The sequence below is a fragment of the Lithobates pipiens genome, unplaced genomic scaffold (assembly GCF_037356315.1).
Source record: "Lithobates pipiens isolate NorthernLeopardFrog02 unplaced genomic scaffold, aLitPip1_a1.2 Scaffold_8, whole genome shotgun sequence".
NCBI classification, from domain to species: domain Eukaryota; kingdom Metazoa; phylum Chordata; class Amphibia; order Anura; family Ranidae; genus Lithobates; species Lithobates pipiens.
Window position 1 is genome coordinate 552,804,308 of NW_027507903.1, and position 130,447 is coordinate 552,934,754.

At 44.0% G+C, this 130,447-nt stretch overlaps 1 protein-coding gene across 1 annotated transcript; it reads left to right on the forward strand.

Annotated features, from left to right (window-relative positions):
* The first annotated feature begins 41,775 nt into the window (after nucleotides 1-41,775).
* Nucleotides 41,776-115,933, forward strand: IKBKB (inhibitor of nuclear factor kappa B kinase subunit beta). Its single transcript, XM_077469925.1, has 22 exons — nucleotides 41,776-41,936; nucleotides 52,214-52,336; nucleotides 54,948-55,042; nucleotides 57,846-57,963; nucleotides 59,158-59,227; nucleotides 60,836-60,924; nucleotides 61,722-61,811; nucleotides 68,531-68,655; nucleotides 72,517-72,624; nucleotides 74,252-74,381; nucleotides 75,093-75,287; nucleotides 82,858-82,972; nucleotides 90,342-90,465; nucleotides 91,902-92,053; nucleotides 96,393-96,454; nucleotides 99,450-99,559; nucleotides 102,252-102,301; nucleotides 102,387-102,486; nucleotides 103,443-103,590; nucleotides 111,470-111,525; nucleotides 112,451-112,541; nucleotides 112,966-115,933. Exons 1-22 carry the CDS (start codon nucleotides 41,925-41,927, stop codon nucleotides 113,035-113,037), a joined length of 2,235 nt encoding a protein of 744 aa, XP_077326051.1. The 5' UTR covers nucleotides 41,776-41,924; the 3' UTR covers nucleotides 113,038-115,933.
* The last annotated feature ends 14,514 nt before the right edge of the window (nucleotides 115,934-130,447 follow it).

Here is a 130,447-nt window from a genome sequence, read left to right on the forward strand (position 1 = left end):
CAACAGACAGATATGTACAATAAATGGGAAATACCAGGATCATAAACAATAGCCAGGCCAGGGTTATGCAAAGAGGGTCAGCAGATAAACAAAGGGCAGTTCCAGAATCACAGCCGTAAGCCAGACCAGGGTCATCAATGGGAGATCAGCAGATGGGGTAGGAACACAGGACAAGGAGAGGATGGATGGATCAGACTGCAGGGCAGGGATGCAAGGTAACAGATGGGACAGGACAGGGAGACAGGATAAGGTCTTCAGGCAGTAGGTTCGGATCAGAGCACAAGGAAGATACCAAGGCGATGAGAGCAATCATCAGCCGGGTATTTATATGAATACCTGTGATTAGCTTCTATTGACACCTGTCAGGAAAGACTGGCTGGGGACAGTGGTCCGTCGCCTGTCTTTGCGCGCCTGCAGGCACCTAGGCGCATGTGTGTTCATGCGTGGCAACGCGTGTGCGGGCGCGGGTGTGTGCACGCACGGTTACCGGCGCCAGGCCGGCTATTTAAACCCAGTTCCCCCCTCAGATCTTGCTGCTTGATCTACAGCGTTCCTGAGCTTATTGCCTGAATCTGATCTGACCTTGTGTTGACCCGGCCTTACCTGTGACCTTCCTTGCCTTCTGCCTGCCTCTGACCTCCGGCTTGTCTACGACTGTGCACCTGCCTTATCCTCTGGTTCATCCGTGCTCACCTGTTACCGACCCGGCCTGTTCCATGATCCTGCCTCTGCCTGCTGCATCTGTTCCTGTACTGACCGTCTGGTTTGACCCGGCTTGCCCGACTCTTCTGCGTGCCTGCTCTTGAGGGATATACCTGTTCCTGTGGTTTCCCTGCTGTCTGCTGGTAACAGGTTGCTGCTGCTGAGGTATGCTTATCCAGCTACAGTTCCTGAAGACTGCCTGATCCATCCTTCGGCTGTTGATCCTGCCAGGCACTCGTGCTACCTTTGACTCCCATGCCTCCTGTCTCCACCATCAGGGGCCGTGAGTCAGGGATGCAAGAGAGTCTCCTTCTGCATTCCAGGCTCACCACTAGGTACATGACAACACCTGAATGCAGGAGGTGCTGTCTGCTCAACACTGCCAGGATCCATCCGCTGGTGGACATCAGTACTGCGGCCCAAAGATGACATAACACCAGCAGGGAAAAGCTCTCCTGACAGTTCCAAACTGCCAGGAGACACCTGCTGGTGGACCTCAGTACTGCACGCCAAATAATAGATATTACTAGGGGATGGAACCTTTCCTGACAAATGGTTCCAGTAATTGTTTTTGGTCTTCTGACATCCTGCGTATTTTCGTGGCAGAAAATGCACCCAGGTCATCACATTCATCCCTCTTCTAATTTAACACTGCAGATGCTTGTAGTAGAAAGTTGCCTGTAGACTCTTCCCTTGTCTTTCTCTTTTTGTTCCTGCTTACTGGTGTTGATGTGACAGTTTGTGTTTCATTGCCGAATAGATCCTGTATAATAAAGTAAAATAAAAAAATGTATAGAGAATTAAGCCTAAAATATTTTTTTAACATATATTTTTACCTTTGTACAGCTACTGGCATCTGTGGAGGAATGGAAAGCAACAGCTAAACAATTTAACGACTATTGGAATTTTGCCATAAATGGGAAGCTTGTTCACATAACGCCCCCGGCAAAATCTGGCTCCATCTATTATAATTACAAAGGCTACTTTAGCATCATCCTAATGACAATCGTGAATGCAAAGTATGAGTTTATCTTTGTGGACATTGGCAAAAATGGACGAAATTCACATGGGGGTATAATTGAGAAAATAGTTTTTTCTCATCGTTTAAAAAAACTGACTTCTAAATCTACCATCCCAAGAGGACACAGTGGAAGGACTAAACTTCATATTTGTTGCAGATGATGCATTTGCATTATCTGACCATGTGTTGGAACCATATGCCCTTAAAAACCTTACACCTGTTGTAGAAAATGCTTTTGGTATTATGGCCAACCGCTTTTGTATCTTTCATACAGCAATAAATGTAGCCCCCAAAAAACTGATACTATATTTCAATGTTGCTGTGTGTTGCATAATTTGTTAAGGCATACTAGCTCCACCTACATGCAGTCACGGTGCTAAAAAAAATTTGGGGGGGTTGTAAACAAACTGAATTTTTTTGGAAAAAAACACATCAAACGCAGCCACTTTGCCATTAAACGCTGCCAGCTGCCACTGTGCCATCAAAAGCTGACACTGTGCCAGCAAATGTGCCAATATGCCCATCAACTGCTGCCACTGTGCCAAATGCTGCCAGCGTGCCCTTCAAATGCTGCCAGTGTGGAAAATACTGCCAGCATACTCAATGCTGCCAGTGTGCCCAATGCTGCCAATGTGCCAAATGCTGCCAGTGTACCCAATGCTACCAGTGTGACAGTGTGCCCAATGCTGCCAGTATGCCAAATGCTGCCAGTATGCCAAATGCTGCCAGTGTGCCCAAAGCTGCCAGTATGCCAAATGCTGGCAGTGTGCCGAATTCTGCCAGTGTGCCCTAAGCTGCCAGTGTGCCAAATTCTGCCAGTGTGGTAGTGTGAACCCGCCTGCTCGCCTTCTGCCTGGCACTTTGTCTTGTGGGACAGTGGGTGACAGTGACGAGTGGGGTCCTTCATGCGTTTCCTGCACTTCTTCTCCCGTCAGGCGTCCAATAGCGGCGCCTCTTGTTTCAGCCAATCAGATGACCGGTAACCAGACCTGAGCAACCTGATTGGCTGAGAGGCGGGTCAGTGTTAGGGAAGCCATGTATTCAGTTCCCTAACACACCAATGAGTAATCAGTGAACACACAGCAGTGCGCCCGCTGTTTACCCTTTTGGAAGCCTATTAGAGCCCATGGCTCTAATCGGGAAGCCTATTAGAGCCTATGGCTCTAATCAGGTGCTTTCAAAGAAACCCCGTCCCTGTAATTCATATGCCCAGCACCGGACAAGGGGCCAGGCACATGAATAGGGGGACCATAGATAGATTCATGCAAGGGGGGCGGCACTTCTGCGCCCTTTATGGACACACCGCCGCTGCCTACATGGCACAATCCCTGGTGGAACGGGAAGATACTCTGTCTGGGGATGTCATGCCTGGTGAGTGGCGTAATGATACAGAAGGGCTATTAAACCTAGGCTGTGCCCCACCACATCTCTTTAGTCAACTAGCCCATCAGAATCGCCTGGATTATAGGCAATATTTTCTGGGTCATGGCGCAGTAGATTGGCAAAACAATCTCTAAATGATATATGTAAATTTCAGTGGCTGCATTTATCTATTATTTCAGTACTAAGCACAGGTGTCATGTTATTTTTGCCTTAAAAAAACAAATGTACAACGGTACATGTGCTTTAAATTTTGATGTGTGTTGGAATTTGGTATGTATTATCTTCAATTTTGATTTTCTTATCTGTAGATATAAAAGTGTATAATAAAAAATAATATGATTAAACTTACCTGACTGTCTGCCATTTCCTCAAATGTTCCATCTTCTTCATCTCCTGAAATATTTCCACTGATACTGTCTAAACTTGACACAGAGGGTCGTGTTTCCTCCTGGTCAGTCAGAAAACTTAGACTCTCAAAATACCACAGGTGTGGCACATGTACTTGATCTTTTGGATTCATTCATTTTATTCAATTCATTTTTGAAGATAGAACGCAGATTTGCAATGTTTTTGGTCACATAGGATATATCTGCTTTGGAATACACAACAATGCATACTTCCGCTAATTTGGTATACGCTTTATTATGTTTTTGATGGTCAGAATAGTCTTTGGAGCGTACTTTCCATAGACAAGAAAGGTCTTGATGTGGTGAAGTAAATTTGTCCACCATTGCTTCTGTAATAATAAACAATGCATCATTGTTCAGTTGCCAAACTACACCAAACAATTCATACCCTAGAACTATTGTACTGGTCTAATTACCTTCAGTTGTTATGAATCTTCTGTGGATTGGTGAGTGTAGTCGTTCGCCTGGTCAGTGTAATCGTACGTGACACCGTTCTGTGTTCATGCGTGACAACGTTCTGCGTGCCGGGTCGGAGTGTACCATGGTGCTCTATGGGAGTTTACAAGCTCTGCCCCTCTTCATCCAGCGCCATCTTTAGCAGCAGAACAATGGCTGAAGAAAAGGAGAATGCCGTTATCGAACGATTTAGCCTGCAAAGTTTTTAAAAAAAGGCAACACCTATGTCCCTAGATGAGATGAAAACTATGGTGAAGAGTCTGTAAAAAAACTATATGATGGGAGGCACAAAAACGACCCCAGGCCTAATACAAGAATAGACAGCATCATGGAGAAGGTTCTCCATGTGCTTAAGAAGAAGTATGGCGTGAAGCGAACAAAGGACCAGCTGCGCAAGAGATGGTCTGACTTGAAACATTGGGAGGAAGCCCAGTTGCATAAAATACATAGAATGATCAAAAAGGGTAGTTTAGCTTATTTTCTGCCATTTCTGCTCTCTCAGCTAGGCATACAATCCATGTAGTCTCTGTGCAATGTCTTCATCAATGAAAACTATATTCTTTAGCATGCATGCTTTTTTCATGAATGTTTATTTTCTTAAACCTAGAAAGACCCAAGAAAGTACTCTTTGATAACAGAACAGTGACAACAGGAATGGATATTGTTCTGGTTGATGACACAGCTCCAGCTACTGCTATAGGACCAGATGATGATGATGATGATGATGATGATGCAGAACCATGTCAAACTATACCAGATGTTGAAGCAGACCAGGCACAGCATTCCTCTGATACCATCACAAGCAGCACAGGTAAGCCACTACATATGCACTTTAACATCAACTCCATTTCAAACACATTTGCCTGATTTTTCTTTATCTTCTCTTATCTTCAACAGCACATCATCTGTCTGAGGAACAGGGATTAAATTCCCTCACTGCCCAAAGATTGGCATCTGATCTATTGAAGTGCTTATCAGAGTTAGAGAAAATCAAAGATTAAGGATAAGCTCCGGCGTGTTTGTACAGCCCACGTGCAGAGGCTGCCAGGAAGTCGGCACTGCGCTGCGCTAATCACAGGCAGTGAGACATTGTCCCCGATGCGAGGCTGCAGAGATGGGGAAATGTCTCATTGCCTATGATTAGCGCAGCGCAGTGCAGACTTCCTGGCAGGCTCTGCACGGGGGCTATGCGAACATGCCGGAGCTCATCCTTATCAAAGATCACTTGACCTCTGTCCAACAAAGTTTTATGGTTGTAGTTGACACACTATGTAAAATTGAACACGTGTCACTTTTGTCCATGTTTTTTTTTCCTTTCATGCTTGTATAGTTCAGTTCATGTGGTCATTGTTTGCACAAATTTGCACCAAAACTTCAGCTAGTTCTAATGTTGAGGACAAGCACCTTATTGTGGAAATACACATGGGATAACAGACAGGAAGGCAACTTACCTAAAATAATTTTTTGGGTAGGAGGGTTGGGAGCACCACGGCTATGCCTTCTGAGGCGAATGAGCTCCCCCTCATGGAACCCCATTTTATAAGCATGCTCAGGTGGTTTCTGGAAGGTTCAGAGGTAAAATTCACATGGCCTATCCTAGTCTGCCATGTGACACTACCTCAAATTAGCCAACCCTAGCCTAGTATTCTCCCTGCCTGTATACCTCTGACCTGACTCACATGGCCTAACCCCTATAGGCCATGTGACCTCACCTCAGTGCACTTGACCTAACAAGGCATCTGTGTGACATTCACACAGGAGGGGGGAGCCTTGAAACTGCCCCCTGCCGTAATCCCATGAGGAGAGGGGGGTTCCTAGAAACCTCATCCCCTTTCCTTCCACTCTATCTGTAACGTAGGTGCTTCATGCACATTTAACGACTTAAGGACCGAGCCTCTTTTTTAGATGTGTTGTTTACAAGTTAAAAACAGTTTGTTTTTTTTGCTGGAAAATTACTTGGAACCCCCAAACATTACACATTTTTTTTCTAACACCCTAGAGAATAAAATGGCGGTCGTTGCAATACTTTTGAAAAAATACACTTTTTTGAATTAAAAAAATAAGACAACAGTAAAGTTAGCCCAATTTTTTTTATATTGTGAAAGATATTACGCTGAGTAAATTGATACCCAACATGTCACGCTTCAAAATTGTGCCTGCTCCTGGAATGGTGACAAACTTTTACCCTTAAAAACCTCTAAAGGCGACATTTAAAAAATTCTACAGGTTGCATGTTTTGCATTACAGAGGAGGGCTAGAATTATTGCTCTTGCTCTATTGCGGCGATACCTCACATGTGTGGTTTAACCACTTCCTGCCCGCCGTATGCAGAATGATGTCCGCAAAGTGGTTATGTTATCCTGACTGGGCATCATATGATGTCCAGCAGGATAACATGCAGGCGCGCACCCGAGGGGGCGCGCAGCACGGTGATCGCAAGTGCGGCGTGTCAATCTGAAACCCCGCATTTCCGATCATGATAAGAAGCCTCTGTCATGCGTGCTGACAGGGAAAGCCGATCGGCGGCTCTCCCTGTCAGAGGGGGGGTCTGTGCTGATTATCAGCACATTGATTATTAGCACAGCCTCCTCAGATGTGCCACAACACCTCAGATGTGCCCCCTCAGCTGTCAGTCAGTGCCCCAATTAAAACACAGCTCACAGTGCCCATCAAAGTGCCAATCAGTGCCCATATCAGTGCTAATCAGTGCCCACCACAGTGCCAGTCAGTGCCGATCTCAGTGTCCAGCAGTAAAACCTGTCAGTACCTCAACATCAGTGCTTCCCATCAGTGCCACCTGTCAGTGCCAATCATTACCGCCTATCTGCCAATCAGTGGCGCCTGTCAGTGTCCATCACAGCTGCCTGTCAGTGCCCATCACAGCCACCAGTCAGTGCCCATCAGTGCCACCAGTCAGTGCCCATCAGTGCCCATCAGTACCGCTTATCAGTGCCCATCAGTGCTGCCTATCAGTGCCCATCAGTGCTGTATATCTGTACCCATCAGTACTGCATATCAGTGCTGCCTATTGGTGCCCATCAGTGCTGCATATCAGTGCCCATCAGTTCAACATATCAATGCATCCTCATCAGTGGCCATAAGTGCCACCTTATTAGTGCCAACTCATCAGTGCCACCTCATCAGCGCCACCTCATTATCGTGTAAACATCCCTTGTAATATAAAAAAAAGCATGACAGGACCTCTTAAATATGAGATCTGGGGTAAAAAAGACCTCAGATCTCATATTTACACTAAAATGCAATAATAAAAAAAAAAAGTTAATTTAAAAAAATGAAAAAACAAAATGTCCCTTTAAGAGCTATGGGCAGAAGTGACTTTTTGACGTTGCTTCCGCCCTGCAGTGTCATGGAGATGGGTGGGGGCAGGGCCATCTTTAATACTGATTGGAGCCTGGGCAAAAATTTTCTTAGGGCCCCCCCCATGCAATTTCCCTCTCCACATGCTCTGAGACATAAAATAAATAGCAGCTAGATTTAAAATCAGTTTACTGTATCAGATCAGGCAGCAATTGCGATTGGTTGCCAGAGGTTACAGCATATCATTACTGCTTACTGACTGGTTGCTAGAGGTTACAGCACTCCTTAAGGCTCACTGATTAGTTGCTAGAGGTTACAGCACATTTCTGCTTGTTGATTGGCTGCTAGAGATTATACTGTACAGTAATACTGCTCACTGGTTGCGATAGGTTACAGCACATCTTCTTCTCACTGCAGGTGGGCATGATATACCTATGAATGCTGCCTTTATTTACATATCAATGCCATTGGCCTCAGCTATTTACATATGCTTTTGACTGCTATTTACATATGAATGCCAGTATTTACATGTAAACACAGGTCTGCAGGTGAGTCATCTGTACACAACAATAGGGCAGAGCTGGGCAGCATTCGTAGCAGCACAGGACTAAAACTTCAAGGGACAAGGGAATGTAAACTGGGATAGTTGGCAAGTAGGAGGCAGCTTGTCAGGTCACCTTGAGGCGAGGTGACAGGTGCACACCGTAGGGAGCAGGAGTGCACCGCAAGGTTGTGGACCCTACGGCTGACTGCTGCAGACGGGGGACAGATCCCACTGGGGTTAGAGCGTAAGATTCCCTGGGGCGCGGAGTCTAAGAGCCAGCAGGTGTTCACCAGTGCCTCTGGTGGTGAGGATGGACTTGGCTGCAACTGGCTCCAGGTCGCGACCCCCAGGGTCCCCCAGCTCACACCCACAGTAGGCAACAGGAGGATAGGGATGGTGAGGGACAAAGCCAAGGTCGGGGGTCACAAGCAGACAAGAATAGTCGGGTACACGCCAAAAGGTCAGGATCACAGGCAAACAAGGATAGTCAAGACACGCCAAAGTCGGTAACGGAAAACAGTAGCAGAGCACACGGCAGGAAACAGGAAGCTAACACACAAAGGAATACACAATGGTTGATCAGCACTGATGGCCTGCAGTGCACAGGTTAATATAGGACTCCCTGATAGGGCTTGGGGTGGAGCCATGCTTATAGGAGAGGTTATAAAAACCACCAGGTGGAAGTGGCTGGCCTCTTAGTCTGAAGACATGAGGGGAGGTAAGCAAACACAGGAAGATCACTGCATAACCATGACAGTACCCTCCCTTTTACGAGGCCACCCCCTCCCCCGCCTGGGTCCAGGCTTAAAGGGAAACTCCAGATGGATCCTCCTTAACAGACAGGGAGTAAAGACCTCAGATACAGTGATCCAAGACCTCTCCTCAGGACCCAACCCTTTCCAAAGTATGAGGTATTGAAGAATGCCTTTACGGACTAACCTCGTATTTTAGATTATCCTCAGAGACCGAAACAGAGGTAGTGAGAGGACTTGAGGACTAAAGTCTTTTTAGGAATGGGTAAGGGCATGAGAAGATCAGGAGTCTGAGCAGGGACCGCCACACCCTTAAGAATGAGCTGGGCATCCATAACAGGACCACCAGACTGGGCAGAGGTCAGTGGATCCCTGAGGTCATGTTAGTTAGAAAGTGTCATGTCACAAGAGTCAAGCTGGGTAGCTGCAACACAAACAGAATGCAGAGAACCCTGAGAAAAAGATTGAAAACCCTTCCTGGCCGAATTAGGTATTCTATCCAAAGGATGGATTGAGCCTCTTAAACGGGTTTGAACGGACATAGTAGCAGTAGGGTGAGGCCAGGTCACCGAAGGTGCTGAACAAGAAGCAGGAGGCTCATTGGGCATGGGCTGGACTGGCATAACTGGTGCAGAGGTCGACTGAATAGTATTGTCAGGTGTAGCGACCATCTCAATCGCATCACAGGGCATAGCAACTGTGGAACTTGCAGACAAGTTAGCCTGGCTGTGCGTCCAAGGGAGATTAGGGGCAGACAAATGTAAATGGTTATGCGAACTGGAGTGAATGATTGACTCAGGTTCATAGGTGGGCCCCTCATCCAGAGTACCAAATGACCTAGAGAGTGCGTCAGTCCAACTATTGCAGGACGCATCGCAGGGATCGCTATATACAGCGGGAAGAGCAGAAGATACTGGGATGGTGGTAACAGGAAGTTTCTCCTTTGGGGTACCCTTGAGTAGGCAGGAAGAGGAACAGGAGGAACCCCAAGCCAGGATCTGTCCAGCAGACCAGTCAACGTCTGGAGAGTGGAGCCGTAACCAAGGAAGACCTAATATGATAGGAGATGAAGCCTTAGGTAAGACAAGGAAGGATATCCACTCCTGGTGGAGTGTCCCTACTGACATCTTAACAGGAAGGGTCTGAAAGCGGATAGGGCCCCCTGGGAGAACCATGCCATCAATCGCCAAGACCACCAATGGCGTTGTAAGGGGCAAAAGGGTAAGTCTCATGGAGGATGCAGTTTCCCAATCCATGAAATTGGCAGCGGCTCCGGAATCCAGATGTGCTGAGACCGAACGAGAGGAAGCACCGACATGAAGCAACACAGAAAGGAGAAGACGAGAAGGTGAAGGTGATATTTCAGGGTCTAATACTCCACCTTCCAGATGTATTAGCCCTGAGCGTTTTTCCGTACGAAGAGAACAAGTGTCACGGAAATGACCTTTGGCCCCACAATAGAGGCATAGGCCCAGAGTTCTGCGTCTAGCACGTTCTTCGGGAGATAATTTAGTCCAGCCCAACTGCATAGGTTCCTCAGTAGGCAGGGGGTGTTCCTCGGATCGAAGAGAAGGGACTGGGGGCTCAAGCTGCCTAAAGAAAGGGGAGTGCTGGCGTCTTATTTCCAGGGCCCTCTCCTGAAAGCGAATATCAATCTGGTTACACAAGGTGATGACACTGTCCAGATCAGCAGGAAGGGATCTTCCTGCTAATTCATCCTTCACTCTATCAGAGAGGCCATGTAAAAAGGTTGCAACTAGGGCCTCATTATTCCAGCTCAATTCAGCTGTGAGGATACGGAACTGAAGAGCATACTGTCCCACAGACGCGGACTCTTGACGGAGACGTAAAAGAGCGCTAGCCGCTGAGGAGACACGACCCGGTTCCTCGAAGATATTCCGAAAAAGTTTCAAGAAATCAGACAGGCTAGAAACCACTGGATCATTCAGTTCCCACAGAGGGGCGGCCCAAGCTAACGCCTCGCCGGACAGGAGGGATATGATATATGCGACTTTTGCCCGATCGGACAGGAAGTTTTGGGGCTGAAGTTCAAAATGAATAGTGCACTGGCTAAGGAACCCCCTGCAAGCCTTGGAGTCCCCAGAGAAACGGACCGGAGCTGGTAGTAGTAATGAATGTATGGCTGCGACTGATGCGATAGGTGCAGCAGCAGATAGCAGTTGCTGTTGTTGAACTGGGGGTCCTAATGAGGCCTGAACCTGTTCAAAACGGGATGCCAAATCCTGAAGGAATCGCATCACCTGGCTGCGACTGACCAGTTTGGTGATCTCCTCAAACGGGCGCAGAAGTCTGCATGCGTCGCGCATGAGCAGCCACTGGCGCTGTGAAAAAAAACCCAGCTCCCCAGAACCGGTTCTGCCGCAGAGTTCATACAGGTAGACGTTAACTGCACATTTCTGCTGGAGCAGCCTATCAAGCATATAGAAGGTTGAGTTCCATCGCGTCGGGCAATCGCAAATAAGACGTCTGACCGGCAGATTGTGTCGCCGCTGAATGTCAGCAAGGTGAGCCATGGCCATGTAAGATCTTCTGAAATGGGCCGAGATTTTCCTTGCCTGCCGCAAGATGTCCTGGACCCCAGGGTATTTGACAAGGAATCGCTGCACGACCAAGTTTAAGACGTGTGCCATGCATGGCACGTGCGTGATTTTGCCCTGTTTCAATGCGCTAAGCAGATTGGCACCGTTGTCCCACACCACTTTACCAACTGTCAAATTGAGCGGTGTTAGCCACTGATCTGCCTGTGAACGCAAAGCTGAAAGGAGTGCCGGGCCAGTGTGGCTCTTGGCTTCCAGGCACAACAGACGCAGCACGGCATGGCAACGTCTCACCTGGCATGTCGAATAGGTTCTGGGGAGCTTGGGCGGCGCAGCGGAAGAGACGCTAGCGGCGGAAAAGGAGGAGTCAGCTGAGGAGGAGAGGGAGGAGGATGGAGTAGGAGGAGGAGGAGAAGAAGAGTCAGGCCTGCATGCAATCCGTGGCGGTAAAACCAAATCTACACGGGTGCCACGGGTTACATGCTTGACGGCCATCAGAAGGTTCACCCAGTGGGCAGTAAAAGTGATATACCTTTCCTGCCCGTGTTTGCTAGACCACGTGTCTGTGGTCAGATGTATCTTGGCACCAACACTGTGTGTCAGAGATACATTCACTTGCCGCTGAACATGGCCATATAGCTCTGGGATGCCCTTCTGTGAGAAATACTTCCTTCCTGGGACCTTCCATTGTGGTGTTCCAATGGCCACAAATTTGCGAAAGGCCTCAGAGTCCACCAGTTTATATGGCAGTAGTTGGCGGGCTATGAGTTCTGACAAGCCAGCCGTCAACCGTTGGGCAAGAGGGTTATCCGGCATCATCATTTTTTTACGCTCGAACATTAGGCCCACGGAAGCCTGCCTTTTTGCAGAAAAACGTGAGCTTGGCGTGATGGAAGGTGGAGTGGAGGACAATTGTGAGGAGAGAGGAGAAGGAGAAGTAGAAGACGAGGCTGGACGGTGAGAGCCTGGAGTGTGGCTTTGTGTGTTCCGTTGCTCCCACTCGGCTCGGTGATGGCTGCTCGTGTGCCTTCTTAAGGCGGTCGTCCCTAGGTGAGTGTTGGGCTTATCGCGACTAATGCGTTGACTGCAAAGATTGCAGATGGCAACGCTATTGTCAGCAGCGGACACGTTAAAAAAAGCCCACACTGCGGAGCCATGTGCCAGTGTCCTGGGAGCGCCAGATGTGACCGTACATGGTCGATAACTCGCTCCTGATACATTTGCAGTCTGCTTTGTCCCTCCTGTGCAATGTAAGTTATTCCTGCTTCTCCTCCCTATCTGCTGGTCCATATCTCCCTCTGAACTCCCCTCCTCTTCCTCTCTTGTGGGCACCCACCTGACATCACTAGACACGTCATCATCGACGTCACCTTCCCCACCGCTATAAGTAGAGATCTCGGAGTAGGCAGCAACACCAGGGACCAACCTCCTCCTTGGGCTGATCTGAGTACTGTCGTCAGACTGCTGAGTGGCGCTTGTTGCTACATCCTCTTCCTGATCCAATACCAAAAGTGGCTGCGCATCAGAAATGTCTTGATATGGATCGGAAAATAATTCCTGTGACTCAAGCGGAAGGTATGTGGTGGTGCTGGTGTTGTTGGTGGTAGTGTCTTTGGGGGTGCACATAGCAGAGAGTAAAGAAGAGGGTGCAGATCGAGAGGATGAGGAGGGTGCAGAAGAGTAAGGCTGAGTGAGCCACTCAACCAAGTCTGGTGCATCCTTTAAAGTAATTGAACGCACCTTCTGCAACTTCCCACTTTGGCTCAAGCCTGTTGCTCCTGCCCTACCACCCCTGCAGAAGGGCCTGCCTCTTCCTCTGCCTGTCATTTTTTAAATGACCCTGTCCCTATACCGATGAAGGACTGCTGCAGTATAGGGCAGCGGTCAGCAGTAGTGCACCTCAACCCTATGTATTGTGGACCTATACCAGTCCTTATAGAATGGCAGACTGTACCTCACTCAACCCTATGTACTGTAGTACCCTATACCTTACCAGTCCTTATAAGGACCTTTGTGGAACAAGTAGGTTGTGACTGATTAGCAGACTGTACGTCAGTCCCTATACCAGTGAAAGGACTGCTGCAGTATAGGGCAGCGGTCAGCAGTAGTGCACCTCAACCCTATGTATTGTGGACCTATACCAGTCCTTATAGAATGGCAGACTGTACCTCACTCAACCCTATGTACTGTAGTACCCTATACCTTACCAGTCCTTATAAGGACCTTTGTGGAACAAGTAGGTTGTGTGTGACTGAATAGCAGACTGTACGTCAGTCCCTATACCGATGAAGGACTGCTGCAGTATAGGGCAGCGTTCAGCAGTAGTGCACCTCAACCCTATGTATTGTGGACCTATACCAGTCCTTATAGAATGGCAGACTGTACCTCACTCAACCCTATGTACTGTAGAACCCTAGACAGACCAAGTTACCAGTCCTTATAAGGACCTTTGTGGAACAAGTAGGTTGTGACTGATTAGCAGACTATACGTCAGTCCCTATACCGATGAAGGACTGCTGCAGTATAGGGCAGCAGTCAGCAGTAGTGCACCTCAACCCTATGTATTGTGGACCTATACCAGTCCTTATAGAATGGCACACTGTACCTCACTCAACCCTATGTACTGTAGCACCCTAGACAGACCAAGTTACCAGTCCTTATAAGGACCTTTGTGGAACAAGTAGGTTGTGTGTGACTGATTAGCAGACTGTACGTCAGTCCCTATACCGATGAAGGACTGCTGCAGTATAGGGCAGCGGTCAGCAGTAGTGCACCTCAACCCTATGTATTGTGGACCTATACCAGTCCTTATAGAATAGCAGACTGTACCTCACTCAACCCTATGTACTATAGCACCCTACACCAGGTTATTACCAGTCCTTATAAAGGATCTTTGTGGAACAAGTAGGTTGTGAATGATTAGCAGACTGCAGCAGAAGGGCAGCAGTCAAGTATAATATTCTTTCTATATTTGGAAGAAAGAATATTATACGTGTACAAGCCTATTACCATACCAGTCCTGAAAAGAACCTTTGTGGAACTAATAGTAACAGCTACTGATTAAACTGACCCTCACTGCCTCACACACTGCTTCCTGCCTGTCCCTATATAAACTGACAAAACAGAGGCTACTGGAACAATAACTGGAATAGCACTTTTGTGGACCTGATAGTAACAGCTAATGACTAAACTGACTGTCCCTACAGCAGCACACACCGTCCTGTCCCTTTCTCTAAACTGACAAAAGACGCTCAGGCTGCTGCAACAATCAGTAGCACAGCAAACCTATATACACCTAACACCTATACCAGTCCTGAAAATAACTTTTGTGTACCAAATAGCTAGCGATTTGGGTCACTGCAATCTCTCCCTGCTCCACACAGCAACCTTTCCTTATAGTGACAGAAGAAAGAATGTAAAATGGCCGCCGGATCGGGTGTATTTATAAGTTAGGGGGAATGTCCAAGTGTCCATGTGCTGTAATGTCTCAATTGGCTGTCCTGTACCCCATGATGGATGTGTCATCATAGGTCAAAGTTCTTTTACACAGTAAACACGGAAGTCCGCCGGGCGAACGGCGGCAATAGTCCGCCGATCGGGCGAATCGCGAACAGCCGAAATTCGCCGCAAAACGACCACCGGGCGAACCGTTCGGCCATCACTACTCATGGATTTGGCACCTCTTGTGAGGGAGTTGTTTTGGACCGAACCAGAACCGTTCGGTACTTTTGTTTCTGTCCACCTGGCCAAATTAACCTTCAATGTAAAAGTGTGCACACTCGAAGCAAATTACTAACACAGACACAGTTCAGTATATTGGTACTTCTGTATTTTACTTCCTGAACTCCGGCTAATATACCATGAGCCGAATATTTTGTTATCAAATCAAATATCAAATACACAAACCACAAATTATACATTTTGCAATGAAGTATAAGCTTTAGCTGGGTTATATCTATATAAGGGAATAGCAGACTATCATATCTAAAATAGGGTGTCTTGTTTTCAGTTCCTCTTTTCCTTGGGTGTAGTCTCATAGTTCTGAAAACAGGTGCGATCTTCTTTTTAACTTTGTTCTTAAACTCTGGCAGTTCCATTTCACATGAAGCTGGCAGACATCTAATTGAGTATGATCAAGGCTGGTAGCTGATAGTAAGAGATAAGCACTTATATCTATATGGCTATATAAGAAATAGGCATTTCACTATAACACTCATAATCACATCCAATGCATGCAGGGTCAGTAGAGAAAGCTGGTTCAGAATACATCTCCCAATCTAAGTGCCCATGCCCTCTACACATGACCGGTTTTCCCTTCGGAATAAACTCTGAAGGCTTTTTCAATGGAATTCCGCTCAAGCTGTCTTGCATACACACGGTCACACCAAATTCCGACCATCAAGAACGCGGTGACGTACAACATGTACGACGGGGCTATAAAACGGAAGTTCAGTACCCAGTGCGCCACCCTTTGGGCTCCTTCTGCTAATCTCGTGTTAGTAGAAGTTTGGTGAGAGAAGATTTGTGCTTTTCAGACTCGTGCTTTTCACAAGGGACACCAACCTCCTTGAGGTTAAAAAATACAAGATAATAATGTTATTGTGTTAACTTGACACACAAAAAAAAATTACATATGGAGATCACTAGAAAATAATTTTTCAATAATCAAAAAAAATCTTGATAAAAAAAAAAAAGATGACTATAAAAAATAATAAACATTATTATGGAGATCTGGCTTTTAAAAAATAAAAGATTATTCATGAGATCACGAGAAATAATAAAGAAATACATTTGTGAGAACTCTGTGTGAATATCAGCAGCAAAACAACTAAACAACTTCATTATAGCATTATAAAGAAGAGAAGAATGTGTTGCATTAGAATTTGCAGCGTGAGGAATGTGCTATCTCCATTATGAACGCTAGTTTTACCACACCGAGCGCTTCCGGCTCGTACTTGCTTCAGAGCATGCGTCATTTTTGCTCGTCGGAACAGCATGCAGACGAGTGGTTTTCCCGTCAGAAAAATATGTTCTCTATCGAAGTCCGTCTGAATTTTTGACGACACACGGTCGGAATATACGATGAAAAGCTCCCATCTGACTTTTTCTGTCGGAAATTCCGACCGTGTGTACGGGGCATGAGTGTTACCAAGGTTGGGTTCACACTAGAACACGCAGCAGCTCACAGCACATGTCCAGTGCATCTTCATTCACCATTTCAGGTGAATTTTCAGCCCCGAATTTTGGGCTGTATTCGGACCTGAAACGGACCAAAAGACACACAGGGCTCCCATGCAATTCGCACTGGAGGCGCTGCTGAGATGTGTGAACAGTTAGACCATTGGAACGCATTTATACATTTTGTCATTATCTACTGTATTTATAGTGTGGATGCTATAGCACTATGGCCCTTTGAGGAGAGAGTCTTCTTTTTGTGGTCATTTTATTTTCCCTGCTCTCTATCCCTGAGATACCACCTTGATACCCCCTCTGTTCACAGTAAGAACGTAAAAAAAAAGGGGGTGCTCCCGAGTTTGCCGGCCGGCTTGTATTTACACGATTGGATATACTGTTTTTATATAAGTGTATCTCTTTTTATGATTAAAGAATATTAATGGTTTTACGCTATGAGAAGTTTTTCTTTCTTTTCTGAGCATAATCATTGCTTGGTAATGGGAGTGTGGAGCACTGTAGTGACCTACAGTATATGAAGTGTCGCCCCTGGGAAAACAAGACATCTGGTACAAGTGAGAGGTTGCGATTGGCTTATACCATAACACTCCTTGTGCTTTTACCATCTGGTAAGCGCAATCTTTTGTCGGTGGCTGGGCACATTTTGATACTTGTCTGGAATCACCGTGGTGCATTTATTTGATGCTGAGAGATTCACTTTCAACATAAAAGAATTTTCTTTTTACTGTGGACTTTTATCAACCTAATAAGTGATAGACTTTATGGTGAATGTAGAACTGTTTACTGACAATTGTGACAGTTACTTTTATTTGTTGGCACAGCTCTATTTTCCTTTTCCACAGTATGTAAGTATCCATGGCACATGTAGAAGTGATGTCCTGAAGACTTCTGAACCTGGGATCTCGACAGTGTCCAGCTGTGGCTCTCCTCGCTGTGCCACCTGAAATACCAGATAGCCATTTGTCTGGACCCGTGGACATTCCTGCTTTATAGCTTGCCAGTGTTGAAGTCTTGCTCCTCCTATGAACTTCCTATTTAAGCAACATCCATGCACTTATCGTTTGCCAGATATTTGTGCACTCTCTAGTCAATATCTTACGCCATGCATACCAAAAGCTTTCCTTATCTTCGCTACCACTTGTTACTGACCCTTGGCTCATTCATCGACTATGCTTCTGCTTGTTCCCTATCTGCTTCATCTGCTACCCGATCTCCACTTGCTTTCTTTCTGCTGGGGTGATCCAATGGTCCGTGACCTGCCATTAGCATGCACCAAAATACATCTCCACCATCAGGAGCTCTGATGCAGACTGGCTAGTGTTTAGACCTCATGGGTGATCCACTTGTGTATTTATTCAACTGACTACTGTGTTTTCCTCTCTCTGCTACAGCCACTACTGGCCTCTAAGCTTGATTCCAAATTGTGACAGCTTCCTTATGCTTAATTCTTTTTTTTTTATGTTATCCCCAGATATCCTCTTCATATGACTGCTGAGGAAGCCAAGCACAATATACCTGTGAAACACATCAAGAACCTACCACCACCCAGCAATTTTCCATTGAATATGTATGGAGTCTAGCAGTGGCTGGTAAGTAGTTTGGCTTGATAGGATATCTGTAATGTTAAGGTATACTTCTATTTGTATCTGGTCAAGAAGCCTGCATTTTTTTTTTATAAATGATACCTTTATACATGTACAATAAAGATTGTTATTTTTTTTTTGTTGCATTATTTCTGTATTTCTGATGATACCAATTTTGACACCTAAAAAAATCCCATAAATATGTATTTGTTCTTGAGTAATTGTCAGAGTTGGGTTCAGCCCTTCCTTCTCTGAGCTGGCCGCTCAGCTGTCGGCTAATTGCCAGCTCCTATCTCTCCACAGTGACTCACATGTTGATGATAACCTGCTCATCAGTCCTGCTTACTTAAGCCATCCCGCCCAGATGATCTCTGCCTTTGCCTTGGTCAACATCAAAGTGACTTTCTCCTGTGCTCCTGTTAAAGATTTGCTTGGCTGACATTCCTTCTGGCTCCAGATCCTGCTTGCTGTTCCACTACGCCGATTCCTGGCTTCCGAATCCTGACTTTCTGGCTTGTCTTACTATGCGTTCCGGTTACTGAAAGTTTTGACAGGTTTGTTCTATTTACTTTTATTATTAAACAAGTGGGATTTAACTGTATTTCTGTCTCGGTCTGATTCATGGTTTCTGGCGGTAGGCGAAGGCCATGAATTCAGAGGATGCAGTCAATCCACTTGTTGGTAATATTTCTTCCCGATTGGATGAGCAGGATCACCACATGGATCAGTTTGCCATGGTGTTACAAACACTCCCGAGTTGCATGGCTCATCTGGAATCTCCCACTGTGGCTGCTCCGGTTTAACCTGTGTTGCAAGCCATCCTTGCTGCTGCTCCAGTCTATGTGCAGGCATCTGCCTTGAGTACTACCTCTGTAAGAGGTAAGTCTGGTTCTGCTCCGCTTCCCCAGAGATTTGGGGGCGATCCAGTTCGATGCAGAGGGTTTCTCAACCAGGTAGAGATATACTTTGAGATGCTGCCCCAGGTGTTTCCGAGAGAGCTTTGGCCCGGGCAAACCGTCTATGGGAGAAGCAAAAATTGTCCTAACTTAGTTACCCAAACTTTGTGGCTTCCTTTAAAAGGGCATGTGCCAGAAACCATGAAACAGACTGAGACAGAAGTACCATTAAGTCACACTTGTTTATTAATAAAAATAAAAAGGTAAATAGAAAAAAGTGTAGTCAAGCATAGCCAGAGTCCAGTAGCCAGATCGGGTAGTCAGCCAGTCCAAGGTTCATAAACCAGATCGGGTAATCAGCCGGGCCAGAAGTCAGGGATCCAAGGAGAGCAACTGCAAGCAGGATAAGAAGCCAGGAGGGATGTCAGCAAGCCAGTTTTGAAACAAACAGCAGGAGATGGTTTCTTGTGATGTGACCAGCGCGAAGGCAAAGGGAAAAGTGAGCTGGAAGGCTTTAAATAGGCAGGTCAGACAAGCATCATCAGGAACAGCTGGTAACTGTGGAAAGAGAAGAGAGCTGGCAATTAGCCGACAGCTGAGCAGTCAGCCCAGAGGAGGAAAGGCTAAGCCAGCCCTGACAGTATTTGACGTTCCCGCATACTCTGCTTCCTCTGCCAAGTGCTTCATGTCCATCAGAGTATGAGAACTGTTGCCGATTATGCCATTGAATTCCGTACTCTGGCAGCAGAGGTTGCTTGGAGCAATGAGTCCCTCGTGGCTGCTTTTTCTCATGGTCTCTCAGATACCATCAAGGATGAGATAGCAGCCCGAGATATACCCACTGAGCTGGAGAAGTTGATCACATTTTCCATCCTCATTGACTCCAGACTCAGAGAAAGACTCTCTTTTAAGGAACACTTGCGGAAGCCTCCTGTACATTTGTCTCCGAGCTTTGCAGTACCAACCTTGCCTCCCTCATCTCCCATGCCTCCTGGTACCGAGTCGGTCAGTGAAGGGGAACACACGCACTTGGGCTTCAAGTACCTCTCTGTGGATGAGAGAGCCCTTAGGAGGAGGGAGAGATTATGTCTTTATTGTGGCCAGGCAGGTCACTTTTTGAAGTCTTGTCCTACCCATCCAGGGAACGTCCGAACCTTAAGGTCCTGTCACGGACAGACCTTAGGTAGTGGTTTGTCCCCAGTTATCCAGGATTATAAACCCCTGGTTTTGGTTACGCTTTCTTGAGTCGTCCGTCGAGATACAGGCTCTAATTGACTGGGGCCGCAGGCCTGTTCATTGATTATTGACTATTTCCTCACCTTGTTCTATTTACTTTTATTATTAAACAAGTGTGATTTAACTGTACTTCTGTCTCAGTATGATTCATGGTTTCTGACATTAATTAGTTAACCTGGGATGCAGTGCAGGAACACAATAATCATTATTTGCTATCCTACCTGACCTGCTATTTCCTGCACCTGGGCACCAAGGCTTGATAAATTTTAGTCTCCACTGCTGAGTTGGTTTGGGGGGGCCTGATCACAAGACTGAGGATCCTTGCAGATCTTACCATGTATAAGAACAGCCAGCTGTATTTGTGTATTTCTTAATCTGTCTGTGCAAGGCTTTGAGGAGTTTAGCCATCTTTCTATCATCAGGTCATATTATTTAAAATTGAAGAATTGTCTACCAGTTTAAAAAAAACAGAAGAATTGCACAACATATAACAGCTTAATTGAGAAGTATCTAAAGTGGAAATGTTGAGGTCATGGGTGAGGTCAGGGCAGAACACTCTATTTGCTGCCAGTTACATGTGATAATCAGAGAGAGTTCCAGGCCCTGGAGAGCTTGCTCTGGAAATATTTCTGCCAGATAAATTCCCTTCTGCTGAAATTGACTTCACAAACAAACCCTCAGAATATTTTTTTCAATTCATATTATTCACTCCATCAAAAACTGGACACAAAGAGATTAAATTACCTAGCAGGTTATGATCCTTGGGTACTCAGGGCAGACCACCCGCTATGGAATATGGACCTTCCAAAGCAAGTTAACAATAGCATTTTCCATATGTATCCATATCAGGTTCTTTCTATAAGTAATTTCAGCACTCATCCTAAACTATGTGCAGCATCTATTTACCGTATTTTTCGGACTATAAGGCGCACGTAAAAGCCTAAATTTTCTCACAAAATCGACCGTGCGCCTTATAATCCGGTGCGCCTTATATATGACCTGTTGACATCGCTGGAGTTCTTTGGTTAATGCACCCGGAATGATGGCAAGCACCAAATTAGTTTTCTTCACTTGGGCTTTAACAGTATCTGTCAGATGGGCGCTCACAGATCAATAGGGATGGAGATTCGTGGAAAAAGCCACCCGGTCTCTTGACGTAAACCTTCGGACTATAAGGCGCACGTAAAAGCCTAAATTTTCTCACAAAATCGACCGTGCGCCTTATAGTCCGATGCGCCTTATATATGGAAATATCCATTTTATCAGCCGGTCGTTGCTAGTGCGCCTTATAATCCGGTGCGCCTTATAGTCCGAAAAATACGGTAACCCTTTTGCTGCCAAAGCCATTTTTGCATTTATTTTTTGCACACATTTAAATATAAGTAATTTTAGGCCTGAAGATTAGTTAAAACCCCCAAATATTATATATTTTCTAAAAGCAGAGACCCTGGAGAATAAAATATTGGTAGTTAAAAATGTTTTATGTCATACGATATTTGCGCAACGGTTTATCAACTACATTAATGTTAATTTTAGGACACAAGAACATAATATATTAGTCAATTTTTGGTAAAATATAAAACAAGATTATGCTGAGTAAATAGATACCCAACAGGCCAAGCTTTAAATCTGCACACGATATGTAACCTGTATTGCAAGCAATGTTTTCGTACATAGGCGTCCCTGGCAGGTACATTCACATTTGTGTGTGTGTGTGTGTACACATGGGACAAAATGTCCTCTATGTGACATAATATTTTTAACCTGTGTTCCATTGAAGCTAATTCAGAGTGAATCACCCTCCATTAGCTTCTCCCCTGGACGTAAGGGCCAAGGAAACACCAGAAACTGGAAGCATTGTTTTATGCCCCACTTCCACGTTCATTCTAGGTAGGGGAGATTAGTGAGTATATGTCTGCTGGTCTCCCTCACCTCCACCCAGCATTGCCCACCATGTGGAGCCCAGGAAGCATAGTGAGGGTAGGCACACTCCGGGGATCATGGAAAGTATTAGAAAGCTGACAATTGGCTTGGGGAGTGTACACACACTCTCGGCAGCTGTAGCAGTGTGTATAAAACCCCCATTGTGAATGTCGTAAGTCGTATATGGTGGTGGCAGTAAAAGTGTTAAAGCTATTCTGGCTCCGATTGTTGTGAAGCGATTTATCTCTTGTGAGACCTCTATGCCTGGCCTGTATAAGAAATAATCACTGAGGACAATCCTTATCAGATAGCTTGAACTCATCAAATACCGATTCAGTCCATAAAGTTGCTTTTATTCTGAACATCAGGTTACAGCAGATGACAGGATACAAACAGATGAATAGGTTGTAGTATTAATGCGGTCAAAAGATGATATTGTCTGTAGCTTACAATGCAGAATACATGTGCCCTGCTACATGAGGCTTGTAGCTGCATCCATGACACAGGAAGTACAATCACAGGAAAAAGGGTGGAACATTACATATAAAGGAAGTGAGTCATAACATCAGGGAAAAAGAATATAAGAAAACAATTGCATTACCACAAAGGTCACTAGATGGCAGCATTATTTTTAAATAATTTCTTCATTTCTGCATTGTTATTTTGACAGGATTTCAATTTTAAGGATTTTACTTATGTACTGAAACATGCCCAAACTGGCTGTAGGTTCCTGCAGTGGAGTCTACCAGTGCATCAGGGGATAGGGGGTTAAATTAACACTGTCTATTCACTTCTCCCAAATCTTAATTTTAGAGAATAAATACAGTTTTAAATATCACTTCAGGAGATGATAAATCTGGTATGTTCTGCACCGCCCACCTTAGATTAACATCTCTCCCTTCACATTGGGCAGCATTGCTACCTCCAGGAGGGCAAGGCACCTACACAGGGATAGTGGTGGAAGGTCTCTTGCCAGAATTGCTATTTTTTACCACAAGCTCTAACACTTCAAACCCTGCTGCCCCTCCTGTGATTGTCCTGCCTAGGTACTGTAGAACCCCCTAGCATTGCTAGATTTAGATTGTTTATTAGTGTAGGTAAATTCAGGCTGTGTTGTTTTTCTAGGTCGGGGTTGAGTGACTAAGGGAGGCTGGTATGACTCACAGGCAGCATCTCTGATAACCCCTACTTCTGGAAAATAGCGTAAGATTCCAGAAGGATGAAAGTGGAGGGGGAGGAGAAGCTGCCTGGAGTATTCATGAGGACCCTGACCAATCCCCAACAGATGGGTTGGCGGGAGACATGCCCCCTCAAATACTCAGGGTCAGTCTAGCTGGGGCAGTGGAGTTCAGGTGGAAGACGGAGATGGGGTGTTAGGCTGTCAGAGGCCTTTCAAAGTCTGGGGGGGTGAACTCCGGCCTGGGCACAGGTGCGGAAGGGACCCTTCTCATGACAGGATCCTAAGGCATGGGAGCAAGGAGAGAACAGCAGAAGGACACTGCCGGGCCAATCTCCAGGGAGGAAGGCAGCCAGGAGGGCTGGTGAGTGAAACACAGTTGGGAGGACTGAGTGGCAACCTGAGATGACTGGAGGAGAGCAGTCTGGGATGGATGCAGAGTCAGTCAGGAGGATTGTGGTGGAACTGGAAGGAGAAAGGGGCAGCTGCAGCCAGGTGGGCTGCCAGTGCCTGAAGAGGTGGTGCTGGGAACAGTAGCCACAGATAGGACAGTTGTGCACTAGGACTTTCTTTTCTACACCAAAGGGGCCCTTCAGGTCTGGTATGGATATTAAGGGGAACCCTGCGTCAAATTTAAAAAAACAATCGACGTGGGGTTCCCCCTAATTATCCATACCAGACCCTTTATCTGAGCATGCAACCTGGCAGGCCGCAGGAAAAGAGGGGGGGGGCGACAGAGCGCCCCCCCTCCCTCCTGAACCGTACCAGGCCACATGCCCTCAACATTGGGAGGATGCTTTGGGGGTCTGTGACCCCTCAAAGCATCTTGTCCCCATGTTGATGAGGACAAGGGCCTCATCCCCACAACCCTGGCCGGTGGTTGTGGGGGTCTGCGGGTGGGGGGCTTATCAGAATCTGGAAGCCCCCTTTAACATGGAGACCCCCAGATCCTGGCCCCCCCTGTTTGAAATGGTAAGGGGGTACAAAAGTACCCCTACCATTTCACAAAGAAAGTGTAAAAAATAGTTAAATAAGACAAACACACTTTTGAAAAATTCCTTTATTAAAAATAAAAAAAAATAAAAAAAAGATTCCAGTGGTGGTAATCCACTCTTGCTATCCAGTGATGGATGATCATCTCTCCAGCGATGGCTGATCTGATCCAGCGCAGCAAATCCATCCATCTTCTGTCTCCACGGAGGAGACACTGCGGGGATCCCGGCGGCCTGACGTTTGTTATATGCGGAGAGCGGGGCCACCCGTCACCTGACCCTGCCCCCTCTGACCCAAGGGGAAACCCAGGGTTCCCCATGACGTATGGGTGACCCCGCCCCCCTCTGACCCAAGGGGAAACCCAGGGTTCCCCATGACGTATGGGTGACCCTGCCCCCCTCTGATGTAACGGAAACCTGCCTATGTTACATCAGAGGGGGGCGGGGTCACCCATACCTCACGGGGAAGCCCGGGTTTCCCCTTGCGACAAAGTGCCACGCATGCTCAGATCAAATTACGAGACCAAAGCCATTGGCTAGTAGCCTCAACATAGACACGTCGTAACGAACGAACATCATCACGTTTCCGAACGATCAGATTTTCCGACAACTTTGTCCAACCGTGTGTATGCAACACCAGTTTAGCACAAAATCTGTTGTAAAAATCCAACGGATTTTGTGGTCGGAATGTCCGACCGTGTGTACAAGGCATTACAGATTTATCCTGTAACACGGACCTTTTTCAACACATACTACACAGCATACTCACCATCAAAAAAAAAACAACCATCGTTGGAGTGTATATAGACAGGAGGCAACTGCAAAGAGGCTGCAGGAGATTCAAAGCGCTAAAATGCAAAAAAATGAAAAACGGTGAACACAAAATTTTATTTAATAAAATTGCAATTCTTGATGATACATAGTACATAGATACCAGATGTCCCAGATTTGCTGGACAGTCCTGCATCTATGGACTGAGATCACAGCATCACCCTCATTTGAGTTACTGAGCATGCACAGTTACTCAAAAAAGGACATTGTGGCTATGAGTGTGTCTTCTTCATAATCAGTGTCAGTAACAAGCAGAAAGTTGGCGTAATCGGGGGCAGGACTGCCCGCAAGGAAGGCATTGATTTGTGTTGGCCTTGGGTGGAGGTGATTGTGACCTGGGGACTAGGATGAAGATGTAGACAAGTATGACAGTGTTTAGCAAACCAAGAATCATTGAGTTTACTACTTTGAAGAAACTTTTTTCTGTTTTTCAGTGAGAAGGTTATAAAACGCTATACTTACTCCCCCTGCTGGTGAATTATTTACTGCAGGGTACGAATTATTCTTTGCTCCCATGATGAAGGTTTCTGGTTTATTTTCCTTTTCTTTTTTTCTGTTCTTCTTTCTTGCACTCCTCCATTGTTTCTTTCCTGCTTTTCTCTTTCCTTGTGCTCTTTCTTTCTCTCCCCTTTCTTGCTTTAGTTTGTTCTTTCTTTCTTGCTCTCTTTTTTGCTTTTATTACGCTCTCTTGTGGTCTCTTTTATATGCACTTTCTTTCTTGAGTTCTTTGTCTCTTGCTTTTGTTTTTTTCTTTCTCTTTCTTGCACTCTTCCATTCTCTATTTTTTGTGTTCTTGAAACAGTAGGGCTCATGCACACTGCAGCTCAAAACAAAAAAGAGCTCCTTTTACAGGCATTTGAGCTTTTATTTCAGCTTGAAGAAGCTTGTACTTTTTTGGGCTCTTTTGCATGTTTTTATTGAGCTTTTTTGAGCATAAGCATTTTTTTTTCACAAACTCCCCTCAGCTTATTTTTCTTTTTTTTGTTTTGTGCGTTTTCAAGCTTCTTAATGCCCTTTCACGCTTTTTGTTTGTGCGTTTTCGCTCATTTTTGGGCACTTAGATGTCTTTTCTGCTTGAATGCTTCTTTCAAAAACGCGAGTTTGGTGGGTTTATTTTTCTGCCTGTAAGAGCATATTCCTGTAAACTCCTGAAATAGCCATAGTGTGTGGACACATTGGCTAACTTGGAGGGGAGATTCCATGCAGAAAAAAATGAGAGCTCAAAAGCCTGTAGGCGCAGCATTTCTGCTCCTACTTAGCATTCCAATGCATTTGAGCACAACCAAGCCATGAAGTCCAAGGAATTGTCTGTAGAACTCTGAGACAGGATTGTATTGAAGCACAGATCTGGGCAAGGGTACAGAAAAATTTCTGCAGCATTGAAGGTCCCAATGAGCACAGTGGCCTCCATCATCTGTAAATGGTAGAATTTTGGAACCACCATGGCTCTTACTAGAGTGGGTCACCTTGGCCAAACTGAGCGATTGGGGAGATAGGGCCAGGGAGGTGACTAAGAACCTGATGGTCACTCTGACAGAGCTCCAGTATTTCTCTATGGAGAGAGGAGAACCTTCCAGAAGAACAACCATCGCTGCAGGACAGAGATGCAGCACTCCACCAATGAGGCCTGTATGGTAGAGTGGCCAAATGGAAGCCACTCGTCAGTAAAAGACACATGACAGCCCACCAGGAGTTTGCCAAAAGGCACCTGAAGGACTCTCAGAACATGAGAAACAAAATGCTCTGGACTGATGAAACAAAGATTGAACTCTTTGGCCTGAATGGCAAGTGTCATGTCTGGAGGTATCACCTGGCCAATACCATCCCTACAATAAAGCATGGTGGTGGCAGCATCATGCTGTGGGGATGTTTTTTTAGCAGCAGGAACTGAGAGACTAGTCAGGATCGAGGAAAAGATGAGTGTAGCAATGTACAAAGACATTCTTGATGAAAACCTGCTCCAGAGAGCTCTGGACCTCAGAAGCTCAGAAGGGCCAAGGTTAATCTTCCAACAGGACAACGATCCTAAGCACACAGCAAAGACAACAAAGGAGTGGCTACTATGGGACAACTCCTGAATGTCCTTGAGTAGCCCAGCCAGAGCCCTGACTTGACCCTGACTGAACATCTCTGGAGAGATCTGAAAATTACTGTGCACTGATGCTCCTCATCCAACCGGATGGAGTTTGAGAGGTCCTACAAAGAAGAATAGGAGAAACTGTCCAAAAATAGGAATGCCAAGCTTATAGCATCATTCTCAAAAAGACTTGAGGCTGAAATTGGTGCCAAAGGTGCCTCAACAAAGTATTGAGCAAAGGTTGTGAATACTTATGTACATGGGATTTTTGACATTTTTAATTTCAAATAAATTTGCAAAGATTTCAAACAAACTTTTTTCACGTTGTCATTATGGGATATTGTTTGTAGAATTGTGAGGAAATTTATGAATTTAATCAATGTTGGAATAAGGCTGTAACATAACTAAATGTGGAAAAGGTGAAGCGCTGTGAGTACTTTCTGAATTACATCTAACACATCACCTCTGACCTTGGCTGTCACTTCCAAAAGGCTTCTTATTTGTAAAATGAATTATAAAGAAAGCCACAGATGCTCAGTGGCAAGAAGAAAAGATCAGTGACTCACACTGACACCTCATACTGACTCAGACAGTTCAGGCTCAGCTGTGCCCGCCCAGCACCTACTGCTTCGGGGGGGAAAAGATGAGAGAAAAGACAAAGGAGCACTACACATCAACTACAGCTGATCAACACCTGGACTTATTCAATAGAGTTAATTTAACAACCAATCATAATGATTTATTGTTATTAAACAGGATTTATATAGCGCTAACAGTTTACAAAGCTCTTAAGTCTTCACTCAGCTAAAGTCATATTAGTAAATGAGGTTTCTGATTGGCCGCTGAAGTGCACTGCATCTACGGTACCATTTTTTGCCCATGCACCGCAACATATTAATGTCCATCAGAATGTGTGCTAGGGTTCTATTTCAAATATAAGTATATATTTTTAAAGTGCTATTAAACCCAAAAATAAAAGGAAATATATTGCAGCTTACCAATCCTCAGATGCGATGGCTGCATTAGTTTTCTTTTTTAGTATTTTTTTCCCCTTTTCACCTGGTGATCCTGCCAGTAACACACTTCCTGTATTAGAGTGTCTCCACTCTACATAGAGAAGCAATAGAGTCACCTTTGGACAACAGCATTGTCAGTCTGGTATTGTGAGAGCCCATTCACAGGGGCTGTCCAGTCAGGTCCACCTGTCAGTTTTTCAGACAGACCTGATCGGACCCTCCGTTTACTCCTATGGAGCGGCAGATGTCAGCAGTGACATGTCCGCTGACACCCGCTGCTATCCGTTCCGATCCGGTCTGCAAAATCCAGATGGATGGTGGTCCTATTTTCCATCCCTCTGGTGGATTGGATGAAAATAGGCAGGCTGTCCGTTTTCACCTGATTTCCCCATAGAGGAGAACATAACTTTGCCCATCTTCTCTGCACAGTGAGCGAAGACGGACCTGTCATCCACCTGCTCAATGGGGATCAACGGAGTGATCCCCCACTGAGCAAGCGGAGTCCATCCAACTGAGGCCTTAAACTAACAGATTTAGATGCAGCCACCATCATCTAAGAACTGGTAAGCTGCAATTGAATACATTTTTGTTTTTGGATTTAATACCGCTTTAACTCGAAAAAAGTACCCTTTAATGTTCTCAGCCTCCTTTTTTTTTTCTTTTTTTTGCTGCTGCGATCTGATTTCCTGTTAGAGGGTGGCTACATTTGTTCTCCATGGTCCCACTAGGGGTACGTATGTAGCCACCCTCTCTTAGGGTCCATTCACACAGGCAGTCCGCCTGGCATACTCTGCTTTGCTCAGCGGGGGGATCAATCCGCTGATCCAAGCTGAGCAGTCAGATGACAGATCCTGGTCCACTCACTGTGCTGAGACAGAACTGTCAGACTGCCTCTCCGTTTTCATACGATCCGCCAGACAGATGGAAAATAGGATCACCATCACCTGGATTTGGCATAAAGGATCGGATAGCAGCGGAAGTCAGCGGATATGTCACCGCTGCACCATAGGGGGGAATGGATGGTCCGATCAGGTCCGCCTGAAAAACTGACAGGTGGACCTGATCGGACCGCCCGTGTGAAAGGATCCTTACTCGCTCCTGAATGGACTAGGGATGTGTGGTGTGCATAGCGCATGACCACAACTAATGTCCATTGCTCGTTCCAGACAGAAATGGGAGGGGGGAAGGAGAGGTTCAGGAGCTCATGGAGGAAATTACAAGGAGGCAGGAAAACACAGGAAGAAACAATTTCATGACAAATAGATTACAGGGCCATGAAGTAGTGGATGTTGTTGTAAAGAATGGTAGTTTGTATGGAGTAATATCATTTATATCATACAGGATTTATATAGCGACAACAGTTTGCACAAGGATTTATAATATAAAGGGAGACATTACAATACAATACAAGAGGGTTGAGAAGATCCTGCTCATAAGAGCTTACAATCTAATAGGGTGGGACAAGTTATACAAAAGTTACAACTGTGGGGGATGAGCTGATGGAAGCGGTAAAAGATTAGTTGGAGGTGTGATAGGCTTTACCAGAAGATATGAGTTTTCATGGATCGCCTAAAGCAGGGGTAAGCAATCTTACAGAGGTGGAGATCTATCTGAACAATAGGGGTGCAACGGATCGTCACAGATCTGTGATCTGAACGGCTCACCCCGTTTGGATCGGCACAAGCCGCAATCCGCAGAGCGCTCCAGGGTCTCGGCCTTAGGAAAGGCTGCGGCTTCGGCCTAGTTCCGAAGCGGCGGCCATCTTGGTGCACCCGTCGGGGTTTACAATGTGATCGCTCCGTCCAATGACACCGTTTCCTCTCTCTCCTCTGTGTACAGATCTGTACAGTGGAGGGGAGAGATCGGATGGAAGCAGCGCTGTGGGCTGCTCTGTGACAAGTGCAGTCACAGCCATCCCTCAATACCCTGCCAATACTCTGCAATACAATACCCTGTCAATACTCTGCAAATACTCTGCCAATACTCTGCAAATACTCTGCCAATACTCTGCAATGCAACACTCTGCCAATACTCTGCAATGCAATACTCTTCAATACATTACCAATACTCTGCCAATACCCTGCCATACCCAGCCATACCCTGCAATACTCAGTAATACTCGGTAATACCCAGCCATACTAGGCGATAGCCAGCCGTACCCAGCCATCATGCTCAGCCAATATTACAGTGGGGGAGATGACATGGATATTACAGTGGGGACTATATGGTGGTGGAATTTTCATAGGTTTTTGCAAATTCAATTATTTGCTGATGCGAAAAATGATCCAATCCGTGACTCTGATCCGAGGAACGATCCGATCCGTGAGTTTTTTGATCCGTTGCACCCCTACTGAACAACACAGGAAAAGTCAAAGATAATTGGTCACAGTGTTGCTTCATCACACCTGATTACCTCCTATGGCAGGTGAACTGCTCCTCATGCTGTCCTGTCCTCCCCCCCCCCCCCCCACCATGAGAAACAGTTTACCTGCTATAGGAGGAGACGCATATCACCAACATACCTTTCCAGTATCTGATGTTATTGGTTATTGCTGGCAATAGAGTGGTGCACTAGACGCACTTCATAAATGTGAGTACCCTGTGTTAGGGTTTGTTTTATTTGTGTTCATTAAATTGTTTAAACCTTGTTTAAACCTCCACTGAGGAGTCCTGGATGCAGTTTTCCCTTCTGAGCCCAGAGGAGGTTCTAATGCATGTTTAGACTTAGATTAATCGCTAAGTAGCATGCTCTAAGGTGAGTGTTCACTACCTAGGGCAGTGTTGGCGAACCTTGGCACCCCAGATGTTTTGGAACTACATTTCCCATGATGCTCCACTACACTGCCGAGTGCATGAGCATCATGGGAAATGTAGTTCCAAAACATCTGGGGTGCCAAGGTTTGCCATCAGTGACCTAGGGGATCACTGAAGGGAGGACACCTTCGCACATCTGATCACCTACCAAGTTGTTTTTGTGATTGCATGGACTACTCGGCGTATTGATTAGAAGAACAGCAGGGCACTTTGTCTGCACATGAGCACTTTAATACTTGTCATTAGTGATGGACGAACTTCCGACGGGACGTTTCGAGAATGCGGCCGATAGTTTGCGAACCGTAACGTTCGCGGCGGGCCCCATTGACTTCAATGGGAGGCGAACTTTGCAAACCTACAGGTCAAATTTGCAGCCACAAAATAATTACTAGCTGTGCAAACATAGTCCCACCACATGGCCAATGACATAACACATGTATGAGGTGAATCTGGGATCGACAACTACAAGCATTCTTTTTTTATATGTGAAATTGTTGTGACAATTCAGGACTGTGGAGCGCATGAAGGCAATGGAGGAGAGGGAAGGTCAGGGTAGGCAAAGAAGAGGGTGCAGGAGATGATCACCAGCAGCGTGACATACAGCAATGACACCTGCACCGTGATAGGGTCATCTGACACCAGCACCGTGATAGAGAGCACTGACATCAGCAGCGTGACATACAGCAATGACACCTGCACCGTGATAGAGTGATCTGACACCAGCACCGTGATAGAGAGCACTGACATCAGCAGCGTGACATAAAGCACTAACACCAGCACCGTGATATACAGCACTGACAGCAGCACCGTGATAGAGAGCACTGACATCAGCAGCGTGACATACAGCAATGACACCTGCATCGTGATAGAGTGATCTGACACCAGCACCGTGATAGAGAGCACTGACATCAGCAGCGTGACATAAAGCACTGACACCAGCACCGTGATATACAGCACTGACAGCAGCACCGTGATAGAGAGCACTGACATCAGCAGCGTGACATACAGCACTGACACCAGCACCATGATATACAGCACTGACACCAGCACCGTGATATACAGCACTGACACCTGCACCGTAAGCAGCCCCAGGAGGAAGTCAGCATAGCACAGGGATGGTGGGAGCCCCTCATAATGAGCATAGCACAGGAATGGTGGGAGCCCCTCATAATATGCACAGCAGAGGTACAGCCCCAGGAGGAAGTCAGCACAGCACAGGGATGGTGGGAGCCCCTCATAATAAGCAGCCCCAGGAGGATGTCAGCATAGCACAGGGATGGTGGGAGCCCCTCATAATAAGCAGCCCCAGGAGGAAGTCAGCACAGAACAGGTATGGTGGGAGCCCCTCATAATAAGCAGCCCCAGGAGGATGTCAGCATAGCACAGGGATGGTGGGAGCCCCTCATAATAAGCAGCCCCAGGAGGAAGTCAGCACAGCACAGGGATGGTGGGAGACCCTCATAATAAGCAGCCCCATGAGGATGTCAGCATAGCACAGGGATGGTGGGAGCCCCTCATAATAAGCAGCCCCAGGAGGAAGTCAGCACAGCACAGGGATGGTGGAAGCCCCTCATAATGAGCATAGCACAGGGATGGTGGGAGACCCTCATAATATGCACAGCAGACATACAGCCCCAGGAGGAAGTCAGCACAGCACAGGGATGGTGGGAGCCCCTCATAATGAGCATAGCACAGGGATGGTGGGAGCCCCTTATAATATGCACAGCAGAGGTACAGCCCCAGGAGGAAGTCAGCACAGCACAGGGATGGTGGGAGCCCCTCATAATAAGCAGCCCCAGGAGGAAGTCAGCACAGCACAGGGATGGTGGGAGCCCCTCATAATAAGCAGCCCCAGCAGAAATATGACACCGCTCAACCTCTTCAAACAGGGGGGTATGGGCATATAGTACGGTGTGCTTTTTTTGGACAAGGAAGTGAGCCAAATGAAGAAAGAAGGTCTGTGTGCTCGATTAAAAAAATTGTTTATAGACATATACATGGTCTACTGGTCACATGTGTTGAATTCCTCCAAGATCCATGCCTCATTCATTTTTAGAAATGTGAGGTAGTTAACACTGTCGTGAGCTAGGCGAGTGCGCTTATCAGTCACGACCCCCCCTGCTGCGCTGAACGTCCTTTCGGACAGGACACTGGATGAGGGGCAAGCCAACAGTTTGATTGCAAATTGGGCAAGCTCTGGCCAGAGGTCAAGCCTGCCCACCCAGTAGTCCAGGGGTTCATCACTCCTCAGAGCGTCCACATCGGCCGTTAACCCGATGTAGTCGGACACCTGACGGTCTAGGCGTTCCCTGATGCTGGATCCGGATGACACCTGTCGATGGGTCGGCTGAAAGAATGACCTCATATCCGAAGTCACCAACACATCTTCAAACCGGCCTCTTCTTGCAGGCGCTGTTGGATTGGTACCCGCAACTCCTTCTCTGGGAGTGGGAATTGCTCCTCTGCCAGCGCACGCAAAAGCAGAATGCAGCATTTCTTGAAGCAAGGCCTGGAAGTGCTCCATTCTGACAGCCCTCTGTGACAGCGGTAACATTTCCGCCATTTTGTGTTTGTAACGGGGGTCTAAGTACGTTGCCACCCAGTACTGGTCCTTGACCCTTATGCTTTTTATATGGGGGTCCCTATTAAAACACTGGAGCATGAAGGCCCCCATTTGCACTAAACTGGAAGCGGTGTGGTAGCCTGGCTCCTGCTCATCATCCAGGATAATGTCGTCCTCTTCATTCTCCTCTCCCCATCCACGCACAACAACAGGGATCCCAGAAAGGTTTAAAGCATGCTCTTCTTGCTCCTCCTCATCCGCCCCGGGACCATCCTCCTCTGACTCCTCTTCAGACTCCTGTTGTTGACTTGTCTCAGATAGAGTAGACCCCCCTGGGAATTCATTCAGCATTGCGACTTCCTCATCTTCCCGCTCCTGCTCCTCCACAGCTTGATCAATGACACGACACAATGCACGCTCCATAAAGAAGGCACAAGGTACCATGTCACTGATGGCGCCATGGCTGCGACTGACCAGTTTGGTGATCTCCTCAAATGGCCGCAGAAGTCTGCATGCGTCGCGCATGAGCAGCCACTGGCGCGGTGAAAAAAAACCCAGCTCCCCAGAACCTGTTCTGCCGCAGAGTTCATACAGGTAGACGTTAACTGCACGTTTCTGCTGGAGCAGCCTATCAAGCATATAGAAGGTTGAGTTCCATCGCGTCGGGCAGTCGCAAATAAGACGTCTGACCGGCAGATTGTGTCGCCGCTGAATGTCAGCAAGGCGAACCATGGCCATGTAAGATCTTCTGAAATGGGCCGAGATTTTCCTTGCCTGCCGCAAGATGTCCTGGACCCCAGGGTATTTGACAACGAATCGCTGCACAACCAAGTTTAAGACGTGTGCCATGCATGGTACGTGCGCAATTTTGCCCTGTTTCAATGCGCTAAGCAGATTGGCACCGTTGTCACACAGCACTTTACCAACTGTCAAATTGAGCGGTGTTAGCCACTGATCTGCCTGTGAACGCAAAGCTGAAAGGAGTGCCGGTCCAGGCACAACAGACGCATCACGGCATGGCAACGTCTCACCTGGCATGTCGAATAGGTTCTGGGGAGCTTGGGCGGCGCAGCGGAAGAGACGCTAGCAGCGGAAAAGGAGGAGTCAGCCGAGGAGGAGAGGGAGGAGGATGGAGTAGAAGGAGGAGGAGAAGAAGAGCCAGGCCTGCATGCAATCCGTGGCGGTAAAACCAAATCTACACGGGTGCCACGGGTTACATGCTTAACGGCCGTCAGAAGGTTCACCCAGTGGGCAGTAAAAGTGATATACCTTCCCTGCCCGTGTTTGCTAGACCACGTGTCTGTGGTCAGATGTATCTTGGCACTGACACTGTGTGCCAGAGATACATTCACTTGCTGCTGAACATGGCCATATAGCTCTGGGATGCCCTTCTCTGAGAAATACTTACTTCCTTCCTGGAACCTTTCATTGTGGTGTTCCAATGGCCACAAATTTTCAAAGGCCTCCGAGTCCACCAGTTTATATGGCAGTAGTTGGCGGGCTATCAGTCCTGACAAGCCAGCCGTCAACCGGTGGGCAAGAGGGTTATCCGGCGTCATCATTTTTTTACGCTCGAACATTAGGCCCACGGAAGCCTGCCTTTTTGCAGAAAAACGTGAGCTTGGTGTGATGGAAGGTGGAGTGGAGGACAATTGTGAGGAGAGAGGAGAAGGAGAAGTAGAAGACGAGGCTGGACGGTGAGAGCCTGGAGTGTGGCTTTGTGTGTTCCGTTGCTCCCACTGGGCTCGGTGATGGCTGCTCAGGTGCCTTCTTAAGGCGGTCATCCCTAGGTGAGTGTTGGGCTTACCGCGACTAATGCGTTGACTGCAAAGATTGCAGATGGCAACGCTATTGTTAGCAGCGGACACGTTAAAAAAAGCCCACACTGCGGAGCCATGTGCCGGTGTCCTGGGAGCGCCAGATGTGACCATACATGGTCGATGACTCGCTCCTGATACATTTGCAGTCTGCTTTGTCCCTCCTGTGCAATGTAAGTTATTCCTGCTTCTCCTCCCTATCTGCTGGTCCATATCTCCCTCTGAACTCCCCTCCTCTTCCTCTCTTGTGGGCACCCACGTGACATCACTAGACACGTCATCATCTACGTCACCTTCCCCAACGCTATAAGTAGAGATCTCGGAGTAGGCAGCAACAGCGGGGACCAACCTCCTCCTTGGGCTGATCTGGGTACTGTGGTCAGACTGCTGCCCTATGTACTGTAGTACCCTATACCCTATACCTTACCAGTCCTTATAAGGACCTTTGTGGAACAAGTAGGTTGTGAATGATTAGCAGACTGTACCTCAGTCCCTATACCGATAAAGGACTACAGCAGCAGAAGGGCAGCAGTCAAGTATAATATTCTTTCTATATTTGGAAGAAAGAATATTAAACGTGTACAAGTCTATTACCATACCAGTCCTGAAAAGAACCTTTGTGGACCTAATAGTAACAGCTACTGATTAAACTGACTGTCCCTCACTGCCTCACACACAGCTTCCTGCCTGTCCCTATTTAAACTGACAAAACAGAGGCTGCTGGAACAATAACTTGAATAGCACTTTTGTGGACCTAATAGTAACAGCTAATGATTAAACTGACTGTCCCTGCAGCACACAGCGTCCTGTCCCTCTCTCTACACTGACAAAAGACAGGCTGCTGCAAAAATCAGTAGCACAGCAGTGCCTCAAACCTATATCCTGAACTACACCTAACACCTATACCAGTCCTGAAAAGAACTTTTGTGGACCAAATAGCTAGCGATTTGGGTCACTGCAGTCTCTCCCTGCTCCACACAGCAACCTCTCCCTATAGTGACAGAAGAAAGAATGTAAAATGGCCGCCGGATCGGGTCTATTTATAAGTTAGGGGGAATGTCCAAGTGTCCATGTGCTGTAATGTCTCAATTGGCTCTCCTGTACCCCATGATGGATGTGTCATCATAGGTCAAAGTTCCTTTACACAGTAAACATGGAAGTCTGCTGGGCGAACGGCGGCAATAGTCCGCCGATCGGGCTGACGGCGAACAGCCGAAATTCGCCGCAAAAAACCGCCGGGCGAACCGTTCGGCCATCCCTACTTGTCATATTTTTTCACATACATAATATGGACTTTTATGAACTTTTGGAATCTTATGAATTTATATGTTTTTTCACATGAGCACTATATATTTACTGTGCATTTGAATTTCCACTCCCTTGTTTTATTTTTTATTTACTGGCACTTCATCATTGGTCAATAGTTGTTTGTTTTTATGTTATGTATGCATTTGGTATCCAATATTGGGTGTAAAGTGCATAATACCTAGCACAGCACTTTTCAATTTAATTATTGAATAATCTATTTTGATTTTAGCTGCTGTATTTTATATTGATCCAATACCTTCTATATACTATTACAGTGGTGTGAAAAAGTGTTTGCCCCCTTCCTCATTTCCTGTTCCTTTGCATGTTTGTCACACTTAAGTGTTTCGGAACATCAAACCAATTTAAACAATAGTCAAGGACAACACAAGTAAACACAAAATGCAATTTGTAAATGAAGGTGTTTATTATTAAAGGTGAAAAAAAATCCAAACCATCATGGCCATGCGTGAAAAAGTGATTGCCCCCCTTGTTAAAACATACTATAACTGTGGTTGTCCACACCTGAGTTCATTTTCTCTAGCCACACCCAGGCCTGATTATTGCCACACCTGTTCACAATCAAGGCATCACTTAAATAGGAGCTGCTTGACACAGTAAGGTCCACCAGAATATCCTTAAAAGCTACACATCATGCCGAGACCCAAAGAAATTCAGGAACAATTGAGAAAGAAAGTAATTGAGATCTATCAGTCTGGAAAGGGTTATAAAGCCATTTCCAAAGCTTTGGGAATCCAGCGAACCACAGTGAGAGCCATTATCCACAAATGGCGAAGACATGGAACAGTGGTGAACCTTCCCAGGAGTGGCCGGCCGCCCAAAATTACCCCAAGAGCGCAGCGACGACTCATCCAAGAGGTCACAAAAGACCCTACAACAACGTCCAAGGAACTGCAGGCCTCACTTGCCTCAGTTAAGGTCAGCGTTCATGCCTCCACCATCAGGAAAAGACTGGGCAAAAATGGCCTGCATGGCAGAGTTCCAAGGAGAAAACCACTGCTGAGCAAAAAGAACATCAAAGCTCGTCTCAATTTCTCCACAACACATCTTGATGATCCCCAAGACTTTTGGGACAACATTCTGTGGACCGATGAGACAAAAGTGGAACTCTTTGGAAGGTGTGTGTCCAAGTATATCTGGCGTAGAAGGAACACTGCATTTCATAAAAAGAACATTATACCAACAGTAAAATATGGTGGTGGTAGTGTGATGGTCTGGGGCTGTTTTGCTGCTTCAGGACCTGGAAGACTTGCCGTGATAAAAGGAACTATGAATTCTGCTGTCTACCAAGAGATCCTGAAGGAGAATGTCCGACCATCTGTTCATGTATTCAAGCTGAAACCAACTTGGGTTCTGCAGCAGGACAATGATCCTAAACACACCAGCAAGTCCACCACCGAATGGCTGAAGAAAAACAAAATGAAGACTTTGGAGTGGCCTAGCCAAAGTCCTGACCTGAATCCTATTGAGATGTTGTGGTATGACCTTAAAAAGGCCGTTCATGCTCGAAAACCCTCTAATGTAACTGAATTAGGACAATTCTGCAAAGATGAGTGGGCCAAAATTCCTCCAGGATGCTGTAAAAGCCTCATTGCACGTTATCACAAACGCTTGGTTGCAGTTGTTGCTGCTAAGGGTGGCCCAACCAGTTATTAGGTTTAGGGGGCAATCACTTTTTCACACAGGGCCATGATGGTTTGGATTTTTTTTCACCTTTAATAATAAACACCTTCATTTACAAATTGCATTTTGTGTTTACTTGTGTTGTCCTTGACTATTGTTTAAATTGGTTTGATGTTCCGAAACACTTAAGTGTGACAAACATGCAAAGGAACAGGAAATGAGGAAGGGGGCAAACACTTTTTCACACCACTGTATATGTTGTATTTATAAATTTTTTGTTTACACTATCTGTCTAGTGAGTGTTAGCTGCTTACTATAACCTCAGAGAGCAGTTTTTCTATTTCCTGTACTATTATGTCCAGTGTATTGCTTCACACTGATCTGAAGATCTCTTCTTTCCTGCTGTTGGCAACACTCTGGAGACCACTAGCCAGGATAAGAGGTGGGGTGCAGTTGATATCACTCCACACGGGACAGGAGCCAGCACTACAGAGGAGACATCAGCTTATACAGCTCTTGCACCCTACTACAGACCCAAATTTACAAGTAGTGCCTCTGCATTGCACTCTGATGGTCTGGAATGAGGGGTCAGCAAACCCAGACTGAGATATACCAGCCACCTGTCTAAGATTTACTGGTTGCTGACCCCTGGCCTATAGGCAACCGGTGTAAAATATACCTGGACAGATTGAGGTAGAGAGTTCCAGAGGATGGGAGAGGTTCTGGAGAGGATCATGGGAGGAGGTGATGAGGGAGCTAGAGAGCAGGAGGTCTTAAGAGGAGCGGAGAGGACGGTTTGGGTGGTATTTGGAGACAATTTGAAGTAGTATGTGTGGATAAGGCTCCATTCAAATGGCTGAATATCTGCCACTAGTTTTCTGCTTTCAGAGACAGCCTAATGCCACCTGTGGATGCAGCAACACTGTGCTATAGCCACATACAAACTGGCTGATTACCTGTGGCCAGAACTCTGCAGAAATACCAACCCTGGGCACACACTGGCTGTTTTCTCCCTCCTTGGCCAACCTCTACATGGTTGGTGGGAGCGGTCCCGCACATTTGGAGTGGAGAATCTATTTAGATCACACATTGCACTTTATTTAAGGTACATTGATGACCTGTTCTGGTGGTCACTAACGGTGGCGACATGTTCGACCCGTTTTCACGATATCTCAATGACAATGACAAAAACTTGGCGTTCACAGAAATTGTAGCTCCAAATAGGATCTGTTATTTAGATGTGTGTCTTGTGGGAAAAGGGAGTAAGTACTAAATTATACAGGAAACACTTATCTGGAAATACATTACTCTCAGCCCAGTCTGGACATCCCAAACATTCTATTATGGGTATCCTCGTAGGACAGTTTTTGCGTATAAGTCGCATTTGCAGTGATGATTTACAATTTAACATAGAGACTAGCATGCTCTATAAATGCTTTCTGGACAGGGGCTACCCTAGGTAGATGCAAAATCCACCCCACTAAAAGGTTCCAAATGTGGCACCAGAGGGGGAAGGGAAAGGAGACGGATAAGGAAAAAGTTCCACTTTTGAGTGGAACTCTGCTTTAAAGCATTTTTTTTTCTGCCCGAAAATGCCTCTCAAAAACACGTGTGTGATGTTTTTGTTTTCTGCTTCTAAACCAGGAGTCTCCAAACTTTTCAAACAAAGGGCCACTTTATTGTCCTTCAGACTTTAGGAGGACCGGATTGTAGCCAGCAGGGGCAGAAAATGTCATGGGCCAAGCATCAGTGAGAACAAATATGGCCTCAGGATTGGTGGTTAATAGGAGGAGGCGTATTCCCCCTATTAGTAGGAGGAATAGTATCCCATCATTGGTATCGGTGGAAGATATAGTACCCCATTGTTGGTGTCAGTGGGAGGAATAGTACTTCATATTAGTGGGAGGAATTGTGCTAAAGGCTAGCAAAGGGCCACAGTTTGGAGACCCCTGCTCTAAACTATTTTCTTGGAATATGCCTCTAAGCATCCTAATGTGTATGGACTCATAGGATAACATGAGCTGCTTCTACAGGCAGGACACAAAACTCCTATAGGAGCATTTTTTAAGCCCAGTGTGCATAGAGCCTAAAACACGATGTAGGAATGCGCACAAAGCCGCACATGCTCAGGTGCACCCATACCTCCCAACAGGGCCCGCTTTAATATTGATTGGACCTTGGGCAAAAATTTTCTCCCCCCCCCCCCCCATGCAGTTTCGCTCTCCACCTGCTTTGAGGCATACAATAAATAGCAGGTAGACTCAAAATCTGTTTACTGAATCAGATCAGGCAGCAATTGTGATTGGTTGTCATAGGTGACAGTGTATCATTATCGCTCACTGATTAGTTGCTAGAGGTTACAGCACATGATTTATGCTTGTTGATTGGTTGCTAGAGATTACTGCACATCATTACTGCTTACTGATTGGTTGCTAGAGGTTACAGCAAATCATCTTCTCACTACCTGCACACCATGGATTGAGGAGGTGAGGGAACTCATTAATAGACAGAAAACTCCTAGGGCTCCTTACGACTCCTGGGATCAGTGGCAGTGGGAGGGGTGGGTGTGATTAATTTCCAGCATGCCCCTTTATCTCCCCAGTGCAGCATTCCGTATAGGTGATAGTGGATATGACCTCAGGGGGGTATGATATACATAAGAATATACATATGAATGCTGCCGGTCCGATGTATTTACATATGAATGCTGGTATTTACATGTAAACACAGGGTCTGCAGGTGAGTCTTCTGTACACAACAATAGGACAGAGCTGGGCAGCATTACTGTAGTAACGGAACTTCACACTGAGATATCAGGACACAGCACAAGACTAAAACCTCAAGGGACGAGGGAATTTAAACTGGGATAGTTGGCAAGTATTGGGCAGCTGCTTTGGGCCCCACAATAATGACAGGGCCCAGGGCAAGTGCCCTTTTTGCCCTGCCTTATAGATGGCCCTGCCTCCCAATATTCCGAGATGGGAATGAGGTATACCTACTAGCAAACGTATGTAGGCATAGGACATGCCTCCTGCCACACCCCCTTAAAGGAGAATTAACCAAAAAAAAAAAGTTAATTAAAACCACAAAGACTTTTTTTTACCACTACTATTCCTTTATATTGGCTTTTAAAATGTACAAATGTAGCAATTTAGAAACTGGATGAAAGGTTTAACGCTGGAAAATACTTTTTTGAAAGAAAAAATAAAGTGCATTTTATATACAACTATATAGATCAGACCAAAATGAGGGACAAATGATGGACATTGCTCCAAATCAGGGACAGTCCCTTGAAATTGGGGACAGTTGGGAGCTATGGCCCTCCTGATACCCAGAACACCGGTCTTTGTTTTCATGTTTGTTTTGGTGCATTGGCAACCTATTGAAAACAATTGTCTTCCATAACACAACATGAATGAAGGGTGTGGAGATGGGCCCCTCACTGTAGTGAAGGGAGGATGACAGCTGCACAGCACTATCTATAGACCCCACAGCTTCCCCTCCCACTGCACGGCTATGGCTCTGCACACCTCTGGGCTCCTTTAACGCTAGACCCCGCCCCCATGACGTCAGACCAGGAAGTGAACGAGGAAGTGCAGGGAGGGAAGCACACGGGGTACACATCGCTGTACGGTCCGGTGTCTGGGAGAGAAGAGTGGGGGAGGGGGCTGTACGGTACACCGGAGGCTGCGAAGAGTCTAGGCTGAACCCCGCACATGACACACCAGGTACGAAGTGTCATCTCTCCTCCTCTCTGTGTCACAGCTGATCAGGCCTGGGTCTGTGTCCTGGGAAATGTTCCCGGCCAGGTACACTGATCCCTCGCACAATGGGCCCCCTTCCCCCTGTGTACAGCTTCATTGGGCTGCACATTCCGATCCACAACACGATGGCTGTGTCATGGGAGCTGCTGGGAGTCTTGAGATTGCTCTGTGCCTGTTTTGAGATTTTCTGTCTTGAGATTCCCCTGTGTCCCAGATCTTGAGATTCAGTGTCATTGCTCTGTGCCCCGGGCGTTGGGATTCCTCTGTGTCCCGGGAGTTGGGATTCCTTGTCATTAGATTCCTCTGTGCCCCGGGATTCCTCTGTGCCCCGGGAGTTGGGATTCCTCTGTCCCCCGGGAGTTGGGATTCCTTGTCATTAGATTCTTCTGTGCCCGGTTTGTTGGGATTCCTCTGTCCCCCGGGAGTTGGGATTCCTTGTCATTAGATTCTTCTGTGCCCGGTTTGTTGGGATTCCTCTGTCCCCCGGGAGTTGGGATTCCTTGTCATTAGATTCCTCTGTGCCCCGGGAGTTGGGATTCCTTGTCATTAGATTCCTTTGTGCCCCGGGATTCCTCTGTGCCCCGGGATTCCTCTGTGCCCCGGGAGTTGGGATTCCTTGTCATTAGATTCCTCTGTGCCCCGGGATTCCTCTGTGCCCCGGGAGTTGGGATTCCTTGTCATTGGATTCCTCTGTGCCCCGGGAGTTGGGATTCCTTGTCATTAGATTCCTCTGTGCCCCGTGATTCCTCTGTGCCCTGGGAGTTAGGATTCCTTGTCATTAGATTCCTCTGTGCCCCGGGATTCCTCTGTCCCCCGGGAGTTGGGATTCCTTGTCATTAGATTCCTCTGTCCCCCGGGATTCCTCTGTGCCCCGGGAGTTGGGATTCCTTGTCATTAGATTCTTCTGTGCGCCGGGATTCCTCTGTGCCCGGGGTGTTGGGATTCCTCTGTCCCCCGGGAGTTGGGATTCCTTGTCATTAGATTCCTTGTCATTAGATTCCTCTGTGCCCCGGGAGTTGGGATTCCTTGTCATTAGATTCCTTTGTGCCCCGGGATTCCTCTGTGCCCCGGGAGTTGGGATTCCTTGTCATTAGATTCCTCTGTGCCCCGGGATTCCTCTGTGCCCTGGGAGTTGGGATTCCTTGTCATTAGATTCCTCGGTGCCCCGGGAGTTGGGATTCCTTGTCATTAGATTCCTCTGTGCCCCGGGATTCCTCTGTGCCCCGGGAGTTGGGATTCCTTGTCATTAGATTCCTCTGTCCCCCGGGATTCCTCTGTCCCCCGGGAGTTGGGATTCTTTGTCATTAGATTCCTCTGTCCCCCGGGATTCCTCTGTGCCCCGGGAGTTGGGATTCCTTGTCATTAGATTCCTCTGTCCCCCGGGAGTTGGGATTCCTTGTCATTAGATTCCTCTGTGCCCCGGGATTCCTCTGTGCCCCGGGAGTTGGGATTCCTTGTCATTAGATTCCTCTGTGCCCCGGGAGTTGGGATTCCTTGTCATTAGATTCCTCTGTGCCCCGGGAGTTGGGATTCCTTGTCATTAGATTCCTCTGTGCCCTGGGATTCCTCTGTGCCCCGGGAGTTGGGATTCCTTGTCATTAGATTCCTCTGTGCCCCGGGATTCCTCTGTGCCCCGGGAGTTGGGATTCCTTGTCATTAGATTCCTCTGTCCCCCGGGAGTTGGGATTCTTTGTCATTAGATTCCTCTGTCCCCCGGGATTCCTCTGTGCCCCGGGAGTTGGGATTCCTTGTCATTAGATTCCTCTGTCCCCCGGGAGTTGGGATTCCTTGTCATTAGATTCCTCTGTGCCCTGGGATTCCTCTGTGCCCCGGGAGTTGGGATTCCTTGTCATTAGATTCCTCTGTACCCGGGGTGTTGGGATTCCTCTGATATAACGCATGTGCACAGGAGTTACAGGAGCCAATCTGAGAGCGCACACTGTATGGACCATCTTCTTTAAAATGTACACAGAAAATAAAACCATTGCTATGTGTGAGAAGAAGTAGTGATTAAAATTATAAAAAAAATCTAGATGCAGGTCCTAATTCCCCCCCCCCCCCCCCCCCATGAGTTACTGCACTTTGCAAATACTTTTTACATATTGGCCTGTCCTATTACACAAGGCCTTCGAAGGTCTCTATTTAGGAGTATTCTCTTATGCAGTGTGGAGGTGAATAGTGAATGACGCGGTAGTAATTATTCAGTTATCAGCGAACTGTAGATACAGTAAAGTGTCACTAAACCCCCATCATGAAAACTATCAATGAATGGTGTATTATATGCTGTTCATACTCAGTCACTGAGATAGATTTTCTACAAAAATAACCCAATTGATCCTGCTGTTTTCTATCTCCACCTTCTGTTCTTGTCCCCAATTCAGCTAGCTAACTCTGCACATGCTCAGATTTCAGTAAGTTTCTATGCTGAGCATTTCCTCCTTTATAATTTCTGATCAGCCCATGTGACTATAGAGTCACACATGTGATTGTATACACAGTGGTAAATGACAGCCCACTCCCTCCCTCCTCCATATTCACTAACCAGATAAACACAATGGGGGCAGGATATTACATGTCGATTAAAGTGGTTTTAAACCCTTACAACACACTTTGACCTACAGGTAAGCCTAGATTAAGGCTTACCTGTAGGTCCAAGAAATATCTCCTAAACCGTGTATTTGGCGAAAGACAGGCACCGCTGTCTACGGCGCATGCACCATAGACAGCGGCGCGCAGGCGCACTGAGCGCGGCACCCATCAACGGCGATATGCCGCGGGTGGCTTATCCCATGCGCATGCGCGGGAGTGACGTCATCACGGCTTCGCCGAGACCCACCGATGGATGCGCCGGACTACAGGGGACAGCGGTGACTTCGCTGGCTCCTGTGTCAGGTAAGTGACACATAATGGGCTACTATGCGATGCATAGTAGCCCATTATGCTTTACCTTTGCAGGGAATGAAATAGGAAGTAAACCCATTAGGGTTTACTTCCTCTTTAACCACTTGCGGAACGCGCTATAGCTGAATGACGGCTACAGCGTGGTCGTCCAGTTATGGGAGGGTGTCTTGATGTCCTCCCAGAACCATGCGCTCTGTTATCACCGATCAGGGTAAAGAGCCAATCACAGCTGCTCTTTACGTGATCAGATGTGTCAATCACAGCTGATCAGGATGTAAACACACTTGATAGTTATCGGTGCTGTCACAGAGGAGAAAGTTGGTAACCCTCTAGCGTGAAAAGAGACATCTACACTGATAATCCGGGCAGATCCAACAGTATAGTAACATTTTTACCCCAAATTTATTTAATTTTTTTCCATTTGTTTAGCAAAACATAAAAAAAACTCCAGTGGTGATTAACCAGTTAAGGACCAGCTGACGCAGTTATACTGCAGCAGGTTGGCTCCCCTGGGCAAATCGCCGTAGCTGTACGTTGACTGCTTTAAGACCCCTTTCACACCACACCGCTGATAGCGTCGGCGGTAAAACGCCACTATTTTTAGTGGCGTTTTACCGCCGGATTTGCGGCGCATGTTGGCCACTAGCGGGACGCTTTTACCCCCGCTAGCGGCCGCGAAAGGGTTAAAACCGCCGGCAATACGCCGCAATAGCGGCATTACAGCGCTGCCCCATTGATTTCAATGGGGAGCAGCGGTGGCGGAGCGGTAAACACACCGCTCCTTCACCACTCCAAAGAAGCTGCTGGCAGGACTTTTTTCTGACGTCCTGCCAGCGCACCGCTGTAGTGTGAAAGCCCTCGGGGCTTTCACACTACACACAATGGTGCAGCTTCTTTAGGGCGGATTGCAGGTGCTATTTCTAACGCTATAGCGCCTGCAAAATGCCCTGGTGTGAAAGGGGTGTTAGAGCACCAGGGGGCATGCGTGATGCTCGCTGGCCACCCGCGATTGCTCCCGAGAGAGACAGAACGGAGATCTGTCAGGGTAAACAGACAGATCTCCATTCTGTCAGAGAGGAGACAGATCTGCTGTTCATACTGCTTATGAACAGCGATTGGTCTTCTCCTCCAGGCAGTCCCATCCCCCCACAGTTAGAAACATTCCCTAGGACACACATTTAACCCCTTGATCGCCCACTAGTGTTAACACCTTCCCTCCAATGCCATTTATGCAGTAATCGGTAGCTATTTTTAGCTGATTGCTGTATAAATGTCAATAGCCCCACAAAAGTGTCTGATCTGTCCACCGCAATGTCGCAATCCCGCTAAAAATCGCTGATCACGCCATTACTAGTAAAAAATAATAAAATGCCATACATAAATCTATTTCCTATTTTGTAGACGCTACAAGTCAATATACGCTTATTGCAATTTTTATTTTATTTTTTATATCAAAAATATGTAGAAGAATACATCTTTGCTAAAACTAATGAAGACTTTTTTTTTTTTTTTTTTACATTTGGGAGTATTTGTGATAGCAAAAAGTAAAAAAATCGTTTTTTTTCCCCCAAAATTGTCAGTCTTTTTTTGTTTATAGTACAAAAAAAAAAAAAACGCAGAGGTTATCAAATACCACCAAAAGAAAGCTCTCGGTGTCCCCGACTCGCTTAGCCAGGAAAGGATGTTTTGAAATGCGATCCGCATTGCAAAACATTAAGTGGAGCATAGGGGAGACATACGTGGGGGTGCCTACGTGTGAAAATGTCGGTTGCGATACACGGTACATATCGCCTCGCACGCCAGAGGGAGAGCAATAATTGTAACACCAGACCTCCTCTGTAACACTACTCTGATACCTATAGGGGGCCTTTGAAGCATCGCCTATAGAAAATATAGGGTACTGACTTTTTTTTGACATTTGTCGGGCGCATGCAAATTTAAGGTTGGACATGTTGGATATCTATTTACTCGACGTAACCTCGTATTTTAGATTTTACCAAAAATTTGTGTCGTTTATTGCATTTGTTTACACTAAAATTCACTTTGGTGTGTTTTTTATTGAAATTTTGCATTTCTTAGATGATGTAAAAAATTTGAACCACCACTTTTATTCTGTAGGGTGTCTGCTTTCAGAAAATATATAATATTTGTGGGTTTTGTGAAACCTTTAGGCCGAAAAATGATTTGTTAAACATGTATGCAAAACGTGTCTGGCAGTAAAAGAGTTAAAACAGTTTGATATAGGCAGTTTTTTTTGATCATGTGACCAGCAGCAGAGGACTAGAAGCTCCTGCTTATGTTTCCCTGCAGACAGGCTTGGAAAGATCTGGGTCATGTGACAGCTGTATATCGATTAGGAAAGAGGAGCTTAGATTTGTTTTAATTTAAATAATTACAGTGCCATCATATACATACAGGGGGATGCCAAACCTTTTGAGGCGCGAGCCTTTGTTAACCTAAAATGGATCCTGCCCCTTTAAAGCATGTTATACAGCACAGTGCTTGTGCTGTGTTATTTGGCCCCCTGTAACACCCCTAAAAAAACCTGGTTGATCCTGACAGTTTTTACCCTCCTCTCTGTAAACTGACCACGGTGCATGGGTGCTGAGCCCTGACATTGTGGTCAGTTTACGTGCCTCCGTCATCCACAGCCCTTCTCCCCCCTCTCCTCCCCTGCCTTTCAGCTCTCGCCAATCCCCTGCCCGCTGCTGGAATACCTTTTTATAAAGTACACGTAATCCCCTAAAAATAAATAAATAAAGCCTCCTATCCTGCAGTTTATGTTCTTTGTAAAAAAAAAAAAGATGCCTATTTCTACCTGAATTTACAGCGCCGATCATGTACTCCTCAAGGCTCCCCTCCCCCCTAGCTGATGTCTTGGCTCTCTTCTCCTCTCCTCACCTCTTCCCGACTGATGTCAGTTTGGGGGGGGATTATTCGCTCCTCCCACTCTGTCAGATCGGGAGAAGGAGCCAATAAGTAGACATGTGAACTGCCGAAAAATGTGTTTGTTTTCGTTTTTTTTTTTTTTTGTTTGTTTTTCTTTTCGAGAATTAGGAATTCGTAAACTCGAAAATTTAGAAACCAGAAAGGAAAATCCAAAAATTCTAAATAACTATTTAAATTATAGTTATTGGAATTTCCTTTCAAATTTGGCTGTTAGTGAACATAATGAATACGAATTTATCTGAAGTTAATAATTATCCGAAATAAAGAATGCCACATCTAAACAAATGGAATGGAACTAAATAATAATACATTTTTATTATTAATTTGCTAACGTTCAATTCGTTTAGCTACGGCATTCGTTGTTATGGATAATTTGTAACTTTCGATAAATTAATATTCATTACGTTCACTAACAGCCAAATTTGAAAGGAAATTGCAATACCTATAATGTAATAGTTAAGTTATTAGTAGTTCTTTCAGATTTTTTGAATTTTCAGGTTTTTGAATATTTGGATTTTCATTCTTATTTTTGGATTTTTGAATATTCTGAAAAATTTGAAAATTCAGACATTTGAAAATTTAACAAATTTGTGTAAATTAGTTAAAGTGGGGTACCCCCTAAAAAAAAAAAATTAAAAGTCAGCAGCTACAAATACTGCAGCTGCTGGCTTTTAATAATCGGACACTTACCTGCCCCAGGGTCCAGCGATGCGGGGGAACGAAGCCCCCCCCTCGCTCCCCGGCGCCGTGATACGCCGTACAGTCACCTGGGACACATGACAGGTCCCAGGTGAATGTGCGGCGCGAGGGGAAGTGATGTCACCAGCCCGGGCAATGAAGAAGGCAGACTACGAGGGACCCCCTAGCAACCGGTATTTAGAGGTGAGTAAAAAAAATTTTTTTTGCCAATTATTTTTTTTTGATTTTTTTTTTTTAAGAATTTTAAGTAGTTTTATTTTTTTGGTGGCAACACCACTTTAAACACATTTGGAAGTAAACGAATTGCACATGTCTAGAAATAGGCATTTATTTTTATTTTTATGAAGAACATACACTGCACCATATGAGGCTTTATAACAGAGGGGATTGTGTGTACTTTTATAAAGTGGCTTAACCGGCACTTTAAGCAACTTGGTAACCGGTTGCTGGCCACAATGAGCGGACAGATGACAGGTCCATGTTCGCTCTGCATATGCAGAGCAGATACAGGGCACAGCCCAGCCCACTCTATGGGCCCTTCGATTCTATCCACCCAGACAGTTTTTTTAACCACTTTACAACCGGCGCGCGATGATGTACGTCCATTTTTTGAAGAGGGTTATCTCGGTAACGGCAGCATCTCTTCAGGCGCCGGTCGTGTGTACGATAATGGTGGTTTCTGCAGCAAGTTCACCGTGTGGGCGGCGGAAGAGGTGCTGCCGCTATCCCGCGCCCTCTGCCGCTTACCCGAGCCGTCGGTAGCAGCGGAGGCGATCGGGTCCTTTTCTATGCTGGGTATGGAGACGAGTGAGGCTAAGATGACCCCCACTCGTCTCTATACCATAGGAGGGCGTCACTTCCGCCCATACCTCTTAAAGGAACATTTTTTTCAATGTCATTTTTTCAAATGACATATTATTATTATTATTATTTTTTATTATTATTGCGTTTATGTCCAAATATGAGATCTGAGGACTTTTTGACCCCAGATCTCATATTTAAAAAAAACTGTCATGCTTTTTTGTATTACAAAGGATGTTTACATTCCTTGTACTAGGAATAAAAGTGATCCATTTTTTTTTAAAACAGTGTAAAAATAAATAAAATCAAGTAAAATAAGAAAAACACCCGTCCCGACGAGCTCGCGCGCAGAAGCGAACGCGTAAGTGAGTAGTGCCCGCATATGAAAACGGTAGTCAAACCACACATGTGAGGTATCGCCGCGATCGGTAGAGCGAGAGCAATAATTCTAGCTATAGACCTCCTCTAACGCAAAACATGCAACCTGTAGAATTTTTTAAATGTCGCTTATGGAAATTTTTTTAGGGTAAAAGTTTGACCCCATTCCACGTGCGGGCGCAATGTTGAAGCATTGCATGTTGGGTATCAATTTACTCGGCATAAAATTATCTTTCACAATATAAAAAAAGGGCTAATTTTACTGTTGTCTTATCTTTTTATTAAAAAAAGTGAATCTTTTCCAAAAAAAAAAGTGCGCTTGTAAGCTCGCTGCGCAAATATGGTGTGAAAAAAATGTATTGCAATGACCGTCATTTTATTCTCTAGGTTATTAGAAAAAAAACCAATATATAATGTTTGGGGGTTCTAAGTAATTTTCTAGCAAAAAAAAACATTTTAAACATGTAAACACCGAGTCTGAAAAAGAGGCTCGATCCTTAAGTGGTCAAGCGGATCAGATTGGAGTGTTGAGAAAAAGAAAAGAAAAAAAAAAGGGCAGTTTACATCTTTTGCTCAATAGAGGTGAATGGATGGTCTGATTTTCAGGTGGACACGATCGTGTGGATGGGGCCTAGGGCTGGTTTCACACCAATTTACCTGCAGTTTACCTGCACCGTGGGTGCAGCACAGTGCCCCTGTGGCTTTCCAGTTGGTTAGCTGCACTTTGCCCTGGAATACTATTATATCCTGCAGATGTGGTGCACTTTCTAACAGCACAATAAAAACTCCTGCAATGAGGACTTTTGGCGCGATTTTAGAAAGCACACCAAACCTGCAGATAATAACAGAAGTCTGTGCCTCCAATGTAGGTAACCCGCAGGTGCAGATCAGTTTGAAAGCCGCCCAGTGTACCAGTGTAGAGAACCGATATGCCCATTGCTGTTTGATTTTAATTAAAAATAGACCTCAAGCTTCACTTCTTCCTGCTGTCCCCCAGGTGGATATGGCTGGCGGCTGCTGCTGGCCGTCCCCCAGGTGGATATGGCTGGCGGCTGCTGCTGGCCGTCCCCCAGGTGGATATGGCTGGCGGCTGCTGCTGGCCGTCCCCCAGGTGGATATGGCTGGCGGCTGCTGCTGGCTGTCCCCCAGGGCTGGTATTTTTGGTGGCTGCTGGCTCTCCTCTTGGATGAGTATGGCTGGTGGGTACTGCGAGTATCGCTGGTGGCTGGTGTATCAGGCAGAGTGAGCTGGCGCTATACTGGACATATTGGCTCTGCTCTCTACTGCAGCCACATGCTTCCTCTACCGCCGTCTCCATTCACACTGATGCTCTGGGATGGCGAGTTGGAAACCAATGATCTGGGCTTGCTGACCCACCATCCCAGAGCAGGAGGTGGCGGACCACATCAAAGGGCATCTCGGGCCACCCCTGACATACAGTAATGGAAGGGACAATATAAGTGAAACATTGTATGTTTAATTTATGTATGAGGTGCTTCTCTTCTACCATCAGGGGCATACCTACAGGGATCGCAACCCAGCAGGTTTAGATAGGAGGAGAGGCTGGGGTGGTTGCATATAAAGGAGCTGATCCCCCTCCATTTTCCTCCTGCAAAATGCCTTCAGGAGGGAAAGGAGGAGAAGCCAGCATTTAGTGGCTGCAGGAGGAAAATGGAGAGATCGGTTCCTCTATATGCCGCCACCCGCTTCTCCTATCCTGCTTCTTTCTGCATCCCCCCTGTGCTCTTTCCTTGCCTCCCCTCTTCCGCTGGCTGCTTTCAGGATGGAAAATGGGTAAGGGGCCAGTAAATGTGTAATTTTCAGGCCCCTTTGTTTTCTGAATGAATGGAGAGTCAGTGATTCGTACCGATAAATAAATAAACTGTGTTTGTGATTGAACGGGAAGCTCTGTACAGAGCCATTTCTGTCCATTCGTTCTGTGCTGCTGAAGTTGCAGAGAAGGAGATTGAGTGTCCTCTCCTTTCTCTTTCACAAAGGTGAAACATCAGAGGTCTGTTAAGACCCCTGATATCTCACCAAAGCCCCCCAACTGGGCTCCTAAAGAAAATAAAGAAAACTAATATTGTAAAAAAAAAAACGACACTGACATCTGTGGCGGAACTACCAGGGTCACAAAGGTTGCACTTGTGACTGGGCTTTGGCCTTCCACTACCCAGCTCGGAGGGAAGAGCCCTGGCTGGGGGTCAAGGGGTCCCTTAATGGTTTCTTGCATCGAGGCCCTGAAGGTTTTAGTTGCGCCATTGTCTACCAAACTGCCTTTTTTTTATTTAGTTTTTTATTCCCTTTGTGGTTCGCTAGCATAACCACCATTATAAGTTGAATTTAGATGAAAACTTCAACATTTGCTTCCCATAAATTGGAAAAAGCTGTATGTGGTGTCTCTCACAAATGTCAACTTTTATTTCCAGGTGAATCCTACCAGTATTCCCCTTGTTTGCTGATATTGTTTCCCGGCGGTACTAACACTATTATTGGTATCATTTTATTTTTAGGATGTGCCCCAGTGTAGGACCAGCTGGCCTCCGCCTTCACAAACACAGACCTGTGGACCCTGGGAGATGAAGGAGCGCCTGGGGACCGGGGGGTTTGGTTATGTCCTTCGCTGGCATAATAAGGTAGGGACAAATGTGCCAACACTTTCCAGATTTTTTTTTTTTTTTTTTTTTTTTGTCCCATACTATATTTCATGCGTCTTTTGGATAAAATCACACCCTTCGCCACAAAAACCAGCCTTAAGCCGGCCATAGATTCCCCCAATAACACAGTCAGTCGATTCTGACTGCTTTGATGGAAATTCCCTCCCGTGGAGCTATTGTGTTCTCCCAGCAGGGATGGCTACCCCCACCGGTAGAACACAGTATTTATTGCTAGCGGCTACAATAGCTGCTGGCAATAACCACATGTAAAACCCAACACGCTGGTTGTACCCAAGTTGATCGATCCATCAACTTGGGTAAGTTCAGCCTGTCCATACATGGTTAGAATCCTGGCCGGTTCAGCAGGGATTCGAACAGTCTGGCTTCCTTCACACTGAGACGCTTTACAGGCGCCATAGCGCCTGTAAAGAGCCTCTCCTCTCACTCCAGTGTGACAGCCCGAGTGCTTTCACACTGGAACAGTGTGCTTGCAGGACAGTTAAAAAAAGTCCTGCAAGCAGCATCTTGGCAGCGCTGTAGGAGCGGTGTATACACCGCTCCTAAAGCACCCCTGCCCATTGAATTCACTACATGCCTGATTACATTGGAACAGCTGCAGGCACTGGCAGCCAGTCATTGCTTTAGGCCGCATTCAGACCTATGCAGGTTACAGTTTGCATATTTAAGGTGCATTTTGCGTTTTTCAATACGTGCTTTTCATCCATTGCAGTCTATGGAACCAAAAAGCAGAAAAAAGTCCCTGGCCCTTTACATTAAATGCACAGATGTGAACTACATCCGTAGGAAACCATGTTAAATGGACTGTAGTGCGTTTCTGCAAAACTCATAACTCGCTAAATGAATAGGTGTGATCCAGCCCTTGGATAGAGCTTGCATCATGCAACTACTCACATACAGCATGGCGAGTCTTCTTCAGGAATTCAGTCTGCTTCTAATCACAATTGTGAATGGTGCCTTATTCTTAGGCCTTACTCACACAAGGCGTTTTATACGGTACATCCATGAAGGGCCGTGTTTACATACAAAGGAATGCACATGTTCCGTGCATCCTTGTGCAGGCAGTTCCATTGATGTCAATTGGCTACACGGCCATTGTGTCCCAATATGACATCTGTGTGGCTACATGTGCATGTGATGTGAAAGAGAGTTCTAATTACCCACCCTCTCTTTATTCAGCTGATCGAACGCACATGATCGAATGTACTTTCTCTTGCATGTGAGTACCTCCGAATGCAAAAGTGTGAATTTGGGAGCACTTACCCGCACCCATGCTGGTGTCATGTTTGGACACAGTGCCAATTGACATCAGTGGGACTGCCTGCACAGGGATGCATTGAACATGTGCATTCCCTTGTAGGTAAACATGACCCTGCATGGACGTACAGTATAGTATGCTCTGTGTGAATAAGGCCCTATCCTCTACTGATTTCCTACTCTGCGCATGCCCTATGGTTATCTTTATCACCTATCTTTATCACCTAGCATAGTTCAATGCTTCTCTCACATTCTGTTTATTCTTCCTCTTCTGCTTTCGTACTCTTCTCATCTCCTTCCTCCATTCCTCCTCTCTCTTCTGCATACTCATCCTCATTTGGTTTTCTTTAGCTGTGCTGTCTCACATTCCTTACTTCTCCCTTCTTTGCTCTCATTTTTCTCTTCTCTCCTCCTTATGCTTGCCGTTTGCTCCTCTGCTCCTTCTTTTTTTTTTTCTCTCTTCCTTTATCTCTGTCTTCATATCTCTCCCTTCTACACTTGAGCCCTCTGCTCATCTCCTCCTCCTCCTTCTCTACTTTTACTATTTTTCCACCTACCTGTCTCAGTTCCTTTCTCTTGCTCTGTGTTCAGCTTTTCTTGTTTTTAAACTTTTGCCCTGTCTTCTTTCTTTTCCTCCTCATACGATTCGATTCTGGTGTGGCAAAAGTTCCTGCCTGATTTTGCTGTGGATGTGGTGCGATTTGAGCCATACAAAACAAATGGCTCAAATCACACTGCTGCAGAATCACATGTTCTTTAACAGAAATGCGGTGTGATTCCTGTCCGAAACACTTGTGGTTCCTGCACCGCACCAGTAAGAACTGGGCCTAAGACCTCAAGACATGTTCTCATGGAACAAAAATATTCACCACCGAGTGTGTCTTGACTACAAAATACAAATTAAATTAGTTAACACGTGGAAAACCATGATTTTGCAGACTAGGAGGAGAATAAAAAAGAACTCCCAACAATGGATTATTGTGTGTCGCAGTACAGACAAAACCACATGTAGGGCACGATGATCCATACAGTATGAAGGATTAGAATTAGAGATCGGGCAGAAGGAAGAAGAGAAAGGAGAGGATAAAAAATGGGGGAGGGAAAATGGGGTAGGAGAGGTGGGGAACCTACCACCACAATGGACAAAGTGGAATATGGTGATCTTCTCCTCATTCTTTGCTGTCCCTTTTATTCTTACCTTCTGGTCCTCTGCTAATTATATCCAGTTATTGTGGTCATTTCTTCAAATGTCGCTTTTTTTTTTGCCCTACTCTCGCCCTTTGTTTATTTCTGATCTCCTCTACTTTTTTCACAGGAAACCAGTGAAGAAGTGGCCATCAAACAATGCAGACAGGAGCTGAGTCCTAAGAATAAGGAGAGATGGTGCCTAGAAATTCAGATTATGAAAAAGTGAGATTGGCTTCAGTTTCTCATCTCTTGCCATACTTGTCAGTTTGGCAATCATGAAGTTTTGAGTTGTGTGAATACATTTTTTGAAAAGAATTAAATCATCCCAACTCTGTTTTGCTTCAGTAGGCAAGAAGCAATCAGTGATAAGGGCCCGAAAACATAAAAAAAGTGGAATATAAAATACATTTGAGTTCTGGATGGGCTCTTGGGGGCTAAAGCAGCAGCTTAGCTTTTCCCGTTGATGAGATTTCCTTGCAGTTATGTCTGTACCTATGCTAGAACAAGTGAAAAAATATATATAATCAGCACAATATTCAATATAATATAAAAATATAACTTAACTAAAGTAACTAAATCAATGTACTTAGCCTACTGATAGGCTTAACGTGATTGCTGCCCACAACACTTAGTGTATCCACATATAACTCTCAAGATATCAAATAAAACTAATTATAGTGTAGCACAACCAAACACAAATAAATCAAGTCCAAATAAAACAAAATTTTACCGTTGTGCAACTTTCAGTGACAGTTAATACATTTCCAGTGACTTCAGTGACCACCACCTCTAGATGGAATGCCTGCTCACCTCCAAAAGTTGACTCCACTACAGAGTCGCACACGACTGTGATTAAGTCCCTCGGGAAAAACAACAACAACTCCTGGTGTTCCTGAACAAGACAGACCCCCTCCTGGGTTCTCACTATGTAGACCTCACTGTAGACCTCACTGCTTAGTGTAATATCTCACAGGATTTTTCGGGAACACGAATCCTCATCACAGTGCACCTAGACAGCTCAGACCTCCTCTCGGGATCTCATTCAGTCATGTATGGCAATATAAAACAACGGCAAACCATAGTATTCTCTGCTAATAACATTTATTAAAACTATACCAAATACTTTACAAATATGAAAAACATGCATGTCATCAATAATGATGTAAACAGAAAAAACGTCCTGAATAACGGCACCTCACACCTGTATGTGTTATTCTCTCTGATGAGCTTCTTCAGCAGGTGAGGAACCATCAGAAATGAGAGGAATAAATAAACTTCTAGCAGAGAACACTATAGTTTGCCTTTGTTTATATGGCCACACACGACTTCCTGAGATCCCCCGGGAGGAGGTCTGAGCTGTCTGGGTGTACTGTCATGAGGCTTTGTGTTCCCGAAAAATCCTGAGGTATATTACACCAAGCGTGTGCGACTCTACGGTGGAGTCTACATAGTGAGAACCCAGGAGGAGGTCTGTCTTGTCCAGGAACACCAGGAGGAGGAGTGGTGTGTTTTTTTTGTTTTTTTTTTCCCCGAAGGACTCAATCACAGGCGTGTGTGACTCTCTAGTGGGGTCAACTTTTGGATTTGAGTAGGCATTCCAGCTAGAGGTGGTAGTCGCTGGAAATTTATGAACTGTCACTGAACGTTGCACAACGGTGAAATTTTGTGTTACTTGATTCATTTGTATTTGTTTTTTGACTGCGCTACACTAAATTGAATTTTATTTTATGCTATAACAAGGGCTGTGCAGCAGATGTTCCAAAATATTGTCATTGTATACATGTATAAACACATACAGTATGTACAGATGTAAAAAAAATTGCACAACAATCACTGGGGGTCCTAAAAGCTGCCTGAAATCTGGTGGGCATATGTTGTCATTGTAGTCCCCATTAGACTTGAAATATATGCATGAATGGGGATCCTGCAAAGCTGAAATATCAATTTTGAGTGGATAATATTAACATTTCTGACTGAAGTCAGTTAATTTTTTTCCTTTTTTTAAATAGGTTTCAATAGGTTAAACTATATATTAAACATTTTAATACAGGGGGCATCTATGAAGCTCGTTTCACAGTGAATAATACATTTTCCTTAAGGTTGGGTTTACGGATGCGGCTCACAGAAGGGGTCCGATGCATCCCTGTTCTCCATTTTATTTACAAATTGGGGCCAAATTTTTGGCTGAATTCGGCTCTTAAATTGAGCCAAAGATGCACAGTGTTCCTGTGCAAGCCGCTCCGCAGCCAAGATATGTGAAATGGCTCCATAGAGAGCCAATCACAATCTCCTGTTATGCGAACAAATTCGCATGGGTGTGAACCCAGCCTAAAGCCCCATACACACTATCAGATTTTCTGCTGATTTTTGTCTTCAGATTTACCAAAAATCATGTAGTGCAAGAGCCTGCCTGATTGCATACAAATTGAATCTCCTAAGGTTTGACCTCATATTATATGGTTTTGGTAAATCTGAAGGAAAATATCAGGAGAAAATCTGATAGTGTGTATGGGGCTTAAGAGAGAGCACAGCCAGGGCTGGCGTGAGCATAAAGCAGTTTAGGGTGCCAGAATGGGGGCACTACTTGCTTGGAATTAAGAATTTAATCATGCTGCAGATACAGTGCATCCGGAAAGTATTCCTCATTTTTGTTATAATAGCCTTATTAAAAAATTGATTAAGTTCTGTGTTTTCCTTAAAAATCGTCAAACTATACCGCTAGCACATGATTTTGTATTCAAAATGAACACTTCTTCAATTACTGAAATTCACATTGCTAGGTGATCAAGGTTTACACCTTCTTAAAATCGCCCCTTCTTTTCCTTGATGCTCCACCCTTAGCTGACATGTTTTGGTTGATGGGCACAAAGCAATGGAGTTCCAACTGATAGTACTACTAGTAGGGCTAGTATAGTCATATGAGTGGTGAATGTTTTCCTTCTCATTCTTGATCATCTCTCTCCTGTGTGTATATATAATCCATATATCTAGTTTGCTATATTTTATTACTGTATATATGTTCCAGACTGAGTCACAAGAATGTGGTTTCTGCCCGTGAGGTGCCTGAAGGTTTACAGAAACTGGCACCCAATGATCTTCCTCTTCTGGCTATGGAGTTCTGCTTGGGAGGAGACTTGCGCAAGGTAGGCAGTACAACATGTAACTTGCATATACCTATTTATTAGAAAATGTATGCCATCAAATACTTGCTAAGACATTTGTGCATCTACATTTATTTCATAACACACTATCCCTTGTATCGACACTGAAGTTGAGAATATTTAGTGCAATTGCTCATAGCAACCATACAATGCAAAATTTCCCAGCACTTATACTAGCTAACCAGCATTAAAAAAAAAAAAAATACATTGTTTTAACAATTTTCATCAGAGGGTTTTGTTGTATATGTTTGCAATCATCTGTGGAAACCATACTGCCTCATCAAGGTCCCTCTGTTCCATGTGTATGGTAATGCACACGTGTAGGTATACTTGTACTGTCCTGGTGTTTTGGGGTCTCAAGAAATTAGATAGGCCGTCAGTACATCAGGATTGATCAATTTACAAATATATTTCATAATTTGTGGACTGTGTAACTTCCCCACAGACTTATAAGTCACTGATTTGGGTTATTTTCACCAAATAAATGTAGCAAATTGCATTTTGACCTAAATTTTATAAAGAGATTTTTTTTTTTTTATTGCAAAATTTAAAACACAAGTAATAAACTTTTTTTTTTTTTTCCAAAATTTTAATTTAGCAAAAAATAAAAACCCCAGTGGTGATTAAATACCATTAAAAAAAAAGCTCTATTTGTGTGAAAAAAATGTTAGCAATTTCTATGGGTACAGTGTTGCATTACCGTGCAATTGTCATTTAAAATATGACCGCGCTGAAAATTGGCCTGGGCAGGAAGGGGGTTGCCGTTTATTGAAGTGATTAAAAAGAAACGGGAGTATGCATACCTGGCCTTTTCATGTTCACTTAATTTTAAAAAGCTAATTAAAAATTGATTGGAGCAGTTGCTACTTTTGTGTTGCTTGGTCATTGCAGCCAGTCTGGAGCTTCCATTTTTTTCCTGTGCTAGAAAAATGACATCTTATCAGTTGTTTAAGTGTACTGTGCTCAGATCTTACTAGATCAGTCTGTCAGTCTTTAGGCTGCAGATGATAATAGTAAATGTCTTCATAATTTAAATCATGCTTGCTGAACATACTGCAGGATGTAGTCTGCCACATAAAACATGTGATGTGTATAATAACTCAGTATGTAGGCAGTTGAAAAAACTTGACTTTTCCTGTATTTTTTTGCATTGATTTGATTTTTACTTCTATATAGCACTTGAATCAATATGAAAATTGTTGTGGACTGAAAGAAGGAGCGATCCTTACTCTCCTGACTGATATCTGTGAGTATTGTTCTAAATGTATACAGCTACTGGCTTATTTAATAAGTAAAAAGCCACATACAAACTACAGAAAGCCAATCGGCATTTATTGCTCATTGAGCTGACTTAAAAAAAAAAGGGCCCTGTGCCCAAGTCATAATGTTCTAGTATGCACTGCATGTTAGCACATTATTACGGACTTACCAGACATTGAGACCCTCTAGCGGTGCAATGTCACCGATGTAGGAGCTTCAGTTTGCATGCTCCGGTGACGTCACCGCCTGCTGCTAAAGTAAATATCTCCTAACCAGTGCACGTTTAGGAGATATTTACTGTACCTACAGGTGATCCTTATTCTAGGGTTACCTGTAGGTAAAAATCATCCAACTGACTTTACCACCACTTTAACCCCTGGGCTTCGACCTCTTGGCACCTGGGCCTTGGCGCCATGGGGCCGCATGTTTGCATGCATTAGGGCTGATAGAGCGCGCACCCTCCCAACACAGTGATCGGGAATCACAAAAAGCTCCTGATCGCTTTTTGTGATCGGGAGTTTCTGATCACGTGACAGCTAATCATAGTGGTCACGGGTCCTGCCCCGCCCCCCCTCCTGCAGTGCCAAACACCTTAAAGGGTTAGTGATAGCTGGCTCCAATGGGTTAAGTAAACTGGGATCTGCAGGTCTTACATAAAATAAGTCGTCATTTTTTTTTAGGCGCATAGACTTGTGCGGAGGTTCTTGTGAAATGACAGGTGTTTGTTACTGCAACCAGCCTGCCAAAATTCATTACAGCCTGGAGGGACACAGTGACTGTATGGGTTTTCTTGCACATACCAGTGTTTAGATCTGTACATGGACAGATGCACAGCTCTGGACACAGCAGTGTGGGACTTTGCACCTTTGAAGCCTAAAACAAATTTTCCTCTTGCTACTACAAAGCATCCCATCTGTAAGTTGCTTTGTATATCATTCTAGCATTCTATATATCTATTTTATACTTTGATGGACTCTGTGATGACCTTAAATATAGTGAAAGGGCAAATACATGTATGCAAGGTTCATGTGGGTCATATGCCAGCCCTTATGGGGGTAGACAGAACTCTTTTTTATTTATTTTTTGTAAATTTGGGTAAAATACCTGTGTCCTTCTGGAGAGATTTCCGTTATCCTGTCTTGAAGGCATTCCAAGAAGATCTCTAAAATGCATAAATCCCACTTTGGACAACTGTCATCAGAACGAGTGTCTACACTGAAAAACTTTCTCTCATATTCTCTAATCTCGCTTTGGTGACAACTTAAATTTTGAGTTTTATAATAATATAAGTATATTTCTTGGTGTGCTTTCCATGAGGCGCTTGTGCTGTTTTGTGTGCACATGGTAAAGCACAGGCCACAACTACATATGGGGGACAGTTCCCATTTGCAAACAGAATAATATAAATTACTAAATAGAAAAGCATTAGCATTCTCATGACATCACTGAATAGGATATGGTTTAATCCTTGTCCATTCTTGAAGTAGGACAGAATGGTAAACCTGTGCACACTGGCGTGATTCTTCCTTTTTTTTTTTATTACTATCTATTGCAGTATTACACATATTTTCTGCTTATTTATTTATTTTTACAGCTTCAGCTCTCCGGTATCTCCATGAGAACAGAATAATCCACAGAGATCTGAAGCCAGAAAACATTGTGTTGCAGCAAGGGGAGAGCAGGGTAGGTTGACATGGCACAGTGCTTAGCTGATCATTAAAGGGAATTTCGCCTATAGGGGTACTTTTAATGTGTGTTCACCGGTGTTTGGTAAGCGATTGACAGAAATGAAAACGAAATTAAAATGCTGCGTTTAATGTTTAACTTGTAAATGAATGTTAGTGGTAATCCACATGTGCATTTCCATTGCTTTGGATTGCTGTGATTTGAATGCTGCACGTGGCTCTATGAAAGTCTGTGGATACTTTGCATTGCATAGGTGTCTGTTGTTGTCTTTGTATGATTCTGGACGAATGGCTGACGTAGTGGGGTTTATTTACCAATGCTGGAAAGTGCAAAATTAGGCTCACTTCTACATAGAAACCAATCGGCTTCTAACCTCAGCTTGTTCAATTACGCTTTGGCTATAAAACCTGGAAGCTGATTGGTTTCCATGCAGAAGTGAGCCTGATTGTGCACTCTCCAACTTTGGTAAATAAACCCCAGCTTGTTGCTGACAAGAATCAAAAAAGCTTGTCAAGTTCTTGCTGAAGGTGTCACAAACAGGAGCTATTGCCTGGTAAACACATGGGGCATTTTATTAATCTCCAACAGCAACACAGATTCCAAGTAACCATGCACACTAACCCTTATGGAGAATCCTAACATGCCAGAACTGGTATTATACTATTATAATATGTTAATTTTACTGTTCACTTCAGAAGCATTAAAGTTCTCCAAGGGCAGGATACATTTTTCAAAGAATCAAAATAATTCTATTTTTTGTCAGCTGTTATATGTATATATCTTTTTATTTCTAGCTGATTCATAAGATAATAGACTTGGGATATGCCAAGGAACTGGACCAGGGCAGTTTGTGCACCTCCTTTGTGGGCACCTTACAGTATCTGGTAAGTAACCAAATTTACAAATGCATGCCAGGATGTATCTGAGCAATGGGAAGCAGAGGTGCCTTTAATAAATTTAATCAATTGTTTCATATTCTGAACAGAATCCATAAACACCTATAAGTTTTTAAAACTGAACTCTAGTATAAGCAAATACAAGAGTCGTGTGGTATTACTTGAATCTTGGTTTGATTTTTGTATTTCTACTAGATCAGTGTAGTAATCCAGTGTAAAACATTACCTCTGTGCAGGGGCTTCCTGTAATACAGACTGGTCACTGCTGCTCTTTCTCTGCTTGTGCACGGTGACTGGTCTGGTCTTCACCCCCTCCTGTAGTTTTCTGTAAGTAGCCTGTAGTGGGTGGGCCTGCTGGGTCCCTCCCTCAACTGTCTGTGCAGGCTATGTGCATCACAGTGATGTCACTATTATTTTTACATGGCTACAGAGCTACATTTCTATCTTTTTCTCAAGGTTGCAAAACTGAGTTCAGGCGTGATTTGTTTTACCCTCTGTCATTAAGGGGTTAAAGGATATATTTAATGTGGTTCTAAAGCCTAAGCATTTTTTTTTTACCATTTCCGGGCATTGGGTAAAAAAATGTTTAGGTAAAATGTCCTCTTATACTTGCCTCGCTCCCAGATTGATGTGGTCGCTGTCTTGATGTTTGTGGACTTGTTCTTGCTGGATTCTTCTCTTGGTGGGGCCCATTAAGCTGTTGACTTTGGAGGCTTTTTAACATTAGAGCCAGCCCCCCGATAATTACCATCTCCCACCAACAATCTGACCCCAAGTTTAGAGGGTGACATCCTTGTTTTCATGTTCAGGATACTTGGCATGCCCCTGTGGCTATTATTTCAGCAGTGGTGCTTTGTGCTATATGCTCTGATTCACATGTGTTGTGGTCTCTGTATCTTATGTTGTCCTTGTCCTTGTTGTTTTATTTTATTGTATGAAAATGTATGCTTTTAGCATACCGTATTTGCCGGTGTATAAGGCGACCCGGCATATAAGACGACCCCCTAATCTTACAGGACAAACTCTTTTAAAACTGTACTTACCGTATAAGACGACCTGGCTTTCGAGGCTTCCGAGGCTTCATATTTCTTCCTTCTTCCTGCATTTGCTGGAGCCAATCACAGCGAGCGATGTATTCTATTAATGAATACAAAGCCTGCTTGGATTGGCAGAGGCTGTAACATCATCAGCCCGCGCCGCTCTGACTCTCCAAGCCAATCAGAGCAGGCTACAGAGTAGCCTGCTCGGATTGGCAGAGGTCGTTACTCCAATCCGAGCAGGCTTTGTATTCATTTGAATACATCGCTCACCAGGATTGGCTCAGCGGTATATACTGTATGTAGCCGAAGCTACATACAGTATTACCGAACACCCAGCTGGCATCCGAGGGGCTGACCCGGCGTATAAGACGACCCCTGCTTTTTGGCCAATTTTTTTACATGCAAAAGGTCGTCTTATACGCCGGAAAATACGGTAATAATAAAATAAAGATAAAAAAAGAGAGATATGGGGGGAGGCAAGAGTGCCAGCAGGGGACCTGAGAAAAGGAGGATCAGGGCTGCTCTGTGCAATTCCATTGTAATTTTTAAAACATTTGACTTTACAATCACTTTAAATGAAAGTTCTTATGCCTCAAGTTCAGCTTTAAGTGAAGTTAAATCATGGACAGTGATATTGTTTATATAAAACAAAGGCACTTATGTAATGAAGGAAGAAATAGCCATCATCCAAAACATACACTGAAAGCAACTACGTTCTTCACAGACTAATGCGAATAGGGCTCTATTACTAAAAATGATTGACTCAGAGAAACTCGTGCTTGTCTGATCGAATAATATCGGATGAACTGCTGTGATCGGCTCTCGAAAGTGGTGTACACACGATCCGAAAATCGTACGATTCTTCCTCGGACGGCAGTTTTTGTACGATATTTGGATTGTGTGTACGGGCCATTAGAGGGGGGAAAAAACCCATTCCTTTAAGGCTGAGCGGCAGGAGTGGGACACGTGAGGGGCACCTCTCCCGCTGCCCTATAAAAATGACCTTAGACCACTTTATCTGATAGCTGGCCGTCTGCTGTAAATAACTAGCTGCTGCCATAACCCTGGTATTTAACGTCAATATAATGACATAGATTTACAGTTAGGCCCCTTTCACACGGGACGGATCCATAATGATCCGCCCCGTGATGATCCGTTTGCTCAGCAGGGATCGCTCCGTTTATCCCCGCTGAGCCGGTGGATGACAGGGCAGTCCCGGCATAATGTGCAGGGACCGCCCTGTCAGATCTCCATTCTCCTCTATGGGGGATCAGATGAACACAGACCACCTGTCCGTGTTCATCTGATCCGCTCTGCAGACGGATAGAAAAATAGGATTTTCCTCCGTCTGCAGAATCGGACTATAGTGGAGACGGACGATATTGGATGTCTGCGGATGTTCATCTGCAGACACCAGCTATCCCATAGGAATGCATGTATGTCCGTATTTCATCCGCAAACGGATGGATGAAATATGGACATACTGTCCACATGTGTGAAAGGGGCCTTAGGCGGTGAGCCATACAAACCAAAATCCTATTGAATTAATTTTAATATTCAACGCAAACTCGCCCTTCCATCCATGCTTTATTTTGTTGAGAAATCGCTTTGAAAAACACCACCTGGCATTTCTGGCCATGGACATCTTGATGAAGGGCAGATGACTAGTGTAGCATTTACTTCCTGGAATCTATCTGCCCTTAGGTTTAGGCATGCAGCCAAGAGGGTGTGCTTAGCTGAGAAAACCCCTCCTCCCCTCCTGAAGACTCCTGGGATATGACATCATTTGCCTAGGCATGAAAACCAGGAAGTTATTGAAGAAATTTTTTTTTTTTTTTTTTTTTTTTTTTTTTAACAAGCAAACATTGCTATTCTTTCCTATATATTTACTAATGCTAGCAGCATAAGGATTAAAAATAGTCAATGCTGATCGAGAGTGAGTTCTGCTTTAAGCAAATGTCTAATGTTTGTCACCGCTTCTGTGGGAAAGGAAGCGCACATTGGATTGGTTATTTATATAATGTACTCCAGCCAGATAAAAACGCAGCAAGGTCCTTTTGAAGAGAGAAATTTCTCATAGCCTAGTCACCCTTATCAAACAGTAAATCAAACTGGGAAACGTTTAACTCCTTAGACTTCCTGTCTTTAGTTAAAATAAGGCTTATTTGGGTTTTTTTGTTTAATAAATGTGAAGTGATGCTAGGTTGGTGGTGTTCTCAGGAACGTTGCAGGAAAACACAGTGCAGATGAGGAGTAATGTCCCTCTGTGTGCATGCACTGTTTTTAGAGTCTGGTAGGTCACGATGGAAATCTGTCGGCAGATGAGTTGGGTGCTATTCAGAATACGTAGAAACTCAAGGCACCAATGTCTTGAATGTGTGTTGCTGCGTATTGTGGTAGCGCACACACTGTGGGGTTCGTTTACTAAAACTGACAAATGCAAAATCTGGTGCATGGTAGCCAATCAGCTTTTAACTTCAGCTTGTTCAATTAAGCTTTGAGAATAAAACCTGGAAGCTGATTGGTTTCTATGCAGAACTGCGCCCAGAGTTTGCACTCTCCAGTTTTAGTAAATCAACCCCACCCCAATGTTACTGCAAAGAGATGGTGAGAACTGGACTCAGAACAAGTTTATTAATATGTATTATTTTATTCCTGTAAAAATTGCTGGCAGGTCTTTTGCAGACATCTTAAATTGTATGTAAACCCTCACTTTGTAAAACAACCCATTCAGTTTAAAATGTATATTAATGCAAAACCTTTGTGTATAGATTAAAAAAAAAAGTCATTCTGTAATCTCTGTTCTCAGCTGCAAGAGCTGGGGGAGGAGAAGATGCATCACACTGATCTTCTCTGTGAAAGGCTGTGCAAAAGGAGGGAGGAGGGTATTAGGATAAGTCTGATCATCAGAGGAGAGCAGGCGGAGTTCCTAGCATAGCTGAACTGACTGTTCATCTGTTTAGTGTGGTCAGTTTTTAATAGAAAAGCAGTGGTACTGGCAGGAACACAAAGAGAACAGGATACTTTTTCATACAAGTACATGGTACAGCAGGCACATATCCAGAATATAAAATGTTGGCTTTACAAATGCTTTAATGAGTACCTGGTCAAGATGTCTTGCAAATCTCTTGATAAAGGAGGTACAACTTTCACTTGCATGGACTAGATGCCTGCTTGCCTCTGCCCCTACCTCTCACTGGCTGTTTGTGTTACAATATTTAAATGTGAATTATGGAAATAAAATGCAAAGTTAACCATGGTTTATCCATGCAAGTACATAAAAAATGTATTTGCAGGAATTCTCTTGGCTCTTGAAGAATATGTTACCCCAATATTTCAAATGCCTGATATGGACCTGCTGTGCCATGTACTTGTGTTAAAAAGTATCTTGTCCTGCTTTTATTACTTTCTTTGAAGAACCTGGTGATCTTGCCAGTCCCTCTGCTTTCCTATAAAAACTGACTACATTAGGCATAGATGCACATTCTTCCCAGTGTGGTCAGTTTTCTATCTGTTCTGGGAGAAAAGCTGCCTGTTCTCTTATGGTCGGACTTGTGCTGACATGCACTCCATTCACTGGGAAGATCGTTATAAAGCCCCATACACACGAGAGGACTTATGTCCGACAGACTTCCGAAGGAGTTCTGCCGGAGTTCTGACAGAGTTCTGACGGACTTTTCGACTGAGCGGACTTGGCCACACACAATCACACTAAACTCCGACGGATTCGAACGTGATGACGTATGACTGGACTCGAATAAGGAAGTTCATAGCCAGTAGCCAATAGCTGCCCTAGCGTCGGTTTTAGTCCGTCGGAATAGCATACACACGAGCGAATTTTTCGAAGGGACCGGGTCCGGCGGAGTTCCGTCGGAAAAATTTGAAGCATGTTCCATATTCTAAAGTCCGTCAGACTTTGGCGAATCAAAAGTCCGTTGCAGCCCACACACGATCGAATAGTCTGACGGAATCAGTCCGTCGGACTTTGGATGTTGAAAAGTCCGCTCGTGTGTACGCGGCATAAGGCTTTTTCTCCACCACTATATCTTTAAGCCCCTGAAAACTAAGCTAATGTCATCACCTATAAAAAAGGAAATATATATTTATAGTGTGTGTGTTTGTGTGTATGCATGCATATGCGTGTGTGTGGAGATATAGCTAGATATATATCTATATCTCCGTAATATGTGTGTGTGTATGTGTCTTGCTTTTCATTTCTTTATTATGAGCTGGCAACACAGTGCCTTTTCTGTACTGAAATCTCATTAAATGGTGTCAGCCATGCCCAGTAGTTTTGTTTGATAACCTATAGTTCCCCTTTCCCCTCTCCTTATGTGCAAACATGGGGGGGGGATTGTTTTGTTGCCCAAGGTAAGAACTGTGAGGACTTGAATAGACTCGTTGATATAATGTAGCAGAGTGCATAGGACACGGATCGGCCGTTATTTTTTTTTATTTTTTTATTACACTTATTGGTCTCCATTGAAAAAAAAAAAAGTGTTAATTAAAAAATAAATAAATCCAGTATGTATATGTGTACGTGCGCACACACCTCTCCTAAAATGGGGATTGATTGATTCATTATTTATTTTTTTAAGTAATTTATTAAGAATTTCAAAAACAAATGACATTATGTAGAAAAGTAATCGCCTTCCTTTTCGATGAATTTTCCCAGTATTGTACCAACTTTTTTTGCACCGTTGCTTTCACATCATTATCGCATGAAAATCTTCTTTCCCTTAAAGCGTCTTTGAGCGGTCCAGAAAAGTGGAAATCGGGTGGAGCTAAATCCGGACTATCAGCTGGGTGTTCCATAACCTCCCACTCAAAAACTACTCCACAGGAGAGAACTTTATCCCCATACTGAGCACACATATGGAAATAAACCACTTCAGCCCTGGAAGATTTACCCTCCCTGCCCCCCTTCCTGACCAGAGCGTTCATGCGCTGGGAAGAAACGGACCTCTGTGCCGTTTCTTCCCCAGCGTGTGCCGTGACTGACGGCTCTTGCATGCATGTGTGGGAGTGACATCACGCAGCTCCAACCAGCCACAGAGCCCAGCGTCCGTGGCCCCGGAAGGAAGAAGGTTGAAGAGGAACGCGGCCTGCGCAGAGGACAACGCGGACTTCAATTGCAGGAAAGTGTCACATAATGGGATAGTATGCAATGCATACAAGCCCATTATGCTTTTAATATGCAGGGTTTGCACAGAGCAAACGAGCTCCGTGCAAACCCCCCACTGTTTATATATCATCAGTATTTTTATTTTTATTTATTTTTATATCTGTGTCCCATTGGGGAGGTTTCCTATCATTTTCTGTCTCATACCCAAAGCAAGAAGTGAGGGGAAATCTCTTCAAATTAAGGGAATTCCTTTAGCATAGCCCACCACCACGCACCAGAATTGGTGTCCCAATTGAAAAATTTCCCCTCTGTCACTTTTCTGGGGACAATCCAAAAGTTGGTATTATATATATATATTTTTTTTAAATCTCACTTTCACTGATAGTAAACGGGACAAATCTGGTGATACAGTGGCACAGATGGCAATGACAACCAAATAGGTGTTATAATCCCATCTTATTCCTCCATTTAACCTCATTGTCTGCTTTTTTTTTTTTGCCCACAGTTGCTCAATATTTTGTGATTTACTCCTCATTTTTCAGGCCCCGGAATTACTGGAACAGCAGAAATACACTGTCACTGTGGATTACTGGAGTTTTGGCACCCTGGCATTTGAATGTATAACAGGATTTCGTCCATTTCTTCCTAACTGGCAGCCAGTGCAGTGGTAAGGAAAATTGTTCTATTTGATGCTGCTTGTATAGTGTGCTTGCAGAGTCTAAAGTGGAAGAAAAGTCTATTCTTAAAAAAACGTTCCCTCTTTCCTACTCCTTCCTATCCTGCATAAAAAAGATCTGTGTGTACTTACCTATTTTTAATCTGGTCCAGTCACTCGATCCTGCAGTTCTGGCTCCCCAGTGCCTGTGAGTGGCTGCTGCAGGGGATGGAAGGGGGATGACACTGACAATGGATGGGCCGTGTTATAATTTATTTTCTACTAAATTCCTTGGTGGGGGGGGGGGGGTAAATAGCTGGAGTTCTACTTTAAATACAATTATCAAACTACCCTTTGTCTCATATGTTTAATTTTGAATAGTGTAGGTGTTTTTAATATTTACATGTGCTCCTTCCCCAAATCACTGCGTTATGTTATTTGGCCTGTTAACACCTAAGGACCAGAAGAATTTCACCCTTAATGACCAGTCCATTTTTTTGCGATACGGCATTGCATCGTTTTAACTGACAATTGGGCGGTTGTGCAACGCTGTACCCAAAGACAAAATTTTCCTCACAAATAGTTTTCTTTTGGTGGTATTTGATCACCCCCTGCAGTTTTTTATTTTTTGTGCTATAAACAAAAGCGACAATTTTGAAAAAAAAGAAATGATTTTATACAGTTTGCTATAATATCCGAAAAAAGTAAAAAAAAAAAAAGTCTTCATCAGTTTAGGCCAGTATATACCGGTATTCCTCTACATATTTTTGGTAAAAAAAATCGCAATAAGCGTATATTGATTGTTTCGCACAAATGTTATAGTGTCTACAAATTAAGGAATAGATTTTTTTTTTTTTTTTTACTAGTAATGGTGGCGATCTGCGATTTATTTATCTTAGTGGGACTGCGACATTGCGGCGGACAGATCGGACACGTTTGACAAATTTTTGGCACCATTTACATTTATGCAGCGATCAGTGCTCTAAAAATGCACTGATTACTGTGTAAATGTCACTGGCAGGGAAGGGGTTAACACTAGGGGAGCGATCAAGGGTTTAAATGTGTTCCCTAGGTGTTTCTAACTGTATGGGCATGTGACTTACTAGAGGAGGAGCCAGATCACTGTTCCTAGCTAGTAAGGACAGATGACCTTTCTCTCCTCTCCTGACAAAATCGGGATATGTGTGCCACACGCATCCCCATTCTGGCTATCATGCCCACGTGGCCGGCAGACACGTGCACCATGTCCCCTGCCTGTTAGAGCTGTTTAAAGGGCCGACGTACAGCTACGGCAATTCTTGGGAACGTGTCGACCTGTGGCAGTATGACGCCAGCTGCTCGGCATGGGGTTAAAGAGACCTTGGGGTCAATTCACTAAGCTTCACTGCATGCGGTAAGGGTATCATGTTACTAATTTTACATAAGATAAACCACATGTAGTAAATAAAGTCCAATTGATAAAAAAATAAAAATAATTTGCGGTAAACAAAGAAAAAAAAAAAATTGCGGTAAATATCGGAGAAAAAAAAAGGCACAATATTTAACACCACCCTCTTGGTGTCTGTAAGCAGTACGGTACCAGAAATGGGGACCTATTCAAACCCTCAGAAAGGGCCATTCCACCCACAGAGAGGCTAATTCCACTCACAGGAAGGGGTACTTTTCCACCCGTAGAAAGGGGTCTAATTCCAGCTGCAGAGGACCCACAGAAAGTTGAAACTATTCTACCAGCAGTAGACACACAAAAAATGTGGCATTATACATTGTGAGTACACACACACACACACACACACACAAACACAAACACAAACACACACACACACACACACACACACAAAAAACACACACACACTTAAATGTAAACATCAGCTGAAATTGAATATCAAAAATTTTTTTTTTTCTTTCTTTAAATACTTTATTTTACAGTAAGACCCCTTTCACACTGGGACACTTTGCAGGCGCCCTGAAACAGCCTCTGCTGTCTCTCCAGTGTGAAAGCCCTAGGGCAGTGATGGTGAACCTTGGCACCCCAGATGTTTTGGAGCTACATTTACCATGATGCTCATGCACTCTGCAGTGTAGTCGAGCATCATGGGAAATGTAGTTCCAAAACATCTGGGGTGCCAAGGTTCGCCATCACTGCCCTAGGGGTATTGATAAAGCACGAATTATCGTGTGAAACACGCCTACCTATCTTATCTCTCCCCTGCCTTATCAGCATTGTTTTTTTTTTTTTTTTTTTTTATGGATTTTGTACAGGTCATTTTTGCAAGGCTTGTGTGTACATTTTTATGAATGTATGGCATGATGGATTTATTAAAGGAGCACACATGGAAAAGACATCTTGGCTTACCAAGCAGGAGACATACATTTGAGATGCTAATTCAAATTTCAATACCTCCAAATACAGATTACTGTAAAAAAAAAAAAAAGTTGGATAACGTTTTTTGCTAAGGAAAAATAACAAATGTTATAAGGAAATGACCTTAAATAACCCCTAATCACTGACATGCGATAAATTACCACATAAAAGATGCGGTAGTTACCAAACTGTCAAAAAAAATATTCATTCATTATTTCCCAACTGATTTACCACATGCGTTATTTTACTGTATTTGCTCTTATTTAACTCTTAGTGAATTGACCCAGTTTGTCATTGATGGGGGAAAGGGGCAAACTGCTTTTGGCATGATGCATTGGCACCTAAAGGTGTGCATTTTTGCAGCAGTATCCCAAATCGCTTCCTGTTTTGGGTAAATACTGGACTAGTGAATACTGGTCCATTCTTGTAGTTAAAGCTCCAACATATCTGTTTGGAGTCAGAGCTTGACACAAAGTCCCACCTATACATTCCTATTGGCCCCTAACTATGATGGGCAGCCTCACTGGCCAGAAAGGTTCTGAAAGAGGTGGGAATGAGTGAGAAAGCCAACGCTGTGCATGTCAGGACACACAGGGGTTGGTTTACTATAACTGGAGAGTGTAAAATCTGAAGCAGCTGTTTTTTTGTTTTTGTTTTTTGTCAAAGTTTAATTGAACAAGGTCAACTTGGATACTGATCGGCTATATGCACAGCTGCACCAGATTTTGCACTCCAACTTTAGTAAATCAACCCCACTGAGACTGCTGCAGGTATTTGCAACTTTGTTCACCTGCACTTTTTACCTGAATCGCTTTTCCCCCTGTCCTCCCAGTGACAAAGTCTCTTTAAAGCAGTGTTCTGCCCAAAATAAATAAATAAATAAAAGCCAGCAGCTACACATACTGCAGCTGCTGGCTTTTAACAATAGGACACTTACCTGTTTTGGAGTCCAGCGATGTCAGCACCACCGCCGTTGCGGGTAAGGGTACCCAGCAGTGTAGCCTTACGGCTTCATGCTAGGAACCCTACTGGGTATACACTAGGCCACGCTCCTCTCTCCTACTGGCTCGGCTCCAGGGAGAAGAGGAGGGAGCCCCGCGGTGATGTCACAGGCCACGGCCCGGACTCCTGGAAGTGGGAACAAGGTTCCTGTCCCCCAGAGGGGGAGAGGAGACAAATGAGCGGAAGTTCCACTTTTGGGTGGAACTCCGCTTTAAATTATGCAAAGTGTTGCAGAACATCGTCTTGCTATATACATGTAGATCAATCAATTAAGAAAGGATCTTTTTCTCTGAAACTGGGACACCTTGTAATTGGCATGGGAGGTGGGTAACTACTTGGGTGCAAATTTATCACTGTAATGCCCAAAATACTGGGGGATTCATTTTGACAGCATATTCCCTATGCAATCTATACATTTTGGGTAAACATAGATGAGAGCTGTCTTTAGTATTCTATGGTTTTATGATCTCAGCCATCTAAGTTACATATGTATGTTTATTGTTATTCAGGCACGCAAAAGTACGAGAGAAAAGCAATGAACATGTTGTGGTGTACGAAGACTTGTTGGGAGCAGTGAAGTTCTCCAGTGTTCTGCCAACACCAAATAACCTTAACACGTAAGACTGAACCTGCTTGACTGTTTCCTGTACTGTTATATGCCTCCCTTCTTGGGCCCCTTTCACCTTCATTTTTGCGGGATCTGCTTGCTCAAAAGGGGATCACTCAGCTTATCCTTGCTGAGCGGGTCCATCTCCGCTCACTGTGCAGAGTGGAAACGGACACTGTCCCGCTCTCCTCTATGGGGAGATCAGGTGAAAACTGACTGCCTGTCCATTTTGATCCAATTATATCTAATCCGCCAGACAGATGGGAAAATGGGAACACTATATCCTTCTGGATTTTGCGGACAGGATCAGATAACGGCAGATGTCAGTAGACATGCCACCGCTGACATCTGCCGCTCCATAGGGATGAATGGAGGGTCTGATCGGGTGCACCTGAAAAACTGACAGGTGGATCTGATCGTACAGCCCGTGTGAAAGGGGCCTAATGATCATCATATGTTGCAAATGTTTTGGTTTTATTTTGTGTCCTTTAAAGCAGAATCTGAGCTTCATGCATCCGCTGAATGTCATGTTATTTTTCTCTTTGACTGGACCTGTCATCTTGTTTCACCCATCGAGCAGGCATTAGTGTTGGGACTCTTATGCTTGCATGCTGGAGTTATATTATCTCGGCCTCCGGCTTCATTCCTTCCATCTGTAAGATACAGACACTGTACATTGTACTGCACATCCAATACAGTCAGGGGGCAGGAAAAAAATTACTAGCTGGCCAGGAAAAGGTTTTTTTCAGCAGACTCTGATAAATTAATTTCTATAAAAAGACCCTGCCTTATGGCATATCTTTGTGTTGAAGGTTTATTTTAGCTTTAAGAGTTTTAAAGTTATCATACCAACTTTGCATCATAAACTCAAAAATTAAATGTTAATTATTGCAGCTCACCAGTTCTTCTACTGTATATGGTGGCTGTATTAGTTTCCCCCTTTTTTTTTTTTTTTTCTTTCATGCTAAGAACATTTTTAGCAAGTACAGGAAATACCTGTTGATCTTGCAGAAATGCAGTATCCTTACCACTTTTTGTTAGCTAAACTGAAACATGAAACAATCGTAACTTTCTCTTTTAAACTTCTAATCTCCAAATCTACCGTACTGTAGACCAGGGGTCTCAAACTGGCAGCCCTCCAACTGTTGGGAAACCACAAGTCCAATGAGGCATTGCAAGGCTGACAGTACCAGAATGACTCAAAAAGGCAGAAGCATGATGGGACTTGTAGTTCCGCATCAGCTGGAGGGCCACCAGTTTGAGACCCATGCTGTAGAAGAACAAAGACAGACATGTTTGAAGTTTAAACTGTTTGGCAGTTGTGGCTCCCTCTATAGATACAGTGGAGTGAGTGAACGTAGCCACTCGGAGACAGGAATCATGTTTTTTTGCGAGTTTTGGATGCCCGTGTCCTTCTGCTACTTTCTGACTCTTTGTGCCTACACCGCACATCATTGCTGAATTCTGTAGTGACATAGGGGGTCGGAGGAGAAACCGGGGTGCAGATGGGGACACAGTCATTGAACACTCAAGGAATGTCAAAGGCTGAAAAGGCTTTTAATGCTGCAGCACTGGAGTTATCAGAGCTACTTATGAATTAGTGAGTAGAAAAAAACTCTAGTTTTTTCCTATCTTAGGATCCTGGCTGGTAAACTAGAGCGTTGGCTTAAGTGCATGTTAATGGGACACCCCAGACAAAGGGGCACAGATCCTCAAAATCCAGATGTTGGCTGTTTCCAAGCCTTGGATGCCATTCTTAACCTCAAGGTAAGCAATGACTGCATCTTTCAAGCTGTGAGTGATATGATGGGAGAAATTGTATAAGTGTGACCACCATATAAAAATTTCCCAACACAAGATAAGTAACATCACTGTAGCTAAGAAAAAAAAGTTTGGGTTCATGAAATATAAGTACAATACACACACTGCACCCTTTTTTCTTTTTATTTCTTAACCACTTCAGCCCCAGAAGGATTTGCCCCCTGACCAGGCAATTTTTTGAGATACGGCACTGCGACGCTGACAATTGCGTGGTCGTGCGATGTTGTACTCAAACAATATTGACGTCCCCCCTCCCCCCCCCACACACAAATAGAGCTTTCTTTTGGTGGTATTTGATCACCTCTGCGGTTTTTATTTTTTGCACTATAAAAAAAAAACTGACCATTTTGAAAAAATGTATATATTTAAAAAAAAAATTTTACAATAATAAATATCCCAAAAAAAAGTTGTTTTTTTTTTTTTTTTTTTTTTTTTTATTCATCAGTTTAGGCCAATATATATTCTTCTACATATCATCATTATGTACTAAACTGTGCCAAACATTTACACATCCCTTTCCACAAGGGGCTTTGTATAATGTCTCCACCTCATACAAAACACTTGCGAGTTAGTGGCCATTTCTACGGTCACGTGGATGTTCTTGGCCTGATCAATTAAACTTCATATCCCATTCTTTTGGCTTTTTTTTCTTTCTAGCTGCTCTCCGTACTGAACATGGTGACTGGCCGTGTACACATGTATCCTGTGGCTGAAGGGGAGACACTACAGTCTCTGAAGACCCGCTTACAACAGGACACTGGAGTTCCAGAGGATGAGCAGGAACTATTACAGGCTTCAGGGCTGGCCCTGAATCCCCATCAGCCTCTAGTACAATATGTGGCAGACAGCATGGTAAGGACATGGGGACATTTCATCCATCTTACTTGCTCTAGTAGACCTTCTCCAGGCAGTATAAACATTACACGTGTTAAATCAGGTTAGGGAGTCTCCAAATCAAGACCTTTTTCTGATGTTTTCTGACAGTGAGCCCAAATCGATAAAAAGGAAACAGTGCTTTTATTCCATACACTGCGGTGGAGAAACGCAATACACAGTTCTCAATAAAGTGAAAGTGTCTGACTTGCAAACATCAAGTTTAAATAAACAAATAAATAAATATATATATATATATATATATATAATGTATGTGTGTGTGTGTGTGTGTGTGTGTGTATGTATGTGTATATATATATATATATATATATATATATATATATATATATATATATATATATATATATAATATGTATGTATGTATATGTGTGTGTACGTGTGATCGCATAGTTTAGTCCAATCAGCATTCATATCTTAGTAGCAAGGGGACCGTTAAATTGATAGTTTACATCATCACATCATGTGACAGGCAAAAAAAAGAGATTTCAGCGGTATCTGAGCAGCTTTCTGGGTTCTTATCAGTAGATTGTGTCACATATCCAACAGTTTCGATTTCCCAGGAATTGAAACAAGCCATCTAAGAAGGAAAAAACAAATCAAGTATATTATTAATTCTTAAAGTGACAGTTATATATATATATATATATATATATATATATCATGCAACATTATCAGACCCCTATAATTCTACTTGCATGCGTAGTCATTTATGCTTTATGTTTAAAATAAACCTTTTTGTAATGTTAAACTTTTAAAATAAAGGACCAATACCTGCTATTACTGATATTGATACCTGATATTGGCTAAAAAATTACTTCTGTGCCCTTCTCTGATTTTTTATTTCACTTTATTACTGGGGCTTGACTGTGATTTCATGGTGGAGGTCTAACCTATATCATCCATTTGGCCACTGAGGTAGTCTCATTAGTGCGATGGGAGTTGCCTTAGTGCAGTCAAGTGAAACTAAACTAGAAAATTACACAAGAGGCTTTTTTGGTTAAACAAACCATAGCAGACTCATTATAGTGTCTTCTCTTAGGCTGAACCACTCCTTTTTAAAGCTTTAAAAATGGAATATCGGTTCACTTAATTTTTCACTAGGGATGTAGTCAGTAGTGGTGACAGCACTATTTGAAGGGATCTACAGATGTACAAAAATATAAATTAAATGTTGGAATTGTAAAATTAAACCATAAATATAACAGGTTTTTTCCCATATCGTCTTTCAGGGCAGCCACCTATGAGAGACCTTGGCTCCTCCCTGCTTAGGAAACACCACCCAGTCTAGATTTAAAAGGCATGCTTCCCCGGTGACTCCTCATTTTTGGTGTTTCCTCTGGCAGGAGACACTGTGAGGTGTATTTTGAGCGTTTTTCCCCATTATAACCAGTAAGGACTGGGTGAAGGATAAACTTTTTCCCCTTCCTGCACAAGGTGTATGGAGGATGTGTGGCTGAAATTACACTGTGTGGTAAGATGGTGAGGCAGTCATAGCTCACAACCAGCGTAGCCATAGGAGTCTTACTGGAGACATAGGATCTTATCCTCATGTCAGCTCCTTCTGTCCTTTTGACAAGTCTCTTTATGCAGTGGCAGCGGTTAACGCTTCAGCTCTGGGGGATTTGTTGTGGCTGAGAGTCGCTTCCCTGAGCGGTCTCCTGGTCACTCTGGCGAGGCTATCTAGGGGAGAAGGCCTGGGTGGCTGACAATTCTGCCTGACAGCACTGGGGTGGTTGGTTCAGATCCCCAACCTTCCAATACCTGTGTCAAGTTTGGGGTTCTCCCTGTGTTTGTGTGAAGTATTTTACATGCCCCAAAACACATGCTGGCATTTGATATACCTGGCACATTGGCTGGGTGGCGTGCACTCATGACCAGAAGGATCAGCTCTGAGTCAGCACTAAGGCTGGGTTCACACTGAAGCGGCTACGAGAACCGGATGTGATTCGCACCGCACTGCAGTGCAAATCACATCTGATCTCTGTGCGATGCAAGTTCAGCCATACAGATAGTATGGCTGAATTAGCATCGCACCCGCCGCAAACTCGCACAGGACCCTTTTTTTGGTCTGCAGCAGAATCGGATCGCATGGGTGTTCACACCATGCGATCCGATTCCTGTGCGAGTTTGCAGATCGCACTGCGATATGCAAACTGATCTGGGGGTGTCATTAAGGTTTCACTGACACTCCCAGCAGTCCGCATAGGGCAGTGTGAACTGCCGGCGGGAGGCATGCGATGCGGGAACCCGCCGCGGATTCGCGGCGTTCCCGCATCGCTTCAGTGTGAACCCAGCCTAAAGGCACTAAAGTGAAAACTTTTCCCGTGTAGGACCAGCAAACCAGCTCACCTAAAATCTTCAGGCAAGGGTTTTCAGGTTCTCCTGGTCGACCCACAAACAGTGAAGAAAAATTTAAGGTGTTGCACCTAAACTGTGCCAATGAGGTCATGAGTTTGAATCCCATACAAGCTAGCACCCTGCATGTTTCACTAGTGTTTTGAGGTTACAGGGTTGCCAGCCGGATGGTGCCTGATGGCCACATCACCTTTATGCACCCGATATAGGAAACTAAACAAGGGGTCTCTGGTGACCAGGGCCGATATCAGGGGGTGACCCCCTGGATGGCATCACCGAAGGTTAAAGGCCTTGGGATGACCAGACTCTAGTAAGATACACAGATTTCTAGAACACTTGTTAAGAAGTGGGAGAATGCCTGGATGGTGAATCCAGTAGGCCGCCTCATTACAAAAATATTCTGGAAGAGGTGGTTGCAGGAAGACAAAAAAAACATTCTTTCTTCACGACCAAGGACAGAGCAGTGGGAAATGGCTTTCCTGTCCATTAGGTGTGATGGAAGCTGGAGAAGACTAGGGTCCAGCTTCTCTGAAGGCTCCCACCAGACGCAGTTTATTTATTTTTTTCCACAGATCCACACTTGCCAGCCTAGTCTTGGAAGAAGGAGGGGTATTGGATTTCATGCTCAAGAGCATGAACTCTCTCCTGAAAGGGACCTGTAGGAAAATTCACTGCTCTGGCATTTATACAGGTGCTGAGCATCTCAGAATATTTACTGACACTATTGCAGACACACATTGATGCACGGTCAGTAAGAGGACCGGCAGCCCCCCAAGGTGGGTGACAAACTGCATGTCCAAGACTGTGCTCTATCCCTCCCACAGGGGACCTATTCTTTGTCCTGGGCCAGAGGCAGTTCTTGAATCGCATAGTAGACAGGAAAGCCCTTTCTGTGAAATACAAGGGTGACACAGGTAGGAATGCTGGCCTATGGCCGCAACACCCTAAATACACCTGATCTTGTCTGATCAAGTTAAGACTAAACTCAGTGGAGACATCCTTTTGCAGTTGTGGGCACTTCCATCTGGATCTCGTGTTTTCTCCGGGAACTCCTCCTGTAAAACGTCCTCTTTGGGCCTGAACCAGTATAGGGTTGGCACTCTTGGGTAGATGGTGACGATCAGCGCTGGCGTTTCCCTAGGTGCTATGCCATCTCGGCCACCCGCAGTCTTACCACTGGGCAGAGAATACTATGATCATTCTCATTGTATCACACAGGCTTAAAGGACCATGCTTCTTGGTCCTGAGGGCTCAGGGAACCTGGTGGTCTGGCTACGAAGAGGGAGCCCTCAAGATTATATTTAATGCTCCATTTATCTGAGATTTGGAGGCGTTACAGCAGCTGGACCGGTTTTAGGTCTGCAGTCTCCCAAGTAGGACCAAACTTTACTTATTGCAGGCCCTCGTGGGACTTTCCTTTTGAACTTTGGTTCATGTGTCAATAAGGGGTTTCCTTCCTTGTTCTTTGGCAGAGACTAAAGTAAGGGTTAAAATCTCTAGCAGTACCTGGGCAAGATGGCATTAGCTAACAAATCAGACAAGCCTATATGTAGGGACATTTCAGAGAAGCTGATGTTTCTCCATGCCAGATCGGTGCAGCAGTAACGTGATTCAGCTATCCCACCTTTTACCTGACACTAGAGGCTGATCTTGTAAGCAAAGGGATCAGGCTCTTTGGACACTGAGTCCTGTAAGCGATAGTCCGACCCTAAGGGTAAGTGCTCAATTATCCTCTCATAGGTGGCTGTCCTGAAAGACGATATGGGAAAATTAGAGTTACTTACTGGTAACGTTTTTTCCAGGAGTCTTTCAGGACAGAACCATGTACCCACCCTGGTTGGTTTCCTTTTGGGTTCCTGACTTGGGAACCATCAAAAAGTAATTTATGGTGTATGATGTGTTCTTGTGTCTCCCCAGCTGACAGAAGTTGCTCTTGAAGAACTGAGGAGCCAGCAGGGAAACATGCCTTTTAAATCTAGGCTGGGCGGTATTTCCTAAGAAGGGAGGATCCCAGGTCTCTCATAGGTGGCTGTCCTGAGACTCCTGTAAAAGATGTTACCAGTAAGTAACTTCAAATTTTTATTTTTTCTCGCACTTCGGGCTTTCATGCTATTATTCACCTTAAATGAGCAGGGACTTGTTTAGGGTGCCACACCAACAAATGAAACCACATACTCCTGCACATCAGTGCACTGTCTCCATAGTGCTGTATTACTAGGTCAGAAAATGAATAATCTCTTAGATGCCTTTGCTGCCCTCTAGGACTGGGGTCATCCTGGCCGTGTTTTGGGAATATGAGTAAAAAGAAAGAGGGCACACTGGCCTAGTGCATTATCCCAAAAATTTATTAAAAATCTTTGATAAAACCAAAAAGATGTCTACTCACAAACATAGTCTTGTAAACTCGCTCATGGGTGGCTAGTCTGTCTCAAATTGCTTGGACTACCAGACAAAGGTAGGGGGTCCTAAATGGGGCCCTGCTGTCCGAGGTGTTTCTAAGGACAAACCTCCTTCAGAGCATTAAAAAAAAAATAACACTTTTTTTGTTTGATTGTGTTACTCTGACTAAACTTGGTTGTATATAGACTTGGTTCACACACTGCCACGACTTGTGAGATCCCCAAGTCGCATGACAAGTGAAATGTTATATTAGTCAATGAAAACTGTCTTAATTAGCACTACTGAAGGCCACTCTGACTTTACAAAAGGTTCCTGTACTAATTCAAGGCAACTTCTATCTGACTTGTGCCAATAGACTTTAATGGAAGTTGCCTCCAAGTCGGATCCTCACCTTAATTGATGCCATTTGGATCTGACATTTCAGGAAGATTACCCAGGCATTCTCTGAAGTTTATTCAAAGTTGATTCAGGCTGGGTTCACACTGCATGCCGATGCAGCTCCCATCAGGGGTCCTGTGTGTCCTGGTACTCCATTTCAGGTGCGATTTCAGCCCGAATTTTGGGCTAAATTCTGACCTGAAACGAACCAAAAGACGCGCAGGGCTCCTGTGCAAATTTGCATTGGTGCCGCTTCGGACATATGTGAACTGGCTCCTAAGAGAGTTGGTCACAATCTCCTGCTATTGCAAATTGGATACGGGGATCACGCATCCAATTTGCAATGATGTGAACCTGACCTTAAAGTTGCTTCAAAGTCACTTTAAGTTGCACTTAAGTCACCTGGCAAAGTTGCACTGTCACGTGACTTTCAGGTCATGGCAGTATGAACCGAGCCTTAGGTTAAAAAAAAAAAAAAAAAAAAGACACCAGTCTATAGTTGAACCAGTAGAAAAATGAATTATTAAATACATTAAACCCTGCATATTCACAGTTGACCCAGCGGGGGGGGGGGAAATTTATAAAGCATGGTACAGTTTGCTCTGACAGGTTAAAAAATTCTTTGCTGTTTCCGGGGATATCCAGTTAATTTCTTTGCATTGATGATTGCCTTCAGCTTGTTTTTAATGCTACAGAGCTGGCTAGAGCTACTGTAGATACTGAGGAAGTCACATTTTTACAGCTCATACAGTGAAGAAGCCTTTATGTATGTGGAGATTAAACATCTTTCCTGCAGATGCAGTGTGCCTGTTTGTCTTTTTCAATGACCTTAAAGTGAACAGCTCTACACCAAGTTTACCATATGGATCATTTGGTCACAAGAATCTCAAATTCCCCTTAAATGCATCTTACCAGAGGGAAATGGAATGAGTCAGACATGCCATGAGACTGCATCATTCAGATGTCTTCCTATGCCTCCTCCTTAAGATGCCCTTACAGCTGCTAGAGCTTAGAAAAATTATCGTTCAGATTCCAGCTGATCTTTCAGGGACCAGTATATCTGTGTAGAAAAATGAAGTCTATAAAGGTCCCTTTCAGTGCTACCAATAACAGTAAAGATCATACATCCCTGTATAACTTAATTTACTTGGAAAGGTATACATTAAAGCAGCCCTCAAATTTTGTACTTGCATTTTGCAAGTGAAAAATGATTGCTGGCGAGTGTGGGCTTCCTCAGAGGGTGGGCGAGCACCGCCGGCAGGCTGGTTTGAATGGGAGCCCTTCTCCCAGTGATCGCCCAGGAGAAGAGAGAGTAGAGCAGGCAGCCGGATCTTCAGAGAGCGGGAGTAGGGGCTGGGCATGGCAACTGGGGGCAAGTAACTCTTAAGGCCTGGTTAGTACCTAAGGACTTGAACCTTTGATCCCTGCGTTAAAATATGCTTATTATAAAAGGCCCCCTCCCTTTTTTATTTATTTATTTTTTAACCTCCTGCACGTTCAAGGTCCTTGCCCGCCCAGCAGATCCAGCATTGTCCTGCTGAGATGCACTTCTTCTCTGCACCCCCTTGCTCCCGTGCTGCCATCTCCTCCTACTTTCCCAATGAAGGACTGTTGTGTCTCCTGGGATAGGAGATGTACATATTCCAGGAGGCGATGTGGGCAAAGTGCACATCATTTGCGGGGGGGGGGGGGGGGGGTGGGGGGCCTTGGCTCCTTCAAGTGCAGAGTCGATACAGCTACTATGCCCACCCCTCCCTTCCTCTTGCCCAATTTCAGAAACAAAGGTTTCTGTGAATGGGAGTAGAGGTGCGTGCATAGCTGCTGTGTGTGCTTTCTTCCTCTTGGAGCCTTTGTGTATCTTCTGGGAGTGCCATAAACCTGTCATATGTAAATAACAGAATTAAGTTCAGGAAGTGGTATGTACCTCATTGGACTCATAGTATGCATGCAAAAGTCCTTCTCCTCCTCTTCCTCCTCTTCCTCTTCCTTTTCTTCCTCTTCCTCCTCTTCCTTTTTTTCCTCTTCCTCCTTTTTCCTCTTCCTCTTCCTTTTTTTTTCCTCTTCCTCTTCCTTTTTTTTCCTCTTCCTCTTCCTCTTTCTCTTCCTCCTCTTCCTTTTTTTTCCTCTTCCTCTTCCTCCTCTTCCTTTTCCCTTAAGTGTTTTTGTGTTTGTGGTAATGGGAATTTGTACAGGGAGCTGTCATTGGCTCACTCCCATTAAAGATCTGTCAACAGGCTATTATTTGTATCAGAACTGCTTCTCTCCCTATATAAGGCAACAGGAATACAAAAGCAGCTTGAAGCAGATTGATACAACTTCAAAGTTCGTCAAATGCTGGTTAGAACAAGATCAACTGCTAAACATTAACTTATGTAACATTATTTTTTTGCTACAGGTCAGTGATGGACGGCAGGGGGAATGTGACTTGATATTTCTCTTTGATAATCGGAAGACCGTGTATGAACCCCAAATTTCACACCGACCTCATCCTGACAGTGTTGCCTATGTTTGTGAGTATCTCATTGGCTTTAAAGGAGAAGTTCAGCTTATGGTGGAACATGTTGCAGCCTCTCCCCCCTGTTCTGTGGCAGCGGACGTGAATGTGCGAGCCACAACTACCGCCAGCCATTGTGGCTTGTAGTTCTCAGTGGATTGCGAGGTCACCGATGAACGGCCTCATAGTTCATTCATAAGCCCTGCAACTTGTAAACAGTCAGCCTGTATGGAGGTATGGGCTGAAAGCTGCAGAGCTTGCCTGCAGGAGTCCACTGATCACAGGTGCCATGCTCTCCAGGCTTCTTGGGGAAAAAGCAATAAATGCACATTTTATTTTTCTTCCTGCAAAAATATGTGCATTTATTATTATTTTTTTCCCCCAAAAGGTGAACTTATCCTTTAAATAAAATCCAGTCCAGGGAACATTTTAGCTCTTTTTATGAAAAAATGAAAGCATTTATAACACTAATGATTAAGGCTGAACTCCAGGCAGATGTAAAATAGAAATTTTAACACAGTTATGCATTTATAAAAAATAATAATGTACTTTATTAAATTCTGCTAGTATGAGTTCCTATCTTTCTATATGCTTTCTGTAAATCCTGTACAGCAGAAGCCAGAAAATGAAAAGAAGGGTTAACATTCAGAGTCCAATGAGAGTCCCCTCTGCACGTACTGGGCTGAAGAGGAACATGCTGACAGTGATGACCCAGTCAGTCTGCTTCTGCTTCTTCATTTATCATCAGACTGAGAGGCAGGAGGTGACCTGGCTGTATTGTTTAACTAGAGTAGAGAAAAATGAAGTCCCTAGCCCAGCTCTTCTGTGTGGCAGAACTGTGTAAATCTTGCCTGGATGGATACAAATGCTTTGACAGGTTCAATAATCAGACCCCCTTGTCCAATTAACCACTTCAGCCCCAGAAAAATTTTACCCCCTTCCTGACCAGAGCACTTTTTTGCGAATTCAGCACTGCGTCGCTTTAACTGACAATTGCGCTGTCGTGCAATGTGGTCCCAAACAAAATTGATGTCCTTTTTTTTCCCACAAATAGAGCTTTCTTTTGGTGGTATTTGATCACCTCTGCGGTTTTTATTTTTTGCGCAATAAACAAAAAATAGCGACAATTTTGAAAAAAAAACGCATTATTTTTTACTTTTTGCTATAATGAATATCCCCAAAAATATATAAAATATTTTTTCCTCAGTTTAGGCCAATACGTATTCTTCTACGTATTTTTGATAAAAAAAATCGCAATAAGCATTTATTGATTGGTTGGCGCTAAAGTTATAGCGTCTACAAAATAGGGAATAGTTTTATGGCATTTTTTATTTATGATTTTTTTTTTTTTTTACTAGTAATGGCGGTGATCAGAGATATATTTTTATTTTATTTTTTGTTTCCTCACTACGACATTATGGCGGACATATCAGACACTTTTGGGACCATTCACATTTACAGTGATCAGTGAGATAAAAAATGCATTGGTTACTATGTAAATGTGACTGGCAGTGAAGGGGTTAACCACTAGGGGGCGTTGTAGGGGTTAAGTGTGTCCTAGGGAGTGATTCTAACTGTGGAGGGGGAGGGGCTGTGTGTATGACATGTCACTAATCACCGCTCCTGATTACAGGGCAACTTACAGGTATGTTAATGTGCCAGTACGTGCCCTTCTGCCACAGTTTATCTGCGTGAGGAGGTCGGAAAGCGGTTAAGGTCAGCGTGACTATTTAAGTCACCCAGCCCGCCTACTGATACTCATATATGCAGTGATCCCCTGCTGTTCAGTTTTTTTTTTATTTTATTTTCATAGCCAGGCCAAAATACCCATTGTCATCTGGTACTGGAGTCTAGAGTGGGCAGGAGACATCATCCCCTTCATTATGTGACAGCAGTAGGCCCATGAACTGCATCATAGAAGGTAACATGCTACCCCATATCCATAAGCACTGGGTATTTTGCCCAGACTGTGGTGGGGGGAGAAACAGCAGGGGATCACTGGACAGGTGAGCATCAGTGGATCAGCAGCTTTGCACAAACTGTCACATTACCTGCCTGGGCAATGTGAAAGTGTTTCTTTAATCAGCTCTTGTATTTGTATTTTTCCGGTGCACTAACCACTTGCCATTGGCAGGCCGTCATATGATGGTCTCAACTTTGCGGTGGTATATCTGAATGATACCTGAGGCTACAGGCATCATTCAGATATCTGCATTTTCAGCCGGAAATTCCCTACACCAGGGATATGCAATTAGTGGACCTCCAGCTGTTGCAAAACTACAAGTCCCATCACGCCTCTGCTTCTGGGTGTCATGATTGTGGCTATCAGAGTCTTGATATGTCTCATCGGACTGGCAAAAGGGGACTCCCACCCCCCTGCCACCATCCGGTGCTTCTACCGACTCACCGCAGCAATCAGTGAGTCGGAGACAGGATCCGCTGGCCCCAGATGTTGACCATAGAGATTTCCGGCGGACCAGATGGTCACCAGAGTCTCTATGATCGTCGAAGGCTGGGTGCCATGTTCTGACGTCACGCCCGGCCTCTGAATTAAAAAAAAAAAAAAAAAAAAAAAGGCGCCGCCTTGGCTGGGAAGCCAAGATCATTTTTATTTAAAGCGCCACTGTCCCCGTGTGGTCACATGCAGAAGCGAATGCATACGTAAGTCCCGCCCACATATGAAAACTGTGTTCAAACCACACGTGAGGTGTCACCGCGGATGTTAGAGCAATAATTCTAATCCTAGCCCTCCTCTGTAACTCAAAACATGTAACCAGTAAAAATGTTTAAAGCGTCGCCTATGGGGATTTTTAAGTCCCGAAATTTGGCGCCATTCCACGAGCCTGTGCAATTTTGAAGCGTGACATGTTGGGTATCTATTTACTCGGCGTAACTTCATCTTTCACATTATGTAAAAAAAAATTGGGCTAATTTTACTGTTTTTGAAAAATTTGAAAAATTTGAAAAATTTGAAAAATTGCTGCGCAAATACCGTGCAAGATAAAAAGTTGCAATGACCGCTATTGTATTCTCTAGGGTGTCTGCTAAAAAAAACAAAAAAAAAAAACCTATATAATGTTTGGGGTTCTATGTAATATGATATAGCAAAAAAATTATGATTTTTACATGTAGGAGCGAAGTGTCAGAATTGGCCTGGATGCGAAGTAGTTAAAGGTTAATTTCGCCCCTCTGACTATGTTTCATGTTACACCCATATTTAAAGTGGAATTTCACTTTCTAAGTCAGCATATTTAATCCTTATGCCGCTAGCATTAATAAATAGAAACATCATATTTACATGTGTTAAACTTTTATTTTTTATTTTTTTTTTAACATTTCTCAAGTTACTTCCTGGTTTCCAGTCCTAGGCAAATAATGTCATACATCAGAGGAGACTTCAGGAGGGGCTTTCTCAGCTAAGCACACCCTCCTGCGTGCATGTCTAAGCTAAGGGAAGATGAATTCCAGGAAATAAATGTTACATTAATTATCTGCCCTTATGCCGATTTGGAAAAATCTTGGATGTTTTTTTCCGACGGAATTCCGCTCAAGCTTGGCTTGCATACACACAGTCACACAAAAGTTCGCTGAACTTTTGACCGTCAAGAACGCGGTGACGTACAACACTACGAACCAAGAAATTTAAGTTCAATGCTTCCGAGCATGCGTAGGAATTTTGCGCATCAGAAATGGTACAGACGATCAGAACTTTTTCTGACCGAAAAATTGAGAACATGCTCTCAATCTTTTGCTGGCGGAAATTAGGCCAGGAAAAGTCTGATGGAGCATACATACGGTCGCATTTTCCGACGAAAAGCTCTCATCAGTCTTTTGCTGGCCGAATTTCCGATCGTGTGTCCGCAGCATTACTCAAGGCCACAGGCAGGAATGCTAGGGGATAGTTTTCAAAGTGATTTCTCAGCAAAATAAAGCATCAGGATATGGATGGATGGATACATTAGTTTGCTTTGAGTAATAAAAATTAATAAACCAGTTTTGGTTTGTGGTGCTCAGATGCAATGTAATTAAGCTTTAACCACTTAGCATCCAGGCGAATTCTGACATTTCTCTCCTGCATGTAAAATTCATCTTTTTTTTTTTTGCTAGAAAATTATGTAGAACCCCCAAACATTATATATATATATATATATATATATATATATATATATATATATATATATATATATATATATATATATATATATATATATATATATATATAGCAAAGACCCTAGAGAATACAATGGCGGTTGTTGCAACTTTTTATCTCGCACGGCATTTGCGCAGCAATTTTTCTAGCGCGTTTAAAAAAAAAAAAAAATAAAGTTAGCCCAATTTTTTTGCATAATATGATAGATGAAGATACGCCGAGTAAATAGATACCAACATGTCACGCTTCAAAATTGCACGCGCTCGTGCCAAAAAAAAAAAATATTGATTACTTTTATTCCTATTACAAGAAATGTAAACATCCCTTGTAATAGCAATATGGCACGATCGGACCTATTTACAGTGAGATATGGGGTCAATAAGACCCCATATCTCACCTCCTAGGCTGGGAAGCCTAAAATAAATTTAAAAAAAAACGATCATGGCTTCCCAGCCAAATCGGCGCCGTTATTTTGAATGCAGAGGCCGGGCGTGATGTCATAACATCGCGCCCGGCCTCCGAACAATCATAGATACTCCAATGACCATCTGGTCCACCCGAAATCTCTATGGTATCATCCGGGGGCCGGCGGGTCCTGTGACCGCTTCCATCGGTGAGTCGGTACAAGCCCCGGAGGGCAGTGGGAGGGGGGGACATCTACCTTCTTAGTCCCATAGCGGCACATCCACCAGGGGAGTAGGCTTGTGGCTGCTGTCCCTGCTTCTCAGTACATGGGGAATGCCAGCACTGCGGCGTATCTCGGAGCTCCGGTCCATGAGCAGCATGGCAGCAGTCGGCTGTCTCTCCCTGTTAAACAGTGTGGCTAGAGTGTGCAGGGATAAGAGGAAGCCGCGTGCGTGAAGGGTGGGAACTTACGTGTTCTAAGCTGGCCCACAGGAAGTACCCGGTGGGGTCACTTCCGAGGCATGTGACACCTTCGGCGGATGCTGGAGACTCTAGTTCCTGTCTCTAACACGGTGCGAACAGGGACGCTGGGAGGATGGTGTTTAAAAAAGTGAAACCCGCAAGAGGCTGCGGACCACTACAGGGGTGGGATAGACTCCCCTGCGACACCTGCACAGGCAGCGGAAGCAGGCCCTAACACCAGCAGCTCACAGGTGAAGTGTATTTTACTTGCACATCCTGTGAGTGTTCTTCACCCTTGAAGGGGGCACATTTTTCCTTTCCTCCTGCACGGGGTGTTATGAAGTGCATGTGGCATAAAATTTATTAGGGTAATTTGTTCTCTTGCAGGCCAAGGCCCAAGTGCAGCCACCAAAAAGGAAATGTGCAGTTTGCAGAAGCAAATTGAGCTCCTCGTGGAACAAACCAGTTTGCCACACCTGTATAGAAAGCCTAGTTAAGGATAACCCGGTAGACTCCTATCAGAAAAATGCTGACTTCTGTTAGAGATGAGCTTACATCTACATTTAGCTCATTTAAAACTCTAATTGACAAGATTCATGTCCCCTCAGAGGGTCCATCTCAAGTTGGGACTTCAGTCAGTCCTAGCGCTCCACAGCAGAGTGCAGAGAGTGAAGACTCTGAGGCTGAAGCTAGATCTACCCATTCTTCTCCGGAGGAATTGGGGTCAGATACAGGGCCCAGGGATAGAGAATCTGCAAGGGGCTCAGGGTATAAGTTATCATTTGAAGATGTAGATTACTTATTAAAGGCTATCTATACGACACTTGATATAGAATAAGAGGAGGTACGATTGTCTAAACATGACCTTGTGTACAAAAGTTTGCATGAGAAAAATTTTTCCTGTGAATAGTTCCCTTCTTGATGCTATCAAGCTGGAGTGGGAAAATCCAGAGAGAAAACCTTTCTTTTCCGGTAACCTTAAAAGAAGGTTTCTATTTGAAGAGGACACAGCGCAGTCATGGAACAAAAATCCTAAGTTAGACTCGCCTCTTTCAAAAAACTCGGACCTAGCGTTTGACAATATGGGCACGCTTAGGAATCCGATGGATAAAAGGGGAGATATCCTTCACAGAGCCTGGGACTCAGCCATTGGAAATCTTAAACCAGCTCAGGCCTCTACTTGTGTAGCCAGAAATTTAGAAGTATGGTTGACATCCCCTCTTTCGTGCAGTATTATTTTTTTTTTGGCTGATTCTTCCGCAGTCTCTAAGAATGACAACTAGGTCATCGGCCTTTGTGAATTCAGCCAGAAGAAGCCTATGGCTTAAAACCTGGTCAGGCGACTCTGCCTCAAAGTTGCGCCTATGCGGTCTTCCCTTAACAGGCGATCATCTTTTTGGACCAGGTCTGCAAGAGGCGCTGGAACACAAGTCCGATAGAAAAAGGGCCTTTCCAGAGAATAAGGAAAAGCCATCAGCCAGAACATTTTTTCTTGGCCAAAGTAGGCAGTAAGGTTCTAGAGAAAGGGATAATAAGGGCAGAGCTAGAGGGGACGTCTTGTTTAACCCTCCTCAACAACCCACCAAGCCACAGTGACTCGTGTCTCCCAGTGGGAGGAAGATTGAGGAACTTTCTCCCACAGTGGGCAGCAGTCACCTCAAGTCCATTCATCCTAGACCTAGTGACTGATGCGTCTTGGCTGAGAGGGCTGGTGCATCACCGGAACAAATTGGCAGAGCTGCTACATGGTCCAGTTTTTCTACCTTCATTAACTCAGCTTTTTTTGCTTAGAATAAAGATCCCGATTCTCACACCGTAACAGCTTTCAAATTATACAAAAAAATTGGGCTAACTTTACTGTTTAGCTTGTTATTTATTAGTGTATTTTTCCAAAATAATTGTGTTTGAAAGACCGCTGCGCAAATACAGTGTGACATAAAATATTGCAACAACCATCAATTTATTATCTAGGGTCACTGCTAAAAATAAATATATATAATTGGGGTTTTTAAGTAATTTTCTAGCAAAAAATGCTCTTTTTAACTTTTAAGCAACAAGTGTCAGAAAAAGGTTTAGTCTTTAGATTGTTAAACTGACCTCATTTACAGACAGAAGTTCATTCCTTTGATCTAAAAGAACAGCAGATAAAATGTTTCTTTTTATCTCTGCCTACGTGTTGTGATAAACTTGGCAGGCTGCCTGTTTTTTTTTTGTTTGTTTTTTGACAGCTGTGAGCTGAGAATCTGGAAAATGCTTTGTCAAGATTGCAAGGGTGTGCAGTTCCTATTCTATAGTGAGGGAATATGTAATCTTCAATCCCGTACAATGATGTTTAAATAACTCCATCCTTTTTATGATCTGTTTCCAGTGCAGGAACCCAAACACACCCTGTCCTATGTGCAACTTCGCAGAGTGTGGGGGCAGATCTGGCAGACAATACGAATGTTGAAAGAGGACTGTGCCAAGCTGCAGATGGGACAACGTGCCACTATGTAAGGCATACGCATATCTCCTCCTTGCCTTAGGCCCCTGTTGCCGTACTACATGCTGAATCACGTTCACACACATGTATTTTTCAATGTTTCCACATTTTTTCTATAGAACTGGTATTGGGGTCAGATCACTGAGACATAGGAATAACTTTTTGATATTTTAGCCCATTTTTTTCCCCCAAGCTGATCTATTCACATGCATAAATTTTGCTAAGGTGTAGAATCTTAATTTTTTTTCTTTTGCATACAGACAGCATATGCAAAGTTTAGAAGCTCTGCCATCTATTTATGAAGACCCTGTCTCCATAATGATAATTTTTGTTTCATACTTCCCTTTCCAATAAGTGACTCGCGGAGTCTTCACTTTATGGAAGTGCTCTGGGCTCTGTTGCTCTCTGACACTTCAGGGTGTGTCAGATAATCCCTCACTGGGCTCTGAAACTATTTTGGTTGATGCCCACCCCAGAGCATAAGACAGATTCATTATTCCCCACTGTACTGTGAGAGAGAGAAAGTGATTGCCCTGGGCAACAAGCTAATGCTTTAACATGTACCTAAATGCATGAACAAAAATGTAATACAATTGCAGTGTACCTGTTCTTAAATATGGTGGTTGCTTTAGTTTATTTTTTAATTTTTTTACAAACTCTTTTGCATTATTTTAAAGCGGAGCTCCACCCTAAAGTGGAGCTTCCGCTCATTGGAACCCTTCCCCCCCTCCGGCGCCACAATTGGCACCTTTCAGGGGGAGGGGGGTGCAGGTACACTTCCGGCATAGATATCTGCAGAAGCTACGCCCCTTTCCGCAGAATCTACGCCCCTTTCCGAAGGTCCCAGAGACAGCGGGGACCATCCTTATTGTGCAGCGCGACTCACGCATGCGCAGTAGGGAACCAGGAAATGAAGCCGCAAGGCTCCACTTCCTGATTCGCATACCCAAGATGGCGGCGGCAGCACCCGAGAAATGGTCGAGAGATCGGCTTCGGGTGCCGACATCGCGGGCGCGCTGGGCGGTTAAGTGTCATTCTTTTAAAAGTCAGCAGCTGCAGTATTTGTAGCTGCTGGCTTTAAAAAAAAAAAAAACATGGCGGACTCCCGCTTTAACCTGGTAATCCTGCATTAACACACTTCCTGTACTGAGTAAAAACCTGTACTGAGCAGTGTTGTCGCCCTAGGCAGGAAGTGTGTTAAAGATACATGACACTGATTTAGGACTACATAACACCTCCCTCTCTTCATAACAGGGAGAGGTGTTTTGTTGTCCACAGCGATGCATACAATAATTAAAATGCTTACAGTGGTATGTTTAACAGACACAAGAGAGCAAATAAACGAGACCTATTGTTTATATTACACATTAACAAATGGGAGCCTGCGGAGTTTGCTACATATATGTTTCTGTTTCTGCGTTGTCACTAACAAGCTGTGTATTTCAGGGTTAACCTACTACGATACAATACTGAGCTTTCCAAAAAGAAGAATCTGATGACCTCAGAGTGCGAGCAGCTAAAAGCCAAATTGGATTTCTTCCGCAGCAGTATTCAGATTGATCTAGAAAAGTATAGCGAGCAGATGGAGTTTGGCATTAGTAAGTATCAGTATAAGAGGGTAATGCCACCAGCAAATGTTTGGTTTCACTCCTGCAGCTTTCATGATGGGCTCTTTCCCTGTCACAGCTGTAACATTCCTCTGCTTTGCTTCCGAATGATAACTTGCATCACTTATGCTACCTTCCTCTTGCTTAGTGTCCTTTAAGCTTAGCATTCATATTACAGTCTGAATGTGTAATCTATTTTAGGTCAGTCAAAAATGATATAGGATAAGGCCTCCCTGATTGTATTGTTCAGTTCAGTCTTTTATAATGCACAATTTTGGTAAATCTAAGGATATTGTTCATAGATTGTGCTGATATATTGCAATGTATATAATATATGTAAAAAAAAGTTACGTTACTAGTCAATAAAGTGAAATTAGCAGCTAGCATCAACAATATAGTGAATTGTATACTAAAATGGAAAGGATAAGATGCAGCGCTTAGAAAAAAATAATGCACTCAAGGAGCAACCCTCATAAGAACATATGGGGCCAGTGACTATTAATTTGATAGCATATGCAAGTGCCAACCAAAAAAAAAAAAAAAAAATTTCAAATGTGCAAAATATTCTATAGATGTTCACTGGGGTAACCCCTGGTGAAAGATGCCGTGTAAGTTAAGAAAAACTCAAAAGTACATAAGTGCAACAATGTACCATTTTTTTTTATATCCAGGACAACTAACAAAATTCAGGAATCTGACACAATATAAATCCCTGAGACAACCTCCAGAGAAAAGTGTCATGCAGATTAATTGAAAAAAGTGTATAAGTACAACAAAGTATCACTATGTAGTTTACACTTCCATAATATGATACAAATAAAATCAAGCCAAGATGGTTCATAAAAATAGAAAATCCTCTCTTAAATGCTCTATAACAGGCATGTCCAAAGTCCGGCCCGCGGGCCAATTGCGGCCCGCGGTCCGGTTTTGAACGGCCCACCTGGTCTTTCTCAATTTATTGTGCTGCGGGATTAGGGCTGTCAGATCAGCCGATCCCCGGCACTGTGAGAAGCTCCGTGAGCTTCAAAAGTGAAAGTAAAGTGCAGAGGAGTGTGCTGTGCTCTCTGCTTCCCCCTACAGTGCAGTACCCGGCTGAATGAGGAAGCTGCAAAGGTACTGTACTACAAGCTAGATTAGTGTTAAAAAGGCCTTTATTCATGTGTGTGTATGTATGTGTATGCATGTGTCTGTATTTGTGTGCATGTATGTCTGTATGTGTGTGTGTGTGTATGTGCACATGTGTCTGTATGTGTGTGTGTACATGTGTCTGTATGTGTGTGTGTACATGTGTCTGTATGTGTGTGTGTACATGTGTCTGTATGTGTGTGTGCACATGGGTCTGTATGTATGTGTGTGTGCACATGTGTCTGTATGTGTGTGTGCACATGTGTCTGTATGTGTGTGTGCACATGTGTCTGTATGTGTGTGTGCACATGTGTCTGTATGTATGTGTGTGTGCACATGTGTCTGTATGTATGTCTGTATGTGTGTGCATTTATGTATGTATGTCTTTGTGTGTATGTGTGTGTCTGTATATATGTCTGTATGTACGTGTGTATGCACATGTGTCTGTATGTGTGTGCATGTGTGTCTGTATGTATTTCTGTATGTGTCTGCAAGTATGTGTATGTATGTCTGTATGTGTGTGTGTATGTGTGTGCATATATGTCTGTATGTGTGTGCGGCGTGCATTTGTCTGTATGTGTGCCTGCATTTGTGTGCTTGTGTCTGTGTGTATGTTACTTTTAATCCGGACCCCCCTCCCCCCCTTCTTATACCGTCAAAACTGCTTTTGTAGGGCTTGTGTGTGATATTAGCCAGGACTGCTGCTCCTCTGAAAAGCAACCCATGCACAGATCTCTTTTCAGAAGCATTTGAATGGCGGTAAAGAGGCATTATGTTGCCTCCTCACCACCTGTTTTAAGCCCATAAATGCAACATCTGTGTGGCTGCGTACTGTGTGTAGGGCAGCCCATTAATTTCAATGGACTTCCCTACTCACAAAAATGCTGGGAAAGAAGTTCCCGAGATTTTTTTTTTATTGCACTGCACCAAAAGCACCCTACATTTTCCAATGTGTGGGGTACCATTAAGAATTAACGGTGCCCCCTAAAGTGCAGAGCATTCGTCTGTGTGTTGGGAATGAGTGCGACAAAGGCAAGAGAATTCTTGTTGGGCAGTGTATTAGTGCTGGGATGGACACACTTAGACCGAATTTTCAATGGTTCAAAGAATGTCAGGCAAAATGGTCGGCCCTCAGGCATGTTCACTTCATCAAATCCGGCCCACTTTGAAAAAAGTTTGGACACCCCTGCTCTATAATGTCCTTTAAATAGACAACCAGAGTAGTATTTCCTCGCAGATAGTGTTAAATCAGAGTAGGCAGATTACTCCATGTGCAATATGTGACCATATATAATTGACATTGAAGAGATTAGGTATGCTTACCACAGGTGGTGGACATACATACCATATAGTGGTGTGTCAAACGAGCGTTTTAGACAGGTCTGGGAACAGCGATGTTGTAAAGATATCTTCGCCACATCACAGGCAGTAACGGTAAGTAGATGGCTCCCAAGACTCTAACAGATGAACGTGTCATCAACTGCAAGGATCCGCAATACTCTTGATGGTGTCCGAACAAGGAATTAAATCATAAAAATAGATGCCCCAGTTGATGGACTTTTGTTCCGAAACATGTCGGGTTGCTAGCTCATTGTGTTTCTGATACCACGCTACAGATATATTTTATATCTTTACAACATCGCTGTTCCCAGACCTGTTGGATCGGATGGTCTAAAACGCTCATTTGACACACCGCTATATGGTATGTGTGCCCACCATCTGTGGTAAGCATACCTAATCTCTTCGATGTCAATTTTATATGGTCACATATTGCACATGGAGTAATCTGCCTACTCTAATTTACCACTATCTGCGAGGAAATACTACTCCGGGTGTCTATTTAAAGGACATTATAGAGCATTTAAGAGAGGATTATTTTTATTTTTATGAACTATTTTGGCTTTATTTTATTTGTATCATATTATAGAAGTGTAAACTACATGGTGATACTTTGTTGCACTTACACACTTTTTTCAATTAATCTGTATGACACTTTTCTCTGGAGGTTGTCTCGGGGATTTATATTGTCGGATTCCTGAACTTTGTTAGTTGTCTTGGATTTGTTTTGGATAAATCTTTTCCTAATGTATTTAGTAAGCTTTAAAAAGTATTCATGGGCTGTGTGATACCAAAAAACTAAACACATAGTTTTGGGTTTTATACATAATTTTTATTGTCCCATGTATAATTAAAATTTCTTGGGTATGTATATAAAATTGTGATATTTGGCCATTTTGCTTCCTTTGCCCTCTGGAAGGGTGAAAACAGTAAAACATTTAACCGCTTGCCGACCATATAACTTGCACATACAGTGGCAAAGGTGGCTCTGCTGGGCAGGATCTAGGTACGTGATCCTGCACTTTCGTGTCTGGGGTGCACGTGCGGCCCGCTCTAATTGTACACAGCAGGAACTGTGGACACAATGTCCACCGGCACCTGCCGATCCTTCGGTACAGAGGGAGAATGGCGATTTGCCTATGTAAACAAGGCAGATTGCTGCTCTGTCAGTACAGAAGGCATTGATCCTGTGTTTCTACAAAGCAGGATCACTGACCCATGCCTTCCCCTAGTACAACCACCTCCCCCACAGTAAGCAAACACCAGCTTAGGTACACAGTTAGCCCTTTTATCACCACAATGCTAACCCCTTCCCAGCCAGTGTTATTAGTACAGTTACCGTGCATTTTCTTTAGCGCTGGTCACTGTATTGGTGTCACTGTTCCTCAAAAACTCAGTGCCTGATTTGTCTTCTTTTTTTTGATTTGTGTTGTGTCGCAAAAAATAAAAACTCCAGAGGTAATCAAAAACCACTGAAAGAAAGCTCTATTTGTTAGAAAAAAAGGACATAAATCTTATTTGGGTAGAGCATTGCAACGACCACACAATTGTCAGTTAAAGTAACGCAGTGCTGTATCGCAAAAAATGGCTTGGTCATGAAGGGGGGTAAATCTTCTGGAGGTAAGTGGTTAATAAAGGTATAGTAAAAAAAAAAAAAACACAGCAGACTTGTGAGGACTACAGCAGAAACAAGCTTTCATTATGGACCCTTAAAAAGGCAACGTATTTTAAAATAATTTCATTTTCTAATACCTTACTTCTAATCAGGCCTTATGCATTCCATGCAAATAGTCCCTTGGTGGCCCATTTTTTTTTTTTTTTTTTTTTTTTTTATTCATCAGTTAATCTTCAAATTATCTCTTTTCAGCCTCTGAAAAACTGTTGTCTACATGGAAAGAGATGGAGCAGGCAGTGGAGCTGTGTGGGAGGGTAAGTTACCTCATTCTGGATTTGAATTCATATCACAAATTAGAAGTGCTTTGTCAGTTTTTAGTACACTTGCTAGAGTGTAAGGAATAAAACTCAGTGGTATAGCCGAATACACAAAATCCCATGCAGTGCATAGATGGGGGGAAAACGCTATCTATGAGGGATGAACCACTAAGGCCAATCTTAAAGCGGGAGTCCGCCGTTTTTTTTTTGTTTGTTTTTTTAAAAGCCAGCAGCTACAAATACTGCAGCTGCTGACTTTAAAATAATGACACTTACCCACCCAGCGCGCCCGCGATGTCAGCACCCGAAGCCGATCTCTCGATCGTCTCTCGGGTGCTGCCGCCGCCATCTTGGGTATGGGAATCAGGAAGTGGAGCCTTGCGGCTTCATTTCCCGGTTCCCTGCTGCGCATGTGCGAGTCATGCTGCGCAATAAGGATGGTCCCCGCTGTCTCTGGGATCCGTGTGTTTCCCAGCAGGCAGCGGGGGACCTTCGGAAAGGGGCGTAGATTCTGCGGAAAGGGGCGTAGCTTCTGCAGAATCTACTCCGAAAGTGGGTGCAGATACCTGTACTGTACAGGTACCTGCACCCCCCTCCCCCCTGAAAGGTGCCAATTGTGGCGCCGGAGGGGGGGAGGGTTCCAATGAGCGGAAGCTCCACTTTAGGGTGGGCCTCCGCTTTAAGTGGAATTAATTCACTTCTCAGTAGTCTTCATAACCATCTGCTGGAGGCAATCTGCGAGTATTTATTGTGGTATGTATAAATTTACATTCAAAATGTATCTGAATGTATTTATTCCTACTTGTTCCTGCAGCCTGCTTAAAAAGTAATCTATTTCACTTCTAATCGAGTGGTTCAGACACAAGCGCCCCTAGCCAGAGGTTTTGTTTACGTCGCCTCTCCCTGTTGCAGCTGCCCCTGGCCACCACTAGAGGTAGCTGAAACAAAAACAAGAATCGGACTACCCATTTATTCCACTAAGTGTGCTCTTTAGGGCCCATTTACACCCAAGTGTTTTCGGCTCGTAAAACGCTCATCTCAAGTTACAAGCAAAATCCCATACAGTTAAATAGCCCCCTGTTCACATCTGAGCATTCTGCCTCCTGAAGCAAAATGCCTGAAGCTCAAAAAAGTACATGAGCTTCTTTTTGGGCAGATTACAGGCGTTTTTCTGCTTTTACATTGGTGACCTTTTGTCCTGTACAAAAACGCAGCAAAAAATTGCGGTAAAAATCACAGCAAAAAAAGGTAAAACCTTGTGATTTTACGCCTGAAAACAATACGCTTGTGTGTGAATGCAGAAACTGATGCAGGATTTAAACACGCTGCTTCTAGGCTGCGTCTGAAACTCCCGTTATCAGCAATGTATACCTCCTTACCTTTGTATCAATAAGATACCCTTGCTGATTTTTCCTCTTTTTTTTGATCAAGATTGCAGGGTTCAATAACTTAGGCAGACTATAGATGATGCGCTGTTTTTTCCTGCAACCATGTGTCTGTGTTGATGGGGGAGACCCTCCTGCTGTGCTATTGGGTTCTCTCAGGCGGGGAAGGGCACAGGGAACTATCCCTGCCAGGAGATCACAGTGATTATTGCTAGCAGCTATAGCCGTTTGCAATAATCGCATGTAGAATATAAGACATGCTGATTGTACCCAAGTTGTTCCATCAATTAACTTGAATACAATCGACCTGCCCATAGATGGTTTGATTCCTGGCAGGTCCCTGCTGAACCAGCTGAGATTCAAACCATCTATGGTTGGCTTAAGAATATAGAATATGCACTGAAAGCACACTCATTTAAAGGGGTTATAAAGGTTCAATTTTTTTTTTAAATAAAAATAACGAACATGTTATACTAATCTGCTCTGTGCAAAGAGCACCCCGATCCTCCTCCTCTGGGGTGCCCTGCCGGCACTCCTGTCTCCTCCCCTTCATTGGCTGCCCTCACGCAGAGCCGTTTCCATGGGGGCACCTGTACGGGCGCTTCTGAATCCTGCTGCATCCATTGACACAGACAACAGGACTCTGCCTGCTGGAACGGATGGGCTCAGGTAAAAAAAAGGGGGCTCTGGGGGCAGCTACAGCAAAGAAGGTTTTTCACCTTAATGCGTAGAATGCATTAAGGTGAAAAACCATCAGACTTTACAATCCCTTTAATGCTGATGTGGTTATGATAGGGAGCAAATTTTGTGTCTGTTCCAGAAAGTAGAGTTGCTGACTAGTTTGCATTGCTAAAGGAGAAGGTTATTGAATCCAGACTTGGATATATAGGCATGCACTTACCTGGCATTTTTTAATCAATTGCGTTGAGTACGATATTAGATATTCCATGTGTCATTAGCTTTCAGTCTTATTTAAGTCCTCATAAGCCTCTGTTTTGTGAGTGAAATTTAAAATGTAAAACTTTTCATCTTGGATAGATAGAGTAAGGGGGAATTCTAAATTTATGTCAGGTTTTTTTTTTTGCCATATGTGTCCCGTTGAGGAGATTTCTCCTTATTTCCTGTCCCATAGCCACAACAGGAAGTGAGCGGAAATTCCAGGTAGTCATCAGTACTAGTGTTCCCATTTGGGATTTTCTATCACTTGTGGTGATAATGGTAAACTGCACAAACAGAGAGGTTGACTCTCTCTACAGGGGCGCAGACCGCAATAAAAGCACGACAGGTGTTTTAATTGCTCTCCACTCTAAAACATCTAAAATGAAAAATAATAAAAACAAACTTTTTCCCTATACTTTAAATGAAGTTGACAATGGAAGTACCTGCTGTGGTTGCCTAAATGAGAGAGGAGAGCAAAGATGATGGACACAAAATCCCCTCTGCAGTCTCTCCTACGTGTAGCTCACATGCTGCCCTATTTCGTGCACTTTGGGTGTGTAGATGCTTAGGCATATCAAATTTCTCATATAGATCATGTAGCCAGAACCACTACTTGAAATATACATTTATTTTTACTTTAATTTCCATCTATTGTCTGTAATTCACAGGAGCAGGAGGTCCAGCAGTTAGTGGAGAAAATGATGGCCTTGCAAACAGACAGTGTGGATCTGCAAAGAAATCCTCTGGGCAGGAGACATCGTGGGACTCTGGAGGACATGTAGGTGATCAGCATTTAGATGGGTCCACAGTTCTCCAGTTGCTGAATAATATAACTCATGGGGTCAATTTAAAAAGCCAAGTGCAGTGAGGTCCAGAAATGAATAGCAAGACTGATTAGTTAATTAGAAAATTAAATAAACTCCCCATAAAGCTGTAGTTATACACTGATCCAGAAAAAAGAATGTAGATAAAGACTATTTTCTTCACAGAAAGTGCTGTTATCCTTTCTAGCCCACCAGAACAAAATCAGTCCCCCTCCTCCACCATGTAAAATAGGTTAAACTCCACTCCAAGTAAATCTCCACCAATATCATCACCACCACCACACACTGAAGGGTGCTGGCCCTGTATGTCTCCGGAGTTCCAATAATGAAGAAAGTCTAGATGGCCGCACTTCCTAAAAATCACCTTTTATTCATCCAAGAATCAAACTACAATCCACAACATACAAATAATTGGTATAACAGCAACTAATGTGTTTCACGTTAACGTTGCTTAATCATAGCCCTCCTCCACCACGGTTTCCCAGTTCCAACAGCCATGGACTGCTGCAGTCTTCACATTTTGCCAAAATCATCCCTGTGCTGACCGCATCTGCATAATCCATCCCCATAAACTTCTATGAATTCTGTGCAGTCTTCTCTTGTGGATCAGAAGATTTTACCAACAGGATGTAAAGATTGTGGCAGATCACTGTCATCAGGTGTAAGTAATTACACATCTGAAGACAGGGAAGAGGTTACCTTTGTACAGGGGGATAGGCAGGCAGGATAACTGTTCTATATATAGTCACATAGTTGGAGACATACACAAGTCCATCTAGTTCAACCAATAAAAAAAATAAAAACATACAATCCCATATACCCAATTCTATACCCACAGTTGATCCAGAGGAAGGTGAAAAACCCCAGCAAAGCATGGCAGGCAGCGAGGCGATCGGTGGTGCGGCCGAGTCAGTCTGACACACCGATGGTCTCTCACCCATCAGAGACTCTTTACCATGTCATCAGCTGTGTCTGATCACAGTGTTAACAGAACGTGCCATGTATCGGCATTCCTCACTCGCATCTGACAGGCGTGAGTAGAGGAGAGACGATCGGCTGCTCTCCTGACAGGGGGGGCTGCGCTGATTATCAGTGCAGCCCCCCCCCCCAGGATGCCCACCCAGGACCACTAGGGATGCCAATCTGTGCCCTAAATAATGCCAATCAGTGCCCATCAGTAATGCCTGCCAGTGCCTCTTTTTTACAGTGGTACCCATCAGTGCAGCCTATCCATGCCCATCAGTACTGCATATTGGTGCCCATCAGTGCCACCTCATCAGCGAAGGAGAAAACTTACTTATTTACAAAATTTTATAACATAAAAAAAAATCGAAAATGTTGGACTTTTTCTGTTTGCCAAAAAATAAAAACCTCAGAAGTGATAAAATACCACCAAAAGAAAGCTCTATTTGTGGTAAAAAAAAATAACAATTTTACAGTTTTATTAGTAGTAGTATTACAGTGTTGTTGTATGACCGCGCAATTGTCATTTAAAAAACGACAGTGCTGAAAGGTGAAAATTTTGTTGGGCAGGAAAGGGGCCAAGTGCCTGGTGTTGAAGTGGTTAAAAGCAGGGAGGGAGTCTATCTGTGAAATTGCACGCTGCTTGGTTTGTAAAGCTCCCTCTAACTGTCAGACATAGCATTACATTATTTTAGAATGCACTTATTTTATTTTAGAATTCACTTATTTTTTTAATGTTTGAACTGTGAATATATGTTACAAATGCTGAAATACTTTGGTTACAAATATGCAAAGGGTTGACTCGGGAAACGTTCACACTGTGCAGTTGCCATGCAGAGTAGTGCAATTTTATGCAAACATGTTGCATAATATCACATTGCTTTGGAATGCAGTGAAACGCTGTGTTCTGGTCTGAACATGACAAATGGAAAACTTTGCTTTTCTATGTGTCATTGCAGTTTCCGGCGTTTTTTTTTTTTCAATGTGGAAAAACGCAGGTAACTGCACATAGTGTGAATGGGTCCTTGTGTGCATTGCAGTGTGAATGGGCCCTTAAAGTGAAAAGGCAAATCCCAACTAAGCTTAAATCTAATCCCACGGCCATTCTAAGCATATTCTATCTACCCTGTAAAAGGAAAGATGCCTACAATTACCTAACCTGAAATTGCTCTTCTCCAGTCACATGATGTCTCCAGTGGCCAGCTTCAATGGAAAGGAGAGATTGCTGACAACAGCAGCAGAGCCTGGGTAATAACATGACCCATAGGCTTAGGTTGTCGGCTGTCCCTCCTCCACACTGAAGCTGGCTCTGGGACCCTATCTCGTGGCCAGACTGGAGTGACTTCGGAATAGGCAAGTTTAGAGTCATTTTTCCTTTTACAGTGTAGATAGAATAGGCTTGGGGACGGCAGTATATTTAAGGTTGCTTAGGGTTTGTCTTTTCCTTCCGCGTTAAGATTTACAGGAACAAACATGGCAATATCAAATAAAAGTAGCATAATTCTGCTTATAAATAACTTGCTGCATTTTCTCTACATATTTGTCTCTATGCTGGTTTTTCTAAATAATTTCCACAACTGTTTTTAAATATACACTTCATGCCTGATGGGGGGGGGGGGGGGGGGGGGTGCTCTTGCATTGAAGGTGTTAGATGCTAAAAACAATTCCAATTTTCATTCACAGAGAGGAGCAGGCCAAAGAACTTTACAAGAAACTACGAGAGAGGCCAAGAGGTATGTAGAGTACCTGTTAATGCTGCTTTTTTGGTCTTCAGAAGCGGGGACATCGTTTTCCATCATGATGTATTTATTTCCTCAGATCAGAGGACCGGAGGGGACAGCCAAGAAATGGTGCGCCTGCTTCTCCAGGCTATTCAGAGCTTTGAGAAGAGAGTTATATTAATATACGACCAGCTCAGGTATTTATCCACGTAATGGGGCTGATTTCACTTGTTTTAAAATCCTATAAGTTGATTAAAAAACTGTGCCAACATTTATACCCACACCCTTTTAACCCTTTCGCTGCCAGAGCCATGTTTGCATTTTTTCCATACGTTTAAAAAATAATTTTAGGTCTAAACATTACATAAAACCCCCAAAACATATATTTTCTGAAAGTAGACACCCTCAAAAAATAAAATAGTAGTAGTTCCAATTTTTATTTCACACAATACTACTGCAGAGGTCTAGGAAATGCAAGATTTTTTTAAAAATACACTAAAGTTAATTTTAGGGCATGCGAACGCAATCAATTATCCCATTTTTGGTAAAATATAAAAGACGAGGTTGCATCAAGTAAATGGATGACCAACATTTCGCACATTAAACCAACTGCAACAGGGCATCTAAAACTACTGGGGCCCTTTGTCTGCATGGACTATTTGCTGTAAAAGGTGAACTTTGCATGGACTAGTAGCTCTGAGAGGTGAGAGCATATTGTTCTAAAGTGATGTGAGAACCCTTGTTAAACAGTTGTCACCAGAACAAGTGTCCCTATTGGAAGATTTCCCCTATAGACAACTCCATATTTTTAATTTTCCTCCACTTCTAGTCTATGTGACAGTGTTCATCAGAAGAGGAGTAAATCTCTCTCTATCACACAGGCCACAATAAAAAACAAAATTAAATGCACGTTTTGACTGCAAAAATATATGCATTTACTAAAATTGTGTGTGTGTATGTATATATATATATGTATATATATATATATATATATATATATATGTATATGTATATATATATATATATATATATATATATATATATATATATATATAATATAAAAAAAATTGTATTTAATCTTGGCTTTTAATACAGTCAGTGTTGCTGGTGGCTCTGGTTGGTTGGTCATGTATGGTTTTCCTTTCTTCTGCAGTAAGACAGTGCTGTGTAAGAGAAAAGCTCTGGAGCTTTCTCCCCGGGTGAAGGAGGTTATGAACTTAATGAGAGAAGATGAGAAGAAGGTGGTAAAGAGGCAAGAGAAGAGGCAGCAGGAGCTCTGGGACCTACTCAGGATTGCTTGTGTAAGGAGAAACCTACAGGAATCTACTCTTCTGGCCTGTTTATATCCATTAGAAAGCTGTCTCTCTCTCTCTGGCAGACAGAGATCCTTGCATCCTCTGACTATCTGAATCGATGAAGTATGCATTCAAGATGATGACTAGGATTTTACATTTGTGTATCTTGCCTATTGCAGTGACTTCATATCATTTGATCCCAATTTTATGAGTGCATGGTTTTGCTGGTTGACAGATCTGCATGTAAATCGAAAAACATGTAGGGAATATTTAATGAGCCACATTGTTGGCAGCATTAAGCCCCTTTCACACTTGCGGACCGTATGTCCGTATTTCATCCATCCGTTTACGGATGAAATACGGACATAACAGCAGAATCGGACCACAGCGGAGACGGATGATTTCGGATGAAATACGGACATACATGCATCCCTATGGGATAGCAGATGTCAGCGGATGAACATCCGCTGACACCCGATATCATCTGTCTCCGCTATGGTCCAATTCTGCAGACAGTGGAAAATCCTATTTTTATAGCCGTCTGCAGAGCGGATCGAATGAACACGGACAGACGGTCCATGTTCATCCGATCCCCCCCATAGAGGAGAGCGCGGAGCTCTGACAGGGCAGTCCCTGCACAGTGTGCAGGCAGCGCCCTGTCATCTGCCGTCTCAGCGAGGATCAACGGAGCGATCCCTGCTGAGCAAGGGGATCATCACGGATCCGTCCCGTGTGAATGGGGCCTAGCTTTTTTTCCATTTAAGCTACTGCTGACCTGATCCACTGCCACCGCACTCTTGCTTGCTGTGCAAATTTTTCCTAGCAAGTATAGGTTTTTATTTTTATTTTTTTATATCCTACTTGTCTAGGTGTATGCAGCATCTGTCCCCCGCTAGCTCTACCACTGAGAACCGATAGATCAAACACCGCTGAGCTTTTCTCAGGGCTCCCTGAGCAGAGAGCTGGTAACTATCAGGCACCCCTATCTGCTCTGCCATACCCCCCCCCCCACGCTCACTGGAGTGCTGGGCTGTGAGGGGGGATGGAAACAGCCGGCTCAGGTTCTCAGCGACTTGCTGAGAGGCTGAGCCGGGTGCCAGTCCAGGCATGTGACTGGCACCATTTTTTCGCAATCTTTCCGGAGCGGCTCTGTGACATCAGCTGACAGTGGGATTCAGACTGGTCACAGGAGTGCAGACCAATCTGCATTCCCGTGATCCACAGGAGAAGTACAGCGAGCTTTGGCTGTACTTCTTTTTTAAGGCTATGCAGGCTTCTATATGACATTGCTAGCAATTAGCCTCTCAGGTGTGGAGGTGGTTGGGGCATACAGTCACATGTAGTTCTATAGGTTGATAGTCCGATGTAATTCTATAGGTTGGTGGATCCTAGCAGCAGGGGAGAGAATGGAAGGTAAGCAAAACCTAATTACAATGTCTGCTGTAAAGCAAACGTTGTTCATTGCACAGTACAGATTCTCATTAAGGAAATTAACAGTTGTGATTTCTCAAATCGCCTTTAAGGACAACCTTGGAGAGAGCGCAGCTCCGCCCATTTTACAGGAAACACATGTAGCCTTTAAATCCCTCCTCTTCCACCATAGCCTTGGTTATTGTGTTTCCTCCGCCACGATGGAAGCGCATGTTGCAACCAGGGAGCTGCGCTCTCTCCAAGGTGGAGGGAGAAGGCTTACCTTTGTGATTTGTTGTGCAGTGACCATCCCAGCACTCCCCCCCAATATGGGCGGGGTTGTTCCGGAGTCCCCGGTCTCTCCAGCTCAGGGGGTGCAAGGGCCCGCAGGAGGTGTCGGCGTCTGTGTCCGAGGTCCGCTGGCATGGCCCTAGTCAGTGGCGTGTCCCGCATGTCGGATCTGGGTCCTGGCTGGCAGGTGACGTCATTTCCAGTGATGTGGCTTCCTGCGGGGGCATAGCGCAAGTGGTTCCAAGCGCCTGGAATGCAGAGACTAGGGGGTATGTCTGTCAACTGGCGGTTCCGGCCCTGGTTAATGACGCCGGGACCGGGTAATTCAAAAACCAGATGGTTTTCTCAGTACCCCGCTGCAATCTCTGCAAAGATGGAGGAGAGACCAACAGCTAAGGCGAAAGCAGGCGCCCCAGACACCAGTCAGGCCCAGGTAAGAGGGGTACAGTGGTACCTTTTTATTCTTGTCCATATGGGCTTATGTTGTGGTTTGGTTTTGGACTCCTCCCTGCAGGAAGCCTGTGGCTGCACGGTCAGAGGTTACTCCGCTTGGACCCTGCAGTTTGGACTTGGTGGTTGCTGGGGGATTGCACTGCTCGGGGCACCGTTTCCTTTTGTCTGGTGGTGGTCTACCTGTGCACTATGGGTTGGAAAAGTTGTTGGGGGCCCTTAGGTGAGTTTTATTTTTCTCATAGCAGGAAAAAGCTTTAGGAAAAGCCAAGCACTCAAACCCACCAACTCAGAGGAAATGCCCTTCCTGCAAGAACCCCCTCAGAGATTCATGGCAGAAGGCAATGTGCAGGTCATAGTTATATAGTAGTTAGTTAGTCAGGTTGAAAAAAGACACAAGTCCATCCAGTTCAACCTTAAAAACAAGAAGTAAATAAAATAAAAAATATTGTACAATCCAATATACCCAATTTTATACCCACAGTTGATCCATAGGAAGGCAAAAAAAAAAAAACGGCAGAGCATGCTCCAACTTGCTATAGCAGGGGAAAAATTTCCTTCCTGATCCCCCAAGAGGCAATCGGATTTTCCCTGGATCAACTTTACCTATAAATGTTAGTACCCCGTTATATTATGTACATTCAGGAAAGTATCCATGCCTTTCTTAAAGCAATCTACTGAGCAGGCCAGAACTCCTCTGGCGGGACTCTATTCCACGTTTTCACAGCTCTTACTGTGAAGAAACCTTTCCGTATTTGAAGATGAAATCTCTTTTCCTCTAGACGTAAAGAGTGCCCCCGTGTCCTCTGGGTAGACCGTAAAGAGAATAACTCAACACCAAGTTCACTATATGGACCCCTTATATATTTGAACATGTTGATCATATCCCCCCTTATTCTCCTCTTCTCAAGAGAGATCTAATCTTTCTTCATAGCTGAGTTCCTCCATGCCTCTTATCAGTTTGGTTGCCCTTCTCTGCACTTTCTACAGTTCCCCGATTATCCTTTTTGAGAACTGGTGCCCAAAACTGAACTGCATATTCCAGATGAGGTCTTGCTAATGATTTGAACAGGGGCAAAATTATATCTCTCTCTGGAGTCCATACCACTCAATACAAGAAAGGACTTTGCTCGCTTTGGAAACCGCAGCTTGGCATTGCATGTTGTTATTGAGCTTATGATCTACGAAAACCCCCAAACCCTTCTGCCCAATTAGACAGAGCATTGAGGTCGGCTTGTAAATTGGTGACATCCTGTAAGGACGTTATTCCACTGCATAGTTTGGTGTCATCTGCAAAGACAGAAATGTTACTTTTGATCCCAGACCCAATATCATTTATAAATATATTAAAAAGTAAGGGTCCCAGCACTGAACCTTGGGGTACACCACTGATAACCTTAGACCATTCAGAGTAAGAATCATTAACCACTACTCTCTGAATTCTGTCTTTTAGCCAGTTTTCTATCCATTTACAAACTGATATTTCCAAACCTGTAGACTTTACCTTACACATGAGCCGCGTGTGGGGAACTGTTTCGAACGCTTTTGCAAAATCCAAGTATACCACGTCCACCGCCACCCCTCTGTCCAAGGTTTTACTTACCTCTTTATAAAAAGAAATCAGGTTTGTTTGACAACTTCTGTCTTTCATGAATCCATGCTGTCTGTTTGTTTTGTTTTTGTTTTTTTCCAGCAAGAACTCGTCTATGTGGTCTTTTATTAAACGCTCCAGTATCTTCCCGATTATAGAAGTTAAACGAACAGGTCTATAGTTACTTGGTAAAGACTTTGATCCCTTTTTAAATATAAGCACCACGTTCGCCCTGCGCCAATCCAGTGGTACTATTCCCGTCATTAATGAGTCCCTAAAAATTGGATACAATGGCTCTGAAATTACAGAGCTCAATTCTTTTAGGATCTGTGGGTGGATGCCATCAGGACCAGGTGCTTTATCCACCTTTATTCTGTCTAAATATTTCTGGACCATATCACTTTTGAGCCATTGTGGATCATTCGGGGCTGTGTCAATACCACCCCCATTATGGACATCGGCTCCCCCCATGCTCTTCTGTATACACAGAGCTGAAGAAAGTATTTAATAAATTAGCCTTCTCTTTTTCCCCAGTCACCCACTCTAGCTTATTTTGTAAAGGGCCTATATGCTCAGACCTGACCTTTTTACTATTAATATATTTGAAGATTTGGAGGTCCTGTATTAAGGACTTGGTTGAAGAGGAAATGTCCCAACAATACAAGGACTTGTTCTCTTCAGTTCAAGAACTTATGAACTCGTTGAGTTCAGTCAAGTCCATGCTGGTACAGAGCCCAGCAGCCCAGGTGCATTGCTTTAGGACATCCCAGATAGTCATAAATAAATGCTCTGTGTCCCGTGATGTATGATAAAGAAAAACTGATTTTTAAATACAGCTTACCTGTAAAATCCTTTTCTTTGAGTACATCACGGGACACAGAGATCCCTCCCCTCTTTTCTGGGACTTTCATTGCTTGCTACAAAACTGAGGTAATTCCCGTATGGGAGGGGTTATATGGGAGGAACCTTCTTGCTATTGGTTGCCAGTGTCCAATCACCTAGAGGTAGCGTATAACCCAGATAGTCCTGAATAAATGCTCTGTGTCCCGTGATGTACTCAAAGAAAAGGATTTTACAGGTAAGCTGTATTTAAAAATCAGTTTTTTTCAGAGTCGGCGATCGGCTTTCCAGCCATAACAACCAATGTGGCTAAAAGCTGATCGGCTGTTATGCCGGAGGAGTGGGAGGGGACGCCCCCCTCCCACCGCTCTTACCAGGGCTCCCGATCAATCGGGAGCCCCGATGAACAAGCCGCCACTTCTAGCGGCTAGGGACAGACTGGAATGAAGCTGTTATCGGCTTCATTCCAGTCTCCTAATCGTAAACACGGAAGTGACGTCATGACGTCACTTCCCGTTTACTCGGCTGCCAATGGCGCCGGTTTAAAAAAAAAAAAGACATACAGTATTCAGAATCGCCGAAAATGGCGATCTGAATACTTTTAAGTGTAAAGGAGGGATTGTGGGGGTCTTTTAGACCCCCGATCCCTTCATAAAGAGTACCCGTCACCACCTAATACTGTCGCAAGGAATGTTTACAAATTTATTTATTTTTTTAAACAATTTGTTAAAGTGGAAGTAAACCCATCGATTTAAACCGTAAAAAAAAAAAGGCATGCCGGGAATGCTAAGTGCACATTGGCTGTGCTCTCAGCCAAACTATCAAACCATCCAATGGCTGATGTCATAACGAATCACATGTGCAGCACCATAGCAGTTGAAGATTAAACGGAGGCAAAGATGGCAGCTTCCTTGGCTGAAAACGATAGGGGAGTTTACTTCCACTTTAATTTTAAAATAAATAAGAAAAAAAATTTTTTTAAAGCACCACCGTCGCCGCGAGCTCTTGCAGCAAAGAAAAAGCATATGGAAGTCGCACCCGCATATGTAAACGGTGTTCAAATCACACATGTGAGGTATTGCCGCCATCGCCAGAGCAATAATTCTAGCACTAGACCTCCTCCATAACTCTAACCTGGTAACCGGAAACCTTTTTTAAAGTATCGCCTATTGAGATTTTTAGGTACTGTAGTTTGTCGTCATTCCACGAGTGCGTGCAATTATAAAGCATGACATATTTGGTATCTATTTACTCGGCGTAACATCATCTTTCACATTATACAAAAAAATTGGGCTAATTTTACTGTTTGTTTTTTTTTAAATTCATGAAAGTGTCCCTTTTCCCAAAAAAAGTTGCGTTTTATAGCACCACTGCACAAATACCGTGTGACATAAAATTTTGCAACTATCGCCATTTTATTCTCTGCTAAAAAAATATATATAATGTTTGGGGGTTTTCTAGCAAAAAATATGTATTTTAACTTGTAAACACCAAATGTCAAAAATAGACTTAGTCATGAAAGGGATAGTGATTATATATAGATGGATAGATGGATAGAACCCGGATAAGCAAGATAATAACCCAGTGCAGCTGCCTAACCACTGGAAAATGGAAGACTAGCAACAAAATACAAAAAAAGCTGCACGCCATAGGTAAAGTCATATAAAGTACATCTAAACTGGTAGATGAAAAATAGTTTATTGCACTGAGAAGATGAACAATCCCTGCACAGTTCAGTATAGGATTGTGGTATATAAAACAAACAAATGCAACAGTCATACAGCATGAAGCATCAAAATAGGGATATGTTTAAAATGTTTTTTTTTAAAAAGCAAAGCAGTACCAAACAGAAAAACTGGGTAGGTAGGATGGTAGTATAGTCCAGGTTGCTTGCTGGCAAGATGTTAAAAGTAAACTACCTGACCCATATGGAGAATGGTGACAGCCCGGTGGAGAGGAGATGATATCCAGCAGCACACAGGAGACTCGGCTCCCTGGGTCTGCTAGTTGGTAATCTGCACCTGCAAGATGACACCCTGCTGGTTGCTGGTGAGGATCTGGGGCTGATTGTGAGGCACATCTGTGTGAAAATTACCAGATGTAAACACTGTAATCCACCGTAATGTCACTCTGCCACAGTCTGGCAAAGGGAGGGCAGTGTTCACAACCTCTATGAGGGCAACGATCTGCGCACTAGTGCATATGTATCCACCAGGGGCGGACTGACAACTCATGGGGCCCCCGGGCAATGGGAGATTATGGGGCCACACCGTATACACAAACACACAGTATACACAGACATGTTTCTATTGGCTGAGAAGGTATTGGAGAGGTGGGGCAGCTATAATCTCAGGATTTTTAGACCAAAAGGATGTCGGTAAAGGACATTTCAGAGACAGATGTAAAAAAAAAACACGCGTTTTTACATACTGTCCCTGGTTTTACTGAGGCTGGCAACCCTGATGGGGCCCCCTAGTGGCATGGGGCCCTCGGGCAGTGCCTGAGTGGCCCAATGGTCAGTTCGCCCCTGGTATCCACATAGATGAACGACCTTGTCCCTCTCCCTTTGTCCAACTGTGGCAGGGTGACATTCAAGGGGACATAGGTCAGTTACCAGCACACTTTTGCAGTATTTTTTTTTTCTTCTTGAAAGGCAGAGGAAATGTAAAATGAGCTGTCTTGCTTGCTGGATTGCTTTCTTCCTTAGAAAATGCCTGCTCGTACCACTGTAACCACCCCTCTGTGCAGCTCTGATATGTACAGTAATGCTTGTCACCCCAACACTGTCATAAAGTACTGCCCCCATAGATATAGCGAAGACGTGATCAGGATTTAAAGAGAGAATTATGGAGCACTGAGTGACTTACCAAATGTAACTAATTTAGATTACATGTGTTTTAATTTAGAAATTTTAAACACGTATTGGCAGAAGCTGAAGTTTCAAATTTTTTAAATATATTAGTATCCTGGATACTTACCAGATGAAAGCTTTCAAAGAAATTGCTTTGACCAACCAGTAATCCTTTTGCCATCTTATTTATTCGGAATGCAGGGGCCTCCCTGAAAAAAAAAGACAACAGAGCGTAAACTAGCAATATTTCTTTCATTGTCAGACATCGAACTTACTGTCAGGTTATGGATGCATTATCATGTATAATTGTCATATGTTCATGAGAAAGTTTTACAGAATATGATATATGCATAAAAACAGTAGATACCCCCCCACATTCTCTTTTTTTTTTTGTTTTTGTTTTTTTCATTATTATTATTTATTTCTGTCTTTGTCTTTCTGTTTCTGCTCAGAGTAAAGTTCGAGGTCCAGGAATCGCCCCTCCTGTTCAGGAGACTGTGAAGAAAAGGTAATATCACTGATGGTCTGTAATGGGAAAGTGTATGTGGAAAATGAGAAGAATGGAAAGTCCTCCGAAACTAGTCCAGACATTGATTGCTGCTTTGTGGTGTTTTCTTGGCTGCTGTTATCTACACTAAAAAGCACAGATTATTATTTGGCCATACCACTCTGACCTCTGGGTGGCAGTCTCCTTGATGCAGAGAGATACAGTATATGGTGGCCAGAATTAAGTAGACACCCCTCCAAGTTATTGAGTTCAGGCCTTTCCATTAAAAGGTATTGTAAATGCTACAAATGCAAAGACATTTTACGGTTAGTATGCTTCCAACCTTTTTGTAAAAGTTTCGGCAAGGTCCAATTTATGTTCCAATGTGACCTGTGCAAAAAGCCAGCTCTATAATACCTGTTTTGCTTTGGGGGAACTTGGCCTGCAGGGAGAACTCTGACCTCAACCATTTGGAATGCCAAGCCAGATCGTTATAGCCACAAAGGGAGGTCAATTCTATATTATTGCCCATGGTTTTGGAATGGGTTTGATGGTGAGGTATCCTCAACCTTTAGGCCATGTAGAGTAGGTTCTAGATGATATGGCTAAAGTAAACTGAATTTGTATTAAAGCAGAACTGCACCCAAAAGGGGAATACCTGCTTGTTTGCCTCCTCTCCCCCTCCTCGGACACATTTTGCACTTATTTTTTGGGAGCAACGTCTCTCCATGCAGCCACTGCTTCCCAAAAAGATGATATCAATGTGACTGCCTGCTTGGCGTTCCACATAACATCTGTGCATCCCTGTGTGAGTAAACATTTACTCTTTAGTATTTCCTGTATAGACAAAGCCCAATAGATCGTCATTTTAAATCACTAAAAAATTGCACTTTTTTTTATTTTTATTTTTATTTTTTTTAATGCTTCTTTGTGTATCTGTCCACAGTGAGGATCTTCTTTTAGAATCCCGTAGGTTGTGTGGGGACATGGAATCTTCTGTGAGAAGTTTAATAACGGAGCACGACTCGAGTTTAATGGTGAGTAATCTCTGCAGCGGAAGGCCAGGCACATCATTGCTTGTCATGGTGGTTAATGTTGATTTGGTTAATGTTGATTCTTTTAGTAGAGCTAGGGATGTTGTTAACTTCTCATTAAACGTAATTCTCCTTTTTGATTCCAACCAGGACAATTGTAGCATACTTGTGTGTTTTTGTATCTGCTACTCTGTCACTAAGGAATATTTCTACCCTTATTAGCAGTTACTTCAGCTCAGTATAGATTGTTAAATTTATGTTCAAACTTTCCACAACATTTATGAACTCTTGCATAACATTGCCAACAATATACACAGCCTAGATCCCACATCTGGCTCCCCTCCCCCAGTCCCATGCTTTGTATTATCTAATCACACATGGAATGCATTTTGTTCTGCATTGTTCATCTATTTATTATTTTTTACAGTCATTTGATTGGTCTTGGCTGCCTCCGCAGGAAGAGGAATCGGGAGGTGGATGTCAAATCGCAGCAACGTGAGGCTCTCCAGCAACATCAAACAATTACAAGCAGACACTTGTGCCTTTTAACATGTACATGCCTCCCTTAGATGGCCAAGGCAGGCATTTAGATCTAAGGTTTCACCTATCAGTTCCTCAGAAAGCAACTGGCTTATACTACCTTATGTTAAAGATAAAGAAAGTGGAAAGCTGATTAATTGCAATGGAAAACCCAGGCAGGTTTTTATACAAGCCCTTTTCTTTTGTACAGTAGGGTTTAGTGCTCCGAACCTGTCAATGACAGTGTTTGCCACAGAGTTTGCAGTGCTAAAAAAAAAAAAATTTAAATCGTGCTGCTTTATATGGCTGACCCTAAAGCATACTCCCCAACCCAAAACCTAAAAGGAATGCTTAAAATGAATATACTTGTACATTTAACCTCACCCTATCCTTAAAGTGTTAGTTCAAAGTTACAGGGGAAAAAAATGTAGTCATGGCATTGACCAATTAGAATCAATCTGGTCTGTCCCTGAAACACTGATGAAGAGTTGGGATTTCAGATCCCTTGACCGCCGGAGCTGCTGCATGTTTTCTGACAGCAGGGCAACCCTGGAGATAAGTACAGCAGGGACCTGGGGGGATTGGGGGGGGGGGGGGGGTTGGAGTTGGATCGGTCTGGGGTTAGTTCATGCTTACATTTTTTTCTGTAAGGGTGAACTAACATTTCCTTATCCAAAATATTAATGCCTAAGTAGAACAAAAGGCTCCATACAACACAATTGGAGCCTAAACCCCTAACTCTTGAAGTCCAACTCCAGCCAAAACCTTTTTTCTCCATGTTGATAGTTTCCATTACTTCTGCTCTAGTGTTGGGGAGACAGGAAGTTAGTAAAGTGTGGAACAGTTAAAGCTTTTGCCAGACTTCTATTACTCTTGGATTTTTACTGTCCTAATGCCACCAAACCTTTCTTTTTCTGGTGTCACAAGTATAAAAAGTAAGGTAAAGCATCTTGCCAAGTCAAAAATAAATTGCTTACAGGGGTTCTACACCTTCTCTGCTCTGTCTGAAAAAAAACTATAAACCATTTATTCCTAATATGCTGGACTTGCCTTATCCCCCCCCCCCCAATATTAGCAATCGCTTGAAAGAAATGGTGTACACAGTTCCAAACATGCCTGTTTCACTTTTTATCCTGTTCCATATTGACACCAATAGCCTCTACTGCTTTTCTGAGACATTCAGGACACAGAATAGCTATGCATGCATAATATTAAATATATTCTACACATGTCATTAGATGCTAAAAGGGATATTGTGACTACGCCTTACATCGGGGGTCTCAAACTGGCAGCCCTCCAGCTGTTGCAAAACTACAAGTTCAGGCAATGAGGCATTGCAAGGCTGACAGTTACAAGCATTACTTCCACAGGTAGAGTCATGATGGGACTTGTAGTTTCGCAAAACAGCTGGAGGGCCGCCAGTTTGAGGCCCCTGTCTTGCATACAAAGATCAGTTCTATCAATTTAGGATGAACACTTGTGGTGGAGGCCAAAGCTTTGTTCATTTTTTTTTGAGGATACCACTGATGAGTTATTTTCTTAAAATTTCCCAGCTTTGTCTATCCACCAAGCCTATTATAAGGCCAAACTGGGGTTTGTGCACCTCCTGCTGTATTCATGGTCATGATAAATAAGTGCATATATGAGTATTCAAACGGCAACACCAAGACATCTTTGTGATAGCAGATAGGAGGCACTGGGAAAGGTGCAGAGAAATGCCAGCAGGTATCCCCAGAAGATGCAAGAATATTGGCGATTTCACACACCAAAAGCATCCAAACATGTTCGATACACAGAACTACATCCTTCAAACCTTGAGATGTTAGCAGGCCATTTATTACTTTTTGGCTTTTTGTACATGTTAGTGTTGTGTTTTTAATTGAGCGTGCAGATATGTAAAATGCCACCTGCAGGCTGTAAACAGGTAGTGCAGCATGGTTATTATATTTTAAGATGCTTTTATATTAAAGGAAACCAGTACTGAGAGAAATACAGGAGCTTCCAATGCTGACTTTCTTTTAAGAATACTAGTTACCTGGCTACTCTGGCTTTGTCAGCATAGCAAAAAAAAAAATAAAAATGACATGCCCAGTACCAGTTAAACTGGCTAAAAAATAGAAAAAGCTCCAGCTGCAATATCACCCTATATCTGGCGCTGTCACCCCACAGACTTGCCAATCAAGCGGCACTCCTCTTCTGAATTGAATGATGCCCTTTGTCATGCAACTCACTTCTGTAAGCCCGGCGCATCAAAGGCCGGCGCTCTGGCCTGAACTCCGGGGGTGGCATTATGTCATTACATAGTGCCACTTCCTTTAACAATTGGAATTCCACTGCCAAGACTAAAGAAGACCTGTGACATCACCAGCAAGTATACCCATGTCTGGAGCTCAGAATTGGGCACCATGACTGGCTTGAAGAGTAAACCTGTAGATTTAACGAGTCTGATTGAATTTTGAACACCTGACCAGTATACATGTAGTGGCTCTGTCCCTCAGAAGGTATTGAAGTGTCTTACCATAAGAGGCTGCCGTAGTAGCCAGGCAACTAACTTTTTCGAACAGTACCGCATTGGTAACCTCCATATTCCTTCACTACAAGTTTCCTTCAAGTCCAACCTTTATGATGCTTCAGAATTCAAAACCACTGAAGACATTTTAACTGTAAAAGTTGGTTATGGTTATATTCAGGAAATAATAAGAAATGTTAAATATTTTTGTACTTTGAATTTACAGTATATTTTATTTTATGAATGTATATTTTTGTCTTTGAATAAATGCATTTTAATATTAATATAATATTATTGCCTTTTACGCTCTGTAGTGACAAAGTGCACTACAGTGTTTTATTATTGATAATTAAACTGATTTAATATGCGCTTGTGTCATTTATATAAATATTGATTTCAGATTGATCGTAACTTGGACCTAAACATAATGTCTGCATATCAAATGTTTTACTTTGTTCCAGAACTGTTGTTTTTGTGAGAAGATTTCCTAAGAGGAGCTGCAGGTACTGCTTCTAGGGGTGGTTATTTTATGTCAGATGCCATAGTGCACTGATAGCCTGGTACTTTTATTCATGGGATCCTAATTATGAGCAGTGATGGGCTTGATGAGGTGTATTTGGACATGTTTCCAAACCCATCTGAGCTATCCCACCAGGAAGCTGTCAAAGCAGATTGCCAATCAAAAGTAAATGGTAAAGTCGCGTATAAATATACTTTGCAGCTTGGGTTTGGACAGCCTTGAGCTCATCCCTGATATGGGTCAGTGAAAAAGCACATTTTAAATCTCTACACCAGGGGTGCCCAACCTTTTGAAGAGCGAGGGCCACTTAAGTGACTTGGTAACCAGTCACGGGCCACAATGAGCGGAGCGGGTGGATGACATCTCCGTGTCCACTCTGCATTTGCAGAGCAGACACAGACGCAGTCCACAATACTTTTTGGCGGATGGTATTGGAGGTAGAACACAAGTCTGTTTATGTCTGCCACTACTTAGAGGTGAATGGAGGGTCCAATTGGTTGGACTGTCGGACTGACTGTGTGAAAGGGATCCAAGGCTGCTTTCACACAGATGCGCTGCGGTTTACCCGCACCACGTTTGCAACGCAGTGTACCTTTTGGCTTTCCTGCAGTTTGCAATAGACTTCTATTATATTCTGCAGGTTTGGTACACTTTCAGAAAACTCACGAAACTCGCAGGTACTAATAGAAGTCTATGGCTCAGTGCAGGTAACCTGCAGGTAAACTGCTCTGCACCTGCGGATCAATATGAAAGCAGCCCAGTAAACAGAACAGATATGCCCATAAATACACTGTGATTTTAGTAATAAACTGACCTTCAATAACAGTATTCTTTCTATTGTATCCCAGAGCAGGAGGTTGCGGGCCACATGTGGCCACCCCTGCTCTACACCAAGGGTGCCCAAGTTTTTGAAGAGCGAGGGCCACTTAAGCGACTTGGTAACTGGTGGTGGGCTACAATCGAGCGGGCGGATGACAGGTCCGTGCAGAGCGGACACAGCCCACTCTACTCTATGGGTCCTCCGATCCGCCCTGACGGAAGGGGATTGATCCCCTTTTGTTTTGTTTTTTTGTGAATCAGATTGGAGGTAGGCAGATGTAAAAGGACACAAATCTGTTTACAACTCCTTTTCATACAGGTGAATGGAGGGTCCGATTAGTTGGACCGATTGTGTGAAAGGGGCCTTTCACACTAATGCAGCTGTTTTTTTTCCTGTGGGTTAATTACACTTTGTCATTGATTTCTATTATATGCTGCAGGTGTGGTGCACTTTCTGAAAGCTCACCAAACCCGCAGGTAATAACAGAAGTCTATGCACCTGAAGGTGCACTGTACCTGCGGATCAATTTGAAAGCAGCCCAGTAACCACTGTGCAGAAATGCCCATATATACACTGCAATTTTAGTAATAAACTGACCTTTAAAGAGGAAGTAAACCCTGATGAGTTTACTTCCTCTTGGATTCCCTGCAAAAGTAAAGCAATAATGGACTACTATGCATTGCATAGTAGTCCATTATGTGTCACTTACCTGACACAGGAGCCAGCGAAGTCACCGTTGTCCCCTGTAGTCCGCCGCATCCATCTTCTCGGTGGGTCTCGCTGCTCCGCCGCTGTCATTCGGCCAAGCCGCAATGACGTCACTCCCACGCATGCGCGCGGGAGCCGCCTGCGTGCCGCTGACAGTGGTGCCTGTCTTTCTGCAAATATCTCCTAAACCGTGTAGGTTTAGGAGATATTTCTTGGACCTACAGGTAAGCCTTAATCTAGGCTTGCCTGTAGGTCAAAGTTGGTTGTAAGGGTTTACAACCACTTTAACCACTTGAGGACCGCCGTATTGCCATTGTACGTCAGCACAATGGCACAGGCAGGCATAATCACGTACATCTACGTGATTGCCTTCCAGCGGGTGGGGGGTCCCATCGGACCCCCTCCCGCTGGTTACGGCGGTCCGATTCGGTCCAGGAGCGCTCCGTGATGAGGGGATGGCCGTTCGTTTTCGGCCACCCCCTCTGGATCGCTCCTGGCCAATGAGAAGCTTCCTCCCCTGTGTATTGTTTACACAGGAAGGAGGAAGTGATGTCATTCTCCTCGGGGCGGTCTTTTTGACCGGACTACGAGGAGAAGAGTAAAAGTAAGTCTGCACGAACACTACACTGACATGTAGGTACACACAGGCACACAAACCCCCCCCGATCCCCCCCCCGATCGCCCCCCGATCCCCCCTCCCCCCCCAGTCACAGTGTCACTGATTGCATTGATCATTTCTTTACTGATCAATGCATTCAGTGTCAGTTGTGACAGTAAAAACTGTCAGGACAGTTAGTGTTAGGTCCAGGGTAGCCCCCTATCACCCCCCAATAAAGATTTAACCCCCTGATTGCCCCTAGAGTTAACCCTTTCACCCCCTTTTGCCAGTGTCACTAAGCGATCATTTTTCTGATCGCTGCATGTGTCGCTAGTGTCGCTAGGTAGCTAGTTATTTTTTTAGGTTCACCGCCAGGTTTTTATATCGCTAGGTACCCCGATATACTACCCAATAATGTTTTTAACCCCCTGATTGCCGCTAGTTAACCCTTTCACCCCCTTTTGCCAGTGTCACTAAGCGATCGTTTTTCTGATCGCTGCATTAGTGTCGCTACAGTCGCTAGGTAGCTAGTTATTTTTTTAGGTTCACCGCCAGGTTTTTATAGCGCTAGGTACCCCGATATACTACCCAATAATGGTTTTAACCCCCTGATTTCCGCTAGTTAACCCTTTCACCCCCTTTTGCCAGTGTCACTAAGCGATGATTTTTCTGAACGCTGCATCAGTGTCGCTAGTGTCGCTAGGTAGCTAGTTAACTAGGCTCCCAAAAAGTCCCCCACATGTGGTATCCCCGTACTCGGGAGAAGCAGCAGAATTTATTTTGGGGTGTAATTTGACTTCTGCCCATAGCATGTGTGAGCAATATATCATTTAGTGACAACTTTGTGCAAAAAAAAAAAAAGTTTGTAATATTCCCGCAACTTTTGGCAAAATATAAAATATTCCATGGACTCAACATGCCTCTCAGTAAATAGCTTGGGGTGTCTACTTTCCAAAATGGGGTCATTTGGGGGGGTTTTGTGCTATTTTGGCATTTTATGGCCTTCGAAACTGTGATAGGTAGTGAGGAGTTAAATCAAAAATTTGCACCCTTAGAAATCCTGAAGGTGGTGATTGGTTTTCGGGGTGCCGTGCGCGACTAGACTCCCAAAAAGTCCCACACATGTGGTATCCCCGTACTCGGGAGAAGCAGCAGAATGTATTTTGGGGTGTCATTTCACATATAACCATGGCATGTGTGAGCAATATATCATTTAGTGACAACTTTTTGTAAAAAAAATTTTTTTTTTTTTTTTTTTGTCATTATTCAATCCCTTAGGACAAAAAAAATAAATATTCAATGGGCTCAACATACCCATCAGCAATTTCCTTGGGGTGTCTACTTTCCAAAATGGGGTCATTTGGGGGGGATTTGTACTGCCCTGCCATTTTAGCACCTCAAGAAATGAGATCGGCAGTCATAAATTAAAAGCTGTGTAAATTCCAGAAAATGTACTCTAGTTTGTAGACGCTATAACTTTTGCGCAAACCAAAAAATATACGCTTATTGACATTTTTTTTACTAAAGACATGTGGCTGAATAAATTTTGCCCTCAATGTATGACTAAAATTTAGTTTATTCGATTTTTCTTATAACAAAAAGAAGAAAATATCTTTTTTTTTCAAAATTTTCGCTCTTTTTCCATTTATATCGCAAAAAAAAAAAATCGCAGAGGCAATCAAATACCATCAAAAGAAAGCTCTATTTGTGGGAAGAAAAGGACGCAAATTTCGTTTGGGTGCAATATTGCATGACCGCGCAATTACCAGTTAAAGCAGCGCAGTGCGAAATTGCAAAAAGACCTCTGGTCCTTAAGGTGTTTATTGGTCCGGAGCTGAAGTGGTTAATAACAGTCTTACATTCAGGTATCCCCTGCTGTTGCTGTTCCCAGCAGAGTGCATTTGGTATCACTCTGCCTGTGGCAAGACATGGCACTATACAGGAAGCATCAGCTTATACAGCTCTGCTCCACAGCTGCTTGTTTTCCCGGCTTCATTAACAACACAGATGCTCTGGGATGGGGTGGGTCTGCAACCCATGATCTTGGCTTGCCAATCTGCCATCCCACAGAAGGAGGTCGCGGGCCACTGGTTGAGCACCCCTGCTCTACACCATGTGCTATTTCTTTCATGTACAGTATACTAGTTACAAACCTGAGCCCTTAAAACTAACCATATATTTCATTTATATTTATTACAGCTTATTATATAGCGCCATCAATTTACACCGCGCTTTACACATATTGTACATTCACATCAATCCCTGCCTTCAAGGTGCTGACAACCTATCGTGCCTAACCCACATTCATACATACTAGGGCCAATTTAGACAGGATCCAAGATATAGAAGAAATACATAAACATCAGCTAAAGATTAGGAAAAGTCAAAACCTTTTTTTTTCCACCAGTTGAATCCTCACCTCTGTTTCAAGATGATAAAAAAAATAATGGGAATTTTGACCTTTCTCTGTAAATTATATATCACGGAGTACAGTGCAGGACATACTGTAGGTCGCTGCCTTCTGTCCTTTGTGTTTTACTGCTTGCTAGAAAACAGAAGTCTCACAGAGTGGGATTATTCACTGGTGCACTGAAGTCATTCCCGGCAAAGATTTTGCCAGTGTCCAATCACCTGAAGGTAGCAGCATGTAACCCATGGTCTATGACTAAAAGTCCTGTCCTATCCTGTACTGTACTCCAAGATATGGCATTTAAAGTTAAAGAAAAACCTTTTTCTCAGTTATATGGCACAACTTGTTTGATTCACACCCTAAGGGCTCTTGCTCACTGGTGGCCAGATGGGCAGTAAAAAATAGGCGGGTGAGCGGCAGTTTTATACCCCCCACCAGAAAGTCAGGAGTTTTCAAACATTACAACCTAAAAGGGCCGTACACATTTCTGCAGTGCTTTGTGGCTGCACAATTTTAACTCCGTTACAGAGTTGGACAGGCAGCACTGCCTCTCAGACTCCCCCATTGAAATCAATGGAGCCACATTGCAACCACAAGCCAAACGCTTGGCTCACAGTTACGAAGTGATTCCGCAATGTATAATTGCTCTTCGGCAATTGGAAAAAAAAAAAAAAGAAGTTATCCGAAGACACTGCCAGCTACTGAATTAGCACCTGTCTCAAAGAGCCCTAACAGCTTTGGTGCAGCCTGCAACATGCTTACTAATATGGCCAACTTCTGCAACCTGGCATTATCTTCTCTGCTCTTAGAGCAGGCATATCCAATTTAGTACGGCCCCACTGGTAATTTGTGTGTGTATATATATCTTTTGTGGCCCCCAACAAATCCACCAAGTGTCACAGGGCACTCAGGGATTTGTTGGGGAGGCACAAAAGATATATACCATATATTTATTGTTCAGTTCTGGCACCCTCGGAGGGGGGGGGGGGGGGGGGCAGGATGAGTGCTGTCAGGATACATACAGGAGAATCTCCTGTTTACTCGGCGGCCTCTGTAGCAGGAAGTTCAGTCTCCTGGGCTGGCATTGGATGACTGCTCTGTCTATCATAGTAGGTGGAACTTGGTGTATTAAATAGGCCGCTGAGTAAACAGGAGATTCTCCTGTATTTAATCTGTTGGCACTCGTCCTGCCCCCTTCCGAGGCTGTAGATGGGCATGGATCAGGCTGCACTAATGGCAATGGTGAGGCTTTAGATGGGCACTGATTAGGTTGCATTGATGGGCACTGACCATTATTTTGCTTCACAGTCCGTTTTTTTCCCTGAAACTTCCCTCTTAAAGTGAAGGTGCGTGTTATACGCCGATAAATACGGTATATCCAAATAACACGCCCAAGCTCATCCTTAGACTCTTCACCACACACAACCACAAAGGCAAGAGAATTTTTTGTTGGGCAGTGTATTAGTTAATTTGCATTTAATTTTAATGGTTCAAAGAATGTCAGGCAGAATGGTCGGCCCTCGCGCATGTTCACTTCATCAAGTCTGGCCCTCTTTGAAAAAAGTTTGGATACCCTTCTCTTAGAGTCTAACGCCGCATACACATGACCGGACTTTCCGGCAGACTAGGTCCGATGGTCTTTTGGCGGAGTTCCCATGGACTTTCCGAACGAATGGACTTGGCCACACACGAACGGACTAAGTCTGTTCGCAAGTCCATGCTTCCCATGCGTCGTATTTGGTCCGTCAGACCAGCACACAGACAAACTGTTTTCCCGATTTTGAGTCCGTGGGATAGATTTGAAACATGTTCTAGGTCCGTTTGGATTTTATCATTTTGGGAAAAATGATCGGACTAGCCCACACACGAGCGGATTGTCCGACTGACTAATCCTTTGGGACCTAGGCTGCCGGAACGTCCGGTCGTGTGTACGTGGCATAACACATCTTCAGGCCCTCTTTAGAACTCTGCTCTTCACTCTATCATACATGGCACATTTGACAAGCTATCTTTACGCTGTGAGTTAGGATGGTGGCCTCATCTTGCACTCCTGGTTTTATCAGACAGTGTCCATCTATTGGGCATTTATGGATATACTCCAGGGCAGGTAAATTGAAGCCTCTGATGCAGCTGGATGTACCAATGAAACCCGTCAGGCTAGATGCATTGGCCTTGTCACCCTTTTTTGTTTGATTCTTCCCCTACTCTGGACCTGATACAAGGAGAACTGATAGTATACTGAGAGTATAAATTATGTGTGATCAATATGCCAACTTGTGATGAGCTTGAACGGAAGCCCTGCAAATCATGATGGTTTTTAGGTTTGCCTAATTTTGAGCTATGTTAGGCTGGTTTGATGCGTATCACAAGGTCATTGCTTTTAATATCTTGCTCTGATGCATGGACAAGGCTCCAAGTCATATATACAACTTGACGGTCATTTTGGTGTGGAGACTGTTGTCTGGAGGTGAGCTGACTACAACAGCAGTGTCTCCTCTACTAGTATGATACATGTGCCACACTGGACTTGTGAAAACTATATGGAGACTATACTTCTGGGAGATGGACTACCTATTAACTAATGTCAGTTTACCATTACTTTCTCCGTAAGTATTTTAACCTGCCTCATTCACAAAGTCTTTGTTTATTGCATAAGTGTGTTCATGACCTTCTTAGTGATTTTCTGGCTCACATTGGAGGAATACATACCAAAAAAGTTGAAAATATTGAAGACAATGGAAACTTGAAGTGCATTGTTTCCTGTTTATCCTTGATTACCATATATGAGCTTTCTAACATAAGCAGTGCTGAGACAAGGTCAACGGTCCAGGGTGAAGATGGGAAACTGTGCCCCCACTCCCCATTGTGTGGATGCAGAACTCCCCTTTCTCCCACCCCCCCCAGTACAGAAAGCTCACCCCTCCCACCCCCCCACATCTAGCCCACCCAAGAACAGAGGTCACCCATCCTCCACAATACAGAGCTCCCCCACTCCGTAGCACCTCCTCAATACTCAGAACTCACCCACCTCCAAACATCACCCAATACATAGCTCTCCCCCAACCTTCTACAACCCCAAATACACAGATCTCCTAGCACATCCCAATACACAGTTCCCCCAACCTCTTAGCACACAATACACAGAACTATCCCCACTTCCTAGTACCCCTAATACAAAGCTCCCCCCACCTACTAATACCACCACAATACACAAAGCTGTCCCCCGCCAATACACAGAGCCCCCCACCTCCTAATACTCCCCCAATACACAAAGCTCACCACGACACACCCAATACACAGAGCTACCTCCTAGCACCCACAATACGCAAAGCTCCCCCCCACCTAGCACCCTTAATACACATCTCTCTCCCTCACTGCCTAGCGCCCCAATACACAGCTCTCCCCCAACCTCTTAGCCCCTAAATACATAGAGCTCCCCCACCTCCTAGCCCTCAATACACAATCTGTACAGTATAAATTTTTTCATTCAATAAACAGTTCCCTATTCATACATACAGTATATCACAAAAGTGAGTACACCCCTCACGTTTTTGTAAATATTTGACTATATCTTTTCATGTGACAACACTGAAGAAATGACACTTTGCTACAATTTAAAGTAGTGAGTGTACAGCTTGTATAACAGTGTAAGTTTGCTGTCCTCTCAAAGTAACTCAACACACAGCCATTAATGTCTAAACCGCTGGCAACAAAAGTGAGTACACCCCTTAGGGAAAATGTCCAAATTGGGCCCAAAGTGTCAATATTTTGTGTGGCCACCATTTTTTTCCAGCACTGCCTTAACCCTCTTGGGATAGGTTGCCACTGGAATCTTCTTCCACTGCTTCATGACGACGTCACAGAGCTGGTGGATGTTAGAGACCTTGCGCTTCTCCACCTTTCCGTTAGCGGATGCCCCACAGATGCTCAATAGGGTTTAGATCTGGAGACATGCTTGGCCAGTCCATCACCTTACCTTCAGGTTCTTTAGCAGGGCAGTGATTGTTTTGGAGGTGTGTTCAGTGTCGGTATGAGGTTGGAATACTGCCCTGCGGCCCAGTTTCTGAAGGGAGAGGCTCATTCTCTGCTTCAGTATCTCACAGTACATGTTGGCATTCATGGTTTCTCAATGAACTGTAGCTCTCCAGTGGTGGCAGCACTCATGCAGCCCCAGGATATGACACTCCCACCTCCACAGCCAGGGCCATCTTTAATATTGATTGGACCCTGGGCAAACATTTTCTTTCCATGCAGTTTCGCTCTCCACCTGCTTTGAGGCATACAATAAATAGCAACTAAACTCAAAGTCAGTTTAATGAATTAGATCAGCCAGCGATTGGTTGTCATAGGTTACAGTGGATCGTTACCGCTCACTGATTGGTTGTCATAGGTTACAGTACATGATTTATGCTTGTTGATTGGTTGCTAGAGGTTACAGCACATCATCTCCTCCCTACCTGCACACCATGGACTGAGGAAGTGAGGGAACTCATTAATAGACAGAAAACTCCTAGGGCTCCTTAGGAGTCCTGGGATCTGTGGCAGTGCTGAGGGGGAGGGGTGGGTGTGACCAATTTCCAGCATGCCCCTTTATCTCCCCAGTGGCAGCATTCTGTATAGGTGATGGTGGATATGACCTCAGGGGGGCATGATATACATATGAATACCGCCTCTATTTACATATGAATTCTGCCAGTCCAACGTTATTTACATATCAATCCTGGTATTTACATGTAAACACAGGGTCTGCAGGTAAGTCATCTGTTCAGAACAATACGGCAGAGCTGGGCAGCATTAGTAAAATAACTTCACACTGAGATATCAGGACAAAGCACTGGACTAAAACCTCAAGGGACAAGGGAATTTAAACTGGGATATTTGGCAAGCATGGGGCAGCTTCTTTGGGCCCCACAATAATGACAGGGCCCAGGGCAGCTGCCCTTTTTGCCCTGCCTTAAAGACGGCCCTGACCACAGCGCTTCCAAAACGTCCCTGTCCATTGCAATGAATAGGTAGCATTTTGCAAGCGCCGCAACGTGGTGGTTTTTAAACCCTTTCTTTGGGGTAAAATGCACCCCGCTAGCGGTCAAAAAGCGCAGCTTAAACAGCACAAAAGCGTCGCTAAAACGATCCCTTTAGCGCTAACGTGGCCGCAGCCCCAGTGTGAAAGGGGTCTTAGTGAAACACCTCACCGTAAACACATAAACACTGGCTAGTCACACATTTAACCCTTTGATCGCACTAGATGTTTAACCCCTTTCCAGCCAGTGTCATTAGAACAGTGACAGTGCATATTTTTAGCACTGATCACTGTATTAGTGTCACTGGTTCCCACAAAGTGTCAAAAGTATCAGTTAGGGGTTCATTTACTAAAGCTAGAGAGTGCAAAATCAGGCTCACTTCTGCAAAGAAAAAGAAAAGAGTTTGGGACTTTAAATGAGGCCTCTGAAGTAGAAATCAGAGGTACCTCCATCCCGGAAAGGGTTTAGGACTTTGAGTGAAGCATGCAGCTGGAGAGCAAGGAGGCACTAAAGGTTATCAAAATTTATTTTATTCCATAAATACAACATACAATACATTGCTGGAACAGAGATACATTGAGACCCGCAAGCCATGTAAAGTTGAGTTGCATAATTTATAATATGCAATATAAATACGTAAACATAAGATTCCTATTGTATATGACATCCCATACAATAGTGATAAAATAGTCACTAACTGTAAACATAAGGTAGCAGCTTTGTTGGCTCAAACAACTGGATGTATAACCATGATTGTAGCATCTATAGCTCGACGCATTTCTTGACTGTCACTCATCAGGAGAAGACACTGTAGGGATGTCTAAAAAATTGAAAGGTGAACAGTGAGTAAACTGAACACATATAAGATGGGGAAGGGGGAATGATGGAACATTCACCCATACTTACAGGTCAACAATGAACGTGGAGTGCGGCGGTGGATGCCAAGGCCAAGCTGCGGACAGTTGTCTCCCACGGGAGCAGAGGTGGCAAAAACAATGGAAGAGCAATGGGTGAGGTGGGACTGGGGGAGTGGACCCCACCAAAATCCATGTATGTGCATGGTTTATGAATGAAAACATCTGTAAATGAATATAAAAGTTTGTGTGAATATATGAGCAGTATGTGAGATATTATTATATTACTGGTGAAGCAGTAATCCAAATCTATTGTAAGAAAGTGGTAAAAGATGTGGGAAGTTCTGCAAAGAAACCAATCATTCTAACCTCAGCTTGTTCAATTAAGCTTTGGCAATAACTCCTGGAAGCTGATTGGTTTCTATGCTGAAGTGTGACTGATTTTGCACTCTCCCGCTTTAGGCTGGGTGCACACTTAAGTTAAAAACGCGATTTTCTTTTGCGTTTTGCATTGGCGTCAATACCCATTTAGCCACACTAGCTTTCGGCCACGTTTCTCTGTCTCTATTCAAAATTATGAAAAAGGAGTTTGGACAGTCTGGTCCCTAACCAGACCCACCCAAAAAAAAGGAGGGAGCTATAGGACTATTGCGGTGCACATAAAGAATACAAAAACAGTTTACAAACAGCGTATGAAAATCTTTATCACAATTTATTGAAGCATAAAACCAATTCACAAACAAAAGCCAGCGTGGGATATGAAGTATTTCGACTAGTTTCGCTTATTCAGCTTCTTCAGGACATACATCTAGAAAATATATATCACAATTAAATATGTATGGAAGCAATAATTTTCATAAGAAAAAGGAAAAACAGGAGGAGAAAGAACGAAATTACAATACCATTAGTTACATTTAGAGTCTTACCCCAACACCTAGGCCACAGGGTGTTCCAACCCACCGGGAGAGGCCTCCCCCGGCGACTGGGGGTACTTTCTAGCCCCAAAAAAAAAACTCGGGCGATATCTGTATAAAAATGTGGGAAGTTAAAAAGCATTAAAGCTAGCCTCATGTGATCAAGAGAAAATGGTGAGTGTGGGATGTTGAAATCTGGACAAACAACCAAGTGAAGAGAAAAAAATAAAAAATAAAGATCCATTGTGATGCATCAAGATGCACCCCCAAGGGTGAAAGTGAAAAGGGATGAAAAAGGAAAAACTGGATGGGAGGGGGGAAAAGGGTTGATAAATGATGGGGAGATGGAAGGGAAGGGAAGAAAGATCGGGGGGGGGGGGGGGGAGGGGAAAGGGGGAAGTTGACAAAAAAAAAAAAAAAAAAAAAAAGGAAGGGGAAGGGGGGTGGGAAAAAAAAAGGAAAAAAGGCAGGGAAGCAAAGAAAAAATGGGAGGGGGGAAGGAGGGGGAGGGAGAGAAGGGGAAGGAGGAAAATCCCAATGCTGTGAGGTCATTCATTTTTTTAGATTTATTCAAAATGAATCGTTCCCTATGGGAGCCCATTGAAGTCTCACCAGAAGATTAAGATAATCCGACTTGCGGTGTGATTTGTATGCCGAGAATCTTGAAGGGGAACCCCGAAAAATTTTTGCGTGAGGTTCCCCCCCAAGATCCATACCAGACCCTTATCCAAGCATGCAGCCCGGCAGGTCAGGAAAGGGGGGGGCGAGCAAGTGCCCCCCTCCTGGATCATACCAGGCCACATGCCCTCAACATGGGGGGTAGGTTCTTTGGGGCAGAGGGGGGCCCTGCGCCCCCCACCCCAAAGCACCTTGTCCCCATGTTGATGAGGACAAGGGCCTCTTCCCAACAACCCTTGCCCAGTGGTTGTCGGGTTCTGCGGGCGGGGACTTATTGTGATCTGGAAGCCCCCTTTAACAAGGGGCCCCCCAGATCACAGCCCCCCCACCCTAGGTGAATCAGTATGGGGTACAGCGTACCCCTAAATAAAGTGTCAAAAATAAACATACTACATAGTTTTTTAAAGTTATTAAAGCTGCTCCGGTTCTTCTCCTCTCTCTTCGCTATCTTCTGCTCTTTTGACAGGTCTTCACCCCTCTCTGGTCTTTCTCTGCTATCTTCTGATCTTTTGCCGGGTCTTCTCCCCTCTCCAGTCCTTCTCCACTATCTTCTGCTCTTTTGCTGGGACTTCTCCCTCTGTTCTTCTTCTGATGTTGACTCAACGCAATCTCCCACTGTAATGTTGGGTCCGCCGTGCGCAATGACTTATATTGGCATGGGGTTGGGCCACCCGATGAGGGAAACGCCCCTCTAACTACATCATCGGATGGCCCCGCCCCATGCCAATATAAGTCATTGCACACAACGGACCCAGCATTACACCAGGAGATCACGTCAAGTCAACATCGGAAGAACAACAGAGGGAGAAGACCCAGCAAAAGAGCAGAAGACAGCGGAGAAGACCCAGCAAAAAAGCAGAAGATAGCGAGGAGAGAGGAGAAGAACCGGAAAAGGGAGAAGACCCTGCAAAAGAGCAGAAGATAGCGGAGAAGGACCAGAGAGGGGAGAAGACCCACCAAAAAAGCAGAAGATAGCGGAAAGAGAGAAGAGCCGGAGCTGCTTTAATAAAATACCTTAACAACCTGTGTAATGTTTTATTTTTGACACTTTTTTATTTATTTAGGGTAATGGATAGGGGTATGATGTACCCCATACTCATTCACCTAAGGTGGGGGTGTCCTTGTACTCATCAACATGGGGATAAGGTGCTTTGGGGTGGGAGGGCGCAGGGGTCCCCTCTGCCCCAAAGAACCCCCCTCTCATGTTAAGGGCACGTGGCCTGGTATGGTTTAGGAGGGTTAGCTTGTCCCCGTCCTTTCCTGACCTGCCCAGCTGCGTGCTAGGATAAGGGTCTGGATCTTGGGGGGGGAACCTCATGCAAAATGTTGTCAGGGTTCCCTTTCAAGATTCTCGGCACACAAGTTGCACCACAAGTTGGATCATCTTGAGCCGACTTCTGGTGAGACTTCCATTCAAATCAATAGGCTCCCATAGGGAACCATTGCATTTTGAATACAGACAGAAACACGGGAGGGTGCATAGCGCTGTGTATACAGCGTAAAGCCCCGTTAAAATCACGCTTAACACCTATTAACGGCATCTGGCGTTTTTACAGCTCTAGCGCTGGAGCCTCAGAATTCACTGGTCCTGGGTTTTCTTTAGTGATTAAAAATGCCTATGTCACTTACAGCTCAAAAATGCCAGGGTGGGCATGAGGCCATAGGCTAACATGGAGAGGCGTTTTTAAGCTGCAAAAAACGCTCAAAAAAGTAGCTGTAAAAAGGTCCGTGGGCATGAGGCCTCATATTGATGCGGCTCACAGTAGGGGTCCGGTGCATCCCTGTTCTCTGTTTCAGGCCTGATTTTGTTTGCCTGGATTGGCCTGAAATAGAGCCAAAAACGCACAGGACCTCTGTGACGGAGATGTGTTAACTGGCTCTATTGAGAGACGGTCACAATCTCTCTGTCATTATAATTGGATGCGGAGAAACCAACATCCAATTTGCATAAGCGTGAACCTAAGTAAATAAACCCCTTAGTGTCTGATTGTCCGCCACAGTCTTGCAATAAGTTGCTGATCGCCGCCATTACTGGTATTAAAAAAAATATATAATAATAATTCCATAAATATATCCCATAGTTTGTAGACACTATAACTTTAGTGCAAACCAATCTACATATGCTTATTTGGATTTTTTTTACCAAGAATATGTACATACATATGTATATACATTTTGGCCTAAAATTATGAAGAAATGTGATTCTTAAATTTTTTTTTGGATATGTTTTATAGCAGAAAGTAAATATTGTTTTTGTTTTCAAAATTTTCTTTTTTGTGTTTATAGCGCAAAAAAAAAAATGCAGAGGTGTTTCTTCTTTTTCATGAGCACTGCGACTGGCCCACACATATGTGAACA

Bases quoted from the DNA above. Each gene is read 5' to 3' on its own strand.
- IKBKB (XM_077469925.1), top strand. The intron at 102,302-102,386 runs GTATGTAGAGTA...TTATTTCCTCAG, and splicing joins ACTACGAGAGAGGCCAAGAG to ATCAGAGGACCGGAGGGGAC. The intron at 102,487-103,442 runs GTATTTATCCAC...TTTCTTCTGCAG, and splicing joins TTAATATACGACCAGCTCAG to TAAGACAGTGCTGTGTAAGA.